The following is a 144,179-nucleotide window of genomic DNA, read 5'->3' as shown; positions in this document are numbered from 1 at the left end:
AACCAGGAAGAGCTGTAAAAAATCAAAATCTGCAGGGGTACCGAAGCCTCAAGACCATCCAGCCCCCACTGGGCATTCTACCTCACATCAATGATCTCAATCAGTCCTCATGGTTTTCAGGCTTCATGTGGAAGAATTAGACGATGATGGTCATGTGGACATCTGGCCTTCAATCCATCAAGGTAGGGACTGCATGGTGCTTTGATTAGGTGGTGGTGGCACAGATCGGCACCACAGAAAAACGGAAAATGAATAGCAGAGAAAGTAGGGGTTAGTACGAATTGTGGAGCCATGATAAAAACGATACTTAAGTGCATATACAGAATATCCGAGTTACACTAAAATTAAGCTATGATAAAGCCATGTTAAAATAATGAGTTTTTAGCAGTTTTTTAAATTACTCCACTGTATTACTGTATTCTTTTTTTTATAATTTTATTAATTTAATTGAAATTACACAACATTCCATACAAATAGATCAATTTTTACAAAAATAGGATAGAAAACAAATCAATCCCCACCCCTGAGAAAGAGAGCATGGCCGGCAGAATAAAACTTAAAGCTAGTAAAAATAAGTAAACAGATGAATTAAGATAAATGTGGAAGAAAAAGACAAGGGGAGAGAATCTGCTTCCTTAGTAATCTAAATGCTTATTCTAAAATTAGATCCTGCCAGGTTTTGAAAGTTCTGTACAGACCCTCTAAGTGAGAATCTGTTTTTTTCCAATTTCAAATAATATAAAACATCAGTTACCCACTGACTTAAAAAAAGGAGAGTTAGGATTCTTCCAGTTTAGCAAAATAAGTCTGCGTGCCAATAATGTAGTGAAGGCAATCACAGTTTGTTTGTCCTTCTCCACTTTAAGCCCATCTGGAAGAACCCCAAACACAGCTGTTAATGGGTCAGAAGGGATTGTGACACCAAGGATGTCTGATTGGCATTTAAAGATTTTGGTCCAGAATGACGTTAATTTGGTGCAGGCCCAAAACATGTGACCCAGTGAGGCTGGATCTTGATTGCAGCGTTCACAGGTTGGATTTTGCCCTGGAAACATTTTGGACAATTTTAAACAAGATAGATGTGCTTGATGTATAATTCTGAGTTGAATAATTGTATGTTTTGCACATGTGGAGCTCGAGTGAATTCTCTGCATTGCTACCTTCCACTCATTTTCTGATTTGTTAAGGGAGAGATCCTTTTCCCATTGTCCTATTGGATCTTTGGAAGAGAGGGACTGTAAAATGGTTTTATATATGACAAAAATGCTGTCTGAGTCATCGAAACTGAGCAATATTTATTCCGGCATAGAGGAAGGTGGGAGATGAGGAAAATCGGGCAGGTTCTGTTTGACAAAGTTTCTCATTTGAAGTTGCTGGAAAGTTAAATTTGGAATGTAATCGTTCGTAGGATGCAAAAATGTTGTCAATGTACAGATCTCTAAGTGTTTTAATCCCAAATGTTTTCCACACATTAAAAACTGTGCACGTTTGAGAGGGTGGATAAAGGTGTTTCTCGTGCAGAGGTGCCACAGATAAAAGCTTTTTTATCTTAAAATGCTTCCTACATTGGTTCGATATTCTGAATGAGTGAAACACAATTGGGTTATTCGTATATTGGCGATAAATTGCATTTATTGGGGTACAAAGCAAAGATTATAAGGAAGTACTGCAGGACTTTATTTCTACTGCAGACCAAGCCTGTGTATGTTCATCTATTTGTGCCCATGATTTTATAGTTTGTATGTTTGCTGCCCAGTAATAAAAATGAAAGTTAGGTAGAGCCATGTCACCTTCTGCCTTAGGTCTTTGTAGAGTCACTCTTTGGATACGTGGATGTATTGAGTTCCAAATAAATTAGGTTATGGTTGAATTTAATTGCTTAAAAAATTATTTATTGGTGTATATTGGAATGTTTTGAAATAAAAAGAGAAGCATAGGAAAGATATTCATCTTAACAGTGTTAATTCTTCCAGCTGAAGTGAGATGAAGGGTTGACCATCTATGCAAGTCTTACTTCATTTTTTCCATACAGGCGGCGAAAGTTTGTTGATAAAGAGCTTTATGTGTACTTGTGATGTTTACCCCGAGGTATTTGAACTGATCTACAATGATAAAAGGGAAGGTTTCCAATCTAATATTGTGTGCTTGAGAATTCACTGGGTAGAGCACACTTTTATTCAAATTAATTCTGAGACCAGAGATCTTTTGAAATTCTGTGACTGCTGTTAAGACAGCAGGCACAGTATTTTGTGGGTCTGATATATACAGTGCCCTGTGGTGGGCTGGTGCCCTGCCCAGGGTTTGTTTCCTGCCTTGCGCCCTGTGTTGGCTGGGATTGGCTCCAGCAGACCCCCGTGACCCTGTAATTAGGATATAGCGGGTTGGATAATGGGTGGATGGATATGGATATACACTCACCTAAAGGATTATTAGGAACAGCATACTAATACGGTGTTTGACCCCCTTTCGCCTTCAGAACAACCTTAATTCTACGTGGCATTGATTCAACAAGGTGCTGAAAGCATTCTTTAGAAATGTTGGCCCATATTGATAGGATAGCATCTTGCAGTTCATGGAGATTTGTGGGATGCACATCCAGGGCACGAAGCTCCCGTTCCACCACATCCCAAAGATGCTCTATTGGGTTGAGATCTGGTGACTGTGGGGGCCATTTTAGTACAGTGAACTCATTGTCATGTTCAAGAAACCAATTTGAAATGATTCGAGCTTTGTGACATGGTGCATTATCCTGCTGGAAGTAGCCATTAGAGGATGGGTACATGGTGGTCATGAAGGGATGGACATGGTCAGAAACAATGCTCATGTAGCCCGTGGCATTTAAACGATGCCCAATTGGCACTAAGGGGCCTAAAGTGTGCCAAGAAAACATCCCCCACATCATTACACCACCACCACCCGCCTGCACAGTGGTAACAAGGCATGATGGATCCATGTTCTCATTCTGTTTACGCCAAATTCTGACTCTACCATTTGAATGTCTCAACAGAAATCGAGACTCATCAGACCAGGCAACATTTTTCCAGTCTTCAACTGTCCAATTTTGGTGAGCTTGTGCAAATTGTAGCCTCTTTTTCCTATTTGTAGTGGAGATGAGTGGTACCCGGTGGGGTCTTCTGCTGTTGTAGCCCATCCGCCTCAAGGTTGTGCGTGTTGTGGCTTCACAAATGCTTTGCTGCATACCTCGGTTGTAACGAGTGGTTATTTCAGTCAAAGTTGCTCTTCTATCAGCTTGAATCAGTCGGCCCATTCTCCTCTAACCTCTAGCATCAATAAGGCATTTTCGCCCACAGGACTGCCGCATACTGGATGTTTTTCCCTTTTCACACCATTCTTTGTAAACCCTAGAAATGGTTGTGCGTGAAAATCCCAGTAACTGAGCAGATTGTGAAATACTCAGACCGGCCCGTCTGGCACCAACAACCATGCCACACTCAAAATTGCTTAAATCACCTTTCTTTCCCATTCTGACATTCAGTTTGGAGTTCAGGAGATTGTCTTGACCAGGACCACACCCCTAAATGCATTGAAGCAACTGCCATGTGATTGGTTGGTTAGATAATTGCATTAATGAGAAATTGAACAGGTGTTCCTAATAATCCATTAGGTGAGTGTATACAGTACCATTTCATCTGCATATAAAGAAATTTTCTGTTCAAGTCCTTCTCTGGTAATCCCCTTTATCTCATAAGCATTTTGACAGTGAACTGCCAGTGGCTCAATAGCGATTATGAAAAGCAGTGATGACAAGGGGCATCCTTGTCTGGTACCACATTCTAGTTTAAAGTTGCCTGAACAAATGATGGTAATACAAACTGAAGCTTCTGGATTGATATACAGTACAGTAGTTTGATCCATGCACAAATGTTCGGGCCAAGCCCAAATTTCTCCAATGTACTGAAAAGGGAGCCTGGTGAATTTCTATCGGTCAGCTATTCCAGATTTTAGGTGCATAACAGCAGAAGGCCGCCTCACCACTTCTGTTAAGTTTAGCTCTTGGAATCATAAGCAGACCCTCATTTGAAGATCTAACGTTACGATTTGCAGTGTAAGGTGAGAGGCATTCAGAAATACAAGATGGGGCAGATTATTTAAGGCTTTGTAAACCATTAGCAGTATTTTGAAGTCAATTCTGAATGACACAGGTAACCAGTGCAGAGACATCAAAACTGGGGTGATGTGCTTGGAATTTTCTTTTCCTACTTAAGATTCTGGCAGCTCCATTCTGCACTCGTTGCAATTGATTGACGTCTTTTTTGGGGAGTCCTAAGAGGAGCGGATTACAGTAATCTAGTCGCCAAAAAACAAAAGCGTGAACTAATTTTTCAGCATCTTGCCAAGTTATACAAGGCCTAACTTTTGCTATATTTCTTAAAGGAAAAAATGCTGTCCAAGTAATCTGATTAATATGTGATTTGAAATTCAGGTCAGAGTCAATAACAACATGTTGACAAGGGTGTCAGGTAGAGAGCGCTATGTGTTTTTCATGACTGTGAGCAGCTCAGCTAACAAGCTTCTCTCTGCTTCTACCCACAAAACAACAGAGAAGATGGAGACATGTTCCACCAGCTCTTAGGGACCTGAGAGTCCTAAGGAAGGACAGTCAGTTAGGACCCTTTTAAATCTGTAGCTTCAGTGTTTGTAGTCCAGTCCAGATTCCCCCCACCCAGGTACCTACATACGTGGACTTTCTTAACCTCCACTGCCTTGGATGAAGGCTGGAGTCAGGAATAACTTTGCTGTTCCTAAATTATGCCTCTGTCTCCTTGTATTTTATAACACTGAGCTAAAATGGTTCCACCACCACTGAAAGAAGTCACCCACCAGGCTTCATTTATTCCTCCTCTTCCTGGATTCTATTTTCATACTCAAGACAGCAGAGCCATTCTAGCTTGTGCACAGCGAACAAGGAGTGAAAGTAGGAGAGTTACTAGGGTGGCTTCTGTGTTGCTAACCACTTTCTGTGAAACACAGTTGTGTAGCCTCACATATTATGGTCTGTCTGCCAAGTAGTCAGTCCAAGACACTATTGTGAACTTTCATCGGAATTGACCTGACAGTAAAAACTGCATGAACTGATCTCTTGTGAAGCAAAACTGCAACAATAACAAAATTAATGAGATTAACACTTATTAATCTTGTGTGACAATAATGAAGGATTTAAATTTCACAGTTGTTTAATAGGTGTGCCAGTTTTTAAATGAAGGGTATGCTGTGCCAGAGTTTAAACTACAAAGGATCATGAACCGCATTACTAATAGATAAAGACGGCCTGATCAAACAAACAGCACACCCACAATGGTACCTTGCCATATTTTTATTGAACATGTTTAAATATTCAAGATCAAAGGTAGAAAATTATCTGAACCCTTTGGTTTACTAACTTTTTCTATTTCTGGGATGTCTTCCATTCATTTCTACATCAGATCTTCAATTGCATCTCCCCCTTTTCTCTGTTTCTTGTCCTGATGCCCCTGCAGGTTTCACCTACATGACGAGGTCTGCTGCCCCCTAGTGGTTCTGTCTGCTCTATCACAGGTAGTTTCTCTGTCCCTGCCAGTGATACATGGAGTCTGGTATCTCTGCAGCCTGGAACCTCCACCCTGGAGCTCCAAATACCTAGAAGTGATTTAACAGACAGTCACATAACTCTCCCAGTACCCATAGTGTAACCGGCAGGAGCACTGGAAATCTCCAACTAGACTCTACTGGTGATCACTGGAGTCATCTCCACCTACTTGGATCTCCAGTGGGGAGACTCCAGTCTTCAGAGATATATACATACGGGCGGTGGGGTTTTGGGGCAGAAAAAATGCAGGCGGCATTATTCCACTCGTCCCAGCCCTGATGGGAAGTGCCTGTTATCTGCCATCTTCAGACCTCTCCACAGATATTTAATGGGGTTTAAATATGGACATTGACTGGACCACTCAAGGACAGCCAGAGATGTGTCTGGAAGCCAACGCAGCATTTCCTTGGCTGTATGCTTTGGGTCATTGTTGTCATGACATTTATGATTAGCGGGGCCAGACCAACCATAAAAGACAAAAAATCAAGACTGTTGTTTTAAAATGAGTTCATCAACAACATGGAGACACAGTTGGAAACTTGTTAAGGGTAAATTTTGTACAAACATTGGGAATTTTTTCTTTACACAAAGAGCGATAGACACTTGGAATAAGCGACCAAGTAGTGTGGTAGACAGTAAGACGTTAGGGACTTTCAAAACTCGACTTGATGTTTTTTTGGAAGAAATAAGTGGATAGGACTGGCGAGCTTTGTTGGGCCGGAACAAAAGGAATTTAGGGTGTCAGCTTTTCTACTATACATTTATATCACATTCCATGTCAAAAATGATACATTTTTCATAATATAAATTTGATTTAAGTCTCACATTAACACATTTATAACAAAATTACAAAGACGCACACAAATAGTGGTAATGATATTGAAATGGCAGAAAGCCCTGCTTTTTTAAGTTTTGTAATTGTGGCAATAGCTTAATATTCAGGCGTGAATTAGCTAATTGATTTGAAAGTCGGAGTGTTTTCTGTTATTGATTTGGTTCATCAAAGAGACCACTATCACTTTTTTGTTTTTTTAAATATTTTGTCACAGGAGTGCGTGTGATGTTTGATGAAGATTGACTCAGACCACCGCAGGCGGCACTTTCAGGCTGAAGCTCTGCTGCCATTTCAATTACTTGCACTCATATCTGACATTTAAAGAAATGAGGAAAAAGTGCTCTTTATTTGAGACTTTTAGTAACATAGTGAATCCAATAGGAAGGCCACGCCCCCCACCACCCCGTAAGCTCCGCCTATGAATGTTTTAGTGAAAGGTGAAGTGTTGCCCCGGTGGCGTGCACACTGCAGCAGGTTTTCTTTAACCTCCGTAGTGTTAAAACATTTTTTCTTGAAACAACATGTAAAAAGCATTGCATGTTTTGGCTTTTTTACTTGATAAATTTTATCTTTCTACAATGAAATGTGCAAAACACTAAAAGTAGAAAGTCAGAAGTGTGGAAAGTATAATAATGAATAATAATAATACCAATAATAATGCTAATACTGTACAATATATACTGTCAAAATGTGTCTTGAAGCACAGTGAAATACATAATCCAACGTCACAGTCGGGACAATAGCAATAGCAAAGATTCCGTGTGGATTTTCTTTCCAGACTGATCAGCTTTTGAACAGCACACTGCACTTCTGCGATTGACACGAGCATCATTTTTTAGATTCATCAGAATCACTTTTGATTTCACTGTCCGTTTCAGTTTCACAGAATTTGAAGACAAATTCACTTTGTCGTCTACTGCTGTATCGTATAGTGTCAAGAGCGTGCAACACCTGGGTTGCTGAAAAACCTTTCTTACAAGACACCATTATGAGGCTAGGAGAAGATGCATCTGCACTGTAGCCTGGGTAACACTCGGGCCTGTCGCTTACGCAGGACATACCTATATCATTTGTCGAGTAATGCTCGGCGCTAACGCTGTTGACACTTTTACAGCCCGAGTAAATCTTGGGTCTAATGCTTATGGGAGACGCGTCGATACAGTTGCCTGAATGACACTCAGGACTAACACTAAGGAGTTTAACAACTCTTTATTTAGCTGCATTCATCCTTGCCTCAGTTCTGGCCAGTCTCTCTGTCTCTGCCACTGTGAAGCACCCCTATGGTGTGATGCTGCCACCACCATGCTTTACTGTAGGGATGGCATCAGGCAGGTGATGAGCAGTGCCTGGTCTTTGCCAGGGTGGCCTCTTGGGGTGTCTCAAAACCCCAAACAGGAGTCCAGAAATAATGAAGACTAAAAAATGGCTTTAATAATAAAACCTAAACAATCAATACTGGGGAACAGCAAAGTACAACAAAAGAGAAAATCATAAACACCTCTGCCACTCTGAAGGCCTAATTAAACAGCTGTAACCCCTGGGTACTCAGTTACACATTTCTCCTCCTGCTCACCTCCAATACTGTGGTTCTTCTTCCTCTCTCTGACCAGCTGAGCTCTTATGGCCTCCTACATACTGCCTCCTGGTATACTGGAGAGGGTCAGATTGGTGGTCCTCCCCAGCATGCCTTTGAGGCCACAACACAGCCTTTGAGGCCACAACACATTTATTTATTTAAAAAGTGCCGATCTCAGGCAGTCATCACAGAGCACAGTACAAAGTAATGACACATCATGCACTAGCGGTCTGCGGGTAGGTACTCCAACTCTATAACATGCCTATAATCTGCTTCTTTCGTCTTTCTTTCTGTGGTGCAGGTGCTGACATCTGAGGGGAAGCAAATGTATGTTCACCTGATGAGCCCCAATTAGGGTGAAACATCTGTAATGTACTCTTTGTATTATTTGATAGGTACTCTATAACAGACACACACTCATATAGACAGTCAATCAGCCATTTTTCAACCTGCTACATACATATTTATATATATATATATATATATATATATATATATATATATATATATATATATATATATATATATATATATATATATATATATTAAGCCCCGTTAAAATAACGGGCACTAGAACAGTAGTGCATAAACATTTGTATGAACAGTCCATATTAAATGGCAAGGGACCTTGTATGTGGCTGTAATATGTCACTGTATTGTGTGCCTTTAATTTTCTCTCGCAATAATACTGGTTTGTATTTCCATGAAATGCCTGTAATTTTGTCTGACAGTAATACAGTGGAACCTCGGTTCACGACCATAATCCATTCCAGACCGTATGAACTGTATGTAAATATATTTTTTGTTAAGTTTTTAAGGACAAATATAGTTAATTATACCATAGAAAGCACAGCATAATAGTAAACTAAATGTAAAAACATTGAATAACACTAAGAAAACCTTGAACAACAGAGAAAATTAACACTGCAAGAATTTGCGCTATAGCCTTATGACCCGCTCGCTAAAAACTTTTTTAATGAGTTTTAAGCACAGGGCAAAAAATGAACATTTGAAAAATCTGTAATTTAATAAACAACCAAGAAAAGTAACATTGCAACAATGCACGCATGTGTGTGTGTGTGTGTCTCTCTCTCGCGCGCCTTTGTGTGTGTCTCTCGCGTGTGTGTCTCTTAAGCGCATGCCTCTGTGTCTGTGTGTGTATCTGTCTGTCTCTCGCCTGTGTGTGTCTGTCACGCGTGCCTGTTTGTGTCGCGTGTGTGTGTGACTCGTGTGTGTGTGTGTGTGTGTGTGTGTGTGATGCGCGCGCCTGTGTGTGCGTGACTCGTGCGCGCCTGTGTGTGTGTGCGTGACTCGTGCGAGACTGAACACGTGCTGTGTGGCCCCGCGCATGCGCACTTCACCAGAAGACACACACACGGACACTGGACGCACACAAGGGTTTTATTAAATAGGATGATATATATAAATAGATAGATAGATTCACAATAGACAAAAGTCTAGACATGCCCACAAATTTTCATGTTTTATTAGAAACTGATACCTTTTTCATCAAGACACCATTAAATTGATTTAGAAAACCAGCCAAAACAGTACTACAGTTTTAATGGCTATTACTGATTGAATTTGGCTGATTATTAATTTCTTACAACTAAAAGGGCATGGCAGATGTTTGCCAAATGGGCAACCAACCACAAGTGTTACCTGGTAGGTGACCACCCAAATAATCAGATTGAGATTCAAGCATATGGATGTAATACTCTGATCTATATCAAGTAAACAAACCAGCCACCGTGGTGCAGGTGCTGACATTTGAGGGGAAACAAAAGTATGTACACCTGATGAGCCCCATTTTGGGCGAAACATCTGTCATGTACTCTTTGTATTATTTGATAGGTACTCTATAACAGACACACACACACATATAGTCAGTCAGTTAGTCAGTCAGCCATTTTCCAACCTGCTATATATATATATATATATATATATATATATATATATATATATATATATATATATATATATATATATATATATATATATATATATAAATAGATAGATAGACAGAATAGACAAAAGTCTAGACATGCCCACAAATTTTCATGTTTTAATAGAAACTGATACCTTTTTCATCAAGACACCATTAAATTGATTTAGAAAACCAGCCAAAGCAGTACTACAGTTTTTAATGGCTATTACTATTTGAATTTGGCTGATTATTAATTTATTGGACCATTAGAACACTCTAGACGTGAAAAGGCCATTCAGCCCAACAAAGTTCACCAGTCCTATCCACTTAATCCTTCTAAAAAACATCAAGACGAGTTTTGAAAGTCGCTAAAGTCCAGCTGTCTGTCACAATTCTTTGTCACTTCAATTGCACGTGTCTGTGGTTCTCTGTGCGAAGTAAAACTTCCTAATGTTTGTGTTAAATTTAGCCTTAGCAAGTTTCCAACTGTGTCCACGTGTTCTTGATGAACCCACTTTAAAGTCACCGTCTCGGTCCACTGGACTAATTACCTTTAATTTTAAACACTTCAATCATGTCTCCTCTTAGTCTTCTTTTGCTTAAGCTCACAAGGCTCAGCTCTTTAAATTTTTCCTCATAACCTCGGAATCAGCCTAATCGCTCTTATCTGGACTTTTTCCACTTCTGCAATATGCTTTTTACTTTCTCGTGTACATAGTATAGAGAAAGTATAGGAATTGTGAAAAAAAATTGACCTTGAGATTTTGATGAATCTTGACATTTTAGACCTATCTGAGTCCAAAAATACCAATGATGTCTGCCTGTATGTCTGGGTGTAAACCCGATAACTCGAAAACGCTTTGCCCTCGGTCAGTGAAATTTTGTATGCCTACTTTATATCAAAAATAAGGAATCCTATCAACTTTTGGGTTACTTCATACAACCAGAAGTGGTACTCTAACTGAATACTTTTGTGAATTTTCAAAAAAACTATGGTTATAATTATAAATAGATTATTCAAATTTTATATAGATATTTATAATGATAAAAAGCAAACAGATATGAAATTTGAGAAAAATGACTCAATCATTCAAATTTTTTGCATCATTGAAACGAGTACACGGAGTGTACACGATATTAAAAACCATATTCATTGAAACACATAGTCTTTCAATAACTATTAAAAATTTTATTTTAAGTTATACATCATCAGTTTAACAATAACATGTAAACATTGAACAGGCCATGTAAATATAAAGATGTAATGGGATCAATAAGCTGCTATGTCCCCGTTGTGTTCCTGGTAATACATTTAATTTTATGATTTTTGTTTTTTTATTTCCACCATCATTATCATATTTAAATGTCGCTAAATGCAGGTTTACACAATTTATTGCAATAAATATTATATAATACTATGTTTTTAGGTGACTATAACTCTTTTTACTTTGCACATAATCTAGGTAATGCCTATGTAATCATGAAAAAATTCCACCAATGTTTTTGACCTCCCTAAGTGTGAAAATGTCATTTTAATATAAAGTTTGATTATAAATAGAGATAAATGATTGTGTATTGATATTATCAATTAGTTATGATGAGAAACAAAGAGATCTGATATTTGAGAAATATTGTGCAACTGGAAGTGGTCCTGATGACCTTTTCCTGTATCTTAGTGAGGGGAAGTCGAGGGGAGCGCACTCGTGATTTTTGAAGCCTGGAGACCAAAACTGCACCCGGTATTCCAGATGAGGCCTCACCAGTGGGTAATTATTCACGTGTTCCATTTTAGCAGCCATTTCTTCAGTGTTCTATGGATCAACTCCTGTAGCTTATCCATAATTGATCATTATAAATGCTATTTCTTCAAATAAACATGTCAGTCTGTTATTATTTTTCAGAATGAAGGTTACTCCATGTGACAGACTGCCAAGAAAATGTAGATTTCCTACAAAGGTGTCTATTACTGCCTTAGATTGAAGACCACAGGTCCACATGACCATCATCATCTAATTCTTTCACGTGAAGCCTGAAAACCATGAGGACTGATTGAGATCATTGATGTGAGGTAGAATGACCAGTGAGGGCTGGGTGGTCTTGTGGCCTTGGAACCCCTCGAGTCCTCTGACCATTGGACCCTATTTTATTCTTTGTTAATTAGCATTGCCTAATTTTATTTTTATATATTTTTTCTTTCTTCATCTTGTTAAGCACTTTGAGTGCCACCATTTATATGAAAATGTGCTATAGAAATAAATGTTGTTGTTGTTGAGAGAAGAGGTCAAACTGAATCGAACAGGAGGGCAAAAAGAAGAACAAGGCACAGATGGACAACTGCCTAGGACACGGGTGTCAAACTCCAGGGGCCTCATGTATAACGGCGTGCGTAGAACTCGCTCTATAACAGGGCGTAAGCAGAAAAGCCGAAATGTGCTTACGCACAGAAAAATCCAGATGCAGGAATCTGTGCGTACTCCAACTTCCAAAGTAACGCTCGTGCACGCGCTTTATGTAACGCCCCAAATCCTCCCAGAATTACGCCTCTTTGAATATGCAAATCAATATAAATCGCCCTTAAGCTCAGCCTTCTGTGAAAAGACAATGGGAAAAGCACGGGGAAAATATAAGAATTTCAGCGAATACCAAGTGGAGGCAAAGGAAAACATACTATTTGTTCAAATAAACCGTGGTATAATCAACAAAATGAAGTTGATCGAGTGACATAGCGTGTTGGAGAAACTTGAAAGCTCACGTTCACAAAATCGCACAGTGCCAGAAATAAAAAAGAAGTCACATATCAAAGTCGCCGTGAAAAGACAAGTTGTAGCCCACCGTCTGAGTGTCATATGAAAGCTTATTAGGGTACAGAGAAAAAAGGCACACAGTGAGGAAAAAGCACAAAATGTCAACTTCAATCTCTTTAATCACGCAGTTTATTTTGTCATTTAGTAGAACATTATAAACTTCATCTTAAAATCGTTTAATTAACCAGTTTCTCAAATCACATCGTAATTAAAGTAGCACGTTAAATGCTTTGTTTTGTATTTGATCTTCTATGTGATCTGTGTGTGTGAATCACTACTTGCTTCTTAAACCGGCTCTCTTCCTCCAACTGGACACAGAGTCCATTACATTCGTGATATTACAGCTCTCTGAATAACTAAAATACTGAGATGTATACGTGATATCATTTTCATGATGATAGGAGTTAAAGCACGTTATTAAACATGTGCTTCACTTCGATGAAATAATTTATTGCAGCAGTACTCTGGGCGGCTCTAGGCTTGTGGTGGCACTGGGCAGAGGAAGAATCGGTGGCTCCTTCGCCGCCAATGTCAGTAAGTATCTTATGCACGGTGGATGGCCACGTCCGCTGTAGACACTGCATAGCCGCCGCGTGCTCATGACACAAGCATTTAACTTTTGCCGAAATTTGTCGCTGCGTTTTTAGCTGTGTTGTTATTTTCTTTCTGTTTTATATTCAATATATATTGGGGTAGCCGTCACTGCAGTCAGTGCTTTTCTTTCGCCAAGTAACCGATCGCCATACAATCAGCTCTGTAATAGACGTTAAGCCATCTGTAAGCTTAGCCGATTCTTCAAAACGCTTAAAGAACATTGAAATATCTTCGTAGTACATGTTTAATTATTCTATCCTTCACGACACTCCCAGTGAAGAATATAGATTATTTAAATGAAGTTAAAGTTTTATCTGTATAATTTAATAAACATATTTTGCTGCATTTCACCTTAAAAATGATATCATCATCATATGTAAATACGCGCTTTATAAAGTGGCTCAGGTTGTGAGATATTATAACTGTAGTGCAAGTTTACAGTGAGGTAATTGTACTCATAAGTACAAACAGTTCTACAAGGAACAATTGATTGAGTGCATTTAAAGTTCTTGAGATTAAACTGTTTTGAACCGCGAGGTCCGTACAGGAAAGGCTTTAAAACGTTTTGCCGTGGCAGAGACAGCGTGTCCTTGAAGCTGTATACCGATAATTCTCTTTCCGATCAGTTGTTGCTGTGATTCACACTCAGATACAGTGATATAAATACTCCGAGTCGTGCAGTGAGAGTAATATGGAAAAAGATGATCCGCTGTGGCAACTCCTAACGGGAGGAGCTGAAAGAAGAAGAAGAAGAAGAAGAAGGAGAAGTGAGAGTAACAACGCTAAAGCAGTTATGGTATTTGGAATACTATGGCTATTCCCTGGACCATTATACTGTTATAAGTTAATTACAATCAGATGCGTTACACTAATAAACAATATGCGGTTAGTTTCTGTGTATTTATAAAGCCGCGTCAGGAAAATAAGGAGTAACCACACAGGAACAGTAGCACTGCTTTGACGCTGGGTGCTGCCAGTCTGCAAAACCAAGCGGAGAACTTGTGTACGACAAGGCATGAGGTACCGTGGAAAAGTGTGTGGCTTTACTCCAAGTTTAGGTTTTATACATCGCGATTTGAACGTGGAAAAGTTCTTACACAACATTTCTGTGCGTAGGCACCATTTATACATGAGGCCCCAGGCCTGGTGGGCCGCAGTGGCTGCAGGATTTCATTCTAACCCTTTTCCTAATCAGTGAGTAGTTTTCACAGCTAATTAACTCCTTTTACCTTCATTCTAATAGCCGTGTTTTTAAGGATTCAGTCTTCTGAGTTGATTCTTTTCTTCATTAAATGACAGCCAAACAGAAATGAGATGTGAAACGAGCTGACAGATGACCAGCTAAACTGGGATTTCAAACTATAACCAATTTCACTCCAACCAATCTCTTAATGAGAAGCCGATTCTTGCTGTTAATTAATCTCCTTATTTAATTCCATGGCTTGTTTCTGCTCTCATTCTGCCACAGCACACATTCCCAAATCTGTTGATTTTCTGTTTCTTCGTCAAGATGTTTTGGTGACCTGAGAAATCAACCTTACTGAGACCTTCACCTTTCTTTATTTTCAGATATTGTGTGATGGGCACAGGTGAGCTGGTTATGTGGCGGCTTGTTTTGTGTCTCATTATTGTTTGGCTGCTAATTAAAGAAAAAGGCACCACTAAGGGGCCAAGTAAATTATAATTAAGGCAAAAGAAGTTAATTAGCAGTAAAAATGGCTCACTAATGAAAAAGATGGTTAGAATGAAAACCTGCAGCCACTGTGGCCCTCGATGACCGGAGTTCAACACCCGTGGCCTAAGGGGATAAGAACACCAGAATGTGCCGTGTGAGAAACAAGCACCTTACAGGTCCTCAGTTGTCATCCTCCTTAAATGCATGCCAAATACCAGTGTCATCTACAGCAGGCAAAAGACAACTCCAGGATGCCATTCCTTCAGTGTCATAATGGTTGACGCCATTAGCGTATCTTTAATTAGTCATGTTTACATGCTAATTGGTTATTAGAGAAACCCTTCGGATTGCATTAGCACTGTTGAAACCTGTTATTCTGTCCACCCTTCGGATTGCATGTAAGATACCTGTTATTCTGTCCACTCGGGCTGTAAGATACTGCCATTCCTAGAATTCTGTTCTGTGTCCAGAATGAAACCACTTTCCCAAAAAAATGTCAGTCTACTGTTTTTATTTTACAGAATGAAGGCTATTCCATGTGACAAATTGCCAAGAAACTGCAGATTTCATACAAAGCAACTAGTGCAGAATGCAGCTGCTAGAATCCTAACTAGGAAAAGAAAATCCGAACACATTTCTCCAGTTTTGATGTCACTACACTGGTTACCTGTGTCATTCAGAATTGACTTTAAAATTCTGCTTATGGTTTATAAAGCCTTAAATAATCTCGCCCCATCTTATATATCGGAATGTCTGACACCTTATATTCCAAATCGTAACCTTAGATCCTCAAATGAGTGTCTCCTTAGAATTCCAAGAACAAAACTTAAAAGAAGTGGTGAGGCGGCCTTCTGCTGTTATGCACCTAAAATCTGGAATAGCCTGCCAGTAGGAATTCGCCAGGCTGATACAGTAGAGCAGTTTAAAATACTGCTGAAAACACATTACTTTAACATGGCCTTTTTATAACTTCATTTTAATCTTAAATTAACTTAATCCTGATACTCTATATGTTCAATTTCCTCAAAATAACTATTCATGGTGGCTCTAAAATCGGTACTGACCCCTACTCTCTTTTCTGTTTCTTTTTCCAGTTTCTTTGTGGTGGTGGCCTGCGCCACCTCCACCTACTCAAAGCTTCATGATGCTCCAACAATGATGGGCGGATTAAAAGGCAGAAGTCTACGTGACCATCATCATCATCATCAAGCCCTTCCGTGAGAATCCTAAATCCAAAGAGGACTGTTTCATTTATGTTAGGTAGAATGCCTAGAGGGGACTGGGCGGTCTCATGGTCTGGAATCCCTACAGATTTTATTTTTTCTCCAGCCATCTGGAGTTTTTTTGTTTTTTCTTTCCCCCCTGGCCATTGAACCTTACTCTTATTCGATGTTAATGTTGATTTATTTTGTTTTATAATTGTGTCTTTCGTTTTTCTATTCTTTAATATGTAAAGCACTTTGAGCTACTGTTTGTATGAAAATGTGCTATATAAATAAATGTTGTTGTTGTTGTTGTTGTTGTAAAGGTGTCTTATTAATTTCTTGAGAGAGAAGGGTGAACTAGATCTGAACAAGACAGAAATAAAGAAAAGGCCCAGATACATATGAGGAAAGGACACCAGCGTGTGAGAAATAAACACCTGACTGGTGCTTGGTTGGCTTCTTCCTTAAATACATGCCTAATGTGTTTGTCATCTGCACCAGTAAAAAGACAACTCCGGGATGCTGGCCTAAGGCATAGAGTTTCACAGAAAAAAAACTATATCTGAAACTGGCAAATGAAAAGAAACGATTAAAATAGACAAAAGAACGCAGACATTTTTCCCTTGCAACTGGTTATGTTTATTTTTAACATATTTATGGGTTCCATGTTAACCAGAGCACCATTGCCCTTTACTGTTTAAATCACAGCTGCTACGTTCAGATTCTTCTTCATGAAGTGTTGAAATGGTTTAGAAATGGCACCCTCATTGAACTGTCTGATTGTTCCCATTTATATTTAAGCTCAATTCACCAACGGTTGTCTTTAGGTGAATATATTACACATCTGGCATTGCGAGATGACACTCTCTCTACCTCTCTGTCTTTTTCTTTTTCCAGCGGAGGATTACCCATTGGGCCAGCAGGACATCCCATCTTTGAGGCCACCATTACAGCCCTGAGTAAAATAAGTCCACACAGCAGCTAAAACAAACACATTACAAAAACATGCACAACTCCCAGACTGTGTTCACCAGCAAGAATCTTCTACCTTTTCATCTTTTCCCACTTCTATGTTGGGTCGATGTGCTTTGATCAACCTTCTCCTACCAAAGAGCTCGGTCCTGCTCCTCTGTGCCAGTCAGGCCCTTTTCCTTTAGATCTTCTTTTACTTTATCCATCCACCTCCGCTTTGGCCTCCCTCACTTCCTCTCCCCCCTGTACTTCCATTCCATGACCCACATACTCCTTGCCTGTCCTCGTCACCTGTCAATACCACTTCCACCTACTTTCTTGTACAGTGGAACCTCGGTTCATGAACGTCTCGGTACACGTACAAATTGGTTTACGACCAAAAAGTTTGCCAAACCACACACTCAGTATATGAACAAGCCAGTTTCCCTATCGATTTGTACATGTTCAGTCTCTCCCTTTGCATTTCCTGTTTAGCGAGCGATTGAGCGAGAGAGAGCTCGACACACAGACAGGCGCACAAGAGACACACACACACACACACACAGACATGGGAGAGAGACACACACAGACACGAGAGAGAAGGGCGTACACACACACAGGTGCGCGAGTGAAAGAGAGACACACACACACACAGACACGAGAGAGGCACACACACACAGGCGCGCGAGAGAGAGAGAGACGCACACACACGAGAGAGGCGCACACACACACACACACAGGCACGTGCTAGAGAGAGAGACACACACAGACGCGAGAGAGACACACACACACAGGCGCGGTCGAGAGACACACACACACACAGGCGCTTGCTAGAGAGAGAGACACACATAGGCACTCCAGGTTCGTGAAAGAGAGACACACACACACGAAACAGGGAGCGAGCGAGGGAGCGAGCAAGAGAGGGAGGGCTGGACACATAAGGTAGAAAAGGCTTGTTTTTGTTTTCAGTTCTGTTTACAGCTATCGGTTCATAGTCTGCATTGTGGCAATGTTACTTTTCTTGGTGGTTTATTAAATTACAGATTTTTCAAATTACGCTATTACTATTACGCTTTGCATACTATGGTATAATTAACTATATTTGTGCTTAAAAACTAAAAAAATATATATTTACATACAGTTTGTACGGTCTGGAACGGATTAATTGTATTTACATACAATCCTATGGTGGAAATTGCTTCGGTTCACGACCAAATCGGTTTACGACCAGAGTTTTGGAATGAATTATGGTCGTGAACCGAGGTTCCACTTTAGTTTTTTAGGTACAGTAATCCCCCGCTCTATTGCAGTTCAGCTATTGCGCCCCCGCTACATTGAGGATTTATTAATACTATTATTATCACTAGGGGGCTCCACCCCCTGTTCACTTTGCTCGCCCACCCCCTCGTTTGGTTTACTGGATAAACAATTTAAATAGATTGTTATTTTCATAGGAATCGTTACATTGTGTGACGGCTGAACGCAGGCTAAGGACAAGTGCTCGGATCTGGTCAAGATCACTTCGCTCAAACTAGGGAATCCATTCCCGGACAGGTTTATCCATTCCCGGGAATTTGGGAATCCTGCATGTCATTCCCAGGAATCCTGGGCTCCCGGGGATGACACAGTGCACGGGCATCTCACATGTGAACAGTTTTAGAACGACCGACACTTATTTTTAATAAAACTACTGCAATATGTTGACACCAATAAAAGACTAACCTTATCTACAAGCAGTTCATGCTGTCATATGTATCTAGTTCAGGGGTGCCCAATGAGTCGATTGTGATCAACCGGTAGATCGTAAAGGGAGTGCAGGTAGATTGTGTTGCATTCAAAAAAATATTTTTTTTAATGTTAGTCTATTATATATCCTCCCTATGGTATTTACCGCTTGATTGACATACAGGGCGGCCACTCTGAGATCTCTTCTCTTCTAACATACTGGTCATCCCACACAATCAAACGCGCAAGCTACTGCAAAACTCCGTCTGTGATCAAGTTAGCCTTCCAATTTATATCAACTAAAGAAAGGATTTAAAAAAAAATTATTTGGGGAGGGTATGGGCTGGATGTGGAACTGGAAGAGGATTTCTTTCTCTCACAATGTCACAATCCAAGTGCGTTTGTCTGATCTGTCAATCTATCATTGCTATTCCAAAGAAGGAAAATGTGGACAGGCACTTTCGAACTGTTCATAAAAACTATAAAGTGACGTCCTTCCAAAAAGCGATCTGAGAAAGAAAAAAGGAGAGGGAACTAAAATCGCAGTTAATCGGACAGCCGTCATTTTTCACTCAGCTGAATTCAAAAGCTCCTTGACTGCATTATTCGGCTCTACTTATTTATGCGAGTCAGCCTCTTCCCACATGACGATTATTAAATCCAAATACTGTAGTGACCATAAATATTGAATTGTTATTGTGCCATAAAGGTTATTTAGTTATGCAGGGTACGACAACATATACAGTATTTTATGTATGAAGTATACTCAGAATATATATATAATTTTTAATGTAGGTAGATCATTTTGACCTGATCATTTTAAAAGTAGCTTGCCAGCCAAAAAACTGTGGGCACCCCTGATCTAGTTAGTTGTGGTAATAAGAGCGTAGAAAGCACAACGTGTCCATTGTGTGGTCGTCCAGACGAGAGAGTACTTCGTGCAGAGTACGGCAGCTGCTGAGAAAGCACGCTCTGCCTCCACTGAAGTAGGCAGCACAGTCATCAGATACTGATACACTTGTTCTAAACAACGACCGCGCTTGCAGTTGCTGTGAAACGCCGCCATTTCAGCTTTTACTGATGCATCCAGTTTCTTGTCATCATTCTGTGATGGCAAGTTTCTTGGCACAGACAATGCGGATGCAACAGACTGACGCATTGCAATTTCAAGTTGTCGTTCACAGCTGTTGTCTGACAGACGTCAATGAAGTCTTCAGTTTTCTAATATAACTGTTATTCCTTGATCGAATTTTGCACTTTTTCACACTATACATGCGAGCCTGGCCGTTCCCGGGAATGAAAAATGTGTGGGAATGGATTCCCTAGCTCAAAAAAATAGAATGTGGTCTTTCAATATAGCAGATTTTCACCTATCACGGGTGGGTCTGGAACGTAACCTCCGCGATAGGCAGGGATTACTGTATTTCTCTCCCACTTTTGTTGTACGTCTGATTGTCTCATCTCTTATTCTGTCTATGTCTGTAACTCCACCCATCCATCTCAACCTTCTCATTTCTGTCACATCCAACGTCTTCCCCTGCATGCCCTTCACTGCCCATGTCTAAGCTTCATACATCATTGCTGGTTTTAAAAACCTTACCTGTTGTCTTTACAACCTGACCTTTAACCTTCACCTTTATTATCTGATCCTTCCTCCAATTGTTCCATCCACACTGCACTCTATGGGTTATCTCTGCATCTAATATTCCATCTTCGGTTACCACTGATCCTAGATATTTAAACTTATCCACTCTTTCCAATAACTCTCCTTGCAGGCTAACTTCTGAATCCTGATCATCATTAAACCTTATGTATTCTGTCTTCTTCCTGTTTATCTTCAATCCTCTTATCTTTCAAAACCCTTCTTCGTTCTCCCAACTTCCTCTCCACTCTGGTGCTACACAACACAATGTCATCAGTAATAATCTTGCACCAGGGGGACTGGTCTTTTATCCCATGACCGAACACATCCAAAGGCAGATCAAAGAGGTCAGGACTTAAAGAAGACCCCTGGTGCAGACCTCCTCTAACTTGGATCTCGTCTGTTACCCCAATATTGCTTCCCCCCAAGTTCTCACTCTCTCATACATACCTTGGACAATCCTCACATACTTCTCTGGTCCTCCTTTCTTTCTCATGCACCTCCAGGCCTCTTGGCGTGGCTCTCTATCATAACCCTTCTCCAAATCGATAGATGCCATATCTAAACTTCTAAACTACTTCTCTATGTGTTGTCTCAATGCAAAAACTGCATCCGTTGTTCCTCTCCCTGGCATAAAACCAAACTGCTAGAACCCTACGGTGGTCTCTTCCCAAAACTTTACCTCTATAACTCTTTCCCAAATTGTTACAGTGTGTGACATTGGCGTTATTCCTTTATAGTTATACCAGCAAGAATAAAAAAATACAAGTAGGAATACAATGAATAAAGTAAACATCCCTGCCATTGAATCTTTTTCCAACCTCACTAGCCTTCCTCCATCTTCCTGACTGTAGAGTCACTAGACTTGTTTATGTTGACTCCGTATTACTATAGGGTGTTCCAGATCTAATTATGCAATTTTCATTACGCTATAACTTATTAAGTTTATTACATAGAAAATCACCTGAAAAATCCTAGACCATCGAGAAGTGTGTGAACTGACGATATGAAGAATCATCTGGAATTGTCTCCGCATAAATCAAAGTCGTCCAGACGATCTGGATCTGCATAATTAGATCTGGACCACCCTGTTTCTGTCCAAATCACACAAAGGTGCTATACAGTGCTTCCTTTCAGTTAATTTTTATCAGGGATTGTGTCAGACCACTTTCACATTTTCCCTTATGTAATTGCACTTTATGAATCTAATTCATCCACGGTCACTGTGCCTTTGGACTTCCTCTCTAAGCTGCAGCCTTGATGCACTTTCCATATTATCTGAGGCTAGAGATGCAGACGAGGAAGGAGCCACCCTGTTAAATACAAACATGAAGTATAGAAAAACATCAAATCACATTGAGACTTTGGTGGGAGCAGAAGCTTGAGGCCACTGGTGCCCCCCAGACACAGGCCCAGACATGGCTCAGACGTGCCTCCACTGTTTACGAGAAAGCGGGCAGCGTGAATTCCAAGTGTCTGCATCACTAGCACTCTGGTGCCCTCTGCTGGTGTTGCTTTACATTGTAAATCACTCATTTGAAAAATAGCAGAATTATTCTTCACAGGGAATATTTTTTTATCCAAATGCAATTTCTATGAGCAATGAATTAAATAAAAGACATAAAATATACAAAAAACATTTTAGAGCCCCTCCCTTTCAAAGATAGAAGAGAACAGTAGGAAAAGGATCTCTCACTCAACATCTCAGAAAAAGAGTGGAAGGTAGCAATGCAGAGAATTCACTCGAGCTCCATATGTGCAAAGCATCCATCACTCCATCCATTATCCAACCCGCTATATCCTAACTACAGGGTCATGGGGTCTGCTGGAGCCAATCCCAGCCAACACAGGGCGCCAGGCAGGAAACAAACCCCGGGCAATGCGCCAGCCCACTGCAGGGCACATACACACACACACGGGACAATTTAGAATCGCCAATGCACCTAACCTGCATGTCTTTGGACTGTGGGAGGAAACCCACGCAGACACGGGGAGAACATGCAAACTCCATGCAGGGAGCACCCGGGAAGCAAACCCAGGTCTCATAACTGCGAGGCATTAAAGAACCATAAGAACAAATCAAATTAATAATATATTGAATAATTATCATAAAAGTAAAGTTGAATAAATTGGACTGTTCAGCTACATGAATAAAAATTAAAAAAAACAATCGAGTATGTGTTCAGGTAAAGTACCACTTCCGGTGAGTGGAAATAGCCTAAAAGTTGATAGAAATCTATGTTTTGTACCTAATACCTGTATGCAAGATTTGGTTGACCTTCCAAGGTGTAACTCTATTATAGCAGCTTTGGGCACACAGCAGGAAACAGAAGTGCCACTCACTCATATGATCATACACACACACCCACACACTGAAAGAGGACAATGTGGAATTTCCAGTTAACCTAACACACATGGATGGATATCAATAAATAAATAAATAAATAAAAATAGACAGAAAAGAAAAACATGGGAGAGAATAAACTTCCTCAATTTAAAAGCTTATTCTAAAATATTATTGATTGAGGTTTTGAAAGTTCTGCACAGATCCTCTAAGTGAGAATTAGATTTTTTCCCATTTCAGATAATATAAAACATCAGTTACCCACTGACGTTAAAGAGGAGAGTTAGGATTCTTCCAGTTGAGGAAGATAAGTCTGCGTGCCAATAGTGTAGTGAAGGCAATCACAGTTTGTTTGTCCTTCTCCACTTTAAGTCCATCTGGAAGAACACCAAACACAGCTGTTAATGGGTCAGAAGGGATTGTGACACCAAGGATGTCTGATTGGCATTTAAAGATTTTGGTCCAGAATGACCTTAATTTGGTGCAGGCCCAAAACATGTGACCCAGTGAGGCTGGAGCTTGAGTGCAATGTTAGCAGGTTGGATCTTGCCTGGTAAATTTTTGGACAATTTCAAGTGAGACAGATGTACTCGATATATAATTTTAAGTTGAATAATTGAATGCTTTGCGCATATGGAGCTCGAGTGAATTCTGTGTATTGCGACCTTCCACTCCTTTTCTGATATGTTGAGTGAGAGATCCTTTTCCCATTGTCGTCTTGGATCTTTGAAAGGGAGGAACTGTAAAATGGTTTTATATATTATAGAAATGCTGTCTGAGTCGTCAAGATTGATCAATATTTTTTCCAGCATAGAGGTAGGTGGGAGGTGAGGAAAAATGGGCAGGTTCTGTTTAACAAAGTTTCTAATTTGAAGATAGTGAAAGACATGTGTTGCTGGAAAGTTAAATTTGGAGTGTAATTGTTCATAGGATGCAAAAATGTTGTCAATGTACAGATCTCTAAGTGATTTAATCCCAAATGTTTTCCAGATATTAAAAACTGTGTACATTTGAGAGGGTGGATAAGGGTGGTTCTCGTGCAGAGGTGCCACAGATAAAAGCTTAAAATGCTTCCTAAATTGGCTCGATATTCTGAGTGAGTGAAGCACAATTGGGTTGTTAATACTTTATATTGGTGATGACTTGTATTTATTGGGGAATATAGAGAAGTACTGCAGGATTTCATTTCTATTGTGGACCAGGCCTGTGTATGTTCATCTATTTGTGTCCATGTCCAGGTTTTTATAGCTTGTATATTAGCCGCCAAATAATAACATTTAAAGTAGGGTAGAGTCTGTATATTACAGAAATGCTGTTTGAGTCCTCATAACTGATCAGTATTTCTTCCGTTGTAGAGGATGGTGAGAGGTGAAGGAAATTGGGTAGGTATTTTTTTATCATCACAGATTTTGGCAGGTCCTTTCTGTTTGATCTTACTGCTCCTACCGCGGCAGTTTCTATTAAATTCAAAAATTCACACAGCTTCGTACTGCTGTAGTAATGGTCTAGTCCTTTCAAATAACCCTGATTCAGTAGCTTCTCCGCAATCCTCGACAGTTTTCTAAAATTACACACATCAACCTCTCCTACATCGTTTTCAAGTTCTGTATCTTTTCCCGTGTACATCATTATATCCCACACATATCCACTTTTTGCCCCACAAGGATAATAAGATTCCATCCCAAAACGTGATCTTTTTTTCAGAATGTATACCACCCCAGATAGCCACTCCATAGCAGTGAACTTTCATTGATTGAAAGATCTCCCTCTGGAATGTAACTTCCAGAAAATTTTAGAATACAGTTGTCAAAAAAAGGCTTGATTTTATACATCTTTGGAGAAACTGGTCCAGCGTCACTATATGCTTCATTATCAAATAATGGGTGACACACGTCTATATAAGGAACACATGTCAGAAAAGAAACTTATAAAGCACCAAAACACGGGCAATAACTGAATTACTACTCGCAAAATAAGAGCGGTAATCAAAGAAACTTCACATGTTCAAAACATGCATGTAACTTTGCACACAATAAAAACTTTGAAGGTACACTGCTGAAAGAAAGGCAGTCATCCACTAAAAATAAATGCCAAACCTAAATCCTCTTCCAACAGAAATGTGACTGAGGGCAAGTGAAAGAAAAAGTACCAGTAGGGGTTCTTTGGTTTTGAAACTTCCATAAAACTTTTATCAAAGTAAAGGATGCCTGTACTTCTGCCACTATGACCACCAAGTTAAAGAAATTCATAGATGCATTCCCTGAGGAGGAAAAATCTTTTTATTAAACATGTCTATAGATGCTCTCCCCGATTCAGCATCGTCTTTGGAGCTTCGAATTAAAGGGTGTGAAAGGCACTATATAGCGCCTGACCCGACACAGATTGGACACGGGAGGCACGTGTAAAATAAAAGGATTTTTTATTTCTCTTTAGCTTGAGGGCACGTCTTCCCCGTACTCCCCCCAGTCACAACACAGTCCCAAACACCAGTAGTGCAGCACAAACACTCTTCTCTTCTCTTCTCTTCTCTTCTCTTCCCTGGCACCACCACTCCTCCCTCGCAACCTTGTCCTCCTCCACCCGACTCTGGCTGATCAGTGGTAGTTGCTGCCTCCTTTTTATGGGTCACCTGGAAGTGCTCCAGGTGTTTGATCACCAAGAACCGGCGGCACTTCCAGGTGTGATGAAGCTGTTGCCCATACGGGCTCAGGAGTCCCAAACACAGCACCCCCTGGCGTTACCTGCGGGACCCAACAGGGCTGCCCCCAACTCCAATTCCCAGGGAGCCCTGTGGGAAACCGAGGCACTACACCAGCCCAGGGGGGCGGCCATCTAGCGTCCAGGGGGAGGTATTGCACTGTCCAGGGCTGTTCCCCCTGAATATAGAGTGTGCAGGGGCATCCCGGCTGGGCATGGATGCCAGGCGCCTGTCACAAGGGGTTAATTCTGGCTTTCCCTTTGTCATTTTCAGATCTTTGCTGCTTTACTTACTCATTAGGAGCTATTTATTTCAGGTAGGTACTCTCATGGACTGACGATCATACAAAACCTATGTTTTGAAAATAACCATGACAACAGCATGTTTAATTGAATGTACGGTGAGTGTTCATTTAGTGAGTTACTTATCTTGTGCCTGCTGCCCATGGCAATTGGTTTTTTGAGCTCAGACGACCAGGATGAGAAGCTCATTGTACTGTAATTCGATTGCTGCTAGTACAATTGAAACTTAATAGGATAACCACATTTAAACAGAGAATATATAGTGTGTCACGTACAGTTAATAAAGTATGCAAAAACTCCCACTCTTAATTATTTTCCATTTTATTACACATAAAGACAAAAACATTTCAAATAATAACAAACAGGATTTAAAAAGTTAAGCAGCATCTACGTGCTACTAAAAGTTCAGTGCACCTCTGGTAATGCCATACATGTATGACCATCAGATATTTCTTGAGAGCACATTGACGACAAAACAGAAAACATAATAAAAAAAAAAGATCCTGAGAAGCAACCAAAAATTAAAAACTACTTAAAAAATATTTTAAAATAATTAGAAAAAAAACAGCAGCATTAACTGTGTGCATATGGACAGAAATCAGACCAAACTGTTATTCCTCCACTTTTCGTTCTGTGGGTAGCAGGGGATTTACTCCAAGGTCTTTGGCCATATTGTTCTAAAAAACAAACAAACGAAAGAAGTTATTAAAATAATATTTTCTGTTACATAAAACATTGTTGAAAGCACGGTGGTGCAGTGGGTGGCGCTGCTGTCTTGCAGTTAGGAGACCCGGGTTCGCTTCCCAGGTCCTCCCTGCGTGGAGTTTGCATGTTCTCCCTGTGCCTGTGTGGGTTTCTTCCCACAGTCCAAAGACATGCAGGTTAGGTGCATTGGCGATCCTAAATTGTCCCTAGTGTGTGCTTGGTATGTGTGTGTGTGTGCCCTGTGGTGGGCCGGCACCCTGCCCGGGGTTTGTTTCCTGCCTTGCGCCCTGTGTTAGCTGGGATTGGCTCCAGAAGACCCCCGTGACCCTGTAGTTAGGATATAGCGGGTTGGATAATAGATGGATGGATAAAACATTGATTCAAAATTCTCTTTCAATTCCATATCAGAGCTGAGCTGTCAACCCAGTGAATCCCAGGGGTGAGTTCAGTGATGCAATGCCAGTTTAAACTGCAAGGGCACAAATGCATTCAGAAATGAGATAATATTTTGTTATATTGATTTTCATGATACAGAAAACTGGCAAGAGGAAGTGTTGTATCGTGTATTGGATAACATTACCATATGGAGGAAAAGAAAATGTTTTCCGTCATAATTACGAGATTTAAAAATCTGATTTAAAAACTTTGTCACGTGCGGGTGTATGGGACGCAGCTTAAGAGCTCTAGTGAATGTAGTTATCTGCCGAGCCAGGGTTGGCACTGTTTTCTGATCCCTTTCCTCCTTTCTTTCTCCCTCTATTGACGGCCCTTGCATCACTGAGGTCATCTCCGGTGTCCATCCTCCTGGACCCGCCCATTCCTACCATCTTGCTTCATAAACAGGCAAACCAGTTACCTACTTCGGTTCTATTTGGACGTGTATCTGTAATGACATCTCCGTGACTAACCTGTCAAATTACAGTATGTGGGGTTACCAAGGTGGCACCCCAACTCTTTATCTGAGTTCTTTGTGTCATTTTACAACTTGAACCTTCTCAAACAGATATTCATAGTCAGTATAATGATGTGGAGGTCTGCACACAACGTAGACATCACCAAACGTGAAAGTTGGTAGGGACTGCAGGTTACGTTTTTCACACATTCAAACACTTAATTCTGTGATGAGTATGACCAATAGCAATATTATTTTGTAGATGCACCACTACATCCATGGGCTTGTTGTCAAATTGACCACCAAAGCACAAACTTATTGTATTTCAACAGGTCTCATGATATACTCAATGCTGTTGCAAGCACCAAGCTGCAGTTACTGCAGCCTTACAAGCCATGGATGCGAGACAAAGTGTGTGAAACTTTGATAAACTGTTAACTGATGCTGCGTGGTTACAGCTAGGAGAAGTTGTAAAGCAGTGGTTCTTACAACAGCAGTTAGTCCTCTAGCATGGTGGGGACAGAAAGCAGAGATATTCCCAGTGCTTGCTTTTCTGGTCAAATGAGACATCTGCCCCTGCTACGTCTGTAAACACCGAGTGAGCATTTTCAACTGCATGGCATATTGTGGTTGGAAGAGCATACACTGACATGTGGGTAACAATAAGGCATCAAAAGACTAAAAGGAATCCTCCATCCATAAATTATATATTTTTTATATTTAATTTACTGTACCCCATTTAGTCTGTAGTCATAGCCAAGAAGAATTTTGAAACTCACAATTTTTGGAACTATCAGTGCACAGCATCAACAAGAAACCTAAAGCCTCATTGGAATGACTTTTTGACCTGAAGACAAGACTCTTGACCAATGAATGAAGGGGGAGAGGCGGGTCTTTAGTATAAAAAGTCAATGCCATGAGACTTTGGGTTTCCTGTTTATGACGTTGCCTGATAATTCCAGTATCTCTTATATATATTTCTCTTCTGGTTCATCCTGCTTCCCTCTTCAAACCCATTTTTCGATTCCTATTCGTCGTCTTCCAAACCCTTTCCCACGCTGCCTGCGGCCTCCCATACACCCCCACATTCTATTCCTCCTTCGGACTACCGCGTTCCCCGCTCTTCTCTCATGACCCCATTGGTTTCACGCCACTGCCCAATATCTAGCCTGACCGCGTCACCTTTCCCTTCGGCCATGTCTGCGCCTGGGAGGCTTTTACGTAGCCTGCTACAGGAAGGTACTCTCTCGACCATTGCCATTGGTTTCGCTCCTTGCTATTTTCATTATACTGTGACAGTTGTTTCCTAAGCCTTTGTTATAAAATGAACAACAGTATCTTCTCTGTCGACAGGTTTTTGTACAACGTCATCTGTATTCCGGGATCTGGCAACTGCCTGTTCCTATCAGTGGGTTATTTCTTGACACAAACTGTTGACAAAGGCAATGCACTCTCACTACGACACAGGACAGTAGATTTTGTTGCATTACATTGGGACAGATTTGGAAACGTTGTTCCTGTTATTCTTTCCAATGGAAGTCGAGTTATCACAACAAGTCACAAGTACTATCAATACATGGCAACAGCTACAGTTTATGGTGGTGAAGCTGAAATTCAAGCTCTTTCCGAGATTAGATCTTTCGACTCATCATCTGTCTTCTCCAGCAAAACACCTATTCACAATTGCATCTTTCAAGAAGTATTTCTTTCTTCTTGAGTTCTGAATTCCTTTCTCACTGTTTTCCGTTCCTACTCTTACACCGCCGTATGCTACAGCGGGCGTCCACTAGTTTAACAATATTTTAGCAATAAAGCATATGTTTTGCACATTTTGAGAATACAGCTGGATAACCAACATGTGGATTATGAGACACGTTATGAGACACGGGTAACATGAGAATTGTTTTTCTTACAATTGGTGTTTTTCACATCGTTTGCCATTGTACAGCACTGGTCACCATTGGCTTCTATTATATCATAAACTTTTTTTCTCTCCATTCTGCATGAAAAAGAGAGATTCAAAATTTGTATTGGCCACCACTACAAAGTACATGGAGTAAGTAGCACATAACAAAAATATAATTTTTAGGTGGGTATTCCTCTACCTGGCACCAACATGTTAGCATAGATAGTTTCTACTGTTTAGAATTTGAATTGTCATGTTAACCTTTGAGTGAAAATCAACAAGTGGGACATAATGAAGAAGAAAGAGGATACCATGCAGTCGTAACCTCGTGGCACTGGATGAGAGGACATTAGGGTGACAATAAGGCAACTGAAACCCTCCACCTGCGTCCTTGACCCAATACCAACAAGGTTTTTCAAAGAAATATCAGACGTGCTAATTGACAATATTCTTGACATAGTAAATTCGTCATTAGATACGGGGGTCTTTCCAGACTGTCTTAAGACTGCTGTAGTTAAACCCCTGCTCAAGAAAAGTAATCTTGACTCCTCTGCCTTTGAAAATTTTAGACCCATCTCCAACCTGCCCTTCTTAAGTAAAATTCTAGAGAAGGCAGTCATTATGCAGTTAAATGACCACCTCAATAAACCTGCTATTCTTGATAAATTTTAGTCAGGCTTCAGAACAAATCACAGCACAGAAACTGCACTCATTAAAGTAGTAAATGACTTGCGGGTAAATGCAGACAGAGGCCATTTATCTGTTCTCATCCTCTTAGATCTGAGTGCTGCATTTGACACCATTGATCATAATATTCTTAGAAATCGCCTTAGTCAATGGGTGGGCCTCTCTGGCAGGGTCTTAAATTGGTTTGAATCCTACCTGGCAGGGAGAAAATTCTTTGTTAGTTGTGGTAATCACATCTCAAAGACACATGATATCCGATATGGTGTTCCACAAGGCTCTATCCTGGGTCCGCTGCTCTTCTCAATCTACATGCTTCCGTTAGGTCAGATTATCTCAGGGCACAACGTGAGCTACCACAGCTATGCTGATGACACACAGCTGTACTTATCTATAGCACCTGATGACTCCGACTCTCTCGATTCACTAACACAATGTCTTACTGGTATTTCTGAATGGATGAATAGTAATTTTCTCAAACTAAATAAAGAGAAAACTGAAATCTTAGTAATTGGCAATAATGGATTCAATGAGGTTATCAGAAATAAACTTGATGCACTAGGATTAAAAGTTAAGACGGAAGTAAAAAATTTAGGGTTAACCGTTGACTGTAATCTGAATTTTAAATCGCATATTCATCAGACCACTAGGACAGCATTTTTTCACTTAAGAAACATAGCAAAAGTTAGACCTCTTATATCATTGAAAGATGCTGAGAAATTAATTCACGCTTTTGTTTTCAGTCGACTAGATTACTGTAACACACTCCTCTTAGGACTACCCAAAAAAGACATAAATCGCTTGCAACGAGTGCAGAATGCAGCTGCTAGAATCCTAACTGGGAAAAGAAAATCCGAACACATTTCTCCAGTTTTGATGTCACTACACTGGTTACCTGTGTCATTCAGGATTGACTTTAAAATACTGCTTATGGTTTATAAAGCCTTAAATAATCTCGCTCCATCTTATATATCGGAATGTCTGACACGTTATATTCCAAATCGTAACCTCAGATCTTCAAATGAGTGTCTCCTTAGAATTCCAAAAGCTAAACTTAAAAGAAGTGGTGAGGAGGCCTTCTGCTGCTATGCACCTAAAATCTGGAATAGCCTGCCAATAGGAATTCGCCAGGCAAATACAGTAGAGCACTTTAAAACACTGCTGAAAACACATTACTTTAACATGGCCTTCTCATAACTTCACTTTAACTTAATCCTGATACTCTGTATGTTCAATTCATCACAATAACTATTCATAGTGGCTCTAAAATCCGTACTGACCCCAACTCTCTCTTCTCTCTTCTGCGCCACCACCACCTACTCAAAGCATCATGATGCACCAACATTGATGGACTGAAAGCCAGAAGTCTACGTGACCATCATCATCAGGTCCTTCCATGAAAACCCTAAATACAAAGAGGACTGTTTGACTTATGTTAGGTAGATTGCCCAGAGGGGACTGGGCGGTCTCTTGGTCTGGAACCCCTACAGATTTTATTTTTTTCTCCAGCTTTTGGAGTTTTTTTTGTTTTTTCTGTCCACCCTGGCCATTGGACCTTACTCTAATTCTATGTTAATTAATGTTGACTTATGTTTATTTTTTATTGTGTCTTCTATTTTTCTATTCATTTTGTAAAGCACTTTGAGCTACATTTTTTTGTATGAATATGTGCTATATAAATAAATGTTGATTGATTGATTGATTGATGCTCAACAGCACATAAAGAGAAGAATTCGAAAAGAATGTTTATATAGACTCATCTTTCCCTTTACTTATTTACAGGATACTTTTATCCAAAGTGAGTTATAAAGCACAATGTTGTTCTTATCTCTAATTTGTGAGCCCCGAAAGGCTAAGTCAGTGGTGAGAACTAAAGCTGTAACCTCAGGCTTTACCCCCCTCAGTCACTAAGTGCTGCGCTACACTTCTGCTACTTGTATGGCAGATCATGTCCTTTTCTACCCATTAGGATGCTTAGAACATCGTAACATCCATCTTAAGAATGATTAATAATTTACAAGTGTTTCCCAAAACCTCTCATAATTAAATTATCATGTGAAATCTTACTAATAATCCACTTGATTGCCAACCAAGGTTATTATAGTTAACGAAAACTAAAATCAAAACTGAAACTATTATTAAAAAACATTTACGTAAACTGAAATAAAATAATTAACAAAACTGAAATGAAAACCTAAAACTAAACGAAAAAATTAAAGTTGCTGAAAAGACTAACTGAAATAAAATAATAACTTACTAAACACAATTTTAGTTTTCACTTTTTAATTTTCTTGCTGTTAGTTTTTAACCTTTATAACATTTAAGTCTAAAACTGAAAGCCATCCACCACGAGCCGCCCTCATATATTCATCCAGTGAATGGTGGCTGTTCACACAGCATTTACGGTGACAGAGTGAGCTGAATACGCGGAAAGCATGTGAAATAGAAAGTGATTTACGTGCCGCCTTTCTCTGTACTTGTTGTATATCAAGATGTAATTTAAATGCCTGAAAAACTTTACCGTATGGACAGAAAAATCAAGATTGAGTAACATTTCAGTTTATTTCTCAGGTGCCACTTTGCACTCGAAGTATACAAAGTATAGAGAAAGTACACTACTCATGAAAAAAAATCGACTTCGACATTTTGATGAATCTTGACGTTTTACACCTCCCTGAGTCAGAAAATACTGTTTTTTGGAATTATGTCTGTGTGTGTGTGAATGAACATGATATCTCAAAAACGCAGCTAGATAGATGGATGAAATTTGGCATGTGGTCGTTACATCAGAATTGTAGATCTGTATTAACTCTTGGGCCAAATCCATTAACCGGAAGTGGTACTTTACCTGAACAGATACTCGACTTTTTTTTTTTTATTCATGCAGCTGCCGATTTATTCAACATTACATTTATAATAATTGTTCAATGAATTATTAATTTGATTTGATTTGTTGTTGATGGTTCTTTAATGTGCATATTACAATCATTGTCATGCAGTTTACTCCTCAAATATCCATCCCCATATCTGAGTACACGAGAAAGTCGAGGGGAGACCACTCCCGATTTTTGAAAATAAAACAGCACCGATCGAGAGACTGACTAGGTCATCATACAAGATCATCATATTGTTGCTTTAAAAATGTCATTTAACAACAATGCGATACAAACCGTGTAAAATTCCTGAGTTGGCAATGTCTTTCCTGAACTACAGGTAGGTGGGGGAAGAGAGTCTCAGATGCTGTCTCTGTCATTTTGTGCCCGCTCATACTCTTATTACCTGCTCTTGCTCTGCTCATTAAGGGTTTACTGTTCTTATGATGGGCTATTCATGTCTCACTGCCCATAACCTTCACACTACATGCTTGTTTTTCTTTGTTTCCCTCAATACAGCAAGGTGGGGTCTGCACACTGATTTAAGACTAAGACCCTTGTTCTTCCTTAACTCATGTGATTTTCATGGTCACACCTGTCAAAACACAGTAGATTCTCTTTTCTTATTTTTTTTTATTTTTCCAGGCCTGCAGGTGCAAAATTCTGTCTATAAATTGTTTGTGCCTGAGATGGAATCAGAGATCAATATGGCTGGTAGAAAATAACAAAGCCCAGAATTTGAGATTTTTGAATGAAATATTGAAGGCATTCATTATAAGCACATTGTCGTTGGAGCAGGATATGTTGTGTGCTGTAGACATTTAGAGTAAAAAACCCTCACTCCTTACAAATTCACCTAAGGTTCATTACAAATTGGCCCATTCTGGGCAATAAAAGGAAAAGAAAACAGTGCTAACAGTCTGCGTAGATTTGTTCAGCACAAATGACATAGAAAATATTTTACCAGACAAACACAAAACCAAATAGTAAAGTGTGTTGTGTGGTGTAGTAAGCTTCCACTAACATTACATTCATATTATATCTAAACCTGTTAAGTGTACAGCTCTGTCTCATTGTGACAAAAAAACTAAACTCCCTAGTAGCTCTTTAACCATACCATAATTACTAAAACTAAAACTGAAACTAATAGATATAAAAATAAAATAGAAATGTCTTTGCAAAATAAAAAATAAACTATCCGAAGACTATCTAGAAATTCTTAACTGGACTGAGATCTGGTTGTGACCCGGCTACTCCAGGACATTTACATTGTTGTCCGTTCTGTGTAGCTTTGTCTTTATGCTTGGGTTCATTGCCTTGCTGGAAAAGAAATCTTCTCTCAAGGCACACATTAATTCATTTTTTTAATGATTTTTTATCTATATATGCTTTTGTAAACTTTATATGTATTGTCATGGACACCAGGAACTATTTGCTCCACCCATACAATAGGTGGCAGTCTCCCTGAGCTACAGTACCTGCATGGATATCTGCAAGGCAGGCTGGGAATTACAGTTCCATGGGTACTGCCAGTGGGAGCTGCAGGGACAGACCCTCCCAACTTTAAGGAACTTCCGTCTGAGCCCGAAATGCTTTCAACATTTAGTGCAGAATGTTTATTAGTCTTTATTGTGTAGGTTAGTCCAGCATACTGACTCATCACAAGTTGGCCCTAACACATTCAGGTCCATTTAGACGACAATTGACTGAAACCCCAGACAGGAGACCCACTGTTGAACTAATTCTGGGACTTCTAAAACCAGTTGGCTGCAACAGTGGTGACTTATGGGTGTCATTCAGTTATTTTGTTTTTACATATATATCTGTATTTTAAAAAAAAATCTTGGAAGAAGACGAGACGTGATTTTCTCAGGGAGACACTTTCATGTCCCGCAAAATGAGTCTTTGTGCCAAGAGATTTAACCATGCCCAGGAGCCAGAAATAAAAGACGAGGAGTAGATGACAAAGGAGAACATCGTAAAGAATTCCAAAACGTTGATGCGGTACACATGCAGAGCAGGTTAGAGATAATGAAAGTATGAAAATTCGAAAGTCTCAAAGAAAGGATAGTGAAGATCACATTAGTGCAAAAAACAAATGGAAATTATTGCTCAGTGAAATAATGGAACAGCGAAAAGAGATCGAATATATTGTTTGGATATAAAGTTTAAGTCGGAGACTTTTTGATCGTCTAATTAGTGTTGCCATCAGGGAAAAAAAAAGTAGTGTTTATTCCTAATGAAGAGGCGTATCTGCGAGAATTAAAAGATTTGTTGTTTGGTGAAAGTGAAATCCACATATGCGAGCGGCAGAGACGCGAAGTTGCTGAAGCGTAGCACGGGCAGAGGGGTTGCCCCCAGTTTCTATATATATATAAAAGTCAATATGTGTGTGTGTGTGTGTGTATGTATGTTCCATCATCACTACTGAACGACTCGAGCGATTTTCATGAAAATCGGTACACCTGTTTCTCACTGGTTGACTAAAAATACTGTAGAGTGAAATCAACCCTAACCCCACCTGGGTAGAGTGGGGGCTGATCTTGTGGTCTTGTATGCATGTTATCATCCAGTTGACACTCAGAATGACCACCAGAGGGCGAGCTGGAGGTGACTGTCAGCATTCTTTATGTTTGAGCGCCACTGCGCCCCTGTTGCTTTTGAAATTAAATAGAGTTGGCCGGTTCCGAGCGTTAACTGGATGATAACATACATACAAGACTGCAAGACAAGCACATTAGTGAGTCTTCATTGTTTGTTAATTTATTTTTATTTTTAAAGTTTCTTTTAATTAGATCTTTCTCAAACAATTAAAAAAAACACTTTATTTTCCTCCCGGGCAACGCAAGGTATTTCAGCTATGTTAACGAATATATATATATATATACTAGCCATGTATGCCCAACTACGTTGCGCGTGTTAAAGTTGTGTGTGAAGGGCTCCCTGTTTAAATGCGGCTGCCAGTCGTGAACTGGGCCCTTCGTCGCACAGCAGTATGATTTTTTATAAGGGAAACAAAATTACAAAAGAAAACCCTTGGACATTGATTCGATAGGAACGGCCTACTCAGAATCACTGTCCGAATCGTAATTATGTGGTGGTGTAGGAGCATTTCTGCTCCTGTCCATTCACAGTCCGTGTCATTTTCATGACGCTGTCGTTTCCTCTCCCTAACTTCTCAACCTTTCTCCAATCTCGCAGGTTGCTTTGTGGCAATCTAAAGAGTAAGGCAATATACACGGAGCAATGGTTATAAAAGGGGGACACATAGGTATCCAGGCTCTTTAAAGCATAAATAGGGATCACTTCACTGACATGTGAGCAAACCACGGTACAACTGTGAGACGCGCAGCACTCGCCAGCTACAACATAACAATAATAGTTTCCGGAACGTGCTGTTACGTTGTCATTCATTTTACCCACTGTCTTTCTTTCATTCAAATGTTACGTAGGCACGTATCTTTTATCTTCGACAATCTCATTCTCTAACCAGGCCTCAGGAGCTAACCAGCGTAACACTCTCCACCACCCCTTTCATATTCCGGCACATTGTTGACATCCGTGAGTAACAACAACGTACTAAACTGGAAGGTGGTCTACGCATGCGTGGAATTCATGGCCAAACAAAGATCAAGATCTAAATGAAGATCTCTTTAGTTAATTTAAAGCACAAGAATCTGTTTAGTTTGAATGTCTGTGTTTTGAGGTGTGACTGGAGTACTACAGTCTTTAGTAGTATAAGCCTGGAGGAGATTCTTAATGCAATGCCTATGTTTTAGCTGTCTCTCTACTGCCATCTAGTGCTTCTTCTTCTAATTCATTCGCGGACAAAGATCAAGATCCAAATGAAGATATATATATATATATATATATATATACAGTAATCCCTTGCTATATCGCGCTTCGACTTTCGCGGCTTCACTCTATCGTGGATTTTAAATGTAAGCATATCTAAATATATATCACGGATTTTTCTCTGGTTCGCGGATTTCTGCGGACAATGGGTCTTTTAATTTATGGTACATGCTTCCTCAGTTTCTTTGCCCAGTTGATTTTATACAAAAATCTTAAAAATGTTATACCGTGCGGTGCTCGATTGTTTGCTTGTCTCTGCCTCTCTCTCCCCCTCTCTGACATTCTCTGCGCCTGACGGAGGGGGTGTGAGCAGAGGTGCTGTTTGCACAGAAGCTGTTTGCCTAGTGGATACAAACGCACCTCTAAGAAATGCCAGCCGCTTTATCGCGGTGCTTCCAAAAGCACACTTATTGATTTTTTGATGGTTTGCTTTAATCTCACTCTCTCTCTCTCTCTGACCTTCTCTGCGCCTGATGGAGGAGATGTGAGCAGAGGGGCTGTTTGCACAGAGGCTGTTTGCTTAGAAGATACTGACGCTCCTCTAAAAAATGCTGCGGCAAACTTAAAAGCACACATATTGATTTTTTGATTGTTTGCTTTTCTTTGCGAGCGATCTCTCTCTCTCTCTCTGAAATTCTCTGCTCCTGAAGAGAAGAAGATCTATTTGCATTATTTTAATTGTGAGAAAGAACTGTCATCTCTGTCTTGTCATGGAGCACATCTTTAAACTTTTGACTAAAATGTGTTATTTCATGTCTAGAGGGCTATAATAATGTTAACAGTGTGGGAGAGTTTATAAGGGCTTAAAATATATAAAAATAACCATACAAACATATGGTTTCTACTTCACGGATTTTCATCTATCACGGGGGGTTCTGGAACGCAACCCCCGCGATCGAGGAGGGATTACTGTATATATACTGCTCAAAAGAATTAAAGGAACACTTTTGAATCAGAGTATAGCATGAAGTCAATGAAACTTATGGGATATTAATCTGGTCAGTTAAGTAGCAGAGGGGGTTGTTAATCAGTTTCAGCTGCTGTGGTGTTAATGAAATTAACAACAGATGCACTAGAGGGGCAACAATGAGATGACCCCCAAAACAGGAATGGTTTAACAGGTGGAGGCCACTGACATTTTTCCCTCCTCATCTTTTCTGACTGTTTCTTCACTAGTTTTGCATTTGGCTACAGTCAGTGTCACTACTGGTAGCATGAGGCGGTACCTGGACCCTACAGAGGTTGCACAGGTAGTCCAACTTCTCCAGGATGGCACATCAATACGTGTCATTGCCAGAAGGTTTGCTGTGTCTCCCTGCACAGTCTCAAGGGCATGGAGGAGATTCTAGGAGACAAGCAGTTACTCTAGGAGAGCTGGAGAGGGCCATAGAAGGTCCATAACCCATCAGCAGGACCAGTATCTGCTCCTTTGGGCAAGGAGGAACAGGATGAGCACTGCCAGAGCCCTACAAAATGACCTCCAGCAGGCCACTGGTGTGAATGTCTCTGACCAAACAACCAGAAAGACTTCATGAGGGTGACCCAAGGGCCCCATGTCCTCTAATGGGCCCTGAGCTCACTGCCCAGCAGCATGCAGCTCGATTGGCATTCGCCATAGAATACCAGAATTGGCAGATGCACCACTGGTGCCCTGTGCTTTTACAGATGAGAGCAGGTTCACCCTGAGCACGTGACAGAAGTGAAAGGGTCTGGAGAAGCCATGGAGAACATTATGCTGCCTGTAACATCATTCAGCATGAGCAGTTTGGTGGTGGGTTAATGATTGTCTGGGGAGGCATATCCATGGAGGGTCACACAGACCGCTACAGGCTTGACAAAGGCACCTTGGCTGCCATTAGGTATCAGGATGAAATCCTTGGACCCATTGTCAGACCCTATGCTGGTACAGTGGCTCCTGGTGCACGACAATTCCTGGCCTCATGTGGTGAGAGTATGCAGGCAGTTCCTGGAGGATGAAGGAATTGATACCATTGACTGGCCACCACACTTTCCTGACCTAAATCCAATAGAACACCTCTGGGACATTATGTTTTGGTCCATCCAATGCCACCAGGTTGCACCTCAGACTGTCCAGGAGCTCAGTGATGCCCTGGTCCAGATCTGGGAGGAGATCCCCACAACACCATCTGTCATCTCATTAGAAGCATGCACCGATGTTGTCAGGCATGTATACAAGAACACAGGGGCCATACAAAGTGCTGCGTACAATTTTGAGTTGCTGCAATTAAATTTTGGCAAAATGGACTAGCCTGCCACATCATTTTTTCACTCTGATTTTTGGGGCGTCTTTGAATTCAGGGCTCTGTAGGTTGATCATTTTCATTTCCATCAAACGATGTGGCATCCTTTCGCTCCTAACACATTACCCAGTCTATATCAGTATAGATATCCAGGAGGATTTCTTTTTCCCATTGAGATCTGATGTGTTTTCAAAGTGTTCCTTTAATTTTTTTGAGCAGTTTGTTTGTTTATATATATATATATATATATATATATATATATATATATATATATATATATATATATATATATATATATATATATATATATATATATATATATATATATATAGGTAGTTAATTTAGACCACTTTGTAGAGCTCTGTCTTCACTTAGACAAAAGTCTTTTAGTGTTGTTTAGTGTCATAAAAGTTGCCATAATTCCACTGTTGATTTAATGTTGTTTAACAATAAAATGTGAAAACTTCCCAGGGGTTGAGGACTTTCTACATGCAGTGTACATCTTAAGATACTCCTTAGTCTTTAAGATTTATCATATTCAAGAAGAGTCACTTTAAAAGTCTATCTAATCTGAGCACATTTAATTTAAAATGGTAAAATCAAATTAGAGTTGACACCCACCATATAATTAACCACGCTGATGTGGTAGGGTATGCCCCCTAATCCATCACATTTTTTCATGTTTGTCCTCTCAGGATCTCCAGCAGTCACAACTGGGACTTCAGGTTCAGCCTAAAGATAAGATAAGGTTCATCGTTAGCGTGTTTTAACAAATGCTTTAACTCAGGGGCACATTCAATTAAACTGGAGATGCTTCCCTTCTCCAATCTTACTTTACTCTAACATGCGTTCATTAAGCACTGGTAACTTGTTAAGAGTGAATTTCACACAAACATTAGGAGGTTTTTCTTTACACAGAGAACCACAGACACATAGAATAAGTGACTAAGTAGAGTGGTAAGACTTTAGGGACTTTCAAAACTCGACGTGATCTTTCTTTAGAAGAATGGAGTGGATAGAATTGGTGAGCTTTATTCGGCTGAATGGCTTGTTCTCGTCTCGATTGCTCTAATGTACTGTGATCACTATGCCCCACATAAGGCAGGTGGAAGCATTAACAGAAGAAAATGGCGTGTTTGTTACAAAGTGAAGCACACAAAGGATACAAGGAGTAAAGACAGTGATGTTGTACATCCTTAATGGATGAATAAATACTAGAAACAGACAGCTGGAGACTGGGGCATAAGTTGCTGTTGATGGGTCACCAGCTTAAGTTAAAAAAGGCTATTTCAGTGACTGGGTACCTCAGGCATTCCCACCCCCTGCTGTATCTACACACTTGAAACACCAAGGGGACCCCCACAATCCCACCATTGATGTGTGTCTTATCTACTCCAAAAATCCAAATAGTATTGTGTAATATCATCTACTGTTGAATTCTGCTCTGTACTTGTAATATATCTATTATTTTGTACTGAGGATTACTTGTGTTCTGTTCTGTGTATTGTATTGTATTGTATTGACCCCCTTCTTTTTGACACCCAGTGCATGCCTACCCTACCTGGAAAGGGGTCTCTTTTTGAACTGCCTTTCCCATGGTTTCTTCCATTTTTTCCCTACAAGAGTTTTTTTGGGGGAGTTTTTCCTTGTCTTCTTAGAGAGTCAGGCTGGTGGGCTGTCAAGAGGCAGGGCCTGTTAAAGCCCATTGCGGCACTTCTTGTGTGATTTTGGTCTATACATAAATAAACTGTATTGTATTGTATTGTACTCCAGGCTCTTCTATGGAGTGACCAGACAGGACTTTTAAGCTTCAACCAAAAACTCCTCTTAGAAGCATCCTGGGAATAATGTCTGGCATCCAGGCTAGCCTCTGTAACTCCTGGGCCCATCTTCCAAGAACTCCCTGCAATGGTCCTATTTGCCCCTGCTCTCCTGAGTCCTGTTAAAGGATTAGGCAACTATCAGATCACTTGTCCAATGTGAAGAATATCAGGAGGTATTCCATTAATAACCCAGCTGGACTAGTGCACGTCTGTCACAAAGATCCCAGTCCCACACAGTCATCCGACTTCTATTTCTGTTCCTTTCATAGCATCCAACGTAATTAGAGATTTGGATGCACCCTACTGATGGGGGTCCCCCACAATAACCATTATTAGAAGCCATATACTCTCCACGTGAGTATCTTGAGGTCCAACTTTTGTGCTGTACTGCACACGTTTGCACAATGGTCTGAACTGGGATCACCTTACCAGCATCTTTGTGTGTTAGGGGTGGGAGGAATGTATTCAGAAAAATGTCCCCTGCAGACAATGTGCGAAGAGCACACAAATAGATAGTAACTGGCCTGGAATTTGGAACTTAGTTTCCGGGTCCTGTAGGGTAGCCGTCCTGCCACCCTTGGGTTACTTAGCTGTAAATTTTGCTAAGCGCCTTGAGCATGGGAAAGGTGCTTATATAAATAAAATATATTATTATTTTTATTATTGTTATTATTATAATGATGATGATGCTGATTATACTTACAGGTTCCAGATTGCGATGTAAACTGAGCAAGTCATCCATTCTGTCAGTAAATCCAGGGGCGAAGTTTTCAGGATTAATTGCCACAAAGCACTGGCCCTACAATGAGACCACACGAGATGGTTAAAATGTGGGCGATGAAATGAGGCACAAATGGACAGACAGATAACAAACAGATCCTCACATTCAAAGCAGTGCCTACAACCTGAGATGGCCAAGGCCAAGTCTGTATGTGCCCACCAGGCTGTGCCGCTAAGCTGGTTCAGGTTGTATGATGTGTAATACTGTAAGATGGGAGGGCTCAGATACACTCTAGTATAACACACTTAAATCTGCTGAACCTAACTGAGGGCTGTGGGGAGCTGAGCCTACCCTGATGACACATGGGCACCAGGCAGCCAAACCTTGGATGGTGGACCAGTCAATTGGAGGGCACACTTTCACACACTCATACTAAACCAATTCTGACTTGCTAATTAACCTACAACACACACACATATTCAGGTTGTTGAGGGAACAAGACGACACCCCACATTTCCGTGAGGAAATCTGGAGAAGAACCACCATGGGTATTGGGTCAGCTAACTCAACACTGGCAGTAATGAGACAGAGGATTTGAATGCAGTTTATTGGAGCTGGGCTAACCACTGAGCTGCCCTGGAAAATGAGGTAAAGATTCTATTTCATGTTTCTTAATATTAAACTAGGGGACTTTGCCCCCTGCTCGCTTCATTCGCCAACCCCCAGTAGTGTGCTACGTGCTAGCCACTTTGCAGATCTGCCACTCACATATGGAGAAGTGGACGTATAATTTAAACAGATTGTCATTTTCTTGGGAATTGTTACATATGCATAATAGAACTAACTATTTTACATTACAGCGAGTAATTAACCATAATAAAAAATAGTAAAACGTAATAATTTGAAAGAAAATTATGTTTCATGTTGCATTAGAGGTATTCGTTGTGTTATACGTTTTTGTTCTGTTTGACTTTGAAATTAACATGCAAATACTTTTTAAACTTACACTTTTACTGTAGAACGTCAATAAAAACAATTTTTTGAATTAACTTTTCGTCAATATCACATTGAATTTTGATGCTGTGTTTGGACTTGCATTGTGACAACGCAACGTATAACTGCCCATGAGCGAATATCGTTTCTTTCTCTCTAATAAATAAACCGACTTTTTCGAATGTTTGTCCCTGTGATTTGTTAATTGTTATAGCAAACGTTTTAATATGAATGTCATATCAAGATCTCCTTTGGTGTCTAATGTTATTTGTGGAATATGTGCTTCATTACCTTTCTTGTCGCCTGCTAAAATTTTACATGTTAGAATTGTTCGACCAATTTTGAGTACAACTAATCTTGTCCTATTGCATAACCCATCACTCAGACATATTATGTAATAAAATTACGATACATCCTTCTTTAAACAGTAATTCGGCCAGTGGAAGACCGGATGGTGTTAACAGTTGTAGATATTCTATGTGATATTGTAAGTAGATGATTTCATCTTCTGCACCATCACCACCAACTTTTTCAGCATAGTCAATTGATACACATTTAACTAATTTGCTGTGTAACCGATCAACAATTTTCGCCTTAATTTGTTTGACTTCATCGTTTCTCTGTGCTAGGATTGCCCGTGTACTCATTTCTTCTGTTGATAACCCTTCGGGATGAAATTCTTCAATAAGATTTGGACATAATACGTCTTCTTTTATTGGGAACTTAAAGTAAGGAAAAAGTAAAAATTTAAAAGAGCTGAGAGCGCAGGAACTGTGTCTGACAAAAGCATTCACACGAATGAGAGGTGAGAGGACTGTGGGCGTGGTTGAAGATGGTTGAGAGGAGGGCGGGACTTGAAAAATTCTCTTGGCAATAGTCTTGTCTCAAGATTTTCTTTTATAATAGAGAGATGTATATCTGTGAAGGCTGAATGCTTTGTAGAGTGCCGCATATAGCTGTTCATGGTGAACCACCTAACACAAAATCATAAATAAATAAATAAGGAAATAAATAAGGGAAGAAAGAAAGAAAGAAAGAAAGAAAGAAAGAAAGAAAGCATGCTACCTGCCTCATAGATTTAATGAGTAGCATTCAGTTTCCAGGCTGGTCCATATCTATGTGGAGTTTGTATGTTCTTGTCTCAAGATTTTCTTTTATAATAGACAGACAAGGGTTGATTGATTTGCAGAATGTGGATAAGATTTGGACTCAGTAAATAGACCAACAGACATTCCAATGTATGTGCCGAGTAAACAAGAACTGCTCAAAAGAGAACGGCCATGATGACTACTTTCAGCAGCAAAGTGTCAGATGACTGGGACTACAGAGGATGAGCAGCTGAGAACAGCAGGAAATCAATAATACGCATAGCAACGACACATCAGAACTTCATATAGTGCCTTCACAAGCGCTTTCTGTACAAAGCCTTGACAGTCCAGTTCAGAGGGAGCACATTTCACACATCCATGCCAACAGATGGACAGGCAGTAAAAAGCCCATAGGACCTCATTATACATACCAGGTCAGCCACTTTGTCCGTGACTTTCCAAGTGCGGACGTGTTTACTGTACTGTGATCCTGCAAGCATTCCACAGAAGACCTCCACCATCATTCCCAGCCCGTAGCCTTTGTATCCACCTGACAGCAAAGAACACAGAGCAAGACTTTACATTCCTTGTCATTCAAGCTACAGTACTGTACATTCTGCATCTCTATGCTGTTTAATAAAAACTACTACTGTATCTCAGAATGTGAGGTTTGAGTGACATATACTGTAAGAGAAAGCCAGATAAAAGTTAACATAAATTCATTGATCAGGTAAAGTCACCCTGGCCGGCTGGCAGTTAGTTACTTTACATAACATCAATTTTATTTTACATTTTTCCACATCCATCTTGTATATCTCCCATTGATGTGTCTTCACATTTCTTATTATTTGCACATTAAAGTGCAGGAATAGCATGAGGCTACTGAGTTAGCATGGACTAAAATGCCCAAGGAAGGTTTCCAGCACCTCCTTCAGTCCTTTCCTTTAAGAATTCTGACTGTTCTGGAAGCAAAAGGGGGTCAAGACCAAGGGTGAGACAGGACTACCTAATAAAGTGACCCCTGAGTGCATATTGTGACCTCTGTCTGTAACAGACACCCCAAACTCCAAACACATTTACATGGACACAAGTCCTGGAATCAAATAAGAATTTATCGGTAACAGAATACCTCAGCAAAGGCTCCTTCTTCAAGTACAAGCACAAGCAGAACACAATTTTTTTTTCTTCTTCTTCTCTTGTTTCCTCCTCCACTGCTCTCAGATGAGCTTTGTCTATCCTAAAACTCCCCTGGGTGAAGCAGAGCAGCTTCCTCTAAAGTGGACCTGGGAATACTTCTGGTGCTACCACACGGCATGCAGGAAGCACTTCCAGGTCAGGCAGAACCTCCCCATGACAGGAGATCCTTTCTGAAGCAGCCTCCCCTAGCGGCACCTGAGGAACCCATTGGGGCTGCCCACTAACACTTCAACCCCCATGAAGCCCTGTGGGGTGTCAAACTGGGAGCCATATGAAAGGGATATGGGCATCCAGTGTACTAGGGGAACACATGGCCCTGGAAGGCAGTCTCCTTCTGTCCTTCTCTTATAATGGCCTCCAAACTGGGAAAGGTACCACTAACCAACTAACCAATGGGTCAGGATGCCCATCCATCCTTCTCCTTATGTTATAAAGGCTTTCTGGCCAGGTGAGGTGACGTCAACTCCAACTAGGATGACAGCCAACCCGTGATGTCTGTGACAATATATATATATATATATATATATACTAGCAAAATGCTCGTGCTTCACAGCGGAGAAGTAGTGTGTTAAAGAAGTTATGAAAAAGAAAAGGAAACATTTTAAAAATAACGTAACATGATTGTCAATGTAATTGTCGTCGGCTTATTTTAGTATTGAAAGTGAATTTGATGATTGTAAAGAGGTTTAATTTCTGATAGTAAATGTTGTGTATGAGAAATGCACATTTTTAGGATGTAAGGATCTCTTTGTAAACGACGTTTGCAGTTCTGCCCTCGGGCTGTAAAATGACCAAGCTGTCTGCTGAGCTCACTCTCGAGGATGCAACATACAGTCAGCCACGTGAGAAGCAATCTTGTGTCAAGTCAATGCTGACCTTTTTTAGAGTCTGGCCCTGTGATTTACTTATTGTCATAGCGAAGCAGACCCTTACTTGAAATCAGAGTTGTTTGAATTGGAATGGGAGGTCAGAGGGTATGAGAGGGATGTGAGGAATAAATCCAGTCTCCCCTGAGCCAGTCCCAGTGAAGACAGTTGCCTCAATGAGGTTCTTGTGCAGAGATTTGATCTGAAGCCTGGTGCCGTTACAAAGTTTTGGTGGTTGTAAGTTTCGTAGTAACATAATTAGTGCACCGACCTTCAAAAGTAGAGTATGTGGAGGCCTGCCAGGAGGATTAAGAGTGTGAATAAAATAAATGAAAAGGCAGGAGTCACCAGCAGGAAGACGTGAAGGAAGGCGAACAATAACAGGCTTGAAGTGGTGGAGTAAAGAAGAAGGGAGCAGTGAGCATGACAAACAGCTGAGGAAAATAAGGAGGCGAGTGAGGAGGCACATGAGCGCGGGATGTCGTTAATGTATATAGGCAGGGAGCCAACCATGTGGTAGGAGCGCGGACAGCGGCCGTCCGGAAAAAGGGCCAAAAGGAGAGGTAAGTTCCAAAAGTTCCCTGGGGCATAATGGTGAGAACCGCCAAAAAGAAGATGTTATTTTTGAAAGTTCGTTACGGGGCATGGCGAGAAATGAAACATACTTAACATTTGTAAGTACAGTGTAAAGGATGAGTATGAGAAATTTGGGCTTCTTACGTATATTGGGTTTCCCCTATCTATATATACAGTTTAGGGGGTACACCCATTTCCCCCCCTTAGGTGTTGCAATAGGACATGAAACATACCTAAATTTCAGCTTCCCACCTATATGGAAGTTGGGAGAATTAGTGATGAGTCTGTGAGGGCTTTGCCATTTTTATGTGTAGATATATACTAGCTGCGTAAGGCCGAGGTGTAAAAAGCCCAGGCTCCTAGAAACGATTGAAATTGTCAGAAAAAAAAATTGAAATGCAGAGTCGGCGGTTTCGTTTTGCCGATGTGCTCGCCTCCTTTCTTTATTAGCAGCTGAACAAGCTTCTCTCTCCTTGGTGGTTTCGTTTTGCCGATGTGCTCGCCTCGCTTGTGGATTAGTGGCTTGTCTTTCCTTGGTGGTTTCACTTTGCCGACAGAGTTGCTTTCTTTCAGCTTCATGCTGTAGCCTCGTGCTTCTTTCTTCTCCCGACTCATTAATTTGGGGACACTTTGCCAGTTCTTTCAGCTTCATGCTGTAGCCTCACACTTCTGGGCCAGACAAACAGACACACAAACTTCCACACGTAGACGTTTATATATAAGATATATATATAAAACATGTCCACGGGTATATCCCAAAAAGGTAAAAACTCTGGCTCAGTGATTTACTTATACTTCTAGCAAATCTTAAAACTATTGGAAAATTAATTGTAATCTATTTGAAAAAGTGTTACCAGTATCTAACTTAAGGATATTTCATCTCCCACATGATCATCAGTCAGGATTTTGCTAACAATTGAATGTTTAAGCAGTTTTACAACTTGTAAGCATGTGCTATTACATAGACTTTATTTGTTGACTGCTTGCACACAACTGAACTACTACTGTTCTTAGCGGAGAGCAGATGTACAGTATGTAAGCTGTTTTGTTTGACGTATGCATGTTAAATTGGTTGTACTGATGTTAGAGCAAAAAAAGACAAAAAAAGTGATATACAGATGCTATATGACATATGGTTTTGAAGAAAAATGAGTGTTGCATGAAATTGTCACATGAAAGCATTGCTAATGATTTTGCTAATCCTTTTATATATATTTTATATAATTTACTAGGGGGTTACCCCCTGCTCACTTCGTTCACCAACCCCCCTAGCCTGCTCTACGTGCCAGCCACTTTGTGTCTCTGCCACTCGTGTTGTGAAGACTGGGGCTGAACGCACCCCAAGATGACACGGTCACTCCTCCAAAACCCCCTCTTAAACGGTGATACAAGGGGAAAAAAATGCCGTTTTTTTTTTTTTTTAACCTCCTCTTTACTTGATCAGCTGCTGGATTGCTGCTGCTGTTGTGCCGCACGGCGTTTTGAACATTTAAAAGTCTGTACAGAAGCTGTCCTACTATTTGTCTTTTATTTCCAGCCCCGGGCGTGGTTAAATGTTTTGGCACAAAGTCTTGTCTCCTGTCCCAAAGGTATCACGTCCTAGTGAGCTGAATGACTTCCGGCCTGTTGCTCTGACGTCACATCTGATGAAGACCATGGAGCGGCTGCTGCTTCACCTGAGGCCACAGGTCCGCCACACCCTCGACCCTCTGCAGTTCGCATACTAGGAGAAGGTGGGAGCAGAGGATGCCATCATCTATATGCTACACCGATCCCTCTCCCACCTGGACAGAGGCAGTGGTGCTGTAGAAATTATGTTTTTGGATTTCTCTAGCGCCTTCAACACCATCCAACCTCTGCTCCTTAGGGATAAGCTGACTGAGATGGGAGTAGACTCACACCTGGTGGCATGGATTGTGGACTATCTTACAGACAGACCTCAATATGTGCATCTTGGGAACTGCAGGTCTGACATTGTGTGCAGCAATACAGGGGCACGGCAGGGGACTGTACTTTCTCCGGTCCTGTTCAATCTATATACATCAGGCTTCCAATATGACTCGGAGTCCTGCCACGTGCAAAAGTTTGCTGATGACACTGCTATTGTGGGCTGCATCAGGAGTGGGCAGGAGGAGGAGTACAGAAAGTTAATCAAAGACTTTGTTAAATGGTGCGACTCAAACCACTTACACCTTAACACCAGCAAGACCAAGGAGCTGGTGGTGGATTTTAGGAGGCCCAGGCCCCTCATGGACCCTGTGATCATCAGAGGTGACTGTGCAGAGGGTGCAGACCTTTAAATATCTGGGAGTGCAGCTAGATGACAAGTTGGACTGGACTGCCAATACTGATGCTTTATGTAAGAAAGCTCAGAGCAGACTATATTTTCTGAGAAGGTTGGCATCCTTCAACATCTGCAGTAAGATGCTGCAGATGTTCTACCAGACGGTTGTGGCGAGTGCCCTCTTCTACGCAGTGGTGTGCTGGGGTGGCAGCATAAAGATGAAAGACGCCTCACGCCTGGACAAACTTGTTGAGAAGGCAGGCTCTATTGTAGGATTAAAGTTGGACAGTTTAACATCTGTGGCAGAGCGACGGGCACTAAGCAAACTCCTGTCAATCATGAAGAATCCACTGCATCCACTGAACAGGATCATCTCCAGGCAGAGGAGCAGCTTCAGTGACAGACTTTTGTCACCGTCCTGCTCCACTGACAGACTAAAGAGATCGTTCCTCCCCCACACTATGCGACTCTTCAATTCCACCCGGGGGAGTAAATGCGAACATTAATTTTATTTTAATTCTTTTCATTTTTATTACTATTTAATTTAATATTGTTTCTTTGTATCAGTATACTGCTGCTGGATTATGTGAATTTCCCCTTGGGATTAATAAAGTATCTATCTATCTATCTATCTATCTATCTATCTATCTATCTATCTATCTATCTATCTATCTATCTATCTATCTATCTATCTATCTATCTATCTATCTATCTTCTTGATATTTTTTAGTTTATAACTTAAAAATGGAATAAGAATCTGAAAATCTAACAAAATCTTATTAAAGTTCAATAATCCCTGAAAAGAATGATACCAAACATATATAGGAAGGTTTTAAAATAAGGCCAATTTAAAGCGTGACCAAAAAATCATATAAAAAGTCACAGAAAATCATTGCACAAAATGGTTGCACTTTTAGGCTTAGGATTTTATATATAGAGAGTAAGATATATATTTACAGTATATACATATATATATTATATATATACAGAGAGAGAGAGAGAGAGACAGATGCAAACATCATTTCACTTTTACTGTAATGCATTTCATGTCAGACTTAGTGAGGCGAAGCCGTGTATACAGTAGCATCCTCATTAAAGAAGAGAAGCCCATCTTACCTGTGGCCTCACAACCACCAATGGGCACGAGTCCTCCACCACTGAGCACTTTGCCGGGGTCAGTACTGATTTTACCCTGAGAATCACAACCCCAGCCTTCTGGAATTTCATCCCCCCGACGGTGATGAAGTTCAATCTACAGTAAAGGGAAACAATGGAAAGAAAAAAAGGAGAAATTCAGCTTGGAAATGCAATGATTGGCAACTGTTTTCCTAATCCCTGAAGATATAAATAAAACATAATCCTATGGCACACCTGCTATATAGCCAAGACACTGTGTCTTTTACCTTCTTTCTTTTTTAGTGTAGAATTGGCCTTTAACTCTTTTTTTCTAATGTAACCATATATTCACAATCGTCGATTCACTGGGCCATATGTCTGTTTTCTGGTCTGTCATTTCCTTGACCAGTGGTTTCCTTACCATAGCACTGACTGAGTGACAGGCAGAGAGTACACAGTAAGTGGACTCTAACAGTGCGCACCACTTTCTGATTTATGACCAATAAAGGTGCCACATGCTGTCCCACTCCAGACTCCAGACTGATCCCCCTGTACTCGCTGTCATCAAAGTGCTCTGTGGGTGCCTGTGATGCTGGCAGATATGCGGGCGCTCTGTTCTTCTAGACTAGTGCATCGTAATAGTAATGAACTGCTTTAGCACATTTATGTTTTATTGGGGGGCTGGGCAGTGTTTTGACCTTGAGCCCCTACAGGTTTATTTTCCCCAGCATCTCAACAGCTGGATTTTTTGTTTTCCTGTCCTCTTTAACCCTAACCCTAACCACAGCATAAGACATATCATTAAAATCCTAAGAAACTTAAAAGCGTAGTTCAGCAATTTAATCCATATAAGCCAGCAGCCATACCACATGCACGTCAGAAAAGGTCATCCATCTGAAGCTAACCACGTTCAAGCCCAGCCAGTACTTGGACTGGAGATCATCTGAGTTGCTGATGAAAGAGGTGTTGGTGAGGCCAGCAGGGGGCGCCTACACTACGATCTGAATGGTCAGTGACAGGGACAACGTGCTGTAAAAATGACTCTCTTTGGTCATTAAAGATCCCTGGGTATCCTTCATAAAGAGGAGGGTGTGTCCCGATGTCCAGGCTAATTTGTCCATTACGGCCCCCTAACGACTGCCTGTCTCTAATTGGCTAACTATCTCCCACCCCTTCACCACCTACTAGCTACTGGTGCAAAAATGGCTGCCGCCACATCATCCAGGTGGGTGATACTCATTAGTGGGGGTTGAAGTGGCTCCCCTTCTCACTGTGTAAAGTGCTTTGAGTACCTTGAAAAGCATTATATAAATGTAATGAATTATTATTTACACACTCTGTAATTTCTATTACTTTCTTGTTTATCTGTATTCTCTACAGTATGCTTTTTATTTATTTATTTTCTTAGTTTTTTATTTTAATTTCTTATCCTTTGTAATTGTAATTTGTTTCTTAACTACTTGTGAAGCACTTTGAACTACATGTCTGGTATGAAAATGTGTTGTTGTAGTGGTAAGTGGATCCTACACTTTTATTACCTGGCAAGCGCCTCTATTTGAGGCAACTTACAGCATTTGGGATACAATTAATTGCATTTCTTTAGAATTTCCAGTTGGAGCTCAGAGTCGCACAGCGTCAGTAGTGGGATCTGAACGTACAACTTCAGGGTTTGAAGTCCAAAGCCTTAAATCGCTACACCATACTGCCTGTCTGTGTCATGGGAAATTGCAGTTTATTATATTACTAGGGGGGGCCAGCCCCCCTGGTGCTTTCGGCGCCCAACCCTCCCTGGCGGCCAGAATATTAGTAAAATCTGTAAATCTGCAAAAGAAAAATGATTATTTATTGGAATCAAAATCATGAAATTCTATAAATATGTAAAAGAAAAATGAATTATTATTTAACGGAGTAAAAATCATGAAATGAGAATAAAATATTTACTCTCTTACCGATTGGAGTATTCCCGTTAACCTGAGGTCCACTATGCTCGATGATTGAGAGACTAAAATAACGATCCATTTGTTTTAACTGACATTCTTATAAATTTATAATTTAAAAATAATAAGAATGTGAAAATCTAACAACACCACATTAAAGTTTGATAAATTCTGAAAAGAATGATACCAAACATACATATGTAGGTCTTAAAATGTGACCAAAAAATGTGACATAAAAAGTCACATAAAATTGTTGCAGAAAATCGTTGCACTTTTAGGCTTAGGATTTTCTAAATATAGAGAGTAGATATAATAAGTTACACAAGTCAGAGTTTCTAAGCTAGCTGGCATTCTTGATTAGCCATAACATTCTTACCTTCCCCAGTGCCACTGCAGATGTGGCCATGTCAAGGACAAAGCTGTCTCCGTCTTTAGAAGGTGCAGCTACACTGATTGGGTTGGTCCCCAATGTGCACTGGCATAAAAAGACATTAAAAGAAATAAAAAATGAATCAAATCACTCAAACTTAATTTTATATAGTGCCTTACATTTCATCAATGGACTGGTGTCCCACCTAGGACTTGGTTCCTGCCCTTTGCCCAATGCCCCAGCCTCCCCACTGGATTAACCAGGTTGGAGAATGTTAGCTTATTGCTACGCCTTACATTTTGACTTTAATTAAAAAGTGATTTGAAGAGAATTCTTCCGTTTCAGGGTCGCAGGGAGTGGCAGTCTACCCTTGTGGCATCAGGTAAGCCAGAATACCAGTCCTCTGCAGGCAGGACATGTGCCCACAATCAAATGTATGATGACATTTAGGGGCAGTCAGGATGTGGGAGTAATCCTGAAGGTATTGAAACAGCTCCCTGGGGCTGTGATGCAACGGGTCCTCATTACTGTGCCACCATGTCACCCAGTTTAAAAAGTATCCATCCACAATGGATACTAATTATAGGTTTGCACAACCATCACTTGGTAGGCTGCCAGTGTGTCACAGGGTGCTCACACTCATTCACACAACAAGAGTTACACTGCATGTTGTACAATTACTACTACTGCCACCAGCCCACCTGGATATTGCTGAACTGAGGACAAAGGAGTCAGCATCTCCACATCAGGGCCAAACTGGCTCCGAGATTTCTTACCTCTTTTCCTCTAGTAGGTACCACCAATGGTGAAGTGTTGGTTAAACATATGCCCTGTAAAACAAAACAAATAGATTTACAGATACGAGGATCAACTAAAAGAAATATACATATTATTAATATATATGCTGTGACCACAGGAGGGCACCACTGAGTCCCAAACACCAAATAGAAAGAAGGTTTTTTTTTTGGTATTTTGTACTTGTGCATGATTGGAAAAAAAATGTAATCTTGCTTATTAAAGGAAAGCGTCATCTTTAACGTTACGCCGTTTGGTGATCAGTTCATCTTCTGCTCACTTAACTATTCACAGTAGCAGGCATTTTAAACACGGGGGCTCAAAGTTTAGCATGCCACGTTATGTTGATTATGTACACGTTGCCTATACAGTATATACTGTATCAGTTGCCTTTGCTATGTTTTGTGGATGGTCTTCCAAGAGGGAGTCAGTCTAATTGCTCTTCTGTCGACTTTCTCTAGCTGTATCTTTTGTAATATGGAGACCAAAACTGCACATATGATTCCAACCAGAGTACTGTTAATCGATTTCACTGTTGAGCGAGCTGACGTATATTAAAGGGGTGGAGGCGTACCTCTCTATCTGATGTCATTTTTGACGCGCTGATGTTCGATACAAGGTGCCGCATCTACATCACTGCATTCCATATGCAGCATGTGGTAAAAACCCTGTGCCCACCGGTGGCATTTGGAGTCACAACTCTGTGTCTGATGTCGTTTTTGTTGTGATGACATCTGCATCGCTGAATTCTGTGCACATATACCTCTGTGTCATTTTTTGCCGCAATGTAATCTAACCTAACATTAACATAATGCATACATCACCCCCTTTAAATGCTTAATAAAGGTACTTTTTGGCTCTGGCCTGAACAATTTTCTGAACCCTGCCAGATCCTAGGAGAGTGTAATTTTTTACAAACAGATCTATTTAGATATTTTAAGGGCACACATATTCAACTAACAGCTGCTTTTACAATCCCTAACGTCAGCGTTTCTCAAACTGTAAGTATTTCTAACCCTAGCTTTCATAACAGTTTTAATCGCGACCCCCTTTTGAAACCCTAATAAAATTTATTCCTATGTTTTTTGCTGCCAATACACCATTTTATTATAACTACTTTACTTTTATCGACATTTATCTAACTCTATATTTATTTTTCTAGTATCAGAATGTAGTTTAAGCTAATTTGTTTTGGTTTCAATAGATGTATTTTTCATATTTTCAATTCTTGTTTTCTTTTTTTCAGTTCTTCGTGCCCCCTTTTTTGTTACTTCCCCAAAGGTTGAGAACTGACACCTAACGTAATGAAACACCTTGAACAAATACAACCCCAACCATTGGTTGAAAAACTTTTTATAAGTATAGTTGTTTGGGATTCATGCCTAATAGAGTTGTCCCATCTGGACTCTGGCATACTATATAGACAACTTAATAGATAGATAGATACTTTATTCATCCCAAGGGGAAATTCACATAATCCAGCAGCAGTATACTGATACAAAGAAACAATATTAAATTAAATAGTAATAAAAATGAAAAAAGAATTAAAATAAAATTAATGTTCGCATTTACTCCCCCGGGTGGAATTGAAGAGTCGCATATTTTATATTATATTTTATAATTTCCAAAATCACTCATAAGGTTTGCTCCAATCCTGGAAATTGAACAGCTGCCATCCTATGTAATATATAAGGCACTGCTTGTAAACCAGACAATTGCACAGATGCCTAACTCACCAAACTTACCAAATCCAGATATTGAATTGTTCCATGTCCCTGCCAATGCTAAACATTTAGTCCCGGACTCTGCCAGAAAATTATTAGAATGATGGTTATTTATTTTTTAATATTCCTATCTATTTATTTTCCAGCAACTGCGCACTGCACAAATACACTTGATTTGAGCATTCCTAGTTCTCATCCTCTTTCTCTGCATGTTTCCCATTCATTTGCTCAGAGGTTGATGCACTTGCTGCTTCCTAAGCAGCTCTTCTTTTCTCCACCCTAGCGGCCGCTTCCTCTTTTCTGTTGTCAGCATCAAAACAAATTAAGTCAGTGTTTGTGTTGCGATTATTTAGTACATTTTCTTTAATTTTTCACCTAAGCTGGCACTTAAGTCTTTAATCTGCCTCAAGAATGATATAAGATGTGAAGAGGTAGGGGAAGTGACAACAAAGGTGGTAGGGAATGAGAACGGCACCCGTACGCATGCACTGCACAGCCACCCTGCTGGCCGCTGCCAAGAGTTGATTTTACAATAAAATAAAATAAAAATAGAAATAACCTTGGAGGTCAATCATCACCCCCAAAGCAGGTAGTAGACGTCACGTAGTATATTTGTACCAAATTTTAGGTCAATCTGTCAAATGGATTGCAAGCTACAGGTGATTTAAAATCCTAGACAGACAAAGGGACAGCCAAGGAAGCGTATTATATAAGAAGATTCTATTAGATGTCCTACCTCCACCCCAATCCTTAACCCCTTTGAACTGGGTCCTGATGTTAAGACCCAAGCCTAATCTTAAGGTCTACATGGGCAGCCCTAAGGTTAATGTTTATTTATTAGACAACCTTCCCTTTCCAATACCTTTAACTTAACCTTACTTTTCCTAATATTTTAACTCTTTAATATTGTTTTCCAAAAAACAATGGTTTCACTCAGAAATCAACATAAAACATCTGTTGCTGCATGCTGTGGCTGCCAGTTTGCCAAGAATGTGCGGCAGGCTTGCTGCCAGGCTGTCTTCGCATCATGGTCGCAGTGCATTACATTCTGGTTCCTACCTCTCATCATTATTAAGTGGCAGTCCTCCCTGGTGAACATTGTTAGTACCACTACTAGCTGGGGGCTGATCAGCTGAAGCTGGAACCTCACATTCGTTTTCAATCACTTGTATCAAAAACTGAGTCCGACAAGTTATAGTCCAGTTCAGAGATAACAGGCAAAACGTCATCCACAGAGTATTTTGCTTTACGCATTTACTTTGATCTCTCGCCAGATGTCGATGCCATTTTGCGTTGTGTGCGCCTTGCTACACACGAGAGTGCAGGGAATCTTGGTCAAACCAATGAATCTAACTTTCCTTCTAGCAACGAGAGTCCAACTAAAATGTAACGGTTGGTTCTGTCACAGTTGACAGTCGATTACTATCGCCAACTCCTCCTTTTGACAAAAGTCGACATCAGCCCTGAAAGAGTTAATAATAACCCTTATATTTAAAAATGTATAGCCCCTTAGGTGAATATGACTCCTTGGAGACACATTCCACATTTAAAATTCCCTATTTAAAATAGTTTTAAAATATTTGGAATGGAATAGGATTAAGTATTTAATACTCTTTTTAATAAAACCCTGGCGATATTAACTGAAATGTATTCTAAATTAAAAATGATTTTATTATATGATATACAAGGTCAGTCAATCAGTCATCTTCCAACCCGCTATATCCTAACACAGGGTCACGGGGGTCTGCTGGAGCTAATCCCAGCCAACACAGGGCGCAAGGCAGGAACAAATCCCGAGCAGGGTGCCAGCCCACCTCAGGGCACATACACACACACACAAACACACACTAGAGACAATTTAGAATCACCAATGCACCTAACCAGCATGTCTTTGGACTGTGGGAGGAAACTGGAGCACCCAGAGGAAACCCACGCAGACACGGGGAGAACATGCAAACTCCACACAGGGAGGACCCGGGTGCGAACCCAGGTCTCCTTACTGTGAAGCAGCAGCGCTACCACTGCAACACCGTGCTGCCCCATATACACGGTTTTGTTTTAAATTATAATTTTAATAGAACTGTAAATTATTTATGACAGACCTTTTAAATTTACTTTGCAACAATTTTTAAAAAAGAGATTTATCAGTTTTTATCTTGGGGTATAATTTTTAAGAAGAGTATTTATTTATTTGAGTGCTAATAGAAATATGGGTACATAAAATTTAATTAAAAAATGATTTACAGGATGAGTGTGCCAGTGCCATGTGTCCCCAGATGGGCTCTCTTACTCCTCTACCCAAACCTAACCTAACCAAACGTTAACATAATCCATACACTACATAAATTAATACAAACTATTGAAATACAGAAATAATAATATTGACAATTTATAAAGGCGTTTTGATGCTATTCAATTTCATTTATTGTATCTCTATGGAATCTCCATCATTAAAGCACAACGCCGCTAGTCGGATCATTGGTTATTTGGTGGACTGTACTCCAGGTGAGGCCTCACTAGTGAGTTATATAACTTCAGCACAACCTCCTTTGAGCTGTACTCCAGACATCCTGTTACCTTTCTTGATTTTATCTACTCGTTCAACTTTCACAGATCTGTCCAATAAAGCCTGCCTTTTGAGTTTGGGGCCAGGCAGCCTGGCGTTAATGTCTGTCTAACAGCCTCAGACCCAAATTAAGGGCAGGTCTGGCCTATTGAGTTGGGTTTTTAAAATCCTACACCCCTTTTTATGCTTTGTGTAGATCAGTGTTTCCCAAACTCGGTCTTGGGCACACTGTTGCTGTAGGTTTTTGTTCCAACCAGCTCTGTTTTTATTTGGTCTCCTTGGCTAATTAAGTGTCATGTTATTTCCCAAGTTCTGTGTTTAGGGAACAATACAGAAATTAGAAAACTAGTTTGGTGAAAAATATATTAAAATGTACCAAGCAGTTATATAGGAATACAGTAATCCCTCGCTATATCGCGCTTTGAATTTCACGGCTTCACTCTATTCTGGATTTTATATGTAAGCATATTTAAATATATATTGCTGATTTTTCACTGGTTCGTGGGTTTCTGCATACAATGGGTCTTTTTACTACTGGTACATGCTTCCTCAGTTGGCTTGCCCAGTTGATTTCATACAAGGGATGTTATTGGCAGATGGCTGAGAAGCTACCCAATCAAAGCATACGGTTAAGTTCCTGGGTGCTGATTAGCTCAACAACGCAGTGCAGAATTCCATTCTGCTTTGCATTTACCAGGAAATCTCATCTCGCTCATTCAACATCAACGTGTTTCGCTGTGTAAAGAGTTAAGTTTCGTCAATGAGCTACTCGATGCCCACTCTAAGACGCTGAGCGACGAAGATTTGGCCGAGATGACCAAGTCAGTGAGCAAGGAAGATAAGGAACAAGAGGACCCGGTACAGGAAGAACATGCTGGCCTAACTCTTGAGTGTCTCGCTACCATTCTACGAATGGGAAAAGATCTCCAGATATCAGTTAAAGAATGGGACCCGCAAATGATTCGTTCTTTGCAATTTAGAAATGCTTCTGACGACACTACGGAAGTGTATAAAAACTTCCTTACACAAATGAAAAAGCAGCGCCAGCAACTGCCCATCACGATGTTCCTTACCCGCAAAACACCGCCTAGTACTCCTTCAGTGGAAGAAGAAACTCCAGACAACAACGGTGGTGCTACACAGTCGCCTGAAAAGGCTCCTTTAGAAGAGCTGTAACGCTCTCCTTTGTTAAAATTAAACTCATCGTTATCGGACAAGTCGTCAGGTCATTGTTGGTGACTACCCATAACTAATTTTCTATGTACTTAGTACATGTATGTACGTTTAGTGTAAATGCACACAGATTTTACTGTATACAATTTTTCTTGCATTGTACGTATTTATTGCTGGTGGCCTGTCTATCGTAATGGCTGTAACATATGTGATACTGTATTGGAGAAGCTCGATATCTTTAAAATAACATTTAGGTTTTACTGTATACACGAGGTGCGATCCAAAAGTTCCCGGAATGCATTTATTCTGCAGCCAGAAGGGTTTGGTTATATCAATCGCCTCTAGATAGCAGTTCAAGTCGTCCTTGAGAGCTGCTATCATGTGTTATAATGTCAGCGCAGTTGTTTTTCAAGTCGCAGTTCTCATTTAAACTTCGGTTGTGTTCGTGAAAATGAGTGATTTGAAATCATCACATCTCTGATTGTGCGCAAATTTTTGGCTACTACAAAGTTTACTGTCAGTTTACTACCCTCCGTACTCCCCTGATTTAGTGCCATCTGCTTTTTTTTTTTATCTTCTAAGATGAAGATGAGGCTCAAGGGACGCAGATTTGAGACGGTGGAGGAGATCCAAGCGGTAACAACCGAAGTCTTAAACACACTAACAAAAAACGACTTCCAGAGGTGCTTGGAAAGATTGAAATCTCGCTGGGATTGGTGTATCAACTCAGCGGGTGACTATTTTGAAGGAACTATTCACCATTAATTGTTATTTGGTGTGTATGCTTTTAAATAAATGCATTCCGGGAACTTTTGGATTGCACCTCGTAAACACTGTGTTTACATACATAATTTCAACGAATTTTACCTAATATCTAAGAGAATATAAAGGGTTTATGCTGTATAACTGTGCTGGAAATGTTTATAGGAGTGTGGGAGAGTTTATAATGGCTTAAAATATATCAAAATAACCATATAAACATATGGTTTTTACTTTGCGGATTTTAAACTTTCGCGGGGGGTTCTGGAATGCAACCCATGCGATCGAGGAGGGATCACTGTAATATATTTTTTTCTTTTTAACAATATTTTCATCTTGATTTTCATTCTACTTTTCCAGGTGTTCTAATTGTTTAACGAATCGATTATTTACTAATTATTGGGTCTGACTCTAAAGCACTTGCAACCTTTGATTATTTAGTGTTGTTTGCCTTTGTCTCTGATCTGCTCATTTTTAATTGTCATTATTAAGATACAACGAAATGGGGAAAAACTGCACAGAGAGGGCAAAATATAATGAAATCAACAAAAGAGAGTTAAGCATTTAAATCTATAGCAAAAGCAGAAATATTTATAAATGTTTTATAAATGTAAAAATCATGCTGCTGTGCTTTTCTGAATGTGGAATAAAAGAAAAATAATACCAGCTAATTACATGAGATCAGTGCTATCAGGTGTTGTCACTGATTAGGAATCTGGTTGGAACAAAAACCTGCAGCCACGGGGGGTGGGCCACCGGACCGAGGTTGGGAAACACTGAGGTAGATGGATCACATCAACAACAACATTTACTTATATAGCACATTTTCATACAAACAGTATGTACATAATAAAGAATAGAAAAATAAAAGACACAATAAGAAAACAAAATAAATTAACATTAATTAACATTGAATAAGAGTAAGGTCCAATGGCCAGGGGGGACAGAAAAAACAAAAAAAAAACTCCAGACGGCTGGAGAAAAAAATAAATAAAACATCACATAACATCCATGCAGTAAATGAGGTATGGAACTGTATGTGTAGGCTGATAGACTCTGTGAGGCTGTAATGCAGATTGTTATGCTTTCAGCTTTTTGAAATTGTATTTGTATGGCAGCATATGTTCTCTCTTCCATTTCACCTTCTTTAATTAAGTCCCCTTTTATTGGTGACTTTTTCCCCCTCTTTGGACAAAACATTACTGACATTTTAATCAAATTATCTAACTTACAATCATATCCTGCTTCAGTGCCTGCATCGAGTAATAGCCAGCAATACCGTAATGGTTTGAACCTGCAGAAAGGGAAGAGATGTTTAGTGGCTTTTATATTCACATTTTAAACAAACGCATGCTCACTTTTCAGTTGATCATTCCTGCATTTAAAACGTGTGAATGAAAATTGTATTCACTGAAAGAAATGGTGACTGAGCAAGGGTGGTACGATGCCTATGGTGTGTGTCAGCAGATCACTGGGGATCCTCATACTGCTAATAAAATTGGAGCGCATAAACCATCCTGAAATGAATATTTGGTGTCCTCCCATCCATCTAATTATTAAACTCTTTTTTTCCATTAGAGGGTCTTTCTGATGCCGGGCACTGCTGCACATTGACATGTGCCCCTTCACTCACTCATACAGACCTGAATAGGAGTCGCCTGTTGACTTAAAAACACATCTTCAAGAGTAGCAGGATCAAAACACTCATGGAGACACATGAAGAACAAGCCAGGAATTGAACCTAAATCTTTAGAACTGCTGTGCCAACCATCGTAACATTTTCAGACCTTCGTAATTTTATTTGTCCGTCACCTATATCCAAAGCGATGTGCAACATTTGAGATATAAAGGTTTCTTTTCTTTATTTGTTACAACTGGAGTACAAGCCAGGTGAAATGATTTACTCACATAGCTGGCTTTGAACCAGTGACCACAGGCTTTGAAGTCCAAAAACTTAACCGCTATGCCACACGTCACCTTAATCCACTTCAGGGTGGCAGGGGCTGGCACCTATTTGAGCACAAGGCAGAAATCAGCTCTGGAAATGGTTTCTAGTCCATTCAGGTCCTCGGCCCACTCTTGCACACACTCAGGTTAACCAGACACGCACATATTTCAGGGTATCGGAGAAGAACCAGAGTACTGTGTCAATAAAAAGTATGCACCCCCTTGGAAGTTTTCATATTTTATTATTGTACAGTTTTAAACCAAAGTAGATTTAATTTGTTTTTTTCACACTGATCAGCAGTAAAAGACTCTTTAATAATTAAGTTGAAAACAGATCTCTGCACAAATAAAAGCTTATTATGATCCCATAAGTATTCACCTCCTTGAATATGTCACCTCTGAGTCCTCACTGGTGCCACCCATTGCTTTCAGAAGTCACAGAATTAGTTCCATGGACATCACCTGACTGGGGTCTCATGTGATTATGGTACACATGTACCTGAAGGTGCAAAGTCTAACTTGTGGTCAGTCAGTATGGAGGGTTAACCTACACAAGCAACTCTGTGAAAAGCACGAGTCTGGGGACGAGGTCGAGAAAAATATCCAGCTACATGATCCATAAAGAAACTGAAAGAGCGCAGTACCGCTGGAAATCTGTCCACAAAAACGGAGGGGAAGACTTGTGAGATCTCTAAAGAAGTAACAAGTTGCAGTGACTGAGATCGCAGAGACTGTGCAGACTATTGACCCGGTGCTTCACCAGTTGTGACTCTATGGGACAGTAGTGAGAAGTCAAGCAAAATGACCCCTTTTATTGGCAAACTACAAAGATTAAAATAAGCAAGCTTTCACTGCAACTCAGGCCCCTTCTTCTGGTAAGATGTGCAAAGAGAAAGCCACTCAGAAAAATGCACATAACGCCTAGAGAAGGCAGATGGCAGACTCTGATATCAACTGGGAGAAGCTTCTACGGTCTGATGAAACCAAACTTGAGGTTTTTGGCCATTAGACTAAACATCATGTTTGCTTTAAGCCAAACATTGCACACTAGCTAAAGAACACCATCTCTACTGTGAAGCAAGGTGGTGGCTGCGTCATGCTGTGGTGATGCTTCTCTGCAGCAGGCCTTGAAAGGCTTGTGAGGGTAAATGACTGGAATAAAATCCAGGGAAATCCTGGAGGAAAACATCATGTAGCCTGCAAGATTTGTTTTCCAGCAAGGCAAAGAATCCAAACATAAAGCCAAAGCTACGCAGGAATGGCTTAAAAACAACAATGTGAATGTCCTGGTGTGGTCGAGTCAGAGTTCAGATCTCAATCCAATGGAGAATTTGTGGCTGGACCTGATAAAGTCTGTTCACTCACAAGCATCATGGGGGAAATGTGCAAAGCTGATACAGAGAGACCTGTGCACACATAATGAAGACAGCCATGGCTTCCATCTACTAAATACTGAATTGAATACTTATGTGATCAATTATTGTGTTTTATATTTGTAATTAATCTAGAACACCTTACAGATATCTGTTTTCGCATTGACCTTAAACTGATTTTTTCTGTTGATCAATGTCAAAAAAGCCAAATGAGATCCACGGTGATTTAATGGGGAAGAAAATTGGGAAAACTTATAAAAGAGTGCATACATTTCATAGGCAAAGTACCAAAAAAAAACAAAACAATTGTGCAGAAATATGAGGGAGATACAAACTTAACCACAAAAGCCATCAACGTATAGCAAACAAACTGCCAGTTTATACAAATTCAATTTAGGGAACAGCCAGGTCACTCATCAGTATTATTTTTAGCAAAAAACTCAGTTCATCTAACTTAACATATCACAAAAATATTTAAACATTTAACATTATTTATTTGAGCACAAAGACTTGCAACATTTTTAAAATTATTATAAACTAGGGGCTCTGCCCCCTGCTCACTTTGCTCGCCAACTCCCCCATACCTACGCTCCGCGCTAGCCTCTTTGCGGTTCTGTCACTCGCGTATGAGGATGCGGTTGTACAATTTAAACAGATTTTTATTTTCATGGGAATTGTTATATATACATAATAGAACTATTTTACATTACAGTGAGTAATTAACCATTTTAAAAAAGAGTAAAATGTATTAATTTGAAAGTAAATTATGTTTCTTGTTGCGTTAGAGTTATTCGTTGTGTAAAACGATTTTGTTCTGTTTGGCTTTGAAATTAACACTCAAATACTTTTTAAACTTACACTTTTACTGTAAAACTTCAGCTAAAACAATTTTTTATTACATTTTCGTCAATATCAGATTGAATTTTGATTCTGTGTTTGGACTTACATCGTGACAACGCAACGTATAACTGCCGAGAGTGAATATCGTTTCTTTATCTCTATTAAATAAAATGAATTTTCGTATGTTTGTCTCTGAGATTTGTTGATTGTCTTTGCAAAATCTGTTCTAACGGGAAACTGTTAACGTTTTAATACGAATGCCATATCAAGATCTCCTTTGTTGTGTAATGTTATCCGTGGAAGGTGTACTACATTACCTTTCTTGGATACATTTTTCTTTCTACAGTAATTCATGTGGTGGAAGACCAGACGGTGTTAACGGTTGTAGATATTCTTCGTGATATTGTAAGTTGATGTTTTCATCTTCTACACCATCACCACCAACTGTTTCAGCGTAGTCTATTGATATGCATCCAACCCCTTATCAAGCGGGGTCATTTTTGCTAAATCGCTTGTAATTCGACCTCTCCAAATTAGAATCATTGCTGTTATTGAACTATCTGGAGTATAAACACATGTTTGGTCTCTTTGTAAAGGTAACATTCTCTAGTTTCACCCTTAGTAGTCAGAATCACTGTAGGTGTGACTGATCAAAAGTTATGCACATTAGAACTCACAAAAAAAACGAATTTTTTTGTTCTCGCCTAAGTGTTTTTTATGAAAATAAAGGAAAATAAAGCTGCAGTAGGTAGGTGGGGACAGAAACACACTATGTACCAACAGAATAACTTGTTGACTACTTACATTTCAAATTTGAAAAGAATACCTGTCAAAATGACATTTTTACACCAGTTTTTATGTGGGCATGTCCAGGTGCTTTTAGAGGGACCATTATCCACATTTTGGAACGTATGGAAAAAGTGTAATAACTTTTGAATGCTTCAACCCACAGATATCAATGAGGGCTCTACTGAAAGCTTACACCTAAAGGAATCTATATCTACACACAGTGTCACTCTATTAGTTATAAAAATAATAAAAACAATAAAAAATACACATTTCTATGTAAAAATAGTCAATACAAGTCTTATGGGCCAAAAATATATATATATTTTTTATTTTTTAATTTTTTTTATAAAATGCACACAAACTATATACATTTCTTTTACAAACTGTTACAACACAGCTCAGCGTTTTTCCATGTGCCACTTGATGGCAGCAATCACTAGCAAGCAGAAAGCACAAGGGCGTGGCACATGTCTCTCTGCCATTAGACGTCTCCTGGGCTGATTGAGTACTTTCACGCCGCGTACATGCATCTATTATTTAATCGAGTGTATTTACGTTTATCTACTTTTATTCATATTTAAAATGCGAAAAAACTTGGCGAAATCACAATAAACAACCACGCACCAAGTCTGCAGACTGGCACAAATGCCACCTTCGCGCAGTTAGTATGGCAAGTTACATATCAAAATGCTCAGCTGCTCATTGGCTGTAAGTTTTGAGTGTCAGTCACAGTGTCCAATCAAACTGGTAGATTCTACCAGGGTTTGGATTTTTACGTCATCCTTCAGCTGTCTGTGACACTCGTTGGCTATACGAGGTGCCAGTCAACCCCAGACCCGTCGTAATTGGCCAACTTAGGTGTCGATCAGCCGTGTTTCATGCGGTAGCATGGTTATCGCCGACAGAAACAAATTACGTCTGATATGATCAATATAAATGAAAAAAAATTACGTAGGTGGTCTCAAGTTATGAAACGTTTTCTGGAGTTTTTGTCCCTTTGAGGATATATCGTGTGTTTTGGACCTAATCGTTTTACTGGATTATATTCGCTGGAGCCTTATGGACAGAATGGGATCAATACTGCTCGGAAATATTGATGTTTGACTTGCAGGGGGTCTTCAAAGGTAGGGAAAGTCAACTCTTAAAAGTATGTACTTCTCTGTAAAAAGGCTTTAGTGTCAGTGCTGTGGTTGTTGTGTGTCAAAATGGTTTATATCATCGGTAAGACGAGACTTTGAAGTTTCATTTGATGGGTAGTATGTCGAGATGCATGGCAGATGGGCATGCACACATGGCTGTAACGTTTTTAAAACGCTGTTATGTCCCAGGACCGGTACGTGTGCCGTTAAGGGGATTTGCTGTGTAACCGATTGACATTTTTGCCATTAATTCATTTCACTTTGTTTCTCGGTACTAGGATTGCCTGTGTACTCATTTTTTCTGTTGATAACCCTTTGTGAGGAAATTCTTCAATAAGATTTATAAATAATATGTCTTTTTTAATTAGGAACTTAAAGTGAGGAAAACTTTAAACTTTATAAGAGCTAAGTGAGCAGAAACTGTGTCTGTCAAAAGCATTCACACAAATGAGAGGTGAGATTACCGCGTACGTGGTTGAAAATGGTTGAGAGGAGGGCGGGACTTGAAATCACCTCATGGCCAAAGTCTCGTGGGACTGAAAAATCTTCCAGAAAGTCTTTTGTCTCGTTGCAGAATTTTTTTATATAATAGAGAGATGTTTTTTTAATCATTTTATACAATATAAGCAGCTCAGGTAAAAAACCCTAAATAACATGTAAGTAACAACATCCAGGGGTTAATATATCCAAAGTATCCAAGAATTAAACTTTGGTTAGTGAATATTCACACGCATTTTGGGACTCCACGCCTTCATCAGGGCCGGGCAAACGAGAAACTAAAGACAAACAGATTTCACATCTTATTAAAATAATCCATAATCCATATAGATCAATACTCTGAAAAAGAGTAATCACGATACAACCTTACCCAAAGGTACACATTTTCAGAACACTTCTCAGAATGTAAGGTCTTAATAAGCTAATGTGTTGGATTGACGGGCACACCAGAATCTGTTATCCGTTTAGTGCCCTACAAATAGAGGAGAGGTCTGTTGATTAACATTGTAGACACTTTGTCTGAGAAGTGACCTGTTTAAAAAATGTTTATAATAATGTTTAACATGTTGGAAGCCTTTACGCTCAAATCAATAGTACATACCAACTTGACAACAATGATTGGGATTTGAATACAGGATTCCAGGCCTGCCACCTAATCGTTTAGAGTTGCTCAGTGAATTATCCAACACTTTCATGCACAGATGACTTACAAGCCACATTCATTTTCATATTTGTACATTGTGAGCATAAGCAAGTTAATGAAGGGTGACTGGAGGACTGAAAGAGTGACCACTGGGGCTTTAGTTCAACTCCAAGGCCTGCAGAAATATTCTGGTTAACTGAGATATTTGAGTGCCACGGACTTGTTGACGTTTACAGCTGCGGGATCAACGTGATAGGATTTAGATTAGAACATTAGAAAAACAGGCCATTCAGCCCAACAAGGCAAGGCTCACCAGTCCTAACAACTTAACTCCTCCAAAATAGCATCAAGTCGAGTTTTGAAGGTCCCTAAAGTCCTGCTGTCTACCACACTACCTGGTATTTTATTCCATGTGTCTGTGGTTCTCTTCCTGAAAAACTTCCTGATGTTTGAATGAAATTTATCCTGAACAAGTTTCCTACTGTGTCTCCATGTTCTTGTTGAACTCTATCAGGCACCAAGAGAATTTACAGGACCCTTAAGGTAATTTAATTACAGGCTCAATTTACATTGAAAGTATTCTCTCATCTACATTCTTCCTGTACTGTACCAGCAATTTATAATTTTAATGCATCCACTGCACTAATTCCCTTCATAATTTTAAACACTTCTATCATGTCACCTCTTGATCTTCTTTTACATAAACCATAAAGGCTCAGCTTTTTTAATCTTCCCTCATAATTCATCCCCTGTAGTCCTGGAATCAGCCTAGTTGCTCTTCTCTGGACGTTTTCTTGTGCTGCTATGTCGTTTTAGTAGCCTGGAGACCAAAACTGCACCCAGTACTCCAGAAGAGGCCTCACCAGTGTGTTATAAAGATTTGAGCAGAACCTCCTGTGACTTGTACTGCACACATCAAGGCGCTATATAACCTGACATTCTGATAGCCTTCTTGATGGCTTCTGAACACTGTGTTAGTGATGAGCCCACTTTGCATAAGTCAGACATCTTTTACCTTTCCAGTATTTTCCAGAAATTCCACTTGTTTGATAACTCAGCATTCCCAAAACTAAATTCAAACCAGGGAGACAGGAAAGAGGGCTTATCCCAGCAGGACTGGACACAAGGCAGGAGTCCACCATGGATACAGCACTGCCAAATGGCCAGTTTGGTTGCACACACTTTTAGAAATGTGAAAGGAAGAATGAAGGAACCCAGAGAAAAAGCTGCACAAACACATAGAGGACATGGTAACTCCACAAGACAATAACTGGGTTTGGGATTTCAAACCAGGACACCAGATCAGTGTGATCGGAGCAGTAACCAACGTGTCATTCACTCAATGACCAGACCTGTCATTCCTGATGTGCCTACCTCGAGCTACAACCCATCCAATGCCGACATCCTTGGCCTTTTTCATGGCAAGATCCATGCAGAAGTTCCCAACCACAGGTCCTAGGAGATTGCAGCCATCGACTAAAGCAGTGGCCACTGACTCCTTAATGACAACTGGCTCTCCATCTTTGGCACAGATCTTGGTTTTGATATCCTTTACATACATATCTAAAGAAGAAGATGAAGAAGAAGAATATTAATATTAAAGAAAAAGAATATTACTATTAAATATATTAGTGTGCAAAAAACAAAAATTCAGGTTAGTCTTCTGCCTTGACATTATTATGTCGTTGCATTTTCGTAAATCTATTTGTTAAGCACACATTTTACCCAATGTGCCTAGTAAGATCAGGAGACAGTGACAATAAATGCATTTTTACATTTTATCATTATAAAAAATGAATCACAATGGATTTGCCTTTTTTAAAACTGATCAACAGAAAAAACTTTTTAATGTGAAAGTGAAGACAGGTCTCTACAAATGGTTTAAAATAATTACAAATACAAAATCACAAAATTAGAGCTTGATAGATAGATAGATAGATAGATAGATAGATAGATAGATAGATAGATAGATAGATAGATAGATAGATAGATAGATAGATAGATGTGAAAGGCACTATATAATAGATAGATAGATAGATAGATAGATAGATAGATAGATAGATAGATAGATAGATAGATAGATAGATAGATAGATGTGAAAGGCACTATATAATAGATAGATAGATAGATACTTTATTAATCCCAAGAGGAAATTCACATAATCCAGCAGCAGTATTCTGATACAAAGAAACAATATTAAATTAAATAGTAATAAAAATGAAAAAATGAAAAAAATAAAAATAAAAAATGCAGACAATAACTTTGAGTAATGTTAGCATTTACTCCCCCGGGTGGAATTGAAGAGTCGCATAGTGTTGGGGAGGAACAATCTCCTCAGTCTGTCAGTGGAGCAGGACGGTGACAGCAGTCTGTCACTGAAGCTGCTCCTCTGTCTGGAGATGATCCTGTTCAGTGGTTGCAGTGGATTCTTCATGATTGACAGGAGTTTGCTTAGTGCCCGTCGCTCTGCCACAGATGTTAAACTGTCCAACTTTACTCCTACAATACAGCCTGCCTTCTTAACAAGTTTGTCCAGGCGTGGGGCGTCTTTCATCTTTATGCTGCCACCCCAGCACACCACCGCGTAGAAGAGGGCACTCGCCACAACCGTCTGGTAGAACATCTGCAGCATCTTACTGCAGATGTTGAAGGATGCCGAAGTATTCACCCCTTCTGTCTGTATGCACAGGTCTCTTGCTATCAGCTTTGCAAATCTCTTCTTCGTCTTCTTCCTCCTCTTCATCTTTTCCCACTTCCATGTGAAACTGATGTGCTTGATCAAGCTTTGCTCATCTCCACATTGCCATTTTCCCCCACTCTTCTGCTTTGCTGAACTGCTCGTGAGTGAATAGCCTCGATCAAGTCCAGCCCTAGATTCTCAGTTTAATTGAGATCTGGACTCTGACTCGGCCACTCCAGGACATTTACATTGTTACTTTCTTGTATACATAGTATAGAAAAAGTATAGGAATTGTGAAAAAATTCGACCTTGAGATTTTGATGAATCTTAGTGTTTTAGACCTTCCTGTGTCCGAAGATACCATTTTTGAAATGATGTCTGTCTGTGTGTCTGTATGTCTGTGTGTAAACACGATAACTCAAAAACACTTTGCCCTCGGTCAGTGAGATCTTGTACACATACTTTATATCAAAAATAAGGAATCCTATCAACTTGTGGGCCACTTCTGGCAACCAGAAGTGGTACTTTACCTGAACAAATTTCAGATTTTTTTCCCAAGTAAACTATGGCTATTAATAAAGATATATGATTCAAATTTTGTGTGGATATTAAAAATGTCGAAAAATAAGTAGATATGAAATTTGAGAAAAATCGCACAACCAGAAGTGGTACTTTAACAGAATACTTTAGCGAATTTTCAAGTAAACTATTATTATAGTTACAGATAGGCTCGGTTGTACTCATTTTCTTAACCCACCTCTCCCACTCCAGGGCCACAGGGGGGTCACACCTTTATCCCAGCACCATCAAGTGGAAGGCACAGATCAGCACCTCAGTGGGATGCCAGTCCATTAGAAAAGGCACCCTCAAACATGAGCGCTTTTACACTCACTACTTGGCTCACAATGTTAAAGAAATACAACCATAGATGTACTATTCTCTCCTGTAGAGGGCAGCAAATGCTAGTTTTTCTATTTTGTTTTGTAAACAGGAGCACTAGAAATGGTTTTACCTGGAATAATTTTATATGTTGGTTATATTTAAGCTGCCTAAATCATGATTCCCTGTCATTAGGCTACTTCAGTTTCGCTAAAAAATCAAACAGTAATGCCTGTACATCTAAAGGTGTAAAAGAATTTATTCAGTTTATTAATTTTCTCCATGCAGGCTCAGGTCTTTCCCCCACTTACAAAGAAGTGAATGTTGCGTGGATTAGAGCATTAGAACAATCTAGACAAATACATTTTTCAGTCCAACAAAGCTCGCCAGTCCTATCCATTTAATTCCTTAACAGCTGAAAACAAATTCCAACAATCCTACCCAAACTGAACTCTGTCTTGCTACTTCCCGGCAGACCTTCTTTAAATATAAGAACAAGAACAAGAAAATATGAACACATAACACCAGTTCTTAAATCCTTACACTGACTCCTGGTTAAGTTTAGGGCAGATTTCAAAATCCTCTTTGTAACATATAAAGCCTTAAATGGCCGAGGTCCAGCTTACTTATCTGAACTCATCAGGATTTACAAACCAGAGTGCGCATTAAGATCTCAAAATGCCCGTCTGCTTATGATCCCAAAAATAACAGTGGGAGGTTAGTTACAGGGCCCCTAAATTGTGAAATGGTCTGCCTGCTACTATAAGAGATGCCCCTTCGGTCTCAGCTTTCAAATCTCAGCTGAAGACTCACCACTTCAGTTTAGCACACCCTGAGTAGAGCTGCTGATTAACTGTACAGTCTGCATCTCTGTTGTAAGTCATAAGTAATATGAAAGTTATAATTTGTTACTAACCCTCACCTATTCTGTTTCTCTTCTCGGTACTCAAATGTGGCACTTGGTGCCACTGCCACCTGCCAAGTTGTTCTTCCTGCCTAAGGAAAAGTAATCCCTGATGGAGGATCACAGGAATCATCAGGTAGAGGGGTCTTTTCATCGGATTGGCTGGCCCAGCGCTGACTCAGCTATGGAATGATGTGGGGGGAGGCAGCTTGATGGCCGAGATCTCCAGGATTCTGAACAAATCCAAATCATATTATGTGATATCATCTACTGTTGAATTCTGCTCTGTACTTGTAATAGTTCTGTTGTATTATTTTATTGTATTGCGGATTACTTGTGTTCTGTTCTGTGTATTTTGTTGTATTTATCCCCCTTTCTTTGACACCCACTGCATGCCCAACCTACCTGGAAAGGGGTCTCTCCTTGAACTGCCTTTCCCAAGTTTTCCTTAATCTTTTCCCTACGAGGGTTTTTTTTGGGAGTTTTTACTTTTTTCTTAGAGAGTCAAGGCTGGGGGGCTGTCAAAAGTCAGGGCCTGTTAAAGCCCATTGTGGTACTCGTGATGTGACTTTGGGCCATACAAAAATAAATTGTATTGTATTGTATTGTATAGAAATCCACGTCAAGTAGAAGATGAACCCAATCTTGATAAAGATATGCAGGAAAGACAGAGGCCTGACAATGGGAGAGTTTTATAGACCACCTACCACCGGTATCAGTGTTAATTATACAATCAAAAAAGCAAATTTCTAGGTGGATCTTATAGCAAAGGGTGGGCTTTAATCATCCAAGCATTAACTGGGAAACCCCTGCAAATATTAGAACACAGGTGACCATCACTCTCGAGTGTCATAAAAAGGTGACTAAAGGAGGCTGGCATCGGAAGGGCTTCTGGCCATAAACATTTCTACTTCAGTACTCCCAAGATGTGGGAGAGCATCTGGGCAACCTGGGTGAACCACCTTGTTACATTGTCAGTGTTCTGACAGGGAAAGCTTTTGAGAAAAAAATTAGAAGATATGCATAAAGACGGCCAAATGGGGTCACAGCTGGGAGATCCAAAACAGCAACCAAACCAGAGCGTGAGACAAAAATCAAAATCAAGAAGGACAAGCAACAAAGTCAAAACGGAATGATACATGCGAGAAGAAAATTAGCAAAGGTCTCTGAAAGTCATATGTATCCGCAGATCGGATAAGGAAGAAAACTTCTGGCTGACCTTTTAACCCATCACGCCGAATACCAACAGGTCATGACCTCTGAAGCCACTCCCATAGAAATACAAGATGCAGACCTAGAGACGAGTACCCAAAATGTCATCCATGATGTTATAACAAAGCACAGAGCTCCTAAACTATTAGGAAAATTGAACAAATAATGGCAGGAAACGAATCCCTGACCTTAAAAAGATCCCAATTCAAGCACAAGATCGTGCCATTTAACTATTAAAAAGGAGTAAAAATCAAATAACAAAACCAAATCATAACAGAAAAAGACAGTGAGAGAGACAGAGACAGAGAAAATTTGCAATTGTGTCGTTACATTAAAAAGGTGATTCGGCAGATTCCATTAGCTTAATGTGCGTCACATTTAAATCATTGGAAGAGATAATTAGGGAAAAGAACGAGACGTTCAGTGCAAGAACAGGTTAGCAAAAAGTCAACGTGGGTGAAGAGAGCAAGATTGTATTTGACTAATATGATGGCATCCTGGATCATGAGAGGTGCACATGATATTATTTAGCTTGATTTTCACAATGATTTTCATAAAATACCACATGAGAGGTTAGTAATCACACTAAAAGACGAGAGTGTTAAAAGAGATTTTCATGTGAATTTCCCCTTGGGATTAATAAAGTATCTATCTATCTATCTATCTATCTATCTATCTATCTATCTATCTATCTATCTATCTATCTATCTATCTATCTATCTATCTATCTATCTATCTATCTATCTATCTATCTATCTATCTATCTATCTAAATAAGTGACATTAAAGGTAGTGTCCTTCAAGGATCAGTGTTAGGGATGCTACTCTTTTTATAGACATGGACAAATGTGTTGAGAGTGTGCTCTTAAATGAAGAGCCATTGTCCCATGTGTACCTTCATCTCTTTGAGATGACATCGAGTAAAGCAAAGCAACTGTGACAAGAGATCAAGTATTGCTAATTCTACAAAAATCTTCTAAAATGGCCTCCACACATTTGTTAGTACCCCCAGAAAAGATCATAAACAATTAAGAATTGAGAAAAGTCGTCACTCTGCCGTTTGGTATCATCATGTGTCCCACCATGAACAAGGACCACAGAAAGCAAAGGAGAGAGTTGTCTGAGGAGATCACAAAGAAAATGATAGACAAGCATGTTAAAGGCAAAGAGTGTAAGACAGCCTCTAACCAGCTTGATGTCCCCCTGACAAAAGTCCACATGACTGTAGCCAACCTCCCTGAACGTGCCTAAAAGAGGAAAATCAACCCTAGAATAGGCAGAAGGATAGTGAGAATGGCAAACAAAAAGCCAAGGAAAACTTCCAAAGAGATACAAGCTGAACTCCAAGGTCAAGGTCTATCAGTGTCTGATCGAATTATCTGTCACTTTTGAGTGACAGTGGTTTCAATGGACCCAGGAGGACCTGACTGTAGAGATAAAAACATAGAAAACCAGACTGGAATTTGCTAAAATGCATATTGACCAATCACAATGCTAAAAGCACCTAAGAATGGCTAAGAACAAAACATTGGACTATTCTGAAGTGGCTTTCCAGGAGCCCTAAATTGAATCCTGTTGAACATCTATGGAAAGAACTGAAACATGCCGCCTGGAGATGACCCTCTTCAAATTTAACATAGCTGGAGCAGTTTGCTCAGGACAAGGGTGCCAAATTCCACATGAGAAAGGGGTCAGCAATATCCATCCATTATCCAACCTTCTATATCCTAACTACAGGGTCACAGGAGTCTGCTGGAGCCAATCCCAGCCAGCACAGGACACAAGGCAGAAAAAAAACCCTGGGCAGGGCGCCAGCCCACCGCAGGGCACACACACACACACACACTAGGGACAATTTAGGATCACCAATGCACCTAACCTGCATGTCTTTGGACTGTGGGAGGAAACATGCAAACTCCATGCAGGGAGGACCCGGGAAGCAAACCCAGGTCTCCTAATTGCGAGGCGACAGCGCTACCCACTGTGCCACCGTGCCGCCCTGGACAGCAATATCAACCATGGAATATCCCATAGGGAGCAAATTTTTGCTTTTCACCCTAAACAACTTTAAAAATCTATTTTATTGATTTTTTGCTTTTCACAATTGCAAAATCGCATGGAAAACAAAATGTAGAGGCAATATTGTGAAACTGCATTTGAAATGAAGCTCCACTGTTTTGCGCAAAACTACTCATGTGGAATAAAAAAATATTTTAAACCCATTACATTTTAAAAGACAGGGTGTAATATTAATAATATAAACAATATTAATGCCAGCTTATTCATTACCATTTGTAAAATAATAACACATTGAAGTCTAAACAGATCATTTATAATAGGTAACCTTGCTTGAAGTGTTTTTTGCTTTTTCTGGTAAGTAAAAATTGACAGGCCACACTAGTTTTAATTGGGTTGGGATAGAGAGATTTTGTTTTTTTGTTCTTTATTTCACCTTGTACAATTTCTTGCATTAGGAATTTGTTAGTTTTCTCATTCCCCTAAAGACAGCGCGCAGGGTCAGCCATTGTACAACACCACCTGGAGCAATTGCAGGTTAAGGATCTTGCTCAAGGGCCCAACAGAGTAGGATCTCTTTTGGCAGTACCAGGGATTCAAACTGGCAACCTTCGGGATACAAGCACAGATCCTTAGCCTCAGAACCTACTAGCTTTGCTGTATCAACTGCTGCTAACACTGACTCCAGACCTGAGAAGAACTACCTTTTCTAACACTGAACCTGGTCAATCAGTGGCATTAACTGGACTCAAAAATAATAATAATAATAATAATAATAATAATAACAAGTTTTATTTATGTAGCCCTTTCACATCAATACTGACCGAGTCGGTTCAGTCCATGACTGTAGTGTCCCCTGTAGTCACCAGCCACCAGGACATCTGCCAGGGATTTTGCATGTGCAGGTTTTGCTCCCACAGCAATCATGCACCTCTCGATGAAGCTCTGAACTTCGGACTGAAGAATGAGGCACCTGCGTGGTTAAAAAAGAGCAACTAAGTGAAAGGTTATCATCAGACCCAAGCACTGCGCACATCCATCCTTCTGTTTACACAGCACAGGCACATTTAATTTTTAAATTGTCGTTCGGCCCATTTGACTGCTCTTCTTTACCTTTGCTCCAAATTTGGAAACGACAGAGACGGGCTAGTTTGCAGATCTGAAAAGAACTGAGTCTTTGTTGTCTACTGGTTGATGAGGCAACTCAAAATGCAGGGCATCACAGTGACGTTTTAGTGGAAATCCGCAAATATTGGATCAACTGTGACACGCTGTACCCTGAAATGGAGTCACATAATACTCCAGGTGTCATGCCGTCCCTTTGACACAATAGTCTGAGACCTTCATCCAAGCCCACTCCATTGGGAGCTGGCTCAAGCATGCTGCATAAAAAAAAAAAAAATGCAGTCCCCTTAGCAGGGCCATCTTAATGCATGGGCAAGCTGGGCAGTTGCCAGGGGCCCCCACAAGCATAGGGGCCCAATGCTAATGTATGTATGTTGTGACTTGCTGTCAATAAATAAATCCATCCATCCATCCATTTTCCAACCCACTAAATCCAAACACAGGGTCACGGGGGTCTGCTGGAGCCAATCCCAGCCAACACAGGGCACAAGGCAGGAAGCAATCCCGGGCAGGGCGCCAACCCACTGCAGGACACACAAACACACCAAGCACACACTAGGGCCAATTTAAAAACGGCCAATCCATCTAACCTGCATGTATTTGGACTGTGCGAGGAAACCGGAGTGCCCGGAGGAAACCCACGCAGACATGCAAACTCCACGCAGGGAGGACCCGGGAAGCGAAAAATGATATACAATACTAAATTATAAATGTTTGTTATTGTGTGACAAGTAGACATTGGCATTCACCTCTGATTTAGCATAACAGTCACCTCTGCTACCTCACGTGCCTGTATGTGTATGGATCTCACTCACTACAAAACGTAAAATCGTAGTTGTTAACGTCACTTGAACTCAATTCTCCACAAAGAAATTTCACAAATGTTTGTGCTGAACATTTGAATAATAATAAATTATTCATAGTCATTTCATACAGTGCCATCTCCTTCTGTATGGTTTACCGATTGAGTATCATTTATATGTTGAAACTTTTGCGTTTTTTCAAGGCTCATGTTGTATTGTTTAAACATTTGTGCTGATTAATCTTTGCTGTATGGCGGGTTTTTTAAAGTTCAAACACTGATTTTGTTGGAAATACCAATACAATAAGTATCTGTTTAACTTTATCAACCATTTACATTTTTATTCCTGTGAGTGGTTGTGTAGATTGGGACCCCAGTGCACTGCTTTGCCCAGAGGCCTATAATGCTGTTAAAATGGCTGTGCCCCTTAGCTCAGAACTGGATTAAGCAGGTTTGGATAATAAATGGACAGGATTTTATCCAAAGTGACTTTCAAGTGGATAATAGCAAATGTGAGAAAATAATACAAGCAGTAAACCTCCTTTATGTCATTTATGTCAATGCTAAATTACGAGAACATGTAAACATTTTCATTCAGCTGTTACAGTTTGAAATTTTAAGGCCAGGGTATATTTGACGCTACGCAACGTGTACGCTGACAGACGTTGCTGCTACACAAGCTCCGTACCGACTATACTTGTGCATGTACTTTATGTAAACAAGGTGGCAGTGCAAGATGCTTTTGAGAAGGTGCAAAATAAGACGACAAAAGATATACAGAAGATGGTATGTGAGACCTTTAAATGTACCGCGTCATTATGATAGGGAATATAACATTTGTATTGCCTGTGCAAGAAAAGCACCATAAAGACATTCGCATGTCAGCATTTAAGTTTGATGATTTTCTTCAGCACATTGAAACATTCATCAAACACTGAGGCACACCCATTGATTCTGTCGGCGTTGCAATGCGGCTTACCATCACAGTGTGTTATCTTACAATGGCAGAATCCTCACTTCTTTTCCCGGAAATTTCCCTCTTTGCATGGCATCTCAAAGCTTCCATTTCATCTTGCCTGTTTCAACATCCACTTTCAAGGAGCTGGCGATTTTATGCCAGCTGTTCTGACAGGCATGTTTGTCACTATGGAAATTTTGACAGTTAACAGCAATGCTGATGTGACATACCAAAACTTGAACACACATGGCACCCAAATTTTTGCTGGAACTCGTGCGCATGTTGTGTTAATATCTAACGACGTGTTCAGAGGATATGACTGAAAACACAAGAAAAGTAACTTTGTGATGGCTAGCGTTGTGAAGATGCCCCAAGGAGACGTGGTTGCTCCTCCGAAACACCCTCTTAAACAGCGATACAATGGGAAACAAATACATTTTTTTTTACTTCCTCTTTGCTCGATCAGCTGCTGGCTTGCTGCTGCTGCTGCTGCTGTGCCACGTGATGTGCATGTAGTGTGCCGCACTTCTGTAATATCATCTATGTTCATATATTCGATCTCTTTTCGCTTTTACCTTTTCGTCAATATCGTATTGAATTTTGATTCCGGAATTTAGTAATTACATTTTGACAACGCAACGTATAACTACTCGTGAGTGAATATGGTTTGTTTCTCCCTATAAGAAATGTGTCTGACAATAGTATTCACACAAATGAGAAATTATTTTTTCTTATTTTATTCTTATTTCACTTTCACCAAACAACAAATCTTTGAATTCTCATGGAAACAGCTCTTCATTAGGAAGAAACACTACTTTTTTTTCCCTGATGGCAACACAAGTCTCTTACTTAAAGTTTAAATCTGAACAATATATTCAATTTGTTTTCGCTGTTCCGTTATTTCACCGAGTAATAATTTCCATTTGTTTGCGCTTATGCGACCTTTGCTATTCTTTTTTTGAGACTTTTGAATTTTCGTACTTCCTTTATCTCTAACCTGCTCTGCATGTGTATCGCGCCAACGGTTTTGAATTCTTCACAATGCTCTACTTTGTCATTTACTCTTTGTCTTTTATTTCCGGCCCCGGGCATGGCTAAATCTTTTGGCACAAAGTCTCATCTCACGGGATGTGAAAGTGTCTCTCTGAGAAAAATCACATCTCGTCTCCTTTCAACCTTCCAAGATTTTTTTTATAATAGAGAGATATACATATATAAAATCCAACGTCTGTCTGTATGTCTGTCCGCTTTTCACAAGAGAACTACTTCACAGATTTAGATCGGGTTTTTTCTAGAATTTGCTTGAACATTCTGGTTGATTTTGAGACTGCTCTCATTGTGCTAAGAATCATAGTTATAATAATAATAATAATAATAATAATTATTTGCATTTATAGTTCGCTTGCAGGAGTGATATATTTGTGCTAATCCGAGACAGAGGCTGTGGGCCGAGGGGAGGGGGAATTGTGACGTCAGGAGTGCAGAGTCGGTGTACCTCTGTGTTTTGGAGTGTACCTTGCCTCCGTTTAGCTAGCGATACCTTTTTGTTTATTGATTTTTAAAGTCTGTCCTGTTTCACTATTACGTGGGGAATGGCTAGTGTGTGTATATAGATAGATAGATAGATAGATAGATAGATAGATAGATAGATAGATAGATAGATAGATAGATAGATAGATAGATAGATAGATACTTTATTAATCCCAAGGGGAAATTCACATAATCCAGCAGCAGTATACTGATACAAAGAAACAATATTAAATTGAATAGTAATAAAAATGAAAAAAAATGAAAAATAAAAATAAAAAAAGCAGACAATAACTTTAAGTAATGTTAGCATTTACTCCCCCGGGTGGAATTGAAGAGTTGCATAGTGTGGGGAGGAACGATCTCCTCAGTCTGTCAGTGGAGCAGGACGGTGACAAAAGTCTGTCACTGAAGCTACTCCTCTGCCTGGAGATGACACTGTTCAGTGGATGCAGTGGATTCTTCATGATTGACAGGAGTCTGCTCAGCGCCCGTCGCTCTGCCACAGATGTTAAACTGTCCAACTTTAATCCTACAATAGAGCCTGCCTTCTTAACAAGTTTGTCCAGGCGTGAGGCGTCTTTCATCTTTATGCTGCCACCCCAGCACACCACTGCGTAGAAGAGGGCACTCGCCACAACCGTCTGGTAGAACATCTGCAGCATCTTACTGCAGATGTTGAAGGATGTCAACCTTCTCAGAAAGTATAGTCTGCTCTGACCTTTCTTACATAGAGTATCAGTATTGGCAGTCCAGTCCAATTTGTTATCTAGCTGCACTCCCAGATATTTATAGGTCTGCACCCTCTGCACACAGTCACCTCTGATGATCACAGGGTCCATGAGGACCTAGGCCTCCTAAAATCCACCACCAGCTCCTTGGTCTTGCTGGTGTTAAGGTGTAAGTGGTTTGAGTCACACCTTTTAACGAAGTCTTTGATTAGCTTCCTGTACTCATCCTCCTGCCCACTCCTGATGCAGCCCACAATAGCAGTGTCATCAGCGAACTTTTGCACGTGGCAGGACTCCGAGTCATATTGGAAGCCTGATGTATATAGATTGAACAGGACCGGAGAAAGTACAGTGCCCTGCGGCGACCCTGTATTGCTGCACACAATGTCAGACCTGCAGTTCCCAAGACGCACATATTGAAGTCTGTCTGTAAGATAGTCCACAATCCATGCCACCAGGTGTGAGTATATATATATATATATTCTGGAAGTAATTTTAGCTTCATTTGGTCATTAGTTAGTCAGCACTTGGATGCGGTGTAGCCTCATCAGTCTCCTGTGGTCCTGCTACTATCAGAATCATTAGGCACACTGTGTTGACTAAAGAAATCTCCGTCTACTGTGACTCTTTGTTATTAACAGCAAATCAACCTCTTTTGATGGAAGTTATTTTTGCATCAATTATTTATCTCGAATGCTCATTCTAGAGTTAATCTTTTTAAAAACGTAGCCCCTACAAGCACCTGAGGGTTCACATAAACAGGAAACTGGGCTGGTCTGTCAATACAGTGGTGCTGAACAAGAAGTGCCAGAGCAGACTGGACTTCCTGAGGAGACTCAGGTCTTTGGATGTGTGCAGCAAACCGCTGGCAATGTTCTAGCAGTTCATAGTATCTGATGTCACGTTCTACTCTGTGGTCTCCTGTTCTAGAGATGCACAATGCCTGAACAAACTTATCAGTAAAGCCTGCTCCATCACAGGGCTAACCCTGGACACACTGGAAGTGGTTGTGGAAAAGAGGATGGCGATAAAACTGGATGCCATCATGAAAAATCCCCTCCAGGAGTCACCGTCTTGGAGCTGTTTTAGCTACTCTCTAATTTCTCTGTGCTGTGGTAAGAAGCACTTCTGGGGGTCTGTCTCGCCTGTTGCTATCAGGCAATTCAATACCACCTCGTCCTAGACTAATTCTTATACTCTTTAGTTGCTACTAGCTGAAATACCTGGCATTGCCCAGGAGGAAAATAAAGTGTTTTTTTGTTTTTAATTGTTTGAGAAAAATATAATAAAAAAACCCCACAACTTTTAACATAAACATAAATTAACAAACAATGAAGACTCACTAATGTGCTTGTCTTGCAGTCTTGTATGTATGTTATCATCTACCTGACGCTCGGAATGGGCCCACTCTATTTAATTTCAAATGCAACAGGGGCGCGGTGGCACACAAACAAAGAATGCAGGCAGTCACCTCCAGTTCGCCCTCTGGTGGTCGTTCTGAGTGTCAACTGAATAGTAAAACATGCATACAAGACCGCAAGATCACCATCCACCATACCCAGAAGGGGGTGGGTTAGGGCTGATTTCCTTCCATCCATCCATTACCCAACCCACCATATCCTAACTACAGGGTCAGGGGGGTCTTCTGGAGCCAATCTCAGCCAACAGGGAGCCAGCCCACCGCAGAGGCCTGATTTCACCCTACAGTATTTTTAGCCGACCAATTAGAAACATGTGTACCAAGTTTCATGAAAATCGCTCCAGCCATTCATAAGTGATGCTGGAACATACATACATACATACATGCACACAAACATCCATTTGTACATTGACTTTTATATATTTAGATTTTCTGTACAAATTCACATTTATTTGATTGTTTGATTTTATTTATCCTGTGAGTAAGTATCCTTGTTTTTTATGTTTCCTTCTGTGCAATACTGGAGCACTTCAAGAGACTGTCCCATCTTCCTTCCTGTTCACCCTCTACACAACAGATGTCCAGTATAACACCAGCATGAGGTGACTCGTCCACCATAGGCTGCATTAATGATGGAGACAAGTCAGAATACAGGGGGCTTATGGAGGTCTTTATCTTTGTGGTACAGGGAGAACTACTTCCAGCTCAACATCAGCAAGACAAAGGAGCTGGTGGTGGACTTCTGGGGTGCCAAAGAGCCTCTGATAACGTTTAGCATTCAGGGGGAGATGTGGAAGTGGTGCAGAGCTACAAGTGCCTAGGGGGTCCACATGAACAACAAAATGGACAGATCTGACAACACAGTGGCGCTGGACAAGAAGGGCCACAGCAGACTGGACTTCCTAAGGAGACTCAGGTCTTTGGATTTGTCCATAGTAGCCTGTATGGTGTTCTATGCTGCAGTCTTCTGAGGAAGCAACCTGAGCTCAAAAGGACAATGCCTGATCAACTTATTAGGAAAGCCTGTACCATCATAGGGCCAACCCTGGACACACTGGAAGCTGTTATGGAAAAGAAAATGGTGGCAAACTTGACAAACATGAAAAATCCCCTCCATCCCCTCCAGGAGGCCCTCTCTGAGAGCACTTTTAGCGACAGACTCATTCCACCATGGTGTGCTAAGAAGTGCATCTGAGGAACTTTTCTGTTTGTCCTGTGAGTCTGTATCCTTGTTTTTTTAGGATTCTGCTACTGTATACATCTGCATTTCCCCTTTGGGATTAATATGCTTTACCTATTCCAATCTAATCTAATTGTTTGAACCTCACGTTTACTCCGACTGTGTCGTTGTAGCCGTGAGTACAAAGACCACCTGCAGCCAGTGGCAATACTTTGTTCACTTTTACCACTAGCCCAGGGATGTCTTCAAACGTCAAAGTATCATTTGGTCTAACAGATGATTTTTCTTTTCCACGAATTATGTTTATTTTGAACATTTTCTGTGTTCTCCACTCTCTTTAACTCACACCGCAGATTTTCAATTATATTCAGGTCTGGGGACTGAGATGGCCATTCCAGAACGTTCTACTTGTTCCTCTGCATGAATGCCTTAGTGGATTTTGAGCAGTGTTTCGGGTCGTTGTCTTGTTGAAAGATCCAGCCCCGGCGCAGCTTCAGCTTTGTCACTGATTCCTGGACATTGGTCTCCAGAATCTGCTGATACTGAGTGGAATCCATGCGTCCCTCAACTTTGACAAGATTCCCAGTCCCTGCACTGGCCACACAGCCCCACAGCATGATGGAACCACCACCATATTTTACTGTAGGTAGCAGGTGTTTTTCTTGGAATGCTGTGTTCTTTTTCCTCCATGCATAACGCCCCTTGTTATGCCCAAATAACTCCATTTTAGTTTCATCAGTCCACAGCACCTTATTCCAAAATGAAGCTGGCTTGTTCAAATGTGCTTGAGCAGACCTCAAGCGGCTCTGTTTGTGCTTCCTCAGCATCACTCTCGCATATAGCATCTCTTTGTGTAAAGTGCGCCGAATGGTTGAACGATGCACAGTGACTCCATCTGCTGCAAGATGATGTTGTAGGTCTTTGGTGCTGGTCTGTGGGTTGACTCTGACTGTTCTCACCATTCATCACTTCTGTCTATCCGAAATCTTTCTTGGTCTGCCACTTTGAGCCTTAACTTGAACTGAGCCGGTGGTCTTCCATTTCCTCAATATGTTCCTAACTGTGGAAACTGACAGCTTAAATCTCTGGGACAGCTTTCTGTATCCTTCCCCTAAACCATGATGGTGAGCAATCTTTGTCTTCAGGTCATTTGAGAGTTGTTTTGTGACCCCCATGTTGCTACTCTTCAGAGAAAATTAAAGGAGGAGGGAAACTTACAATTGACCCCCTTAAATACTCGGATTCACCTGTGTATGTAGGTCAAGGGTCACTGAGCTTACCAAGCCAATTTGAGTTCCAACAATTAGTTCTAAAAGTTTTGGAATCAATAAAATGACAACGGTGCCCAAATTTATGCACCTGCTTGATTTCACTTCTCAAATATCACTGTGTGTGTCTCCTATATGATATATTTAACTGACATTTTTTATTGTAACAACCAACGATTTATACAGGAAAATAATGACTATTAACAAGGTTGCCCAAACTTTTGCATCCCACTGTAACCTCCCAGCAGTAACAGGGACTACTAAGGGGGTACGGAGGGATTTGGAAATTGTAGAGGGAGAAGTGCTGCTCTGATTAAATAAGCTGAAATCAAACAAATCACCAGGACCAGATAATATTTATCCTCGAGTTCTTAAGGAGGCTAGTGAGTACAGATATAAACCCTTGACACATGTTTTTAGGAAGTCACTGTGCACTGGGGAAATTCCATAGGACTGGAAAATGTCAAATATTATCCTGTTATACAAAAAGGGTGACAAGACAGATCCAAGCATCTATAGTCCAATAAACTTAACATGCATCACAGGAAAATAAATGGAAGGAATAATTAAGGATAAAATTGAGCAACACTGCCAAGGTAGGTTCCATCACACAGTTTGCAATTATTTTTTCCTCATTATTTTCCTAATCGTTCATGCACAATACAATGAAGTTCCTATTTGCACGCTTGACCAGCATGCACCATGTCACAACTGTCATCGTCCAGTACCCTGAATCTTGGTCCGCAGACTGTGTGGAGTATAACATCACAAAATATAATAGGCAGTGATGAACGAAACAGCTGTGTCTCACTTTGTATACCGTTTTACGAAGCTGACGCTAAAATGGATTATTTTAAACTAATCAGGTTGGGAGCATGCACTGATCACCACCACATGTGGATTGGGACCCGAGGCCAGACCCAGGCTGCATACCTCCATACCCTGCCCCCTGTGTTTCCACCGTACCTTTACAGGAGAAACAACCTAGGAATGGCTTTGCATTGATTTGTAAATCACTTTGTACAACTAAATGGCCAAAATAAAAGTAAATGAACTCAACAAAACAGGTCAGGTGTCAGATAATGTGCCGCTTTGATTTCCAGTGAAATTTTCAAAAACAACATGTAAAAATCTTAGTAATGCTTCATGCTAGGTTTATATAGCACTCACTGATGTCTCTAGTCCTATGGCACACATCCACAACCTTGTACACGACGCCAGCCTTCCAATCCAGTTGTTTGAGATCATGTGAAGCCCCTAAACAACCTGAGACCTCCCTGTGCACCGGGACCTTTTTCGCATTTTTCCATTTATCAGTTTTTCTGTACAGTATGCACCATTTTGTTTCATTCCTGGCTGTACTTTAACACTAAAATCACAGCTTCATGTAAGGAGGACAGTAAGCGTGGCCTTATTCTGCTGTCTCCCTGTGGCTTTCAACAGAATGAATGTGTGTCGGGCTCTGATGTTACTTGGGATATCATGAAGTGGCCGTCCTCATCCTCTCACTGTGATTGACGACGGAGCCGTGGTAACCGAGTGCACTCTGGACCGACTGGAAAAATCCTTGTTTACTAAAAGGGCAAAGGCCAGACACTTACATCTTCTTTACCATGTCAGACATCTTTGTTAGACCTCCCTTTACAATGTGCTTTCAAATATAAATCCTGGATTATCTTAGTGAGCGCTAATGGGCTAAGGTGCTGGACTACACACCTGAAGGTTTTGGGTTCAAGTCCAGTTGCTGGTGTTTTTTGCAGAAGAAATATTGTGATGATTGAACTGTACTTGTAAAGTGCATCGGGATGGTGCATGCTGCACAAAAACACTACAAAAGAACTCTGAGAAGGTCACTTTGCCTGCTTGTGTTCACACTGAAGAAATTTGGAAGCAGTATGGCTGTTCCTGAGCAAAACCTAAAGGTACTACATATACACACAAAATTGCTATCTCAATACCAGCTCTTGACTCAATTACCTGTTAAGGATCACCAGGGACACTTAAGGGAACAACTGCAAGTCAAATTCTGTTAGAACAAAGTGCTCGGGACAGGACAGACAACTCGTTATAATGGGGATTTCGTCATAATTGGATTTGCACATAGAGTGGTCTTTCAGTACATACAGGTGTCAAACCTGACTACCGAATGTGAAATGCGATGGCAACGTCTTTATTTCATTTTTCCCAGCAACAATGGCAGTGAGAAGTTCCAACTTTTTCTGTAAAGTAAATTGCTGCCATTACTGCCTATCAAAACTCACATGGACCTTAGGCAGGGCCGGAATTAAGACCTTTAGAGGTTGTTAGAGAGATATCAATTATAAAGAGACACGGAACACATTTAAAGGTGCACCTCCCAGCATGCACGAGAGTGTCCATTATGGGATGTTAAAAAAGCGAAGAAGGTGCACGGGTGCCGCAATCGCCAATTCCGCATTTGTTTGTTATAAGTAAGAATCAGCAGTGTACCGAGTTAAGATAAGTGTGCGTTGATGACCAGAGGTGGGTTCGTTTGCATCTCACTTGTATTTTGTGTTTTTATATATTAAGATGTAAAGTCGTTTACATGTACTGATTACGTTATTGATTTGGATTCTTTACGGCCGCTAAGCTAGTGCTCAATTTCAGTAATACTGCCATCTAGTGGACTTTGGGTACTTTATCAATAAGTTTTATGTATTCTTTTTTATTGTAGACCACACATACAAATACACCTATACCTATTCGAATACAGGTGTATATCTCCAAATAAATGAGTTCAATTTCAATCTAAGCTGCTGTGTGGAATTCTCTACATCCTCTGCCAGTGTCCTGATCGACACTCCGGAATGAACACTATAAGTCCTGAACCTACTAAAGATAAAGTGGTCCTTTGCTACAGAGGTCCTAAGCACTTCAAGGATTTTGGTGCCCCCAGATTCTAATTTTGCTGTATTCCCAAGATCAACATACGTATACCATTAACCTCTATTATTACTACATTAACTCTTTGAGGGGTGAATATTTTTTTTCCCAAAGAAAAGCAATGGTTTAAAACAGAAATCAACATAAAATGTCTGTTGCTGCATGCTGTGGGTGCCAGTTTGCCAAGAATGTGCGGCAGGCTTGCTACCAGGCTGTCTTTGCGGGTTGGGGCAGCAGCAGCATCAGCAGGAGCGGTCATGTTCGCAGTGCATTGCAATCTGGTTTCTACCTCTTATCATTGTTAAGTGGCAGTCCTGCCTGGTGAACATTGTCAGTACCACGATTAGCTGGGGACCAATCAGCTGGCGCTGGAACCTCACATTCGTTTTCGATCACTTGTATCAAAATCGGAATCCGACAAGTCATAGTCTAGTTCAGAGATTATAATAGGCAAAACGTCATCCGCGGAGTATTTTGCTTTATGCATTTGCTTTGCTGTCTCGCCAGATGTCAGTCCCATTTCTGCTGTTGCTATTCACGCAGAGCGCAGGAATCTCGATCAAACCAATGAATCTAACTTTCCTTCTAGCAACGAGAGTCCAACTGAAACGGTTGGTTTTGTCACCGTTTACAGTCGATTACCATCGTCAATTCCTCCTTTTGACAAAAGTCAACATCAGTCCTGAAAGAGTTAAATATTATTTTTATTATTGTATATATATATATATATGTATTTTATTAATTAAAATGAATTAATTCAAAAGAAGTAAATTAGCAGCAAAAACAGGTCACTAATTAAGAAAAGGTTTAGAATGAAAACCTGCAGCCACTGGGGTCTTCCAGGACCGGAGTTGGGGACCCCTTTTGTAGACACTTCACTGATTGATACAGATGCTGACATGAAGATCTGCTTGTGCATTTGCAAAAAAAAAGAGCAGGCAGCGAACCATATTTATAGTAATTTGTAAAACAAATCTGTCTTTGACTACGGTGGGTTGGCGCCCTGCCCAGGACTGGTTCCTGCCTTGCACCCTGTGTTGGCTAGGATTGGCTCCAGCAGACCCCCGTGACCCTATGTTCGGATTCAGTGGGTCGGAAAATGGATGGTTGGATGGATCTGTCTTTGACAGAAACGCTTATTCTTGTTTACCATAAGAGCAGTCCTTACTAATCGTGCATCTCAAAGCATTTTCAAATTCGACTTGATACACGTGATAATACCACCTAGAATTCAAAGTACCGGACCTGCAGTTTACCTATTGGAAGAGAATACAACTGTGACAATGAAACCCTCAGTTTCATCATACACATAAAACAAGACACGTATTTTCATTTGACACATTTTGATCATCAATGCAGCAATCACAGCAGTAATAATGAACATTAGGAAGAAAAGGAATATTTATGAGAAGAGACTGAAACAGTGGTAACATACCAGACAGTATAAGTACAACATATAGGACAGTAAATAGAACATATAGAATATCAAACAAAAAAAGTGAATTAGCAGCATTAACAAGTCACTAATTAAGAGAAGATTTAGAATGAAAACCTGCAGTCACCTGTGGTGGGCTGGCGCCCTGCCCAGAGTTTGTTCCTGCCTTGCGCCCTGTGTTGGCTCGGATTGGCTCCAGCAGACCCCCTGTGACCCTGTAGTTAGGATATGAGACTGACTGACTGACTAACTGACTGACCTGCAGCCACTGGGGCCCTCCTGGACTGGAGTTTGAGATCCTTGCATTAAACCATTGTGTTATAAATGTAATAGTGCATCCCAAGATATTCCTAAGGAAAGAGCTGGGTGGCATGCTGGGTGGGGATGTGGTAAGCACATTATCCCTTTCCCCACTTAACTGTTTTTTAATGAGATCTCTTAAGTAAATACACTTTTGCTTGGTGGATCGCCACAGTTGATCCCATATCTTTAAAGCCATACTCCCTACCCTTCAGAACAGATCACCCACCTCAAGCTAAGCATGTTTGTGTCTGGCCAGTGCTTGAATGGGGGGACCATCTAGGAAAAGCTTTGGTGGGTGCTGGACGAGGTGTTGGTGAGGCCAGAAGTCGACACTTACCCTGTCGTCTGTGTGTGGATCCCAATACCCCAGGGCAGTGATGAGGACACAGTGCTGTCCTTTAGAAGAGACTCTCTGAGGTCATCAAACATCATGGGAGTCCTTCAAAAAAAGCAGGGTGTTCCCCCATGGCCCTGTCTCTATTTGTCTTAACTGTATCTCTCACCCCATCACCACCTAATAGTGAATGTACTGGCGCAAAACATCACTACCATCGCATCATTCAGGTGGGTGCTGCACTTCGGTGCTGGCTGAAGTGGCTCCCCATTGTCTATGCAGAGCACTTTGAGTGTCTAGAAAAGCACTGCATACATGTAACTATTGCAAGTGTCATGGAGGACAGGTGGGCATTCTGACTGGACGAGAGAACGACTTCTTGCCCAACCTGGAAGAATGTAAGGAACGGACCAGCAGAAGCTGGAGGGTGAGAGGAGTTCCATCCCTCATACAACAAGTGGCAGTGGTCCTCTTGAGGTGTCCCAGTTTGGACACCCACCGGGTTGCATGGGAGTCAGAGTCCTGTAAGGGTCCCTGGGTGCTGTTAGAACACATTGTCAGGTGGGTTGCATCTCCCTGGTTTTCACATGTCCAAAAGGAGCCCACCGTTTCACCACAAGGAGTTGAGAGGTAGCGGGTGATACTCACTAGGAAGGCATAAGGAGAGGAAAGAGATCCAACTTATCTTGGGATTGCGTAATAACGGGCATATAACTGTAATAAAGTCCCTTTATCTGAACCCAGGATTGTGTTGGCCATTTCTGTTTCTGGGGTTTGTGACTCAGTGTTGTCCCCTACTGGTTACACTATCTGTCTGTGTCAGGCTGGTGCTCTGTCTGAGGTTTTTCCCTGCCTTGCACCCAAGGCTACAACGTTAGGCTTCTGCCCTGACAACCCACATGTGAGAATAAGTAGATTTGGAAAAATCATTGAAGGTGCTGAAGGGTAAAGTAGTAGGCTGCTGGCAAAATCCTTAGCAGCGACTCCTGGTGGGCCTCAGCTTACTTGCTGGAGATCCAGGTTTAAAAATCATGAAAACCTTGGTCATTTTTCAAGTTGCTTTAACATAAGCAAGAGCTAAATGAATGCGTGTAGAACAACATATCAGCATTTTCTATACTTGCTGTCTCACAGCTATGGGGCACTGCGTTCAAATCCTGGTGTTTTGAGTACCTTTTCTCTGGGTGTGCGCACACCTCCTCCAACATTCTGTTAGGTAGATGAATGACCCCCCGAGTGTGGGCAAGTCTGCCTCTTAGTGCACAGGCACCCCGTTCAGGGTTGGTTCCTGCCTTAACTTTAATTCTGATGGGATAAGCTCAGTGCGCCAACCTCCATGAACCTGAGATGGACGGATCTGTTTGACAACCCATAATGGATGGATGAAATGTGAATAATCAAACAATATTAACGCTGTGGCAGGAACAATAAGAAGTTAAGTGTAGTCGTAATGAAAAGAAAAATGATAAGAATTTTAAAGGCGCCTTCAGGACTGGCACCTGCCTTGTGCCATACCACGTGCACTTCAGAAGAGGTCATCCACCTGACGCTAAGCACGTTCAGGCCCAGCCAGTACTTGGACGGGAGACCATCAAGGAAAAGCTTGGTTTGCTGCTGGGAGAAATGTTGGTCTGAATGTGGACCCAATGCTACAGTGCAGTGTCGGGGACACTGCGCCATCCTTCAGATGAGACGTAAAACTGAGGTCCTGACTCTCTGTGGTCATTAAAGATTCCTGGGCATTCTTTGTAAAGAGTAGGGTGTACCCCAGTGTCCAGGCCAAATTGCCTTCCATGGCCTAATCATCCCCTGCCTCTAACTGACTATCTCTCTCTCTCACGCCTTCACCACCTAACAGCTCATGTGTGGTTAGTGCAAAAATGGCTGCCGTCACATCATCCAGGTGGGTGCTACACGTTACTGGTGGTTGAAGTGGCTCCTCACTCACTGAAGTGCTTTGAGTAGGGAGAAAAGCGCTGTATAAATGTAAAGAATTCTTATTATTATTATTATAATTATTGTGCCAATTTCTTTTTTTTATTTTATTGAATTTATTAAAATCAAATAACACTCCATACACATATCTCGAGTTTTACGAAAAGAAAAAAAGAAGAAAAAAGAAAAAGGATCTTAACAAATCAACCTCCACCCCTGAGAAAGAGAGCTAGGCCAGCAGTGTAAAACTTTATGCTAGTAAAGACAAATTAATAGCTAAAATAATAACTGAATAAAGAGAAATGGAGAAAAGGAGGGGAGAGAACCTGCTTCCTCAATTTAAATGGTTATTCTAAAATGTTATCAATTGGATCCTGACAGGTTTTGAAAAAGCTTTGTACAAATCCTCTGTGAGAATTTCTGCTGAGATAAACACTAGAAAAGTGGATTTAAAAAATGAAAACACAAAGAAATAAGCAGGCAGTAAGCAAAGCTTTCTTATCACCAATAAAAACAAAAACATTGATTTCTATAGCACATTTTCATACAAATAATGGAGCTCAAAGTGTTTTACGTGATGAAGAAAAAGAAAAAAGACAAAATAAATAAGGAATACAATTAGGGAATACTAATTAACATAGAATAAGAGTAAGGTCCAATGGCCAGGGAGGACAGAAAAAACAAAAAAAAAACTCCAGACGGCTGGAGAAAAAAAAAACAAAAAAAAAAACGGCAGGGGTCCTGAGGCCACGAGACCACCCAGCCCCCTCTAGGCATTCTATCTAACATCAATATTTAATAATAATAATAATAATAATTATTATATTAATAATAATAATAAGGGAAATATGAAGTCACAAGTTTTGTGTGTTTGATTTCATCTCTGATCTGCTATGAAAATAAATAAATTAACACAGCAAGAAAGAAATGTCAGATTTAGGAATATTTATAAACTATAAAATTATATTTAAGGTTACCGATGATAGCTACTTTCCATAATGTTACATTCTGAAAAACACCAGCTGTTTTCTTTTTTGCATGCTTACATTCTGAAAGCAATATTCCTCTTTTTATCTTGGCCATTCAACCTACGTGTTCAGTTTTAATGAAAAATAAACTTTCAAGCAGAAGTGTCTGGCAGACGCTAACTGAGTTTAAAAAACAAGAACAAACCAGCGCTACACATATTAATTTGATATAAAGACGTCACAAGAGCCTCAGGCTGCTTCATCTCTTTTATGAAGTCGCTGACTGCACTGGACTGGCTAAGCAAGTGAGATTACCTGCTTGTGTTGTGCACTGTTATCACTCAGCTCTACAGGCCCGGGTTCGAATCCCAGCTTGTGTGAGGAGTTTGTATGTTCTCCCCATATATTAATTAACTTAAATTCTATCTATCTATCTATCTATCTATCTATCTATCTATCTATCTATCTATCTATCTATCTATCTATCTATTATATAGTGCCTTGCACATCTATCTATCTATTATATAGTGCCTTGCACATCTATCTATCTATCTATCTATCTATCTATCTATCTATCTATCTATCTATCTATCTATCTGGCTCACCAGGCCTAACTATAGTGGTTGTAGAAAGTATTCAGACCCCTTCACTTTCTGCACACTTTATTGTATTGTAGATTTAATTTGAAATCGATACATTTGCCATTTTGTCCATCAATCTACACTCAATAGCTCATAAAGACAAAGAGAATACATATTTTCAGTAATGTGTGTGAATTTATCTGGTATCAAAAACTCAAGTTTGGAACAACCAAAACTCTTATTATTAGAGCTAGCCACGGAACCAAACTGAAAAATTAGAGGAGATGGAGCATGGGAGAAAACTTGAAGAAGGACAACAATCACAGCAGTACTCCACTAATCATGAAAAGTCCACTTGGAGTTTGTGAAAAGGCACTCAAAGTGTTCTCAGATTCTCTGGCCTGACAAATAAAGATTAAACCGTTTGGTCTAAATTCAAAGCGTCACATCTGCAGGAAACTAGGCAGCACTCATTACCTGCTCAAATACTACTACAAATGATGAATGGTGGATTGTTTGTCAGAGTTAGGGACTGATAGACCAGTAAGGGTTGAGGGAAAATTGAACAGAGTAAAGTCCAGAGATATCCTTCTATATAAAAGCCGTCGGGATTGTCCTTCCTTCCCGTGAGTGCTACGCAGGCGCGGAGTTTCACACACGCCCCGTCCATTTTGCAATGCACGATGGGATTTCTAGTTTCGTTTTTCCAGGTAAAAGATGATTTTCTACTCCAGACTGTGCGATATCTTCTTCTTCTTTCTTACTATATAAAAGCGGTCAGGATTGTCCTTCCGTCCCGTGAGTGGAAAGCATAGCGGTATTCCGCTTATCACAGACTTACTATTTGCAGCTTGCGGTACGAAGCGACATGATGTGAGCAGAGTTCTGGTGCTCCCATCGTTCCCTTGCTTTTGTGTGTGATGCGCTGGAAAAATAGACAAAATTATGTCTCTGGAAATAATTAATGTTGATGGAGTACAAATGCCTCACTGCGTAGTAAATATCAGGGGGGTTCAAAAGGGCGACCTCAATATAGAAAAAAAGTTTAAATTTCATCACAAAAATAACAGAAACTACGAGTATTAAAGTAATACCGCTCAAATGCAATATAACCAAACGAATGAGTTTGTATAAAATATCAAATTGATCTACATATTGAATTGCCTTAAGAACTGGTCAACTTAAAAGTCGGTCGCCTTAAAAGGCGGGTCAGCCTAGTCCTTAAAGATAACCTGCTCCAGAACACTGTGGACCACAGATTGGGCCAAAGGTACAATTTTTGACAGGACAATGACCCTAAGCACAAAGCAAAGAGAGTCACCTCTCTGGGAATATCCTCCAGCAGCCCTGCCAAAGAAAAAACAGGCATCCAAAGACAATAGTAATACTGTACTTACAAAAACACCAACACCAAATCGCATTCAATGAACCACAAAGGACGACAGTTCCCAGCCTGTATTAATTGGCTGGAGGTGGTCCCTGTTCTGCCAGTGGGGTTGCTGAGAAGGAAAGCGACTGGGAGAAACATGGTCAGCAGCAGGCAGAGGACAAAAACCATGAGGTCGAGCCAAACAAATTGTCAAAATACAGACCACAAAACGGGAATATGAAACCAAAATACGAAAGCATGACTTAAAATACCAGGAGATCAAAAAATAAATAAATTACAGCTAAAAAAAAAAAATCACAGAGAAGAGTTTTGGAGTCCTAATATTTGATGCCACTACATCATTTTGGACAACCTTTCAACCCTTCGACAATTTAGACGTCATCAGCACTGAATGCTGGGATGTTCCGATTAATACAGGAGACGCGACTAACAAAATTGGTGTTCATCGGGATCCAAGATAGTTAAAATAACCTTCCATTAGTGTGCGGTAGGGGTGTTCTAGTCTTTTGGGGAACCATCCACAATGATTCAGAACCAAGTGTGCTTAGCAATTGGCAAAGTTTCACACGTTCTACAGTTTCAGAGAAATACTGTAACGGAACATGACAGATCTTATCTTAGACGTTCGCCTTGATGACAGCACTGATGTTCTAATTTGCCTCCTATTCCAAAAAATAAAAGATGAAAAATCAAATACCAATGGTTTAGTAATTGACAAGAAATAAGAGAAAGAAATATAAAGTAAGTACGTTTCCAAGGTGAAAAAATATAAATTATCACTGTACATATTTACAGATATAGGAGAACTCGAGAGGTACATTAAAATCTCTGAGTACTGAAAACAAGAACAGAATCTCCAATTGACGCCAAACAGGCCAAATGACTGAGCGAAAAGAGAAAGTCAGGTTACAAATATAGAACTGGAAAGCAAAGAGGAGGAGAACAAAGGAAAGAAACTCAAAATATAGTTTTGTCTCTAGAGCAGGGCTGCTGGTGTAGTGTAAGCACGCAAAGCTTTAGCAAAGCAGTGAGGCTTGAGCTTTTATTAGTCCCCAGGTGTCCGCCATAATTAACAACACACGGAGAAGTGAGCAATGACTGGCGGCCCCAGCCCCTTAGGTTCAACATCTAGGAGGAGTAAGGAAAAATAACCAAGGGGAACATCCCAAAAAAGGGAAAAAAGGAAGGGAAGGGCAGAGTTAGGAATGTGTCTGTCTTCTACAGTTTATTACTTATTCAAATCATTTTTCTTTTTGTTATTTAACACTAATCTTTATTTTGTGATGTCTTCATGGTGCCACTGAGGTGGGCTGGTGCCCTACCCGGGGCTTTGTTCCTGCCTTGCGCCCTGTGTTGGCTGGGATTGGCTCCAGCAGACCCCTGTGACCCTGTATTAGGATATAGAGGGTTGGATAATGACTGACTGACTGACTTCATGGTGCCATTTTCTACATGTATTTTAATCACAGTTAAACTTCATTTGCATGGCTGCTGTTATGACTGGATGTTTAATATCATATTTTTCAATTGTTATGGAATTTTAGTTCTCCTTTATATTTTGGGGGTGTGGCACAGTGGTAGCAGTAAGAAGACCAGGGTTTGTGTCCTGAGTCCTCTCTGTATGTACTGTATGTTCCTTCTGGTGCTCCAGTTTCCTCCCACAGTCCAAAGACATGCAGGTTAGGTGGACTGACGTTGATGAATTGACCCGCTTGGGTTTTGCCCTACGATGGACTGCCCAGGTATCATCCCTGCCTTGCTTAGGATAGACCCCTGCAGCCCTACTCAAGAATACTTTCTGTAGGTGTTGCCACAATGCAGATGTTGTATAGCATTTTCTAATTTTCATCAGTCCAAAGCACTTTGTTCCAAAATGAATCTGGCTTGTCTAAAAGAGCATTTGCATATAACAAGCGACTCTGTTTGTGGTGTGAGTGCAGGAAGGGCTTCTTTCTCATCACTCTGCCATACAGATGATCTTTGTGCAAATTCTGCTGAATTGTAGAATGATGTACAGATACACCATCTGCAGCAAGATGTTCTTGCAGGTCTTTGGAGGTGATCTGTGGGTTGTCTGTAACCACTCTCACAATCCTGTGCATATGCCGCTCCTGTATTTTTCTTGGCCTGCCAGACCTGCTGAGTTGTTTTAATAGCAACTGTGCCTGTGGCCTTCCATTTCCTGATTCCTTTCCTTACAGTTGAAACTGACAGTTTAAACCTCTGAGATCGCTTTTTGTAGCCTTCCCCTAAACCATCATACTGAACAATCTTTGTTTTCAGATCTTTTGAGAGTTGCTTTGAGGATCCCATGCTGTCTGTCACTCTTCAGAGGAGAGTCAAGGGGAAGCACAACTTGCAATTGACCACCCTTAAACACCTTTTACCATTCATGACTGGACACTCCTGTCTATGATGTTCAAGGCTTAACAAGCTCAATCCAACCAAGTAATCAGCATTGAGCAGTGACAGGCATTCAAATCAGCAAAATGACAAGGGGACCCACATTTCTGCACAGCCAGTTTTCCACATTTGATTTAATTTCATAACTAAATACTGCGCCACTAAAAATCTTTGTTCGGAAAACACCCCAGATGTTCTTAGGAAATGAAAGATACACCACTGTTATGTTTTTTGTTGTAAGGAGAGTACATTATTATGCAGACTGAGAGGGGCATCCACACTGTGAAGGACTGCCCAGGTATCATCCCCGCTTGCACCCTATAGTTGCTGGGATAGACCCCTGCAGCCCTACTCAAGAATACTTTCTGTAGGTGTTGCCACAATGCAGATTTTGTATAGCATTTTCTAAATGGTTGTTAGTTGTGATGACATCAATAGTCACAGATTTCATAATAACATCAAAGATTAGCCCTTTTGACTTCTTGATTGTCTTGAGGTTGCAAATACTCAAAAGAAATTCAAAGTGCATGTGTGTTTAAAATTATCGAGTACGAGTTCGGATCATGTTCTGAGCTTTGACACTTGGTTATTGACTTCTGGGTTTTGACCTTTTGCTTTTGTTTTCGTCTACCATCTTTCTCCCAGTCCTTTATCTTTCTCTTGCCTTTTCAGTGTGTCTTCTATCAATGGTAAAACAGTTGCAACTATACTGATTAAGCCAAAGGCATCTTTTGCTGGTCACGCATTTCACCAGCATTGTAAAGTGTGATCCAGTACTTGAAGTGAGCTGGAACTCACCAGTATGCAGGACCAGCACCTCTTCCAGTTTCTATGCAGAGTACCGGCACCATTTGTTAGTGTACTGGTGATCTATACCCGCAGTGCACAAAGCCTCACAGGAGATATCAATCAAATGATATTGTACCGCGCCACCTTGTCACCTTCAGTTTCATGGGTGACCCCCTCTCCTGCTCTTCAATCAAATGTTATTGTATTATGATACTCAAAGTCGTATTGTGATGCTCAAACTGAAGGGGGTCTTCTCCAGACTGCCTATTTCAGTTCTCTCCAAAGATAATGTGCCTCATTCGGGACTCTGTGAGAAACCGCTCATTCGACATAAAGGTAAATCAGTGGTAGCCAAGGATTCTCCAATGAGACACAGCACCAAAGGAGACCAGTCTTCATTTCAGGTCACTGGATAGCGTCCATGTCTCGCAACCATATAGCAAAATGGAGCACCAGGACTCTAGAGACTTGGACCTTCGTCCTTTTGCATAGAGATCAGGAGCGCCACACACCCCTTTCCAGCGACCTCATGACCCCTCATGCTCTCCCAATCCGTCTACTGACTTCACAGGAAGAGTCACCAGAGACATGAATGTCACTTCCGAGGTAAGTAAACCTCTCGACAAGGTCGACACTCAGTCCGCAGACAGACACACTGCTGATGGCCGTGCCTAAGAGGTCATTAAAGACCTGGATCAAGCCCAGACACTCCGACTCCTCGCTCAGTCTCTCGAGAGCCCCAATCAGAGTCTCCATTGAGGATTAACAAAGTATATATATAAAAAACGTGGTTCTTCAAAGTGATGCCATAGTGGAACCAGTTTCCAGGAGGAACATTTATTTATTTAGATCTGTAACAGGTTCTGTAATAAGTAATCATGAACAGATGAAAACATTTAGTATAATCCCAGTAGATCCCTGATTTTAAAGAGAGTCTTGCTGCAAACACAATGACACTGTGTGACCCTGAGCAAGTCACTTCACCCGCCTGTGCTCCAATTGGAAAAACAAAACAAGTGCAATCGGTAGAATCTCACATGTTGTAAAGCTGCTTTGGATAAAGGTGTGGGCCAAATGAAAAAAAAAAAAAGTAAATGTAAAAACACTGAAAAATGGCATGTCAGGTTAAAATAAAAAAAATATGTACACCAGTTCCACATAATAAAATAGTTTTTCCATCCATCCATCCATCCAGTTTCTAACCCGCTGAATCCGAATACAGGGTCACGGGGGTCTGCTGGAGCCAATCCCAGCCAACACAGGGCACAAGGCAGGAACCAATCCTGGGCAGGGTGCCAACCCACCGCAGGACACACACAAACACACCCACACGCCAAGCACACACTTCTTTAGAATCGCCAATCCACCTAACCTGCATGACTTTGGATTGTGGGAGGAAACCGGAGCGCCCGGAGGAAACCCACGCAGACACGGGGAGAACATGCAATAAAACCCGGGAAGCGAACCCGGGTCTCCTAACTGCGAGGCAGCAGCGCTACCACTGCACCACCGTGCCGCCCCTAAAATAGTTTTTATCAAAAATAATTTAATTATGCTTAATGCACTAAATTATTATATTCTGAAACAACATATTTTTATATAAAATGAATAAAACTTTTTCATTCTCTGTTAAATGAATTATGTTATGTTAAATACATATGGCACATGTCAATACAGCAACTACATGCAGGGAGGACCCGAGAAGCGAACCCGAGTCTCCTTACTGCGAGGCAGCGGCGCTACCAAATATTAAAAGCGAGTACAAGAAAAAACACAAAACGGAGTAACGTTAGTCTGTGTGATTATGTATTTTAAATGAATATCTGAATATTTCTCGTTGTGTGTGTGTGTTTTTCTTTTTTTTAACTTTTTTTCACTAACCTGTCTGTCTTAACCAGCGACAGTAACTCAAACGAACAACCTGTTGCTTCTTTGAAAGTCACATGACTTTACCGCCAAGGTATCCAATCTCTGCTGACGATGAATCCGCTTGGTGAGTATTAATTTCCAATGAGGACTAAACATAACTATTTTGACTTCTTCCTAAATGACTGAAATTAGTATATTGCACATCCCACAATATTCAATAAATTAAACATGATCGAGACACGTTCAAAAGTTGAACATTAACAAAACGTAATAAAAAGTAAATACATTCTTGTAAATGTAACAACCTGCCATTTCCCTTTTTTTCAGTGTACAACAACACCGGCGAGGTTCACGTTATTGTTAATCTGTTAGTATTCTCTTGTGCAAGAAGTACGGGTGTTTCTGTTCGGATCCTTTTCAGAGCCAGCTTCATATGCAAAGATCCCATCTCAAAATAAAATGGTTCTTTGTCGAGCAGTTCTTCTATGAGGAGTCAAACAACGCAGTAAAGTGCCAGAACCGTTATTTACAAGAGTGTAAGAGAGTGCCGTTCAGTCAGACTCATGACGCTGTACTCGAAATGGAGATGAAGAACTGAATCGTGTGGTAGGTCAGATTGTTAAAGCCAGTGAAATCAATATCAGTGTAAATCCACCTCTGCCCTTCTACACGTCTAATTTTCTAAAACATTTTTTGAATGGAGGGTTCGGGAGGAGATGAATCTTTTTTCCCAGTTAGCTGGGACTAAGGCGTGGACCAGTCCATCGTAGGGCAGTGTCAAACAGACAGTCCCATTTGCAAACTCCACGGTAACAGTGACCGGCCAGGCCACCGAATCAGTGACGCGGCGTTATTAACCATCGCGCCGACATGCACTTCCCATGTTGCTTCTTTTGGATATTATTATAATTACTAAAAGATGTTTTTGCGTGGATTTGTTCATACTTCTTCAAATAATAGAATATGCTATTAGTCGGCCAGTGGCCAAGTACTCCCTTGAACAAGTAAAATTATATATATTTATATAATATATATATATAAGTAAAATTTATATATATATAATTTTCCTTTATATATTTGTAGTCACTCTGATTTCTTCGTAAATTTGGCAAAAGCTTTAGACTGGGCGCCAGGTCAGTGCAGGATAACATTAGTTATAATTAAATCACAATAAAAAGGATTTCTAGTTAGTTTAGGCAGTTTTCGTAAATGGGTGAAAATCCTAGACAAAATGTCATCTCGTGTTCCTACAACTTTTTTTTTTTTGTTCTTTTGGTGATCGCTTACGTGTAGGCACAGAACAGCAATCCGTGCGAACTTAATGTCACTGTCATTTCAGTGTCACAGAGCTTGGATGCTTTCCAGTTCGGGTAATAGATGGCCCACGTCGACAAATCCTTAAAACATTCCAGTTTCTTTTACTGAGATCACTTAAAGCAACCACCTGCTGAGAGCTAGTGCGTGCGAATCATTTCTTTACCTGTTCATTGTGAAAATGCGCTGTGTCTTTAAGAGAATCAGATGCTCCGCTGCAGGTTATTCGGCGCTCCAAAAGCTCCCAGCAACGCAGCAATCCGTCTCGAAGCTCCCAGAGTAATGACGGGCACTGGCGTTTAAACACCATTTATAGTGCGGCCAGCCGAGCAATTGCTGCTCATCATCGGTATTTTCCGGAAAACAGGAGAGGTCAGAAGGCCGACTGATAAGGTAAACTTTTGTTTGCCTAAATATTTCAAAGGGAATCTTGCCTATTACCTTTGGACAGAATCGCAGTGGGTGTACTTCAGATGTCTGATATACTGAATCAAAAAAAAAAAGCACACTGAATGATCTTTTCATGGATGATGTGGGACAGTCGTCATAAACGTTAATGATTTCACTTAATTTGATTGTTTTGTGTTTTTTTTTTCTTTGTACATTATACACATTGCTTTCATTTTTTTCAATCTGGCAGTCGCCCTCGATTGACTCCTACAATCCGTCTGGTGCCTCCCCAAACCAAACCCCCCAGATCACCAGCAACTCACAATTGGATTAACCGCATTTGATAACTAACGGGTGGATGGACAGGTAAGCTGAGCGGCAGCTCTTACGAAATTCATAAAAGTCCGAATCTTATACAAAGGTGCCAGAGAATGGAAGCCAACAATATTTTGATATGCTTTGAAACAGAAGGAAATGGACGGAAAGTGAGAACTCCCCAGTTTGAAAGAACTAAATTATATAGTCTATATTATAGTATATATACTGTATATATTGTAAGGATCAGGCTGGAGAGCCACAGTGCTCTATAGCTGTCCAACCACACGGCCCTCTGAATCTCCGGCCTGATCGTTACACTATGCAAACCATCTTTACACAACTATCAATTCAAGGGTTACTTTAACACTATGCCATATTTCTAGGATGCCATAAATACGTAAAACATGGGGGCAAATCACCGGCACTGTGCCACACTTGGTTCGCCGTTTGACAGGCTTGTCCTCAGGGCAGAAGACGATTGACTGACGAGTCGCGACACTCCCGTCAAGTCCGTTTGTTTAATCAAAATATTTATCAAAAATATGTTTTGCTTTCGATTCACCCGATTAAATTTAAGGAAAAAAAAAACGGTCATAGCTGCTCTTCTGGTGACATAACGCAAAACATTTGACGTCAGACGTTTTTTGTATCATTTCGTTGATGGCTCCCTGCCGAAGACGGCTAAGGAAAAATAAATAGTTTCAACATGCACCTTTTTGTTCATTCGCGATTTTTATTATTGAGTTAATGCCTGAAAATGGACTTAAAAAAGTTACGAAGTTTTCTGAATTCGATTCTTCATTATTGAGTCGCATCGTGTCAGGTTGGAACAAACACCAGACGGGAAGCCAGTTCATCGCGTGTTTTTATTCAATTGCATCCTGGTTTGCAAAGGTTTGTTATAGGAAAGGCGTTATATAAATAATAATAATAATTATTATTTTTATTATTATTATTACTAGTAGTAGTAGTAGTATTAAATAAACAATTGGAAACGTAAGAAGTTGTGGGACTTTAGGAAACGTCAGATTGCTGTGTTTTACTATTAATAGAAAGTTATTTGAGCAGACTAAAGTTTAGGTGTCCATTATAAACTAGCAATCAACAGCATATAAAGATTTTAATAAATGTACTATTAACATAAATACATTATCACTAAAACCAGTAAAGTCCCAATTAAAGAATTATGTTTTAATAGAATAAATATTTTAGAACAAGCATGCTGGGGCTGTGCTCGACTTTCTTATTCTATTATTTCTTCTAATACATTTAAACAGATGGGCCTTTTCTGCTTCTGCTTCTTTCCTTTACCTCCTCGGGTGGGGTTGAATATTTCTTTTACATTTAATTTACTTACTTAGCTGATGCTTTTATCCAAGGTGACTTACAGCATTTGAAATATACAATTGATTACAGTGCTTTGAGAATGGAAAAGGCGCTATATAAATAAAATAAAAAACATTATTACAGGTGGCGCAGTGGGTAGCGCTGCTGTCTCACAGTTAGGAGCCACGGGTTCACTTCCCAGCTCCTCCCTGCGTGGAGTTTGCATGTTCTCCCCATGTCTGCGTGGGCTCCGTCCGGTTTCCTTCCAAAGACATGCAGGTTAGATGCATTGGTGATCCTAAATTGTCCCTAGTGGGTGTGCGTGCGTGCTGCCCGGGGTTTGTTTCCTGCCTTGCGCCCTGTGTTGGCTGGGATTGGCTCCAGCAGATTCCCGTGACCCTATAATTAGGAATAAGCGGATTGGATAATGGATGGATGGATATTACAATTTTCAGCACAAGCAGGTGAAGTGACAGGCCACGCAATGTCAAGATCTGAGCTTCCAGCCTCTGTGTGTGAAATCAAAGCCGTAACCAGATTGTTTAATATCAGCTCAGTATTTCAGCTTTTCTTTTTTTGGCTTGATTTAGAAGTAAATTGTTGTATATACTATGTCATTATTTGTTTGAATGGTACAGCATTGTAATGTAATAAAAACAATACTATTCAATTTCAATTCTTTATTGTTATGTGTACAAGTACCATGTACAATTAAATGCTTGCTTGCATGTACCCCTGCAGACAGTGAACATGGACAAAAAAAAAAAAAAAACCCCACACACAATACATAAATGAATTTAAATAAGTAAATACATAAAACCAGAATCCTAGGAATAAACGGACACAGTGACACCACGTTACTGATTGTTCACGAGTCTGATTGCAGTTGGGTAGAAACTGTTCCTGAACCTGGAGGTGCGCGTCCGAATGGACTTTACTATTACTACTAAATAATAATATTTATGCCCCTGAAATCTGTTACGCTAATTTGCCATTGATTTATGTCATGTTAAAAAATCTGATATTATGTTCAGTAACATGCGGATTGTTAATGGCTGCATACCTGAAGTGTAAGCAGTTATTTATATTAATTTTCTTCTGACATGAATCCAAACCCACTTGCGTGCACGTTTAATTTGAATTCATTTATTTAAAAATTCATATTCACTTCTTTGTCACCCCCAAATTATCCATCAATTTTCTTAATCCTCCTACCAGTTTAGTAACGCCAGTCCACTGAGCCTGCATGGTTTTTAGACCGCGGGAGGACCCCACACACACATGGGGAGAAGATGCAAACTCCTCATAGGAGCACCCGCGGGACTTGATCTCGGTTCTCCTTGTTGCAAGGCTGCACCATCGCGTCGTCCTATCTGGCATTAATGTGTAAATTATTTAACGTGCATACTCTTTTCATGACTCACCAATGCACTTAAAACAACACTATATAAAAATGTATTTAAGGTATAACGTTAAGACGAGACGCATTCATTGTGGAATCCGCCGACATCTCAGCAGCAGTTAGTGCTTGGCACAAGGTGGGGTCCACCAACCCTAGTTGGGCACACACACGCACACGCGAGAAAAGTTAAGAGGTGCCAGTTAACCTAAGGTGTGAAAATGAAATTGCAAGAGAGATTGCATTTTCACTTTATAATTTTCATTTTCTTTTTTTTTGTAGAAAATACCTCCCATTGATGGAAAGCCCACACAAACATGATGAGAAGCTAGAAGTCCCACGCAAGTTTTGCTCGAGTCTTCGATTCGGACCCAGGACTATAAAAGATAGAATCCCTATAATATGGGAGGCGTAAATAAGCCAAAGATTGAACAGAACTCTATTGTTTATTTAAGATTATAGCGTACAGGGAATGATTCATCTCAATATTTTACGTTTAAACCAGTTTCATTAGTAGGGCTACAATCAGGCGGTATGGCTGCGCCGTTGTTTAGTACAGCCGCTTCACGGGTTCAACCCCTGGTCGTTATTTGTGTACTCTACACGCCCCATGTATTTTCATTCGGGTTCTCCGATATTCCTCCCACTTCACCAAAAGTGATTCCAGTCTGTGTGCGCGATCTCAAGTGAGCCCTGCTGTGGCGGTTGCGTTGCGCCAATGCCTGCCAAAGGGATTAAGCGATTTTGGTGTCTTTACGTTGTTTACGTTGAGGCTTCACGTCACCTGACAACATTGCGTGCCCCGCTGGCCTTCTGCTGATTGGTCCTAGGATCGCGCTCCTGTGGACCCGCCCTCTCAGCACCTTTGATTAATAGAGAGAGGTAAACAATCTGATTTACGTTAATTGGAAATGCACAAGTCATTGTCAGACGGAGCTCAGGGTATCACCTTGTATTTGTACACAACTTCACTCTTAATACAAATGTTTGGGATAACGTTAAAGGTTGGAAGTGATAAATGTTAGAATTAAAGTTTTAAACTAATCAAGATTAAAATGGCCTGGCGCCGAGAAGGGATGGCTCCCTCTTTGATTCCGTTTCTGCCAGGGTTGGCTTCAGTTCACAGGTGCACCGAATTGGGTACGAAGATTAGGAAAAAGATTAATAAAAGGCGAATCGTAAAAGGGTAACAGAGGTCTACACAATTAAACTCATTAAAAACGTTATGATTGTGAAGAGCTACTTTTATTTGAATTCTTGAACACAATAATAAATATAATTAGAATGTTTCCATCGCGGCACATTTATGCACAAAATTGAAAGAAAATTATTGAAAATGATTTATTCACGTATACAATATTGTTGTAAATCAATTTTACATGATCTAATCTTTTAAATACTTTGTAAGAAAAACAATACGTATTCATGGACTTGCATTGAATTTCTCTAGTCTTCGTCACGTCTGAGTTTATTTTTGGTGGCCCATCGTTTGTCCACTTTTTTGGTGTGTCACTATGAATCATCTGGCAGTAGTCCGCCGTCATACTGACACCCCAACATCCCTGGTACCTTCCCTCCATGATATCCTTGATATCCTCAGTGAATCTTTGATCCTGCTCTTCACTCACCGCTCCAAGAATTTCAGGGTAAAATTGCAAATGTTAATCTAAAAACTGAAGTTTGAGTCTCGTGCTGCAATCCAGTTCCTTAAACTTAACCAACACATTTTTTTTTTTTACAATTTCTTTATCATTTGGATGACCGTAGTTACCTTTAAAAACATAGAACCGACATCTTTGAATGATACCCAGTGCTGGTGCCAGGTTATTTTGTGCCATAGGCCAAGCTTATTAGTGTGCCAACGGACAGTTCGGTTGCTCACCTGTGTGGCTGGGACCCCTAGTTCTGCCTAATTCACCTTAATGGTGGTCCGGCCCTGATGATACCCAAGCCTCTTGTTTTAGCTCATTCATCACACCATCAAACTTTACACCAGAAATCAGTTTTCTAATATCAAAGTGAAATTAATTGTCATCTCAACCATATACAGTACAAGTATACAGATAGACGAAATTGCGAAGCTCAGGGTCCAAAGTGTAACATGACGTGCAAATAATAAAATAAAAATAGAATTTAAATTAAAATTTAAAATTAAAACACAAACAAGTCAAGACTTTGTGCAAAGACAAGACAAAGAAGTAGCAGCAATATTGACGTGTAGTTAGTAATATGAACATTGATGCAATGTATGGTATTTGCAATCTAGATACATAAATATACTCAATAGATATGTAATATAATAAATAAATAAATAATAGATATAGATAATACAGAAATGATCAGTGTATGATAATAGTTCTTTAAGACGTGTAAACAATGACAGGTCAGAATGTTTCACAGCAGAAGGATATCAAGAGTGTCAAAATCCTTAAAGGTGGGTATGAGATTTTCAGTTCTTTTCTACCTGCACACTCGTCTTTGCAGGAAAGTGGCTGGCATGTATAAAAGTTCTGTTTTAAGAGGTGGTTGAGGCAGTGTGGACGATCCCAGGGGGCAGCATGGTGTTAAGGAGTAAAAACTCTCCTGCAGCCTAGCAGATCTGGCTCTGATGCTGCAGTATCTTCTCTTGGATGGCAGAAGTGTTCAAAGTCCTTATGAGGGGTGTAAGGGGTCCTGCACAATGCTGCAGGCCTTGCGGACACTGCGTTTGTAAAATATGTCCTGTAGTGAAGGGAGAGGCACCCCAATAATGTTCTCTGCTGTCTTCTCAGGTCCCTTAGACGAAACTATAGACAGATTCGTCACAAATCCATTAAACAGGTGCCATCTTTTGATCGGGCTTCGACAAACTGCTTCATTAAACCAAACTTGCTGTGCTGCTACAGCAGCCTGTGATAATACTGTTATTAGACTGTTTGGTACATTCCTAGCCCCATCCTATATTTAATTGATACATATTGGTATGTCCCTAGCTCCCTTTTGCTATTACAGCTGCTTTAGTCTTTGCTTTAACTTCCGCCATATTGTATTTTAGGTTAAGGAAATTATCGTCCTTTTATCTTCGAGTTGTCAATGGTTTTCACATCCTAGTACTTATATGACTTCTTGCCAGAAATCTATATTAAAGTATACAGATTTTCAGCCTTGACTTTCTTGGCGAGTAAAACTATCTGTCCACGTTCACTACAACCAGTGGGGCGACGCACACTCCGTAAGGACTGGGTCTTGGGAGAGAAGCCTCGCTAATACGGCATTCGGGGACAGAAAACTTACTATGAAGCAGTGGTAGCAGCATTTGATCTGGATCCATCACGTGAGGTCTGATGATGTGACTGGCTAAGAATCTTCGCTGGTATCTGGAAGGCTGCCAGTTCAAACCCCATGACTGCCAGAAGAGATCCTACTCTGTTGGGCCTTTGAGCAAGACCCTCAACCTGAAAGTTGTTCCAGAGGTGCAGAACCCCAAAAGTTTTGTGAAAAAGTCAACTTCTCTTGGGGGATTAATAAAGTATATCAAAAAGTGATACGTTTGTGGCACGTAGCTGGCCTTTCCTTTTGATCTCGACATCAGTTCTTACTCTGCTGTCCCACTCAGAGAGAAAAAATGTGGGAGTTGTGAACGTCCAGGCTGCTCGTCACTGTGTTCAATTTCAGCTGTAATCTGAATTTATTATCAAATACAATAACTGTTCTGCTTTAAACACAGATTTTATTACTAGAATATATAACCTTCAAAAAAACATCATTCAAATGAAATATTAAGGGCGGCCCGGTGGCACAGTTTGCCACCGTTTGCTTCTCGGGTCCTCGCTGCGTGGAGTTTGCTTGTTCTCCCCGTGTCTGCGTGGGTTTCCTCCCACAGTCCAAAGACATGCAGGTTAGGTGCATTGGCCATCCTAAATTGTCCCTAGTGTGAGCTTGGTGTGTGCTTGGTGTGTGTGTTTGTGCCCTGTGGTCGACTGGCGCCCTGCCCCGGGTTTGTTTCCTGCCTTGCACCCTGTGTTGGCTGGGAATGGCCACAGCAGACCCCCGTGACCCTGTAGTTAGGATATAGCAGGTTGGATAATGGATGGATGGATAAAATATTAATATTGATGAGGGACGTTTAAAATGTTTCCGTCCTTACTTTTAAACTTTATTTATTAAGAATTTCAGAAAAAAATGACATCACTTTACTACACAGTCACCTTCGTTTGCGATGCAGTTCTCCCAGCGTCGTACCAGCTTTTGAATGCCCAATTGCTACTCCACCCTCCCGCCTTCACCGTTTCCAATGAAAATATAAAAGTGCAAAAACTTTTTGAATGTCCCTTGTATTTATAGTCTGAAAACAATACTGAATGATAATTAACAACTACAAAATGTCCATCTATCTATCCATTATCCAACCTGCTATATCCTAACACAGGGGGGTCTGCTGGAGCCAATCCCAGCCAACACAGGGTGCAAGGCAGGAAACAAACCCCAGGCAGGGCGCCAGCCCACCGCAGGGCACACACACACCAAGCACACACCAGGGACAATTTAGGATCGCCAATGCACCGAACCTGCATGTCTTTGGACTGTGGGAGGAAACCCACGCAGACACGGAGAGAACATGCAAACTCCACGCAGGGAGGACCCGGGAAGAGAACCCAAGTCTCCAGTTTTACAGAAAAAAAAATGTTACATGATGGAGAAAATTCAGTACCCAATAATGTGTAAGAATTACATGAAATATTCCAAACCACTTTTTCCAGTGCGTAACCGTGTAACCTTTAATCGATCAAAACAAAGTAAAAGAGAGCCCATTGCTTTTTAAATTTATATGGTACCTTTCTGAACTTTCATTTCTTATATCTTGGGTTCATTTCGTTAAAATGAACAAAACATTTTGGATGTTTAAACACTATGTGTATCCTCAAAGTCATTGCCGCAGGAGCTGGAGCCTGTAGCAGCAGCACTGGGTGCAAGGCAGAGTCCATCTTGGGCCAACTCACTGGCACACATCAGCACCCTTACTGTCACATTGGGAGAGTTTGGAATCGGTGATCTACCTGACTGACATGCCTTTGGAGATTTGGTTTGAAAACAGCATGCAGTGTGTGGTAGTGATGAAAGCATTCAGATGCTGAGGTGGCGAGTTCAAATCCCACTACTGACACCATGGGACCACAAGCAAGTCACTTCACCTGCCATAAGCTCCAATTGGGGAAACACAAACAAAGAAAATGCAACCAAATGTACCTCAGATACTGTAAGCTGCCTTAAATAAATGAAATGACAGGACGTGGGAGAAATGCCCACTCAGACACCGGAAGACCATGGGGCATATCCTGGTGGGTCGGTGGATTTGAACCCAGAATGCTTAATTTGTGAAATAACAGTGCCAAACACTGCATTTCTGTACTGCCCCCTTAAACATCCATCCATCCATTACCCAACCCGCTATATCCAAACTACAGGGTCATGGGGGTCTGCTGGAGCCAATCCCAGCCAGCATAGTGCGCAAGGCAGGAAACAAACCACAGACAGGGAGCCAGCCCACCGCAGGGCACACACAGACACACACCAAGCACACACTAGGGACGATTTAGAATCGCCAATGGACCTAACCTGCATGTCTTTGGACTGTGGGAGGAAACCCACGCAGACACGGGGAGGACCCGGGAAGCAAATCTGGGTCTCCTAACTGCGAGGCAGCAACGCTACCCACTGTGCCACGGTGATAACATGTAGAATATAATTATACTGGAATGACTCCGGGGTATTAGAGATGGAGGAGTGGAATCAGCACTTTATGCCAGACTGGGGGTGAGTGGCCCCTTAAAGGGACTTCTGTGCTTCCAGTTGCACATACACAACCTAACTCTGCTTACCCAGCCTCAAATATAACCCTTATGCCACACAATCGCCTGACACCAGGAGCTTACCCAAGGCCAGGGTCCACATCTGAGGCTCCCAAGTGGCCACACAACCCATGCTGATGGGCTTTAGCAGTACTGACATGTGGGCAAAGTGCTCTTTAAGCCTGTGGGTCCTCACACAGCTCATGGGGCTGCTTTTATAGCCGGCTTCTCTATGTATCTCCCACCTTAGATAGGCCACAGCCCACTTGAGGAACGTGTCTCTCTCAGGTTCGAATCCTGGGCACTGCATTGCCCTCCTTTTCAAAATCTTCATCGTTGAGGGCAACAAGAAGCTCTGTCACTGCACTGGGGTCTGGATTCATAGACAGACCACAGGGTAAGCGCCCGCGGCTGGCCTCACCAACACCTCTTCCAGCAGCAATCCCAGCTTTACCAAGAGGGTCTCCCATCCAAGTACTGGCCCGGGGATGCAGATGACCCTTTCTGAAGTGCAGGTGGAATGGCTGCTGAAGAAGCAGAGGTAACTGCTGTGTCACTGTGCTGCCCCTATTTTCTTCATTTTACTGTATTTCTTTTAAAAATCCAAGGCACTTACCACATCAGGTTCATTCTTTAAATCAAAGATACAAAAATAAAATGAACAATAGATTGTGAGTAAATGATTGATGATGTCGTCAATGAGCCCACAAGAGTCGCACTGATTGCTGGGATCTGATCATTTACTGTAACTAAGCACTTATATCTGGGTGCTGGTTTTACTGTGTGAATCATAAACCAGCCACAGATGGACAGGACAACACAAAGTATTTGATGTACCCTGATATGGCTGTCACGGTTATTTAGAATCACTAGTGCTTAGGAAAGAGATAGGTATGCAAATTTTAATTCAGTAAAGTCCTCTTGACTTTGATTGCTATTCACCTTTGATCAACTTCACATCAATAACTCGTTCTTTTAAGATATCTGAATGAGTTACTTACCATTGTCTCCATTGGAGTCCTCACAATGAATCTGTCCTCATCAAAGGCTACTCAGACTTCAAATATTTGTCATATTCTGCCCAAATCTTTGGAATCAGTGTGCACTGTTGGGAGTTACACAACACCCAGAAACGGGCTAACTAACAGAACCTGATTTTCAGATCAGAGTTTTAGGGGTGATGACCTACAGTATAGTAAGAGCACTGGGCACAAGGCCACTACAGGGCACAGTCATACCCAAACCGGGACAATTTACAGGTGCCAGTTAAATTAACTTACACTTGTTGGGGTTCTGGAAGGAAGACCAAAGTAAGTGGAGAAGAACACCTACAGAAAGGCACACAAGGAGATCACTTCATACAGATGGTCTTGGCTTAATACAGTATTTTACTATTTTCCTATAATATTAATACAGGGTGAGTCAAAATGACGTTAACACAAATTGATTATTTGTATGTCAATCACACCTTCCAGGTTGATGGATAGTTTGTGGTGGACCATTGCCATGGCCTCCACACTCCCCTGATTGGACACCCTGTGATTTCTGGTTATGGGGTATGGTGAACGAGTGTGTGTGTATAGCAGGAAAGTTCATGATATCAATGACCTGAAGGACAGAATATGGACTGGGGTATCATCTGTTCCCCATGAAATGTGTGTCTGGGCTTTAAATGGTACTGTGGCTCATTGGTTTTTATGTGTTGAACATGATGGCGAACACGATGAGACATTCCAGTCAATCATCTTGCACATATGAAGTATGCTTTGTGAATAAATTGTTTCTGCCATTCAAATGTTAACATAATATTGATTCTGAATTTAGGAGCTTTAGGAACCAAATTCAAGGTGCACATTCCGAGGTCCTGCATCCAGCTGTTATCCAAGAAGCTTTGAGATTCTTTGTGCTTGCATGGCTTTTCCTCAAAAATCCACATAGTGCCTGGCAAAACCGAACTGGCCCAAGTAAGCTCACCTGGAAGTGTTTCTCAGACTACGCTTACAGGACACCAAATGTACTCCTGGGTAACTCATAAAAGAAGCCCACTGCCTCAGCTTGGATAGCCAGAGTTGGTAGGAAGGTCTACAAAGCTTGCTGGGAGGAGGGGAGGCAGAGAGGAAGAGAGAAAGACAGAAGAAGACAAAGTATTACTGTGTGCTGCAGGCTTGTACTGTGCTTTATTACTGTGGGAAACTATTCAGTGAAGTGTTTCCCAAATAAAAAACCTTATTTGTGTTGGACTTGTGGCTATGCCTGTCTGTGTTGGGTGTTTGGGGACCTGGAGCACCTCCTAGAGGCCACAGCTTTTACTTTATTAAACGCGGACACCTGATTGTGCCCCAACATTTCAAAGCGATTCATGCCAGTCAGTTCTCTGGTGCCATTATCTATTTATCTATTATACTGTATAGTGCCTTTCATATCCGTCTATCTAAACTCTGTATATATATAATGTATATATATATATAATGGGTGGCACGGTGGCACAGTGGTAGCGCTGCTGCCTCATAGTAAGGAGACCTGGGTTCGCTTCCCAGGTCCTCCCTGTGGTGTGTGCCCTGTAGTGGGTTGGCACCCTGCCCGTGGTTTGTTCCTGCCTGTGGCTCCAGCAGACCACCGTGACCCTGTGTTAGGATATAGTGGGTTGGACAATGACTAACTGACTATATATAATACTAGACAGCCGACACCCACCGTAGCATATGGCGGTGTAAGAATAGGAATGGAAAACAGTGAGAAAAGAATTCAGAAATCAAGAAGAAAGAAATACTTCTTGAAAGATGCAGTTGTGAATAGGTGTTTTGCTGGAGTCGAAAGATCTAATCTCGGAATTTCAGCTTCACCACGATAAACTCCAGATGATGCCTTGTATTGATGATAGTACTCATAAATTGTTGTGATAACTCGACTTATGTTGGAAAGAACAACAGGAAGAACGTCTCCAAATCTGTCCCAATGTGATGCAATGAAATCTATTGTCCTGTGTCGTAGTGAGAGTGCATTGCCTTCGTCAACCATTTGTGTCAAGAAATAACCCACTGATAGGAACAGGCAGTTGCCGGATCCCGGAATACAGATGACGTTGTACAAAAACCTGTCGACAGAGAAGATACTGTCATTCATTTTATAACAAAGGCTTAGGAAACAACCGTTGCATTATAATGAAAATAGCAAGGAGCGAAACCAATGCCAACGGTCGAGAGAGTACCTTACTGTAGCAGGCTAAGGAAAGACTCCCAGGCGCACACATGGCTGAAGTAAAAGGTCACGTGGTCAGGTCAGATATTGGGAGGTGATTTGACACCAATGGGGTCATGAGAGAGGAGCGAGGAACGCAGTAGTCCGAAGGAAGAATAGGAATCGAGAAAAGCGGCGTGGGGGTGTATGGGAGGCCACAGGCAGGGTTTGGGGAAGGGTTTGGAAGAGGACGAATAGGAATCGAGAAACGCTGTGTGGGCGGGACCGGGTTTGAAGAGGAAACAGGCTGAACCAGAAGAGAAATATATATAAGAGATTTATCAAATATTTATATATTAATTGTATTTGTATGAATATTGATTAAACATAAACTGTACATGTAATAGCATTTTTCTGAAGGTTGACATATAGGAGGGTTGTCTCACATCAAAGCCTCTCTGTCGGGAGTTTGCATGTGGGTCCACTTGGATTTCCTCCCTCAATACAAAGACATGCTAGTTAGATGGACTGGGGATGCTAAATTGGCCCGATGTGTGTGTGTGTGTGTTTGTGTGTGTGTGTATGTGTGGTTGACCAGTGATGGACTGGCACCCAGTCCAAGGATTGTTTCAGCCTTGTGCCTTATCCTTTCTAGCATAGGCTCCTGCAACCCTGCTCTGGATAAGCAGGTTATGAAAATGGACATTTGACATTTTCCTGCATAGTATTTATATTTTACTTATGTTTTGCATAACCATTATACACAGAAATAATTAAAAAATGCCTATAATGTAATTAGAAGACTGAAAATTTCCATCACAGTTTCCATTGCTAGTTGTCACCACATGCCATTGTTATTATGCAAATTAGTTTTACAAAATCATAAAGAAAATTTTACTAAATCTTGTTTTTATGCATTTTTTCCATTTGGATCTGCCAGCTTTGAAGCCCACAACACCGAGTCAATAGGCAGGAAGGGGGCTAATGAGGGTTCAATGACCCCATTCACAATATCATCTGTAAATGTGGAAAAGTCTCTGAGGAGGATAAACCCCCAGAAGGCAGTGGGGCCTGATAACATCACTGGCTGTGCCCTCAAAACTTGTGCTTCAGTCCTGGCTGATATATTTAGACTCTCCCTTATATGAGCCACAATCCCCAACCTGCTACCCAACAACCATCATTATTCCACTGCCAAAAAAGTGCAAAGCTAACTGTCTGAATGACTACCGGCCCGTTACTTTGACTCCTACAGTGATGAAATGCTTTGACAGAATCATTATGAGCCACATTCAGACCATCATATCTGACACAATGGACCCCCTACAGTTTGCATACAGACCAAACAGGTCGGCAGAGAACGCAGGTAGCACAGCAAACAGTTCCTACACACCAGGAGAACACGGCCTGCTACGCTCGATTGCTGTTTATTGATTATAGCTCGGCTTTTCACACTGCGACACCAGCTAAGCTCACCAAGAAGCTCTCCACTCTGGGTGTGCCACCTACTCTCTGCAACTGGGTCCTCGACTTTTTAACGGGCAGACCCCATTTAGGCTGAAGAAGAAAATTTCCAAAGCAATAATCAAAAATACAGGAACCCCACAAGGATGTGTTTTGAGTCCCATGCTGTACACGCTTGTCACTCATGACTGTGTCGCTTCCCAGCATAACACCAGTATTTTTAAAGTTGTGGATGATAACACCGTCATTGGACTGATTTCTGGGGCTGATGAGTCAGCGTACAGGATGGAGATGGCTGACTTGGTGAAGTGGTGTCAGGACAGTAATACGTCTCTTGACACCAGGAAACAAAAGAGATGATTATTGACACACGGAGGAAGAGAGGTGAGCTCTCACCACTGTACATTGCAGAGACTGAGGTGGACAGAGTATCTCACTTGGACCTACAACGTCACAGACCTGGTAGGGAAAGCTCGGCAGTGTTTGTATTTTCTTTGAAGGCTGAGGAAGTTTGGCATGCCAGGTACAATCCTCAGTAGCTTCTACAGATGTACAATTGAGAGCGTCCTCACCTACTCCATGATAGCCTCTTTTGGGAACAATACAGCACAGGACCACAGGGCTCTACAGTGTGTGGTGAAATTGGCACAAAACATCATTAGAACAGAACTCCCTGAACTAGAGGACATCCATAACACCAGAGATCACAGGAGGGCCCATAAGATTATTAAGGACACAACTCACCCACAACATGAACTGCTCATACCACTGCCATCAAGGAGACGCTGCAAGAGCACAGCAGTGAGAACATCAAGACTAAAAGACGGTTTACTCCCTTATGCTATCAGGCTTAGAAAATAAAAGCCATCCATTGTCACTCCACTCAGCACTGCTGGCTAGCGTGTGTCTGGAGGATGGAAGACCACCTTGAGAACGTATACCTGCAGAGCTTACACTGAATCTTATTTATTTGCACATGCACTCTTACTTCTGTTTGGTTTTGCATTTCTGTGTTTTTGGTTTATTGTTGTGTATTAATATCTATTGCTGGAGGACTTGCAGAATAAGATTTTCATTGTACTGAATACATAAAACAATGAATTTGAAGTTATGGTTATGTCCAGATACATTTTTTTTCTTTACCAGCATTTGAGATGGTGTGCAAGTGACAGAGATGTTCTGAATAGAAAATGGAAAAAAATAGCTGTTTGCAATAAAACCTGTATTTACAGAATTAGAATTTGCATAACTATTTTTAACAGCCTTTTAAAGTATTAAAACATATGCTGATGGATGAAAGGCACTGTTGCAGATATATATGAATTGTGATATTACAGACAGACAAATAGATGTGAAAGGTACTATAGATAGATAGATAGATAGATAGATAGATAGATAGGAAAGGAACTATAAATTAATTTGATAGATATATAGATAGATGTGAAAGGCACTATATATTAATTAGATAGATAGATAGTCAAATAGTAATAAGCTCTCTATCTATATAGTGCCTTTCACATCTGTATATTTATCTGGTATATAATAGATTTTATTAGTTCCAGAGGGAAATAAGTCTGTTATCAATTTTTATAGAGTTTTCACATCTACACAGCTATCTGCAGTATTATATGTCTACTCATAAAGACAGATAGACAGAGAGGGGTTAGGACTGACTGCAGCCATGCAACACCTCAGCACCACACTGAATAAATACTGTGAGTATTTTTAAAGTAGCTGGAATGCCAGTTCTGCCACAAACCCCCAAGTTTTCCCTGTAAATTGGAGGACCTGCTTGTAGGGCTGGGTGCAGATTAACATCATTCTCAGGATGAAGCAATTGCAGGTTAAGGGCTTTACTTAGGGGCCTAATGGAGTAGAGTCATGTCCGACCTTTATGGGATTCGAACCAGCAACCTTCCAATTTCTGGCACAGATCCCTAGCCTCAGAGCCACCACTCTGCCAACAGATAGATAGATAGATAGATAGATAGATAGATAGATAGATAGATAGATAGATAGATAGATAGATAGATAGATAGATAGGAAAGGCACTATATCACAGATAGCAATAATATTACTCCTCTACTTTGTGACTCATTTTGGAATATACTATGGAAGATTCACGCAAGAGGTCTCGACCTCTGGTGTGGAATTTGACTTATAATTTACATCAAAGGTAAAATGCATTATTTGCGATAAGCAACTTGCATTTTGCAATAATATATCTTCAATGCTTCGCCACTCGATGTATGACAATCCCGCTGTATCTGCTCACACTTCAACTTCCAAGCAAGGTTTGCCAAATGTATTATCATATTACAAATATTTCAGCAGTTCTGAACCAGCACTGGTGAAAGCTTGTCTGGTGCCAGGGGTCTGCTGAGGGTGTCCACAGTTAGCTTAGATGTGCTGCAATAAGTTTGTTTTTTGTGGTGTGTACATTTTTTAAAATTAGACAGACAAAAGAAACTGAATGAGGCTTTGGTTGAGATGGTGGTAAAGGATTTGCAGCCCTTCTCTATTGTTGAAGATAAACGCATCCAGGCTTTTGTTAAACTGGATCCAAGCTACATCATCCCAACCAGAAAGGCACTGAAAGCCATGATTCAGGCTAAGTACTGTGTAGCCAAAGAGAAAGTAATGACTGAGATTGAGCCTGACATCTGATATTTTATTAATAGATAGATAGATAGATAGATAGATAGATAGATAGATAGATAGATAGATAGATAGATAGATATGAAAGGCACTAGATAACAGACAATATTACAATTTTCATATTTTCAGATTTCTTTCAAATGAACTTTAACACTCCCTCGCCCACATACTGTAGATGTGAAAGGCACTATATCATTCATAGATAGACAGATAGATGTGAAAGGCACTATATCATAGATAGATAGATACTATATAGTGTTGTCTAGGTGTACTGTTACTCCAGGTGGTTTTATATTTTATTTTCCTAACACAGCTGCAGCTTTGTTAATTTTTTCACTTTTCTAACACAAACCTCCTCTCAAGCTTTTGGCCATTACCCTTGTTGGAGTACCCTCTGCTAAATAAGAACATTGTAATGGAAAGAACATCTAATTTATCCATCCATTTTCTGATTAGCTTTATTCTAAGCAGGGTAACGGGCACTATGCTGCCCCCGAGATGATGCAATGAAGGCGGGTGTCTCAGCTGTCCACCAGACCAACTTCATCAGAATCCTATCATGAAAACACATAGGACTGATTTAGAAACATTTATGTAAGGTAGAATACCAAGAGGGGCTGGGTGGTCTTTTGGCCTTGGAACCCCTACAGATTTTGTTTTTTTTCTGTACTCCCAGCCGACTGACCTTAACTTGTTTTACTTATTCTTTAATATTATTGCCTTATCTTAATTGTTTTTCTTCTCTTGCAGCTTTTCTTTGACATCTTGTAAAGCACTTTGAGCTACATTGTTGTATGAAAATGTGCTTTAGAAATAAATGTTGTTGTTGATGGAGAATCTGGTGCCAGTCTCACCAAGCATTGGACACAAGGCAGGAACAACAGCTGGAGAAGGCACCAGTCCATGGCAGCGTGAACATAAACACACACACACATGAAAACACACACTTAGGGCCCAATTGAGCATCACCAGTCCAACCAATCTGTAAGTCTTTAGACTGTGGGAGGAAATCCATGCAGACGACATGCAGGAGCACTCAAGAATTAAACCCTGCTCTCCTTCCCATGAGGCAGCAGCACTACCATTGCGCCAAATCTTTTGATTTCTACAAATTAAGTCTTGTTGACTGCTTCATTAGTGTTCACTGAGTAATGCACAGTAACACCATACTCATTTAATTATGACCACTTGGTGATTTGCAATGTTTTTTTTTTTTAAATTGCATTTAATGTTTATATTCAGAAATGCATTTCTGTTTGTTTCAGTGACTTGTGGTGGTGTACTTTGTAAAGAATGCTATATAAAATAAAAGATTGATTTTCTACAGTTTGAAGAAGACAAAAAATAAAAAACTTTGACCTTGAGCAAAACGACGCTTATGTAATTCTCTGTGTTTATTTTTCAGGGGTTGTGAATCATTAATCATTCTTTTGGGAAGCTGTTTAAAAGACAGACGTATTAACCGAATTATGAATCGTCACGTTTTGCACCTCACGTTAACCAGAGAATTGGCCGTTGGCAATGAATGCAAGTCCAATAAAAAATCACTGCTCGTCTCTGTCATTGCATTGTGTCTGTATGTGAATCCGTCCATGCGCCAGCATTTCAGTACTGCTTGGCTCAAATAACCTGAATTTTTCAGAACGGCACTTCATACATATCGATGACAGAAAAAGTCCTGCCGCCCCGCCCAGCGGCGGTCTCCGCGTTGCGCTCAGTGGTGCCGGGATGACCAGTGACTTTCAGTGATTATGAAATGAATAAGCAGCTTACAAAATAGATGGGAAAAGCAAATGAAGACTGGCATAAAACACGAGTTTCGCAGTTTCTGCGTGCTGGAAAATCAAATCTCCAAAGACTGCCATTGTTTACCTTGTCTCGTCTCCTAGTGGATGTTCAGAGTTGGCAGCACGGAAGTCCTGCGAGAGCTCAGAGCCAAAGATGCGCGCCTCAGGTGTCTGGTGGCGCAGCCTTCACTGATTTTCTCACGAACCAGGAGGCTTCATGCCAGGTTAAGTGAGTCACCTAGGGCTTGAAGGCCGTATGAGGACAGCCTTTATCCGTGACTTTTGTAGCCCAAAGAGTTGCTGCTTTCAGTAAGACCTCTGGACTTAGACGTGGTGATGTGACGTGAGGTGAGCTCTGCTGGCTATTGGTGGGCTGTTCGACAGTGACATCTCCACACCGCGTGGTGTACGAGGCTCGCTGTAACTGCGCCCGTCACGTGACTAATATGAGGGATGACGTCACTGACATCGCTGCAGTCAGAATCCCTGTTGATCAGGTAACCTGCTGATCTTCTTCGGCTCTATCAGTAATATTAATGGCCTTTCTTCATCTGCATGCTGGACCAATATGAGTTCCCATAGGTGGCGCATGGAGCACGGTTCAAATAAAATTCAAGACCTTTTTAAAAACAGTTATGTAGTGCTTATTTGTAAGTCAATAAATACTATGAAGAGACTTTATGAAAGATTCACGTTACAAGATTCAACATAACTCCCGTTTCTTGGTGTGGAGTCTCGTCTACGGAGATCGATGAGCATATTTGCTGAAAGGCAACAGCGCATCTTCTATTCAACCCCATGTCGATCATGTCAGGGAGGCTGAAAGACGCTTCACGTTAGTTTACCAAGCCGACGTGGCCATCCCAACAGTTTACGCGCAAGACACTCCTTGTTAAACATGTTTAGTGTTCAGTGATTTTACAGATCTGTACCTGATAGGTATTGTTGATTTCCAAAATGCAATGTGGGTAAAAGCGTGTGCAGCGTAACTAATTACAACCGCCCTCAAAACATAGTCAGTGCCATCAACAGCATCTTCTGCAATTTGTGTGAGCCTCGGGAGTTCTGCGTTAATGAGACAGAAAAGTTATAAAGAAACTTTGCGAATCCATCCAGAGGTGGACGTAAAGACCACTTAAGCACTGACAAGAAGGAGCATCTTGGATAAGCACATCTGGACCCAGACTTTCAAAAATGCACCTGACTGTCAGCAACATCCGTACCTTGTGACTGCATTTTTTCAAAGGCTGGCGAGGAATCAGTAAATAAGAAGCCGCCCGAACTGCAGCACAGCAAAATAAATCATTTATGTAAATAGAATTATTAAAAGATTGAGCTTTTGTCGTTTCTGTATCTATTCTCAAACTATCTTCCAGTTACACAGTCCCAGTCACTGACACATTTAACATTTCCCTGCTCTTTTCCTACCCTGTTACAAAAAGTAGGCACCTGCTGTCACTTGTCACCGATCATCAACACTGAGTTTCATTCACGGCTTTAAAGTCCATCCTGTCGTTACCATAAAGGTGGAGTGTTGGCTCCGAGGCTAGGGATCTGCACTGGCATTTGGAAGGTTGCGGGTTTGAATACCGTAAATGCCAAAAGAGCCTCTGCTCTGTTGGGCCCCCTTGAGCAAGACCCTTAACCTACAATTGCTGAGCGCTTTGAGTAGTGAGAAAAGCACTATATAAATGCAAAAATGTATTATAATTAAGAAGCTGCTAAGTTGAATATACACTAGGTAATTTAACATACTGCACCAAATGCAGGTGACTATCAAAATTTAGGTTCCTCGCCCTGAGACAAAAAAACAAAAAAAATACAAAGGCCAGCTTCCTCCATGGCAGATATTCTGGTCCATATAAAAGCCCCTGTAGAGGCTGCCTGCTTGTGATATCAGTGAGGCCCTCACCACTTTCTTCTACTGGTACGTATAGACTACAACGATAGACAGATAGATAGATGGATGTGAAAGGCACTATATAATAGATAGATAAATGTAAATAATTATTATTAATATACAAACTGGATTCCAAAATAGTTGGGACACTAAACAAATTGTGAATAAAAACTGAATGCAATGATGTGGAGATGGCAAATGTCAATATTTTATTTGTAATAGAATGTAGATGACAGATCAAACGTTTAATCCGAGTAAATGTATCATTTTAAAGGAAAAATATGTTGATTCAAAATTTCACGGTGTCAACAAATCCCAAAAAAGTTGGGACAAGTAGCAATAAGAGGCTGGAAAAAGTAAATTTGAGCATAACGAAGAGCTGGAAGACCAATAAACACTAATTAGGTCAATTGGCAACATGATTGGGTATAAAAAGAGCTTCTCAGAGTGGCAGTGTCTCTCAGAAGCCAAGATGGGTAGAGGATCACCAATTCCCACAATGTTGCGCAGAAAGATAGTGGAGCAATATCAGAAAGGTGTTACCCAGCAAAAATTGCAAAGACTTTGCATCTATCATCATCAACTGTGCATAACATCATCGAAGATTCAGAGAATCTGGAACAATCTCTGTGCGTAAGGGTCAAGGCCGTAAAACCATACTGGATGCCCGTGATCTCCGGCCCTTAAACGACACTGCACCACAAACAGGAATGCTACTGTAAAGGAAATCACAGAATGGGCTCAGGAATACTTCCAGAAACCATTGTCAGTGAACACAATCCACCGTGCCATCCGCCGTTGCCAGCTGAAACTCTACAGTGCAAAGAAGAAGCCATTTCTAAGCAAGATCCACAAGCTCAGGCGTTGTCACTGGGCCAGGGATCATTTAAAATGGAGTGTGGCAAAATGGAAGACTGTTCTGTGGTCAGGCGAGTCACGATTCGAAGTTCTTTGTGGAAATCTGGGACGCCATGTCATCCGGACCAAAGAGGACAAGGACAAGTTGTTATCAACGCTCAGTTCAGAAGCCTGCATCTCTGATGGTATGGGGTTGCATGAGTGCGTGTGGCATGGGCAGCTTGCATGTCTGGAAAGGCACCATCAATGCAGAAAAATATATTCAGGTTCTAGAACAACATATGCTCCCATCCAGGCGTCATCTCTTTCAGGGAAGACCCTGCATTTTTCAACAAGATAATGCCAGACCACATTCTGCATCAATCACAACATCATGGCTGCGTAGGAGAAGGATCCGGGTACTGAAATGGCCAGTCTGCAGTCCAGATCTTTCACCTATAGAGAACATTTGGCACATCATAAAGAGGAAGGTGCGACAAAGAAGGCCCAAGACGATTGAACAGTTAGAGGCCTGTATTAGACAAGAATGGGAGAGCATTCCTATTTCTAAACTTGAGAAACTGGTCTCCTCGGTCCCCAGACGTCTGTTGAGTGCTGTAAGAAGAAGGGGAGATGCCACACAGTGGTGAAAATGGCCTTGTCCCAGCTTTTTTGGGATTTGTTGACACCATGAAATTCTGAATCAACATATTTTTCCCTTAAAATGATACATTTTCTCAGTTTAAACTTTTGTTCCGTGATTTATGTTCTATTCTGAATAAAATATTAGAAGTTGGCACCTCCACATCATTGCATTCAGTTTTTATTCACGATTTGTATAGTGTCCCAACTTTTTTGGAATCCGGTTTGTAAAATAAGACACATGTTTTCTCCGCGTGTTCAATATTAATAATAGTAATATGGCAATAATGAGAACAAAGCACAAGATGGGAATATTCATGTGAAGAGCCTGGGCATCAGGGTGTTTATTGCCTCCCATTACTTGAGTTTGTCTGCTCTCCCTCAGTCTATTAGCCACACTGGCACGCATTACACTTGGACTAAATGCAATGGAGAACTGTGACAATGTACACCTTAAAAAGTGGAATAAATCGACTGTACACTGAAGCATTACATTGCCAAACATAAAAATACAAAGCATTACCTTTCAGATAAACGATGAGTTTTGTTAATTATAAAAAAATGCACTATAACTACGATATAAGTTACATATCTAAACGGACAATGAATATGGGAAATATGTTTAAAAATACAGATGAAATTAAAATAAAACACTGTCAAAATATTTTAGTAAAAAAAAACGAGAAACACTGGCCTTTACGAAAGTCCAAAAAAAGCTTGTGAACTGTCATTTAGAACAGACTGCATCAGTTAACGGCACGCACTCTCGACGGAGACAATGTCACAAAAAAAAAATCGGCACAGTCCACACAAGTTCACAGCATCCTCGATTAATTGTCAATAATGTCATTTGAGGCGGAACCCGTGAGTAGTGACGAATAATACGCGACACTGGGGCATTATGAGGCATAATAACAGGAGTATAAACTATGACTTTCTAAAACGGACACTGTCTACTGTAAATGTAGACAATTCAGTATATAATTTAAGACACGTGTGTGTGCATTTCCATATCGATTTAAGAGCTAAGCAAGGTATCTGTTATACTAAACAGTAATTCAAACAATACTCATCTATAACAATGAAGGCTCACACTGTCATGTTGGATGGTTGGAAAGTGTTGATTGGCTGAAACTATTCATACCGATTTGCCCTAAAAGGGAAGGGCCGTATGGCGATCAGAAACTAAAACACACATTCAACCATACTGGACAGTATTATGTTATGCTTTAAATGTGTCTCTAAATACTCAAATATGAAGTTTAACACATTTTACAATTAAACTTTTAATATACTTTTCTATTATAAAAAAAAAGCTTGGAAGTAGACAAGAAGTGATTTTTTCGGAGACACTTTAACGTCCCGTGAGACGAGGCTGAGAGACAAAAGGACAGCTGCTGTAGAGGCTTTTAAATGATCCCCGCGCAGTACGACATGCAGATCACACAGAAAGGCAGCAGCAGCAGAAAGACAGCAAGCCAGCAGCTGAGCAAAGAGGAGGTAATAAAAATGTATTTGTTTCCCATTGTATCACCGTTTAAGATGGGGTTTCTGAGGAGCGGCCGCTTCTCCTTAGCGGGCGCTCAGTCCCCTTCTTAACAACGTGAGTAGCAGAGATGCAAAGTGCCTGGCGTGTAGCCTGCCCTTCCGGGGGTAGCGGGTGGGTGAGCTAAGCAAGCAGGGTGCAAAGCCCTCGAGTATAATATACAATATAATATACTTCTAAAAAAATTAAAAGAGCACTTTTTAATCTGAGTACAGCAGCAAGTCAATGAAACCTCTGGGCTATTGATCTGGTGAGTTAAATGGTAGAGGGAGTTGTTAATCCGTTTCAGCTGCTTTGGTGTTCATGAAATTAACAAGAGGAGCACTAGAGGGGCAACAATGAGATGACCCCCAAAACAGGAATGAATAGTTTAACAGGTGCAGGCCAATGACATTTTTCTCACATCATCTGTTTTTCCACTCGTTTTGGATTTGGCTACAGTCAGTGTCACTACTGGTAGCATGAAGTTATACCTGCAGCCTACAGAGTTGGCACAGGTAGTCCAACTTCTCCAGGATGGCAGGCACATCAATATGTGTCATTGCCAGAAGGTTTGTCGTGTCTCCCAACACAGTCTCAAGGCCATGGAGGAGATTCCAGGAGACAGGCAGTTTCTCTAGGAGAGCTGGGCAGGGCTGTAGAAGGTCCTTAACCCATCAGCAGACTGGTATCTGATCCTTTGGGCAAGGAGGAACAGGATGAGCACTGCCATAGCCCTACAAAATGACCTCCAGCAGAAAGGCCACTGGTGTGAATGTCTCTGACCAAACAATCAGAAACAGACTTCATGAGGGTGGACTGAGGGCTGACATCCTCTAGTGGGCCCTGTGCTCACGCCTGGCACCGTGGAGTTCGATTGGCATTTGCCATAGAATACCAGAATTGGCAGGTGCAACACTGGTGCCCTGTGCTTTTCACAGATGAGAGCAGGTTCACTCTGAGAACATGTGACAAATGTGAAAGGGTCTGGAGAAGCCACGGAGAATGTTATGATGCCTGTAACATCGTTCAGCATGACTGGTTTGGTGGTGGGTCAGTGATAGTCTGGGGAGGCATATCCATGGAGGGACACACAGACCTCTAAAGGCTAGACCACGGAACTGACTGCCATTAGGTGATGGGATGAAATCCTTGGACCCATTGTCAGACCCTAAGCTGGTGTAGTTTATCCTGGATTCCTCCTGCTGCATGGCAATGCCCGGCCTCATGTAGCGAGAGTATGCAGGCAATTCCTGAAGGATGAAGGAGTTGATACCATTGACTGGCCCCCACGCTCACCTGACCTCAATCCAACAGAACACCTCTGGGTGGGACATTATGTTTCAGTCCATCTGACGCCACCAGGTCACACCTCAGACTGTTCAGGAGCTCAGTGATGCCCTGGTCCAGACCTGGGAGGAGATCCCCCAGGACACCATCCGTCATCTCATTAGGACGTTGTCAGGCCATACAAACTACTGAGTACGATTTGGAGTTGCTGGAAGGAAATTTGGGCAAAGTGGACGTAGCCTCCCTGCTGCATCATTTTTTCACTTTGATTTACGGGGTGTCTTTGAATTCAGCCCTCTGTAGGTTGAACATTGTCATTTCCATCAAACAATGTGGCATCCTTTTGTTCCTAACACATTACCATATCAGTCCATATCAGTAGAGATATCCAGCAGGATTTTTTTTCAATTGAGATCTGATGTGTTTTCAAAGTGTTCCTTTAATTTTTTTGAGCAGTAAAAATATAATATACCTTTGACACTATGTATCACACAAAGGAAATCACAGCAAGCCACACTAAAACCAATGAATTGTCAGCCACTTCCTGAGTTATCATTTCAATTGGTCACTGAACTACTGTATATCAACTAAAGTGTTATGTCAATGCAAATTACAAAATACCACTAGCGGGTTAATGTCAAATGTTTGGTAGACTCAGAACAATGCACAGTGCAACGGCTTCTAATGTGTCGAGGCTTCACAAATCGTACTTTGAATTATGCATGTTAGCTCAGTGTTTTGATCCGCGCTCCATGATTGAATCCCAGTGTGCATGTCTGCTCAGGGTTTCAAACCGCATGTCACATTTCAGTCCCAGTGAAGGGGCTGGCAAGATAGCGACCCAGTCACAGGTATATTTCTAATTAATTAAAGCTTTGGGGTCTTTTGTCCCAAAATATTAGGCATTAGAGAGCATAAAGTTGAATGTTTGCTACGCTATACTATTTTTTGTTGTTATTTTTGTTAAACTTTCGAGATAACTATCTTTATATATAATATGCTACCATGGCTGTCCATTTGTCTGTCCAGGATTTTAAATCACCTGCAGCTTGCAAACCGCTTGACCTATTGACCTGAAATTTGGTCCACATACAGTATACTATGTGACATCTGCTATCCACTTTCTGGGTGACGATCGACCTCCAAGGTTATTCCTCTTTTTATTTTTATTTTAATGTAGAATCAACTCTCAGCAGCAGGGTGGCCGTGCGGCACATGCTTACAGGCGTCGTTCTCATTCCCTACCACCTTCGTCATCACTTCCCCTACCTCTTCATATCTTAAATCATTCTTGAGGCTGATTGAAGACTTAAGTGTCAGCTCAAGTGAAAAAGTAAGGAAAATGTACTAAGTAATTGGAACACAAACACTGACTTAATCAGTTTTAACACGAAAAGATGTCAACAAAAGACGAGAAGAAGCGGGCTGATAAGGTGGATTCAAGAAGAGCTGCTCAGGAAGCAGTAAGAGCGTCAACCTCTGAGTAAACGAATGCTAAACGTATAGAGAAAGAGGATGAGAACTAGGAATACTCAAGTCAAGTGGATTCACTGCACGTTATCATGTAGTGTGCCGTTACTGGTTTTTTATATTTTCCTAAATTTAAATAGAAGTTGGGCAATAGACAAAGTGAGTTATGCACCGAAATTCACTTTAAGATGAATATTCCCAATAATTAATTTGGTGCAAATAAACCATCCATCCATTTTCCAACCCGCTGAATCCGAACAAGGGGTCACGGGGGTCTGCTGGAGCCAATCCTAGCCAACACAGGGCACAAGACAGGAACCAATCCTGGGCAGGGTGCCAACCCACCGCAGTGGTGCAAATAAACGAAACGAGAAAAAAATTTCGAAAACCAGGCAATCGGGAGGGATGAAACACTCACCTACAGATGTTAAAGAAAGAATTCAGGCTAGCCTTGAGAATGAGCAGTCGTACTCTACTGAATGTGATGAGAGCTCCGATCAAGCACAGTTCGTACAACTGCTTGATACTAATGTCGAGGCTGACACTCCGTAAAAACCCCGGATGAAAAAAGATGAAAGAGGAACCATCTCTCTTAGAGTTGCTGATTAATATTGTGATGCTGTTTTCTAACAAAATTAAGAAAAGTGTAGATCATTTGGAAAATTTGATTAAAAATAATTCAATAAATGCTGAATGTTTAAAAAAAACAACATTAAATGAATTAAAGGACTTAAAGTCTGATACGAAAGATATGAAGGAATAAACTAAAATCCAGGGAAAAATAAATTGGCTGAGCTGGCACAGAAGTTAAATGAAGCGGAAGGATAGCAACGTAGATGGAATCTCAGATTAAAAAGTCCCTGACTGCGACTCTCCGAGGAACAGATTCAATTCCTCTGTAAGCAGGACGTGGGTCACTAGACCACAGATGGTGTGTCAGTTGCTCACAGATTCCTCTAACAAACGCCTCTTTATCTGCCCTCAGAACCCTTGCAGCCGTCCTTCTCAGTTACATGTACACACCTGAGTTGCCATCAAGCTGTGTGCTGCAACTCTTCTCGATGATATCCAGGGTACCCTGCGAGATGAAACACCCTCTCCTGGGAACACCAACACAGCCCTCAATAACCTTCTGGGTCTTTTCAAGGAAGGTCTCTCACATCACATTAGGATCAGCAGTCGCACCCAAGTCTGTATGTTATTCACACAAACTGTGTGCAGACTCATCTTAAACAGCCTGATCCTGGACTCTAGTCAGGCCCAGCCTCATTTTCCTAGTAGATTATAACCTCCTGGACTTAAGATGGATTCTAAGAGTAGCGACAACAAGTCTGTGGTCAGAATTCACAAACTGGGCACTTCTGTAGACCCTGCAGTTTTGTAAGAGCCTCCAGTGTCTGCCCACAAGAATGTGATCGATCTCCTTCACTGGACCACCTGTACTGGAGTACCAAGATCAACAATGTCCTTCAGGGTGCTGGAACCAGGACCCAGCGATCCACAGTCCCTGACCTTTCACAAAGTCAAGGAACATGAAAGCACTTTCACCGTGGTCACCAGACCCATGGGGACAGACACAATCCTCATAGCCTGCCCTTACAGTGCCAGTGCTCACATTGAAATCACCCATGACCAGAGGAGTGTCACCTCGAGGGCATCCATCCACCACAGAGCGAAGTTGCTAATAAAATATCTCCTTCACCGATGGAGCATACACTGAGATAACAGATAAGGCATCCAGAGAGAGTCCTAATCTGAGTCTCATGATACGCTCGTTGAAAGGAGTGACATTGGGCACCATTAGAAGGTGCCGGTCTGCCACAGCAACAGCTACTCCCTGAGTATGACAGCCATTACAGTGACCAGACCAATAAAAGACATCTGGCCAGTCCCAGGTGTGCACACCTCAGAGAGTGCCGCCACTGAAATGCAGAGTTTACCAAGAAGATGAAAACATTCCACATGCCTACCCGGATGGGCCACCTCAAATTGGGACCCGAGCGCTGCCATGCAACGGGTAATGCCTCAGCACTACACCAGTTCTGACAGGCCTGACCCCATTGGTTCTCTGATGGTTTTGACTTTTCTGTGAATGAGGCTCCCGAGGGCTTTCCCCACTTCCTGTCTGTCATCTCAGAGATGCGTGAAGTTTTTTATACTGTTGCTGGAGTATATCTATGCTCCCGATATCTATGAAAAAGGACAAAGGTCCAAGTCTTTAGAGTCCTGGTGCTTCCTGTCTTGCTATATGGGCACAATCCAGTGACTTGAGACGAAGACTGGACTCCTTCAGTACTATGTCTCTTCGGAGAATCCTTGGGTACCACTGGGTTGATTTTTGTGTTGAATGAGCGGTTGCTTATGGAGTCCCGAATGAGGCCCATTACCTGCATTGTGAGGGACTGTCAGTTACGGCACTACAGCCATGTGGCCCAAGTCCCTGAGGGTTATCCGGCTCACAGGACCCTCATTGTTGAAGACCTGAGCGGCTGGAACAGGCCAAGGGGACGCCCACGTAACGCCTGGCTACGGCAGATAGATCGTCATCTCCGGAGGGTGGGACTGGGCTGCGTGTCTGTCTGGGGGGTTGCTACCCAGGATCCCGAGCTGTTTTGTCATGTGGTGGGTGTGGCAACGTACTGTACCAGTGCCTGCTCCCCAACCTGACCTGACCTGGAGTACCAATCCTGCCACCAACCACCATGAGTTTCCCCCTTATTAGTATAACAGGATCATCTCCAGACAGAGGAGCAGCTTCAGCAACAGACTGCTGTCACCGTCCTGCTCCACTGACACACTGAGGAGATCGTTCTTCCCCGACACTATATGACTCTTCAATTCCACCCTTTGGGGTTAAACGTTACTATTATACAAAATTATTGTCTGCCTGTTATACCTGCATTGTTATCACTCTTTAATATAATATATATATATATTTTTTATCAGTATGCCGCTGCTGGAGTATGTGAATTTCCCCTTGGGATTAATAGAGATCTATCTATCTATCTATCTATCTATCTATCTAATACATACTGTAGTGCCTTATCTATCTATCTATCTATCTATCCATCTATCTAATACATACTGTAGTGCCTTATCTATCTATCTATCTATCTTATTAATTGACAATTGGTGACCAATTACTGATTGATAGTGATGGAAAGATCCTTGCATCTGTTTTTACAGAAAGACTGAAAACAAACCTTGACTCAATTATTGACAAATCCCATTCAGGCTTTATAAAGGGATGGCATATATGCAACAATATTCGATTGGTGCTAAATCTTATAGACTACAGCGACCTTATCAACCAGGATAGCTTTTTTTAATTTTTGGACTTTTATAAAGCTTTTAATATAGTTGAACATTCTTTTATTTTTGAGGTTATGAATTTGTTTGGCTTTGGTGAGTTTTTTTTTCCAAAAAGTAATAAGAACAATATACTGTATAATAAACGTAACAGTTCAGTGTGGCGTGTAGCCGGGGCCCTTGCCTAGCTGGGATGCCTATATAGTGGAAGGACCGGGGAAAAGAACATTTTCAGGACATTACTCTCCCGGAACACTAGAGGGCAACTCGTGGGGAGTTGGGGTTTGGAGTTGCCCTCCTGGGCTCTGATGGCACCGCCAGTGGACAATGCAGGAACAACAACAACATTTATTTCTATAGCACGTTTTCATACAAATTATGTAGCTCAAAGTGCTTTACAAAATGAAGAAAGAAAAAAGAAAAATATAAAAATAAGATTAGGCATACTACATAACAAAGAATAAAGTAAGGTCCGATGGCCAGGAGAACAGAAAAAACAAAAAAAAAACAAACAAACAAAAAAAAAAAAACTCCAGAGGGCTGGAGGAAAAAAAAAAACAAAATCTGCAGGAGTTCCGAGGCCATGAGGCCACCCAGCCCGACTGGGCTGGAACAGCTGAGCCTTGTGTGGCGGCACTTTTAGAACACCCCGAAGTGCTGGTGGAAGAAGGTCGTTGAGCACCTGGAGCCCTATAAAAGGAGCCAGCTGCCACTACTCCTGCAGCCAGAGTCGGGAGGTGGAGGACAAAGCTTTCCAGGAGGAGTGAAGGTGGAAGAAAAGAGAGAGAGAGAGAGAGAGAGAGAGAAAAGAAAGAAGAAACATCACCTTTCTCTCTTTTTAAGTCTAGACTAAAAACTCACCTATTCAAAATAGCTTATCCCACATAACTTTCTCCATTTTCCTATCTTGGAACTGTTTTATATTTTATGTTTTATGATCTTGTAAATTCCCTTCTCTTTTGCCTGCTTTTTATTTTCTTATTTTTATTATTATTTTTACTGTGTACAGTGTCCTTGAGTGTTCTGAAAGGCGCTTTCAAATAAAATGTATTATTATTATTATTATTATTATTAGAGAGAAAAGAAAGAAGAAAAGGGTGCCATGTTCTTGTGTTATTGTGCTATTCAGGTGGGAAATGAGGGAAAGTGTTTCCCACAAAGAAAAAATAGAAATGTGTGTGTTGAACCTGTGTCTTCCATCTGTCTGTGTTGGGGTATTTTTGTGGGAGAAGTGCCCTCTGCAGGCCATATTAGTTAAATTAGCTAATGGTACTTCCAATAGATTTAATATTAGCAAAGGAATTTGGCAGGGATGTCCCATTTGCCCAATTTTGTTCTTACTGCTTGCACAAATTATGGCTACTCATATTAAAAGAGATCACTTTCAGGGTATTTGAATACAGTATAGGGAAATTAAATGTTCACAATTAGCTGATGATACAACACTTTTTTAAGGAATCAATCAGAACTTGAAAATCAATTCAATGTTTAAAGTTATTTTCTTCTGTATCTGGTCTCTCTTTAAATATCAGTAAATCTGAATGGGAAATGTGATACATTATCCATTTGTACTATCCCTGTTAAAGATGTAATTAATTACCTTGATATTAAGATTTCTAAAGATTCAAATGTTAGAAATGATCTAAATACCATCTAAATGGCCAAATACATCTGGTGGAGGTGAGCTGGAGTTGGGTGGAATGTAGGCAAAGGAGAAGGAAAAGCGAGATAAACCCACTGTAAGGTATTTCATTATAATAAAACTTGTACTTATACTCAAGACCTGTATCTCTGAAGTTATGTCTAGGGTTAGTGGTGCTTCAACACCCACCACTTGTCATTATAAATATATATAATACTAGGGAGCTCTTCGCCTTGCTCGCTTGCTCGCCAACCCCTATGCACTAGCCACTTCGCAGAACTGCCGCTCTCGTATGGGAAAGCAGATGTACAATTTAGACAGATTGTTATTTACATGGGAAATGTTACATATGCATAATAGAACTAACTATTTTACATTACAGCGAGTTATTTACCATAGTAAAAAATAGTAAAACGTAATAAATTGAAAGAAAATTATGTTTCATGTTGCGTTAAGAGGTATTTGTTGCGTTAGACATTTTTGTTCTGTCTGGGTTTGAAATTAACACGCAAATACTTTTTAAACTTACACTTTTACTGTAAAACTTCAGTAAAAATAATTTTTTCAATTAACTTTTTGTCAAGCTTGCATTGAATTTTGATTCCGTGTTTGGACTTACATCATCACAATGCAATGTATAACTGCCTGTGAGTGAATATCGTTTCTTTCTCTATAATAAATAAACTGACTTTTCGAACGTTTGTCCCTGTGATTTGTTAATTGTCATAGAAAAAGCTTTTCTAACGGGAAGCTGTAAACGTTTTAATACGAATGGCATATCAAGATTTTCTTTGGTGTCTAATGTTATCCGCGGAAGATGTACTACATTACCTTTCTTGTCTCATGTTAAAATTTTACATGTCCGAATTGTTCGATCAATTTTGAATACAATCTTGTCCTATTGCATAGCCGATCACTTATATATAAATTACGCAAAAACATTACGATACATCCTTCTGTCAACAGTAATTCTGGATGGTGTTAACGGTTGTAGATATTCTACGGGATATTGTAAGTTGATATTTTCATCTTCTGCACCATCACCACAAACTGTTTCAGCATAGTCAATTGATATGCATTTAAACAATTTGCCGTGTAACCGATCGACAATTTTCACGTTAATTCCTTTGACTTCATCGTTTCTCGGTGCTAGGATTGCCTGTGTACTCACTTCTTCTGTTGATAACCCTTTGGGATGAAATTCTTCAATAAGATTTGGACATAATAAGTGTTCTTTTATCGGGAACTTAAAGTGAGGAAAACGAAAAATTTATAAGAGCTGAGAGCGCAGGAACTGTGTCTGACAAAAGCATTCACATGAATGACAGGTGAAAGGACTGTGGGTGGGCTTTGTGACACCCCGTGTAGTGGGAATTGGAATCACCAGCCTACACTCTAGGTGTCTAGTATGTGGGACCGAGCGTGACCAGGATGATGGTGTAAGACAGGGAGACACAGACACAAAAAGGGTTGGGGTTTTTGAAAAATAAAGTGAGGTTTTATTTACAGGTGCACTTAAAGAAAATAATCAAAAATAATGTCCTGCGGAATTTATATATTAAAACACAGTCCAATGCCGCAAAGGACACACAAAAACAATCAAATGGAGCCCAGAAATGACTGTATACAATATTTACAGTGCTACTTGAAAGTCCCAAAAGAAAAAGTAAAATACACACAAACTAATGAAATCCAAATATATACACAAAAACAAAATGTGAAGCTGTCTTCCTCCACAGTGATCCAAGTCAGGAAGCTGCTCCTCCAAACAGTGTATAATACAGGATTCACCCAAAAATATTCAAAAATATAGAAAAAGTGTATATACAAAAATAAACAGTGCACCACTAACCACAACCCAATAAATACCTCCACCAAAGTTATTCAAGAGATATTTATATGAAAAAATATTTACAAAAACAAAGCACAAGCCGTAATGCTGTTCTGTCAGGTACCTTTCTCTAAGAAGATCTATTCAGAAAGAACCCCCTCTAGAGGCCACGATTCCCTTTTGTATTCGGCGCCCCTACGCTGACCAATTAAACAGCCGTACGTCATCCTTCCCGAGGTACGCGATGACGTGAACACGTTTGCGAAAAGCGGCGTCTACTTTCCCACACAATTACTATAAAAATGGAGCTGCCGGCGCGCGTATAGCTGTGCCGGCTTCTGAGACGCCAACGGCACTTCTGCCATAAAGTGAAAGTAAGCACTTTCTATTCTTTTCCTCCTTCCCTGAGCTACAGCCCAGACAACTACGAATAAGGGATCCCTTTACTAGACCGCGGTAAACTAATACTACGACGCTTTGCACTTTCTTTTACTCCTTTAGAGTTAATGAGGTTGCGGGAAACGCGTGTAGGAGTGGGGTACCGACAATGCCATCCCGGCCGGTCAATGGCAAGGCTGTCTCTCCAGTCTACATGAGACCCGCTGTGACACTCCCCAAAAGACGCTAATATCGTCAACAAAGACGTCTTTCTGCACTATATAAATGAAAAAAGGTAAGTTTCCTTTCTTTATACATTTTTTCCTCCAAACAAAAGCCTCCCTCTTTACACAGCAGAGGACGCTAAACTAATTTCATTTAATTAATGGTAATGCCAGTAGTGCATATTACCACACACCCTCCCCCTCAAGATTTCAGGTCATATGTGCGGGATAAATAATCTGCCACTAGATTCTTTTTCCCCGCAACATAACGTACCTGAAACCTGTATGGCTGGAGAGCCAAATACCAGCGGGCCACACGAGCATTAGAATGCCTCATCTTTTGGATCCACTGCAATGCTCGGTGGTCGCTCTCCACAATAAATTCGTTGGACAGTAGATAATACTTAAGGCTATCTACAGCCCATTTTATTGCTAATCCTTCTTTCTCTAAGGTAGCGTACTTCTTCTCTCGGTCAAACAGCTTCCTACTAATAAACAAAATTGGCCTCTTCTCGTCACCCTCTCCCTGCATCAAGGCTGCTCCCAAACCTTCCCCCGAGGCATCAACCTGCAAAGTAAAAGGTTTTGCAAAGTCAGGACAATGCAATACAACATTCTTACAAAATATTTTTTTCAGAGATTGAAAGGCATTTTCACATGACTCTGTCCATTTGACGTTTCGTGGTGCAGATCCTTTAAGCAGGTCGGTGAGGGTGCTGCAATATCCAAAAATTGGGGATAAATCTTCTGTACCACCCCACCAAACCAAGGAATGACCGGACCTGCTTCTTTGTTCCAGGACACGGACGATCCTTTATAGCGGCCATTTTGTCAATTTGGGGTCGGATCAAACCGCCCCCTATGGTGTACCAAGGTATTGCACTTCCTCTTTGGCAATGACTGTTTTTTCAGGGTTAACCACAAGCCCAGCTGTTTTTAACCTTTCAAACACATCCGCCAGTTGTTTTAGATGCTCCTCCCAGGTCTTACTGTATACTACCACATCATCTATGTAGGCTCTAGCATACCTCTCTGCTCCTTGCAGCACTTTGTCCATGAGGCGCTGGAAGTTCGCGCCGCTCCATGCAACCCAAATGGCATGACCGTGAACTGGTACAAACCTCCGGGAGCCCTGAAAGCGGTAAGTGGTTTTGCCTCATCGGTGAGTGGGACCTGCCAATAACCTTTGCAAAGATCAATTGTTGTTAAATATTTTGCTGGACCTAGCTGCTCTACCAGCTCGTCCACTCTAGGCATTGGGTAGGTATCAAAAGCTGAGATGGCGTTAAGCTTACTGTAATCCACACAGAATCTCATCTGTCCGTTCTTTTTAGGAACGAGTACCACAGGACTACACCAGTCACTCACTGAAGGTTCGATGATGCCTAAATCTTTCATCTGTTCCAGCTCCTCTCGAAAACCTCTTGTAGGCGTGCAGGAATTCTACAGTAGGATGTTCTCACAGGACCTGGGGATGTAAGGCGAATATCATGATGTATGAGAGGAGTCCTACCAGGCAAAGATCCAAACAGACCCTCTGGAATCAATTGTTGTACTTCTGCTCTTTTTGTCTCTTCAAGATGTTCCAATGATGGTCCCACTTGGACTTCTCTGCAAGATGGCAAGTACTGCTCCTCCGATTCCTCTTCTTCTGGAACGCTACTGAATGAATAGCTGACTTGAAGGGTTAGTATATTCCTGCCATGGCTTCAGCATATTAATATGAAAAGTTTGCCTTAATTTCCTAGGGTGATCAGGCATATCAATCTCATAAGTGACAGGACCTTTTTGAGCAACTACTGTGTATGGCCCTTGCCACTTGGCTAAAAGACTGCTCTCTGAAGTAGGCAATAATAATAGTACCTTCTGTCCAACTGTAAGTTTTCGGTCTCTGACTGCCTTGTCATACCACGCTTTCTGCTTGGCTTGTGCGTTTTCCATATTTGCTTTAACAAACTGCGACAGGTTGGCGAATTTTTCCTGCAACTTAAGGACAAAAGTTAGCACATTTTGTGACTCAGTTCTGTCTCTATCTCCCTCTAGGGTTTCCTTTAGCACAGAAAGGGGTCCTCGCACATGCCGACCATACAATAGCTCAAACGGAGAGAATCCAGTAGATGCCTCGGAACCTCCCGGTAGGCAAACAACAGGTATGGTAGCCACTGATCCCAATCTGATCCAGTCACGCTAACAAATTTCCTCAGCATCTGTTTTAAGGTGGCATTAAATCGCTCCACTAGCCCATCCGTCTGCGGGTGATAGGGTGTGGTCCTTAAACCGAATTCCTAACAAACTATTCACCTGTCTTATCAATTTTGCTGTTAGATTGGACCCCTGGTCAGTTAACATTTCTCTTGGGATCCCCACTCTGGCAAATAGCTGTATTAGAGCCCTCACAATGTTACTTGCATTTGTCTTCTTCAGGGGAAAGGCTTCTGGGAACCGGGTTGCGTAGTCACACACTACTAAAATATATTTATGTCCAGTGCGGCTACGTTCGACAGGACCCACAATATCAACCGCTATTCTGGAAAAAGGCTCTTCCACTACAGGCAAAGGTATTAGTGGAACTTTGTCTCCTCTCTTCACTGGTCCAACTTTCTGACACTCTGCACATGCTTTTATATAATTTGTTACGTCTTTAGTCCATCCTGGCCAATAGAAATGCCGTGCTAGCCTATCAGATGTTTTTACTTGCCCCAAATGACCTGACCAGGGAATGCTATGGCTAATCTGTAACACTTTTGCCCTCAGACTAGATGGCAACACCAATCTCTGCCCATGGTCATCTTGATGATACAGGAGGTCATCTTTAATAATAAATTTCTCTCCTGTCTTAGACTGCGAACCCTTTGTGGCCTTGTCAAAGCAGACACGCAGACTGGGGTCGTCCGCTGAGCGGAAGCCACATCACTCGGTAAGTCGCTACTGTTTCCTGTGAGATCCAAAGGCAATATGAGCTCACCCTGCTTCTGGGGAACGCCCCAGAGCTTCTCACGCCTTCTCTGACTACGGGCTTTACGGACCGTGCCTGTCTTGTCAGCTTCCCCAAATGGCAGCACATCCCAGCCATCCTGGGCATCTTGCTTTGCCTTGCCGCCTGGGCCCTTGTGACCATCAGAGTCTCCGCCTGCAGAGTACTCTGTAAGAGATCTTCGATCCCGCACGTCCAACCCTAGTAGAATTGGGTAAGGCATGTTGTCTAATACGCCCATGGGCAACTCATATCCCAAACCTTGAATCTCCAGGTTCACCCGGACAAGAGGATAGGTGACTTCTTCACCATGGACACACCTCAATACTACCTGCTGACCTGACTGTACCACTTGGTCGACCAAACAGTCTTTCCTCACCAGAGACTGGGTGCTTCCTGTATCTATTAATGCAGGGTACAGTTTACCTGCCATAGTAACCCTTAGAATTTTCTCCCTATTCTTAAAAGGTGTCTTCTTCTCAGGTAGGGGGCATGGAACAAAACAAAATTTTGCCTCCTTACGTTTGTTTGGACAAAACTTAATTAGATGGCCTTTCTGTCCACAACCATGACACAACCAACCCTCCCTATAATCTGGCTTTGCAGGTGGGTTGACTAATCTTGTAGGACCACGACCCATTTCACCCGAGACATACCTGTGGGCTTAGCTGTTGTTCTGGGCCTCTGAATGACTTTATCCTCCTTCCGCAGGTTCCTTGGACGATGGGCAGCCAGGAATACCTCAGCCAGCTCCGCTGCTTCTTTGGAAGTCTTTGGCCGATGCTCCTCTACCCATGTACGGATTTTAATATCAAATACCTGCAAAAGTTGTTCTAACAGAATAAAGTCAATTATCTGGTCTATTGAGTGTTTCTGGGGTTGTAACCATTTAGTGCATAATTCTTTCAACAGTGTCAGAAGTTCTTTAGGAGACTGACCTTCCTCCCATTCGAGAGAACGGAACCTCACCCTGTACGCTTTGGTGCTGATCTCGTACTTCTCTAGGATGGCAGCTTTTAATGAGTCATAGATCAGGGACTCCTCTACTGGCATGGCCAAAAATGCCGCCCTGGCCCCTCCTGTAAGTAAAGGAACAAGACGGATTGCCCAATCTGCTCTTGGCCAGTCACACACTGTAGCCACCCTTTCAATGTTGAAAGGTAATGTTCTATGTCCTCGGGCTCCTGGAAGGGCATCAGACGAGGGTATTCCCAAGTTCTTGCTGAGGCTCCTCTACTTCTTTCTACAGGTTCATCAGAATTGGAGGACTGCGACTGTTGCACCAAATTCACCTGTCCCTGTAGCTGGGCAAACTGGTGCTGCAGACTTTTGAATCGCTGTTCCAATCGTTGGTCTTTGTCTTCCTGCACAGCGATGAATTGTCGCAAGAGTGTCTCCACTGTACGGATATCCCCAGTGACTTGAACTTCTTCCCCTGCCTGTGCTGCTCGAGACCACTCCTGTATTGCGGTCTGGAGTGCCAACTCCTTGAGGCTTCTTTGGAGCCATACTGCCAAAACTGTCTTCGTCCGTACTCCAAAATCAAAAATACTGTCTCACGTTTACCACCTCTGGTCGGATCCCACCGCTGCCACCAAAATGTGACACCCCGTGTAGTGGGAATTGGAATCACCAGCCTACACTCTAGGTGTCTAGTATGTGGGACCGAGCGTGACCAGGATGATGGTGTAAGACAGGGAGACACAGACACAAAAAGGGTTGGGTTTTTTGAAAAATAAAGTGAGGTTTTATTTACAGGTGCACTTAAAGAAAATAATCAAAAATAATGTCCTGGAATTTATATATTAAAACACAGTCCAATGCAAAGGACACACAAAAACAATCAAATGGAGCCCAGAAATGACTGTATACAATATTTACAGTGCTACTTGAAAGTCCCAAAAGAAAAAGTAAAATACACACAAACTAATGAAATCCAAATATATACACAAAAACAAAATGTGAAGCTGTCTTCCTCCACAGTGATCCAAGTCAGGAAGCTGCTCCTCCAAACAGTGTATAATACAGGATTCACCCAAAAATATTCAAAAATATAGAAAAAGTGTATATACAAAAATAAACAGTGCACCACTAACCACAACCCAATAAATACCTCCACCAAAGTTATTCAAGAGATATTTATATGAAAAAATATTTACAAAAACAAAGCACAAGCCGTAATGCTGTTCTGTCAGGTACCTTTCTCTAAGAAGATCTATTCAGAAAGAACCCCCTCTAGAGGCCACGATTCCCTTTTGTATTCGGCGCCCCTACGCTGACCAATTAAACAGCCGTACGTCATCCTTCCCGAGGTACGCGATGACGTGAACACGTTTGCGAAAAGCGGCGTCTACTTTCCCACACAATTACTATAAAAATGGAGCTGCCGGCGCGCGCGTATAGCTGTGCCGGCTTCTGAGACGCCAACGGCACTTCTGCCATAAAGTGAAAGTAAGCACTTTCTATTCTTTTCCTCCTTCCCCTGAGCTACAGCCCAGACAACTACGAATAAGGGATCCCTTTACTAGACCGCGGTAAACTAATACTACGACGCTTTGCACTTTCTTTTACTCCTTTAGAGTTAATGAGGTTGCGGGAAACGCGTGTAGGAGTGGGGTACCGACAATGCCATCCCGGCCGGTCAATGGCAAGGCTGTCTCTCCAGTCTACATGAGACCCGCTGTGACACTCCCCAAAAGACGCTAATATCGTCAACAAAGACGTCTTTCTGCACTATATAAATGAAAAAAGGTAAGTTTCCTTTCTTTATACATTTTTTCCTCCAAACAAAAGCCTCCCTCTTTACACAGCAGAGGACGCTAAACTAATTTCATTTAATTAATGGTAATGCCAGTAGTGCATATTACCACAGGCTTGAAAATGGTTGAGAGGAGGGTGGGACTTGAAAAAATCTCTTGGCAATAGTCTAGTCTCAGGATTTTCTTTTATAATAGAGAGATGTATATCTGTGAAGGCTGAATGCTTTGTAGAGTGCCGCATATGGCTGTTCATGGTGAACCACCTAACAAAAAATCATAAATAAATAAATAAGGAGATAAATAAGGAAATGAAAGAAAGAAAGAAAGAAAGAAAGCATGCTACCTGCCTCATGGATTTAATGAGTAGCATTCAGTTTCCAGGCTGGTCCATATCTATGTGGAGTTTGTATGTTCTTTTCTGACTCCTCGACTGCCTGGTTTTCTCTGGGTTCTTTGCTTTTACCCGCAGGTTATCAACCGATTTTTGCTTTATATAATTTCATAACAGCATGTGCCATCACAAAATGCTTTACAGGTCTAGAAAGATTTGGATATGCTATCAGATTTAATAAATATAAGATTAAAAAGGAATTGTTTGACAACTCCAAAATTCCCCATTAACAATGAGTGTAACCAGCAATGTTCTCACATTCATTCACTGATGGTTCCCAAAAGGTCCTGAAGACTCCCATTCCTTGCAATTCTGTAATGAAATTAGTGGTTTCAAATAAAAATATTATTGCCATGAGGTTTGTTTTGTGCTGAGTTGTTGTACTTCAATTTTCTAGTGTATTCCACATGAATTATTTTGTTGTCTTTATGGTTCAGTACAATATATTCATTACAGATCAATAAATATTACAGTGTTAAGACTTATGCAGATCAGATATTACCCCCTTACTCAACCAGAAGGGTCTGTAACAATAAAAGGAAAACAAAACAAGTACATAAAGTACTGAAAAGCCAAACCTGTCTGCATCTAAAGCAGACAAACACAAAGGCTACTCATCTATAAGCACACCATAAACTTCTAAATGTATCCAAGCTGTGTTTGGGTACCCTCTAGTGGTTGAGACTGTAAACTCATGGCTTTTCATACTGTAGCATGAGAAATGTTTCTTCATGTGGGAAATCCATTCATCCTTTCATTCATTAATATATCCATTCATTTTCTTATTCTGCCTAGTCCAGTTAAAAGGTTATGAGGAGCTGGAGCTTTTCCAACTCTGCAACATGACTGGGTGATACACGAAATGTGTAAAGTCAGCGGCCGTCATCATCATTTTCATTCTCTTTTTCTCATAAAGGTGAGATGGCAACACGCCAAACTGGAATGACCTGGCCACCTTCTCCTTAGTCACTTCCTCTGGCCTACTTTAGCTTCTTCTTCATCTGAGAAATATTGTCCCACCAGCGTGTTCTGGGTCTTCTCCTAACCAATGGACCACACCTGTTCCACCTCCACTCAGAGACATCATGTTAAATGACCTTACCACTACAGCATTCTCTTCTTGATTGGGAGAAGAAGTTGATGTGCTTGGAGGTCCACCTGCATCTACTGCATTTCTGACTCCATCTTGGAGAGCAGCCCTGAACAGGACACTTACTTCAGCCACTTGTACCTGCTTGTTTCTTTCAATTTTAAAGACAGAGGGTGCTGGATTGATGCTTGTCTCCTTGGTGTATTGATCAGAACACTGGGCAGAATGTGCAAGAAAGGACTCCTTGATCCAAAACCATCACAGCACATTTCAGACAAACTACACCAACACCTTTGTGTCTGAACTTCTTTATTTGCAAAAGAACCTCACAAAGATAAAACACAATATTTGACTTAAAACCTATTAGCTGCCCAGACAGGTATTCAGTAGTAGTTATATTGGCATGCATACCAGGTACAGTAAAATTCTTATTATTTGAAAATCCAAAGGGTATAATACCACCTATTTAAAAGCTCTCACCATCAAACAATACAAATCGCAAATACAACTACTATATGCAATGTATCACAACATTAACGTGATATTATAAAAGGGTCAGTATGTAAATAGAAGACCAATGCTAGGAAAAAGACCTGCACCAATAACCAGACAGAAACAGACACTTTAGCAGGAAATCCAAAAGGGGGACACTAATCTAGATAACATGATGCTCACTAACAATAAGGCAGTCCTTCATGCCAGTAACCCTAATACACTCCTGGGGGGCTCTGGTTTGGTTATACTGTACTTGTTACTCAGTCCATATGTTGTCAATCATCTGCTTTCCACAAAAGCTATTTCCTTAACAAATTTAGAACCTCTCCACATTCCATACCATTGCTCAATGTCTGTGGGAAATACTCCTGTCTCGTGTTAATAATAAATTCAATGGCATGTTCATACGGACAGACGTATGCATGAGGCAACCTGACCTGTAGCCCTAGCACTGCAGCGTGCAGGGGCCCTGAAATTAATCAAGATGCACATTATATGGCCACAGGTTTGTGGACCCCTGACCACAACACCTATATGAGCTTGTTGGGCATTCTGTTCCAAAACCATAACTAATATGGATCTGGCCCCTCCTGACCAATGCTGCATATTCTATCTATCTATCTATCTATCTATCTATCTATTGTGACGGACAGCCGGGTCCCATGCCCGGCTGGGACGCCTCTGCTGCATACGTCCCGGGGGAGCCATCATGGACATTGCAGTACCTTCCCCGGGGCGCTTGGGGGCAGCCTCCCTGGCCGTGGATCCCTTCTCAATCTTCCCCGTGGCTCCATGGGACATGGAGTCCACCACAGCAGGGAGATGGGGTGGCCGCTAGGGGGTGCTGCGGACAACCAGCCACCACGCTGGATGGTTTATCAGCCCCACCCGGAGGTGCAATTAAGACCAGCTGGTCAGGCACCTGGAACACTTCCGGGTGGGGTATAAAAGGGCCTGCCTCCCAGCAATCAAGGCCAGAATCGGGAGGAAGAGGACGAGGTTTCCTGGGAGGAGTGGTGGAGCAGGAAAGTGTGGTTTTTGTGTGTTTTGTGCTTGGGACTGTGTTGGGCCGGTGGGACACGGGGAAGATGTGTGCCCACGGCTGAAGAAAGAAAATAAAAAAAAGTATTGAGTGTGAACACATGCCTCTGCGTAGTCTGTGCCGGGTCAGGCGCTATATGGCGCCTTTATCACACTATCTATCTATCTATCTATCTATCTATCTATCTATCTATCTATCTATCTATCTATCTATAGTGCCTTGATGTCTGTCTATCTATCTATCTATCTATCTATCTATCTATCTATCTATCTATCTATCTATCTATCTATCTATCTATCATATAGTGCCTTGATGTCTATCTATCTATCTATCTATCTATCTATCTATCTATCTATCTATCTATCTATCTATCTATCTATCTATCCTTTCTGTCTTGCTGCTGTTCTTTCCTGGTTTGTGATGGTCTGTTCTTGGCGTGCCATATGGTTGCCAGCTTGTTTTTGCATGAGGATGGTCTTTCTGTGAGTAGTCTCATTTCTTCTTTTTTTTCTCATTTCTTTATCTAATGTCAAATATATATTTTCTAATTGATTCAGTATTTGGCTAACAGTCAGGGCCGGATTTTCCTATAGGCTAACTAGGCTTCAGCCTAGAGCCTCAAGATCAAGAGGGGCCTACATTCAAATTGTTAGCAATTTGAACAAACTTAAAAATGAGAGGTGAAAGGGCCTCATAAGTGGAATAGCCTAGGGCCTCTTTTCATCTAATTCCGGCCCTGCTAACAGTACTATTGGATTTGAATGTTTTCTACTGCACAAGTTGTGTATGGCTATGACTGCAGCCATTATGACTGCATCCTGAGAAATGCTGGCTTGATCCCTTGGAATTGTGAAAATCTTTCAAGAAGGAATGGAATGAAATTAGTTGCTGATCCAATGGTGTCTGTAGAAGCTTGTGTGGTGGAGGTAGAAAATAGAGCAGGTAGCAAGTACATTTGATCTGCGTACAGGATGTCTTACTAAATGATGAAAAGTTACTTCATGATTTAGTACAGGAGTGGCGGGTGTTAAACGGGATGCTGGTGTCAGTGTTGCCGTTATCGACTCCTTCAAAACGTGTTATTATCTCGAATGTTCCTCCTTTTTAAAAAAATGACATATTACTAAAAGAACTTAGTCGTTATGGTGAAGTTCTCTCTGATTTGGTCATGAAACCACTTGGATGCTGATCTCCTGAATTAAAACATGTGGTCTCGTTCAAGACACAAGTTCACATGCTGTTAAGTAACTTGAGCCGTAAACTGGATGTCGCCCTGAAGTTCAAAGTGGACGGTTGTGATTATGTGGTGTTTGTTTCTACAAAATCAGTGAAATGTTGTAAGTGTGGTCAGACGGGACATAAAGCAAATTATGCAAGTGCGTTGCAATGGCAGGCAATTCTGGTGAACTAGGCCTGTCTGGTGAGTTCAGAGAGCCATTTAAGCGTGTATCAGGTGACGAAAGAAATGATTCTGAGATCAGTGAATATGAAATGGAAGAAGAACTAGCCATTAACACAGATGAACTAAATCAAAATGAAGATGAGTTTGAAGTTGACAGACGCAGTTCGCTGAGACATGAAACAAATGTGCCGCCCGATGTGCGCTCCGAGCTCAGTTCAGACACAGTGCAGGGTGCTTACCCAGAGTCGGGTGCACCGGCTCGAACTGGGAGTGTGGCCAAGGGCACAGACGGAAATAAGATGATAGAAGGCCGTGATAAAGAGGAGCAGGCATCGAATGAGACTTATGAGGGGACAGTCTTAGAAGCTAATGGGGCTGCGCCTCTTGAGGCAAAATGAGCAGCTTCTGCTCCTGAGACAAGTCCAGCGGGAACTGAGGCACGCGGCGCCAAGCTGAAAGTTCTACCACACAGACGAGTGAAGAACAAGGTAGTGATTAGGGCTGGGTGAAGCCAAAAACCAGAGTAAGAAAAGCTAAATCCTCTGGCAGTGAAATCGTGAAAAAAATGAAAAAGTAAAATTAGTCCGCTCCTACTGTTACTGTAGCAAAGGACAACTGTATCTGTAATGTGTTCAGGACTTATAGTGTTCACTCCGAAGTGTCGGTCAGGACACTGGTAAATAATGCAGAGAATTCCACGCAGCAGTTCAGAATGAAATTGACTTATTTATTTGAAGAAATACATCTGTATTTGAATAGGTATATATATGTGTATGGTCAGCAATTAAAATAATACATAAACTTATTGATAAATTACACAAAAAGTCCACTAGATGTCAGTATTACTCAAATTAGGCACTAGCTTATCGGGAGTATGAAATCCAAGTCAATAAAGTTTATCAGTAAACAGTATCAACAACTATACAATAAAGTACATTGATGTAATACCATAAACTATTATTAAATTATTAAACGCTAAACAGTACACTTTTTTACATTTTAACGTATAACAAACATACAAGACAAGTAAAACACAAATGAACCCACCTCTGGTCATTAACGCACACTTCTTTTTAAATCAGGACACTATTGACACTTAGTTATTACAAACAAATGTTTCTCTATGCGGAAATGACTACTGTAGTACACATGCATCTCTTTCGCTTTTTGAACATCCCATAATATGTGCTCTCGTGCATGCTGGGAGGTGCACCTTGAAATGTGAGCCATGTCTCTTAATTATTGCTGTCTCTCTAACAGTTACTGATCTGCAGAGCACAGACGGCCGCATGACCAAAGATGCATTCAGTGATGAAGAGGAGGCAGAGGGCAGTGAATCGGACCTCTTATTCAGGGGTGATATGCCATCTCATGTGCGCCCGTGGGGTGGGTACAGCACTGGCAGCATTCTCCTGTTTTTGGAGTTTGTTGTGGGCAAATGTGGCAT

At 40.9% G+C, this 144,179-nt stretch overlaps 1 protein-coding gene and 1 long non-coding RNA gene across 3 annotated transcripts; one reads left to right on the top strand and one right to left on the bottom strand.

Annotated features, from left to right (window-relative positions):
* Positions 1-26,402: 26,402 nt before the first annotated feature.
* On the bottom strand, positions 26,403-117,839 carry LOC120523405 (uncharacterized oxidoreductase YjmC-like). Of its 2 annotated transcripts, none has more exons than XM_039744700.1 (11): positions 117,617-117,839; positions 74,773-74,921; positions 67,633-67,821; positions 60,262-60,323; positions 52,789-52,842; positions 52,019-52,117; positions 49,706-49,841; positions 44,098-44,216; positions 41,568-41,663; positions 39,663-39,773; positions 26,403-26,542 (listed from the first exon to the last, which is right to left on the bottom strand). In XM_039744700.1, exons 2-11 carry the CDS (start codon positions 74,873-74,875, stop codon positions 26,477-26,479), a joined length of 1,035 nt encoding a protein of 344 aa, XP_039600634.1. In that variant the 5' UTR covers positions 74,876-74,921; positions 117,617-117,839; the 3' UTR covers positions 26,403-26,476. The 2 variants fall into 2 exon arrangements, with proteins under 2 accessions (XP_039600634.1, XP_039600625.1); XM_039744691.1 differs by lacking the exon at positions 117,617-117,839 and adding an exon at positions 99,351-99,467.
* Positions 99,493-102,956, top strand: LOC120523415. Its single transcript, XR_005632621.1, has 3 exons — positions 99,493-99,577; positions 99,825-99,940; positions 102,900-102,956. It is a non-coding gene; the product is annotated as an uncharacterized LOC120523415 (long non-coding RNA).
* Positions 117,840-144,179: the final 26,340 nt, after the last annotated feature.

This window comes from Polypterus senegalus, chromosome 1, assembly GCF_016835505.1.
Source record: "Polypterus senegalus isolate Bchr_013 chromosome 1, ASM1683550v1, whole genome shotgun sequence".
NCBI lineage: Eukaryota > Metazoa > Chordata > Cladistia > Polypteriformes > Polypteridae > Polypterus > Polypterus senegalus.
This window is presented reverse-complemented; position numbering and strand designations above follow the sequence as displayed.

Excerpts from the sequence above, each read along its gene's own strand:
- LOC120523405 (XM_039744691.1), bottom strand. Across the intron at positions 49,842-52,018 it reads CTGCAGTGGCACTGGGGAAG|ATTGAACTTCATCACCGTCG; the intron begins GTAAGAATGTTA and ends CCTTTACTGTAG. Across the intron at positions 44,217-49,705 it reads TGGTGGTTGTGAGGCCACAG|GTGGATACAAAGGCTACGGG; the intron begins GTAAGATGGGCT and ends CTTTGCTGTCAG.